Source organism: Perognathus longimembris, chromosome 20 (assembly GCF_023159225.1).
Source record: "Perognathus longimembris pacificus isolate PPM17 chromosome 20, ASM2315922v1, whole genome shotgun sequence".
In the NCBI taxonomy this organism is placed as follows: Eukaryota; Metazoa; Chordata; class Mammalia; order Rodentia; family Heteromyidae; genus Perognathus; species Perognathus longimembris.
Window position 1 is genome coordinate 23,855,932 of NC_063180.1, and position 120,289 is coordinate 23,976,220.

The window sequence follows — 120,289 nt, forward strand, 5'->3', positions numbered from 1 at the left end:
GCTACAAAGTGGACAGAGTCAGGAGGAGGACCTTGGGTTCAAGACCAGCCTGGGGTGCATTAAAAAAAAAAAAAAGCCAGGTGCTAGTGCCTCATACCTATCATCCGAGCTACTGAGGCAGCTGCAATCTTGAGGCTCGTGGTTGGAAGCCGTATCACCATCTTGAGAAGAGATGGAATGTAGCATCATCAATCAAAAGACGTCCCTGTGTGAGTTTCACATGTACCATTTGCTGGCCACCAATATTGAAATCAAGTCTCCCAAAGCCACGGGAACCACGGTGACTGGAGGCTGAGGGACTGTGGGGGAGATTTCACAAATTCACAGCTGGGCTGGGCTTCACCACCAAAACAGCACTGGCAAAGGTTTAACAACCAGTTCTTTTGAGACAAAGTGACTGCTGGGACCTGGGGTGTAGCTCAGTGGTGGAGTGCTCCCTCACAGGGGTCAGGTCCTGGGCTCTATTCTAGCTTTCTTAGGAAGTGAAGGCTATTTCTCTGATGTGTGTGTGTGTGTGTGTGTGTGTGTGTGTGTGTGTGTGTGCCAGTCCCGGGGGCTTGAACTGAGGGCCTGGGTCCTGTTTCTGAGCTTTTTTTTTTTTTTTTTTTTTTGCTCAAGGCTGAGGCTCTACGACTTGAGCCCCAGTTCTACTTTCCCAAAGGAGATTCTTGATCTTATTCAAACTTTGATTTTAGGAAATAGAGGAGGAAGAGACACTTTCAAAATTATTTCTCAGCTCAGCAAATTCCAGTATCAAAACCTGACATTACGAGAAAGAAAATGACACGCCAATATTCTTCACAACGCCATGGACAAAGTCCTTAGTAAAATATTGCAGATTCAAAAGAGGAATACAGGAAAAGGTTAATGCAGTGTAACAAGGGGATATAGAATGGAGAAAACTATTTGTTTAACATTCAGAAAGCAATGACTGGAATTCAGCACAATGAAGGGACTGTCATGTGATTATCTCAACAGGAGGAAAAAAAAACTGGCTGGGTGCTGGTGCTCAGTCCTGCAATCCCAACTACTATGGGGACTGAGATCCAAGGATATTGGTTCAAAGCCAGCCCAGGCAGAAAAGTCTGAGACTCTTATTTCCAATTAACCACAAAACAAACAAACAAACAAACAAACAAACCAAGTGAAGCTGTGGTTCAAGTGGTAGAATGACAACCTTGAGCAAAAAAGCTCAAGGGCAGCCTCCGGGCTCCGAATTCAAGTCCCAGGACCCACACACAAAAAAGCAAACCAACAACCAAACCATAGAAGGTGAAGTTATCTTTATTCAGACATCATGTATGTAGAAAATGCAAAGAAATGTGCCAAAACAGCTTCCAGAACAAATATATGAAATTGAGTTAGGTTGCAAGATAGTTACTAAAATTATATATATATGCATTATATGAATGTCAGTCTGGGGGCTTGAACTTAGGGCCTGAGCACTGTCCCTGGCTTCTTTTTGCTCAAAGTTAGCTAGCACTCTACCTCTTTATCCACAGTACCACTTCCAGTTGTTTTTGCTTATGTGGTGCTGAGGAATTGAACCCAGGGCTTCGTGCATGATAGGCAAGCCCTCTACCACTAAGCCACATTCCCAGCCCCAAAAGATTAGTATTTTTATACATGATCAATATGAAAAAATTTAAATTTCACCTAAAATAGCATCGCATGCATAAAAATAATAGAGGATGTTGCCAGGGACCAGTGGCTCACACCTGTAATCCCAGGTTCTGTGAGACTCTGATCTCCAGTTAGCCAGCATAAACGAATTAGGGCTGGAAACTCAAGCAAGCAAGCTCAGAGAACACAAGGTGCTGAGTTCTGCTCTTGAACTAGCAAAATATAAATAAATACCAGAGGCTGCACAAGCCTTCGCTGAACGTTACACAGTGTTACTGCAAGAATAAATAGGAAAAAAAACAAACCCATCACACTCAGGAGTGTGAGCCATAGCTACAGTTTTGGTAGTTAATTGGTGATAAGAGTTGCACGGACTTTGCTGCCCTGGCTGGCTTTGAACTACAATCCTCAGATCTCAGCCTCCTGAGTAGCTAGGATTACAGATGGGAGATACCAGCTCTGGGCTGGCAGCCAGTTTTCAAAACAACCTAAATACAAAACCACAGTGGAGGATGTGTGATTTTGGGGCTGTGCTTTAACCTGCAATCACTCCAACCCTGCTTATTAATTAATCATCTGTCTAATATTTGGAATAAGTTTGGTGCTGGTTGCCAGCTGTATAGTAAAAGTCTATTGGGTTGAATGTGGTGGCACATGCCTATCTACAATCACAACTACTTGGAATGTGGAGATGGGAGGATCACACTTTGAGACCAATCCAGACCAAAAAAAAATAAAAAACAAAAAAGGTGAGATCCCCTACCTCAAGAAAACAAGTTAGGAGTGATTGTTCACACCTGTAATCCCAGCTACAAGGGAAGCAGGAGGATTATAATCTGAGGTCAGTCTTGGGCAAAAGCCTGAGACCCTATCTGAAAAAAAAAAATCACCTGAAAAAGGAAAGGGAGGGAGGGGCCACTGGAGGAGTGGCTGAAGTGGTAGTTCTTGCACAAATTCCCAGAGAAGAAAGAGGGGGGAGGGAGGGAGGAGAGAGGGGGGAGAGAAAAGAGAGGATGAGAGAGAGAGAGAGAGAGAGAGAGAGAGAGAGAGAGAGAGAGAGAGAGAGGGGAGGGGGGGGAGAGAAACTATATTCCAGGGCCTGTCAAGTGCACCTCTCCTATTGATCCTAAGGAGACATAGATGACCCAGCAACATTGCAAGAGTGTAGAAAGCAAGAAAAGTCTTGATGTTCAGGAACAAACAGGAGACTGGGAAAGGAAGCCAGAGGTTTCCAGAATAGCACTCAGCCACTCAGCTCTTACAAGGCACGGGATCCAGATCTTTAAATAAGTCTGGATGGATTTCCAAGACATACTGTTGAATTTAAAAAGCAGGCCGCAGAACAATATGTACAGTATGTGAAACCACACTACTCGAGTGGGCGAATACAGTAGCCAGTGCTTCCGTGTGCTCATGTGCAGAAGCTGCCACACAAAACTTGTGCTTCCAGACAAAGATCTGCCAAGACCAGCCGGGCCTGGGCTTGGGTTAGAGGAGGTCTAGGTTAGCAACAGGTGGCAACTGGGACCATAGCTCTATCTGGAACACTTTCTTTTTTGTGGTACTGGGGTTTGAACTTGGGGCTTTGCAGTTGCTAGGCAGACTATCCCTTTGGGATTGTGTGTCTTTGTGATTGTGTATGTGTTTGTGTATGTGTGTGTGTGTGCCCCTTGTGGGGCTTGAACTCAGAGCCTGGCCTGGGCATAGCTGGTGCTCTACCACTTGAACCACAGCTCCACTTCTGGCTTCTCGGTGGTTAATTGGAGATAACAGTCCCATGGACTTCCCCACCTGAGCTGGCTTTGAACCTCTATCCTCAGAACTCAGCCTCCTGAGTATACTGGATGACAGGCATGTGCCACTGGCAATTGGCTTTCATATTATTATTATTATTTTGCCAGTCCTGGGGCATAGACTCAGGGCCTGAGCACTGTCCCTGGCTTCTTTTTGCTCAAGGCTAGCACTCTGCCACTTGAGCCACAGTGCAACTTCTGGTCGTTTTCTATATATGTGGTGCTGGGGAATAGAACCCAGGGCTTCATGTACACGAGGCAAACACTCTTGTCACTAGGTCATATTCCCAGCCCTTCATATTATTTTTTAAGGCTCGTCTTCCAGGCTGTTCCTGGGCACTTTGAGGTCCCTTTGTCAATCAGGACGTCCATCTGTCCTTAACCATCTTATTTCTCGCCTCTCATGCTTTCCCGCCTTTTATTGCTTCTCTCCACAGAAAACATGTGCGCATGAGCATCTCCTCTGAGGTGGGGGTGGGGACCGTGAGCTCACGGAAACTCTCGCGGGAAGTCCTGCTCTCCTATGTCTGCGTGGCAACAAGAGACGTCACACATGCCTGGCCCCTCCTTATTGGCTGCCTTCAACCTGCGGGCGTGCTGTGCAGCTGGCTGGAGTAGGTGGCCAAGCGTTGCCAGGCACCACGAGGCACTCAGCACTAAGGCTCACAGACCTTGGGAACCCTCTAGAAACTCGTGTCGTCATGGCAACTCGGCCATTTCCAATTGGGTACCAGTGATATTTCTGCTAATCTGATTGGATCACTCTCAGGTTAATGCCTATTTCTGATTCGATGTCAGGGAATTTGGACCACCCCTTTCTCAGCATTTGTTTCCTCTTCTAGCAGTTCTCCAGCAATGAGGGGATAGAACGTGACCAGAGTTGCCAGGGGGCGTGAAGGGTGTTGGACTTGGCCAGAACCTGAGCTTGGCTCTTCTCGGGGCAGTGTCCCTTTCCTCCCACCAGAGGGCGCCAGAGAGCGCTGGGCCAGAGGGGGAGGTGGGCCTTGGTGACCAGTGACGTCAGCGGTGGCCCATTCCTGATTGGCTCTCTCTACCCGTGTATTAGCATATTCACAATAAGATATGCAAAAATAAAATATTTCTGGGTCCAGGAATTAACGTTCTGTTCTCAAAGCCTGCAATATGCAAAGGACATTTATTTGCCTCTATTATTTCTTCTAATCTCCATAATCATGCCCACATGAGCAACTTAATGAGAGGGCACTCATTAATGATGGACACCTGTTGTTCGGGTGTGACAGCTGTTACCATGATTTTTCTTTTTGTCACGAATTGACTTTAAGCACACACACACACAGCCACCCAGTACTGGTAGCTCACACCTGGAATCCTGAGATCTGAGACTAAGGCTCAAAGCCAGCTCAAGCAGAAAAGTCCATGGGACTTTATCTCCAACAAACTACTCAAAAACCAGAAGTGAAGCTGTGGCTCAAAGTGGTAGAGCGCTAGCCTTGAACAAAGGAGCTCAGGGACAGTGCCCAGGCCCTGAGTTCAAGCCCCAAAACTAAATTTTAAAAATTGTTTTTTAATTTAAAAAATCTAGTGAAAAAGTTTGATATACTCCCCAAAATTTCCAGATCTTGCAGTACTATTGACGTTGGTCTCTCAAGAGGCTGGGATTGCAAGCATGAACCTTCCCCCATTGATGGAGTGAACCTGCTTTTCTGGACTGGGGCTACTATGAATTACTGTCAACATGTATGGGATCAATATTTAGGAGTAGGATAAGGGAATGTGGCTTAGCAGCAGAGTGCTTGCTTAGCATACATGAAGCCCTGGGTTCCATTCCTCAGTACCATATAAACAGAAAAAGCTGGAAGTGGTGCTGTGGCTCAAGTGGTAGGGTGCTAGCCTTGAGCAAAAGAAACTCAGGGGCCCCAGGACTGGCCAAAAAAAAGGGGAGGTACAATCACTGTATCATAGCTTAAGTTTATGTCTTAAAAGAAATTGACAGGGCTGGGAATATGGCCTAGTGGCAAGAATTCTTGCCTTGTATACATGAAACCCTAGGTTTGATTCCTCAGCATCACATATATAGAAAAAGCCAGAAGTGGCGCTGTGGCTCAAGTGGTAGAGAGCTAGCCTTGAGCAAAAAGAAGCCAGGGACAGTGCTCAGGCCCTGAGTCCAAAGCCCAGGACTGGCAAAGAAACAACAACAGAAAAAAACCAACGAATTGACAGGAGCTGAGTGTGGTGGTTCATGCTTATAGTCACAGCTATTTGGGAGGTGGCAGCAGGCAGATCTTGAGGTTCAGCCCATCCAGGCAAATTCATAAGACTCTATCTGTAAAACAAAACAAAAAAAAGGGCTGGTGGTGTGGCACAGGTGGTAATGGGCTTTCTAGCATTTGGGTGGTCCTGGGTTCATCCCCTAATGCCACAAAATAACAAAATAAGCAAACTGTTTCTTAGGTGAGTGTCATGTCTGATAGACCCATGTCCCATGTCTCTAACCTTGAGAACTATAAATAGAACCTATTGGAGAAAAGTGTTTTGCAGATGTAATTAAGAATCTCCAAATGAGGTGATCCTGGTCCCCAGATCCAGTGTCAAGTGTCCTTAGAAGAAAAAGACACAGGGACATTTTGAGCCATGCCAGGGAGTAGGGGGCAAGAAGACAGAGACAGAAATTAGAGTGATGCATCCACTAGCCAAGGAATGCAGGGGTTGCCAGCTGCTGCCAGAGGCATGCTGGGCATAGAGTTTTCCTAACAGCCTTGGAAGGAAGCGACCTGCTGTCACCCTTACTTCTAACTTCTCTCCCACGAGGGAATCAATTTGGGCAGATATTTGTTCAGGCTGTCCAGAGCAAAAATAAAATAAAATAAAATAAATACACTGGCATGCAGGGGTCCCTGCACCCTGGGTGCTCTCCCAACCAGCGGGAGAGGCGAGGAAGCGCACCCCGCCGAGGGTGAACCCAGAATAGGTAATGAGCCGCGAGTTGCCCGCACCCAGCCCAATCCAACCTTTCGCCAGCAGTTAGACAATCAGAGGACTCGGGAGAGGTTCAAGACTGCTCTCAGTTTTAGTGGGGTGGACCCGATCTTAAGTATGGGCAATGGCAGCAGGAAGAGGAGGGTGTAACATACCTAGCCAGGGGCGATGATTGGCGGTCCAAGCTGTCAGTCAAGGGCGGAAGGCCATGGGACCTCCCTAAGGGGCGGCCTAAGTACTAGCAGGACCGCCCCCCAGGTTACTGCCGGCAGCCATCTTGCTGCACATGGTCTTAAGGCTGGGAGGCGTGGCCAGCTAGAGCCATCTTTCCAGTTCCGGACCCAGAAGGCAGGCGGGGCTAACCGGGATCCCTCTTCCGGGAGGCGGTGCAAGCAAGCACGCGCCCAGGGACTGAGGAAGGCGGAGCTCTTCAGGGCCTCACTCCCGAGGCGCAACAGCCACACACCTCCGGGGCCCGGACAGGTGGGGCCAGTCGGTGTGCCCCACACTGGTAGTGCCATTTTCCTGGAGATATTTTGGGGCAACTGTATTCGGGAAGGTAGACATGAACACCAAGAAATGTAGTGGACATCCATTTTGAAGGACTACTGCCCTGAAATTTCTTCAGGACTGTCAATCAACGACTATGTTCCGGATTAAAGAAAGTGACATCTTCAAAGAGATAAATTCACCATTCAGGCCTAAAGTAATGACAGCCTGAGGGCAGCTAGACCAATAGCAAGTGAGATAAGTGAGGGGAGGTGGAGTCAGACGGCAGGGGCGGGGCTCAAGGGCAAACGGCATGCAATGATTGGCCTTAGGCAGCCACCCACGGCCTGAGCAGGGCCAATCAGAATCCTTTCCCCAATGTACCCCAGACCTGGGGAGACAAGAGGAAACCTGGTTCTGACTAAAGAAAAACCAGAGTTCTGAAGGGAAAAAACGAGATCATATATAAGGGGAGGTGGTCACATTGCCTGTTGTTTTTCATTGTTGTCATTGATTTGTTATCTTGGGTTTTCTTCCCCCCCCCCCCCTATTTTTGTGCCAGTTCTGGGGCTTGAACTTATGGCCTTGGTGCTGTCCCTGAGTTTTTTTCCCACTCAAGGTTAGCGCCCCACCACTTGAGCCACAGCTCCACTTTGGCTTTTGTTGGTGCTTAACTAGAGTTTCGAGTGTCGGTCCCTTTCCTGAGCTGGTTGGCTTTGAGGCATGATCCTTGGGTTTCAGACTCAGTAGGATGGCAGGCATGACCACTGCGCCTGGCTACATCGGCTGCTTTTTTTTAATGCCATGGTGTGAGAACGCATTGTCTGTACCCAGGCCGGGGGAGGTGCAGCCGTCTCAGGGACACGGCTCAGTACCGCCTGCTGCCACATGGCTGAGCTAGCCCTGGGACTGTCTGTCTTCGGAAGATCTGTTACCGGAACACAACAAATCTTTCTCTCTGAATCTTTCCCTTGGAAATCCTGTTTTAGGGTTTTATTTCTGTTTTTAACCAAAGGCTTCCCAATAATGAAGCATTATAAGCCTAGAGCTCAGAGGCCAGTTCATTACCACTGCCAGACTCACCTGAGAAGGAAGTCTACGAAAGGTAGACTAGGAAGGTAGGTGTGAAAGAGTCACTTAAATACCTTGATCCAACCATGCCTGAAGTCTCACTGTGCAGGCAGTCTTCATTCACAGAGGTCTTTTAATTCTGCTTGTAGCTTTGTGGCACATTTGGGCTATTATATACTACAATGGTCTTGGCAAATAAGTTTTTTTTTTTTTTTTTGCCAGTCCTGGGGCTTGAACTCAGGGCCTGGGCGCTGTCCCTGAACTTCTTTAGCTCAAGGCTAGCACTCTACCACTTGAGCCACAGCACCACTTCTGGCTTTTTCTGTGTATGTGGTACTGAGGAATGGAACCCATAAATGGAACTTCATAAATGGTAGGCAAGCACTCTACCACCAAGCCACATTTCTAGCTCCGGAAAAAGCTGCCTACCTCTTGTCCTGCCCAACAGGTGTCATCTCAGGAGATCTGAGAATCATGGATCAAAACTCTTATCTCCAAGTAAGCAGCAAAAAGCCAGAAGTAGAGATGTGGTTCAAGTGGTAGAACACCAGCCTTGAGCGAAAAGGCTAAAGGACAATGCTCAGACCCTGAGTTCAAGTCCCAAGACAGCACACACACAATGCACAAATAATAATAACAATAAAAAAATAAATGTTAGCATTTCTCTAGCCTCAGATCCTCAGCTCCTCCCACTAGACCCCAGATCCACCCATACCTATGAGCCACTCCTATTCACTACCTACCTACTTCTTCTTTACCCCCAGAGAGAAGCTGCTACCTGGATAAGGAGCAGACGACATGTAGTTCCCTCTCCCATGGGAACTATGGCCCCACTAATAAACCTCCTTATGAACCTTCTTCTCCTGCCTGTGATTATCTCTGCATGGTCCCCTGGGATGGCCAGGGACATATCCTTTCAATAATAATAATAATAATAATGCAAACTCAGTCACAGAGAAGCAGGACCAGGCGGCTTGAGGCCCACAGAGTGTTTATTCTGGCATCAGTAGCAGCAGCAGCAGTGGGGTGGGGGATCGGTTGGACTACAGAGTGGTGCACAGGGGTGGATACGGGTGTGTGTGTGTGTGTGTGTGTGTGTGTGTGTATCTGGGGTCACATGGAGGATTGGCCCAGTGACATTCAAGGTGAGAACCAGGGTCAAGACACCAAGTCTTGGACAACAGTAAAGAGACAGAGACAGACAGAGGGTCTAGGAAGAGGGGTCCCCTAGACATGCATGGCCCCTTGCCTTGAGGGGGAACCCCAGGGAACAGGAGACAAACAATAGAGGCTGGATGCCCCCACCCTGAAACAGGGGACTAGGCCCAGTGGCCTCCCACCGGCACGCCTCCAGGTGGAGAAGGGCAGGCTCAGGGCTGCCTGCACCAGCGGCTCGGACGCTATGGCTTCGAGGAGATGAGTTTACGGTCCGGGCAGGAAGGGATGGGGTCATCAGGGGCCCTGGCTTGATCCCCAGCCTAGGCCAGACCTGAACAATGGGCAGGAGAGGAGAGGTCAGAGGAAGAACGTGATGGCCCCACAGGGAGAGAGACACACTGGGCTGGGCCCTGGGCTCCTCCTTCAGACCCAGAGATCCAGGCCCTAGCATCTTCCTTATCCAGGAGTCTAGACCGCAGCCTCCTCCTTCACACCCAGGGGTCCAGACCTTAGCCTCTTCCCTCAGATCAGGAGTCCCCAGCCTCCCCACTCAGACTCAGTGGTCAGACTCCAAAAAATGTCTTACATCACATCAGGAGTCCAGATCTTAGTCCTCCTCCCTCAGATCAAGGATTCCAGACCCTAGCTTCCTCCCTCAGACCCAGGGTTCCAGACTCCAGCCTCTTCCCTCAGACCCGGGTATCCAGGCCCCAGCCTCTCTGGTCTGTGCTTCTTACCCCTCACTCTGAATTCTCTTTCTCTGATAGTCCTTTGCTGCCTTTTGTGAAGCTGGTCAGGGTCTTCTCCTGAAGGAGGAAATCCAGAACAGGAAAGTGGTCGGCCTCCTTAACTCGCGGGCGGGCAGAGGCTGGGTGACAGCCTGGGTGGGCACGTGGTCAGCACCCCGAGGCCACCGCACTCACCTCCACCAGCTGGTGCCAGTGCTCCACCGGCTTGCGTGGGTTAGCCAGCATCTCGGCCCAGTGCTCTCGGCCGTGGGGGTCGGCCGCCTCGGGGCCCACGCGACACACGCCAATCACCTCATTGTGCCCAATGCTGTGGGGGCAGGGGGGAGGTTACCAAGAGCCATTTGGGCCCCCTGCCCACCCTCCAGGCCAAGGCCCACCAGTCGTAGTCCACCACGGCGATGCTGAGCCCCACATTCTCCACGCTCTCAGGGGCCACGTCGAACACCAGCGCCTCATTGTACGTGGGGTTCAGGGTGTTCTTCTTGATGGAGGTTTTCCGCTTCTTCAGACGGCGACCCTCGCTGATCAGAGAGGCCTTCACGTAGGGATCTGGGATGAGAAAGGGACAAGACAGTGACCTCTTCCCTCACACCCAGGGGTCCAGGCCCTGCCTCCTTCCTCAGACCCCAGCCTCCTCCTTCAGACTGGTTTGCTCCTGTCACTCACCCGAGAAGCCAGTGAGGTCCATCGCTTTGAGGTTGGAGGCTTTGATGATGGTCACTGTGAGGCGCCCAGCCGTGGGGAGGTAGCAGAGGGAGAAGTTGAGCTCCCCAAGGTCCGCCTTTTCCTGCCATTGGAGAATGGGGTCAGCGGTGCCAATCCCCCACCCCGCTTCCTCTTCCTCTCCAGCCCCCAGCCTCCTCCCTGACACCCAGTGCTCTGGTCCCTGGCCACAGCCCCGCAGCTCCCAGGCCACAGCCGCCTGAGTCTATCAGAGCCATTTGTTCTCTGCAAGGAAAATGGGAGAGATGTGAGTGCAGGAGGAGAAAGAGACAGACAGGTAGTCAGAGGCAGAGACAGAAAGGGGATGGAGAGAGACCAGGAGAAGGGGGCAGAGCTAGCTACCCTGGGACAGCATGAGATACTGGAGTCAGCTGCAGAGAAGGCAGGAAATGCACCAAAGCAGGATGGGGCCTGGATGGAGAGGCTCCTCCCTGCTGGATGCCCAGGTGAAGCAGAGGCCACAGCCAACAGGAACCTGTGCCGGCCCCCCTCCACCATGCAGCCTCAGCTGGACCCCTGGCCTCTCACTCGTGCTGCATCCCCTGAAGTTGCCCCTTCTGGGTGGCCCACAGCACTGGTCCTTGACAAGGACTGACTCCCTGGAACCAAGCTCCTGAGAACTGTCTGATTGGAAGAATGAATGAGTGACAGTGAATGGATGAATGACAGAGGGGGGGAGCACAAGAGCAATGGAACGGAGAGGGGAGTGATGGAGCCCTTGCCTTTCCCAGCTTATACCTGGATCTCAGATTCTCCAGTGCTTTTTACTGATTGGTTTGTTCATTTAGTTAGCTATTTGCTGGTACTGGAGATTGAACAAACCAATCAGTAAAAAGCACTGGAGAATCTGAGATCCAGGTACAAGCTGGGAAAGGCAAGGGCTCCATCACTCCCCTCTCTGTTCCATTCCTTTTTGTTTTTCTTCTTGTGCTTGCTAAGCAGGTGTCTACCCCTTCAGCCACACGCACACCCTTTCTGCTTTAATTATTTGGGGAATAAGCCAACAGTTTTTCCTTGGGCCAGCCTGGACCTCGATGTTCCTGCCTAAACTTACTATGTAGCTGAGACGGCAGACACACATACTATCATGTCCACGCATTATTGGCTGAGATGTGGCAGGGTGGGGGGTGGAGGGCATACTAACTTTGCCCCAGGGTGATCTCTGCCTCCCAAAGAGCTGGGATGACAGACATGAGCCACAGCACTCCTACTCCTCTCCTGCTTATATGTGGGCAGGGGGCCATATTCTCTGAACACAGGGTTTTAAAAGTCTAGAGACAAAGTGTTAAGATTCTTTACAAGGTCCCAGGGTTCAAAGCCAGTGGGGGAGGGGGGGCGGGCTTAGGCCCTGGGAAGGGGAGGGTCCAAAGAGGGTGCAGGGCCACTGACCGAGCCACCCTCAATGATGTCCCTCCACAGCGGGCGGTCAGGGGGCTGCTCAGCCAGCTCCAGGAGGTTGTCCAGCACCACCTGGCCGATGAGGTCGTGTCGTGAGAAGCGGTCGAAGTCGTAGACACTGAAGTGCAGCTTGCGCTGGGCCAGCTCGGCTAAGGGTACCGAGAACTGGAAAGTCTCATTGAACACGGGGTTCAGGGTCTTCCTGTGCACCTGGGGGGAGGCGAGAGGGGGACAGACATCATGAACCCCCCATCTCCCCAGTTAGCACCCCAGGGATCTACATCCAGGCTCCAGCTCCCCCACCTCAGACCTAGGGATCCAGACCCCAGCCTTCTCCCTCAGACCTTGGTCTGGAACTTTTTCTTGCGGTCAGGTAACAGGTAGATTTTGACATAAGGGTCAGAGAAGCCATTGGAATCCTTGGCTGGGAGGTCCAGGGCCTGCAGGACCCGCACAACGAGCTGGTCGGAGCCATAGAGGTACCGCAGGGCGAAGCTGATGCGGCCGCAGGGGTTGCCCCCCTCTCCAGAGCCCCCACCCCTGCGGCCACCGGGGCCGGTACCCTGGTACAACTCTGGCTTGATCTGCCCGATCAGTTTGGCTTTTTCCTCGCCTCCAGGCAGGGGTAAAGGCAGGGCTGGCGGCCGCTCCTCGCTGCTGGGCTCTGGCTGCGTGGTCAGCGTGTGCTGGGTGAGGGGCCGGGGTAGGGCTGGGTACCTGTGGGGGGGGGCAAGCTGAGGTCAGTGCTCCTCATCTCTGTCTGCATCCGGGCACCTGTTAACTTTTCTGCCTCTTCTTCAATGTCTAGCCAGGTGACCACAAATCCCCTTGGCCTGAACCACTCATGCCTCAGTTTCCCCATTGGCACCCACCCTTTCTAGGCCCCCCCAGACCTGTACTGGTACCACTCCCTGAAGCTACTCTGGATCACTAGTAATGCAGAGCACCTGCTCTTTGGTCCCCTGGAAGATTGGGGATCCATGAATCCCCACAACCTGTCCCCTGTTGCCAGGGTAATCCTCTTGGCTCCTGCCTGGAGTTGCTCCCTCTCCATCGCCTATGTTACTCAATGGGGGGGGGGCACGGGGGAGACCAACAACACACACAGCTGATCCCGTTCCTCCCCCTCTCTGAGCTCTTCGTAGCTCTCCAGTGCCTCAGACAAAATCTCACTCTGGTGTGGCCTGGCATCTGCAAGCCCATCTCCCAAGTTTTCTCTTTCCAAAGGCATTCTCAAAGTCCCATAACTCCTGGTGGCTCCCATAATGCACCACAGTCTCCTCCCACAATGCACCATGGTCTCCTCCCACAACGCACCGTGGTCTCCCCTACAATGAACTGCAGCGGTCTCCTCCTTTGGCCCCTATGCCTGGATGCCAGGCCTCACTCCTGCCTCTGTCCACCTAAGCCTCCTCCTCCAGGAAGCCCTGGGCCTCCCCCCAGCCTAGAACCAGGAGCTCCTGGGGACCCTGCTGTTCCCCCTCGCCACCTTCCTATCTCTCCAGGCCACTCCTGAACCGAGTGGCTCTGAAGGTTAAGTCCAAGCGGTCTGGATGCCCAGCTCAATCCTGGTTCGTACTCAGTCCATGCAGACCAGCAAAGATGAATGAATGACTGAGTGGAGCCCAGGCCTCCACAGCTGAGCCCTGCTTAAAACAAAAGGCCAAAGACATTTGGGAATCTCATTCTTAGTTTCCTCTACTTTTCTGGCCCTGGATTCTTGTCCCCAGCTCCTTCCTGTCTCTGAACTCAAGAGTCAAGGCCTCCAGTCCCCCTGCCACTTCGCTTTTAGGTCTCAGGAGTCTAGACCCCCATCTTCATCACCTCGTAGGTCCAAAAGTCTGGGGTGCCAGTCTCCTCATTCTCTTGGAACCAAAGTCAAAACTCCAAAACCTTCCTGATAAAGCTTAGATGAAAAGCAGCCACAGAAGAAAAGCAGAAGTTGGGTGGCCCCCAGCCCAGTGGCCCCCTCACCTGGTGACAGGCGCCAGGCTTGTGACTTGCTGATGCGACTGGGCACTGGGCAGGCCCCCTCCACTGGGGGGCAGCAGGAGCAGCCCAGACCCCGCCCCTGTCTCAGAGGGCAGCTCTGGAGATGTCTGGCTCGGCTTGACCCCAGCAGCCACCATAGCTGCAGCGGCGGCAGCCTCTGGGTACGAGTCCATATCCAGATAAGAAGGTTCGGGGGGCTCAGAGCCACCCAGACTGCCCGGCTCCAGCAGCTCAGCAAAGGGCGGATGGTGAACCACATGGGCATGGTGTGGGGGGACACCCAGCAGGGGGTGGTCACCCAGGCCGGCTCCCAGGTGGTGCCCACCACCACCTACTAGGCCAGCCAGCCCAACCCCGGGGCCTAAGTCCTTGCGCAGGGGGCCACCGCCCACTGCTGACCCGCCCTTGTCCCGCCAGGGCACCCAGCACAGCTTCCAGGACACAAAGAGAGAGACGCCCAGAAGGACAATGCCACAGAAGGTCACGATGACAGACAGCAGGCTCACAGAAATGTCTAGAAAGAAGGAGAGAGGCCTGGGGTCAGGAAAGGTCAGAGTGCATCTACCTGAATGCAGGACTCAATCTGAACTCTCTACCCCTTGGAAAGAGATGTTTCTATATAGCCATTCTGGTTTTGGACAGTCCTGGGGTTTGAACTCAGGGCCTTGCTAGGCAGTCACTCTGCCACTGACCACACCTCCAGTCTGGAAAGCAGTATGCTGCTTTCCAGCCCTCAGATCTTGCACAAGTCTCTTCACCCTTCTGAGCCTCAGTTTCCCCTGTTGAAAATGAGGATGACAAGCCAGGTGCTGGTGGCTGACACCTGTAATCCTAGTTACTCAGGAAGCTGAAATCTGAAGATTGTGGTTTGAAGCCAGATTGGGTAGGAATGTTAGTGAGACCCTATCTCAATTAACAAGTCAGGCATGGTGACATGCACCTGTCATTTTGGATATACAGGAGACAGCAGCAGGATTTTAGTCTAGGTCTCAAGTGTAGAGTGCCTGGCTAGTAAACACAAGGCCCAGAGGTCAAACCCTAGCTATGCAAGAGTCACAGAGGTTTCTGAAGACAATATCTGGAGGTCATAGTTGGGGGGTGACCCACAAGGAACAACTCCAAAGGTCAGGGGTCAGGTTGGACACAAGGCTCTTTCCACTTATTAGTTTTGGAGACAGGGTAGCAGCAAGCAGGATGGAGGCAAAACTCTTAAGTGGATCTGGTCCCAAATGGAATGGAAAGCTGAGCTCAAGTCTTATCTATCATGGCACTGGGCGGGGGGGCTGTTGGGACATGGGGGTGGTACAGACCTGCATCTGGGCCCCGGGGATAGCCTCGGATTCGCAGTTCATTAAACTCCTGGCACCTGTCGCTGGTGTCGGCATCTCGGACCCGAGCACAGAGGTCTGAGGCCAGCATGAGGGCCCGTCGGCAGAGGTCATCCTCGTAGTCTCCCGACATGGTGGCCCTGGGGTCCTGTGCTTGGGAGAGGTGGGGAAAGGTGAGGATGGGGACTGGAATGGGGGGGGGGACAGGAAGGGGTGCAGAAGAAGGGTAGGCAGAGGACAGGCAGGGAGGCTGAGCGAGGGAAGGTCAGCAAAGGGGCAGAATCAGGACGGACCAACAAAGGAGCAAATAGGTGGGGGGACAACAATTAGAGGTGTACTAGTGGAGGGGGAGAGCAAAATTTAGGGTTGGACACTAATTCATTCAATTCACTCACTCATTCACCCAACCAACACTCACTGAGGGCCAACTGCACTCCAGTTGGGCTGGCTGCCACAGACACGGGGAGTGGAGCCCACCAGGCTTCTTGGTGTCACAGTCCAGTAAAGGAGACAGAGCAAAGAAAAACAACCAGCAAACAAGACCCAGAGTGGGGCATTCAGGACTGGCTCCACAGAGGAGGCGGTGGAGCTGGCCATGGGCAGCAGGGCTGGGGTACAGGGCTTCACGGAAGGTGCCAGGCTGGGGAGGACAGGGGTAGGAGGAGGAGGAAGGAAAGAGAAGTGGGTAGGTATGAAGGAGTGGGATGAGGTGAGTTGGCGAGACACCTGTGCCACGGAGGGACAGGAAGACAGAAGGAAGGCAGATACTGAGATTTGGATGGAGAGCTATGTAGTGAACGGGATGCACCGACAGCCGGGTGTGCAAGTGGTAGGAAGTAGGGACCGGATGGACAAGAGCAGAAATCCAGGACTGACAGGAGGACAGCCCGCCAGCCCCCGGCGGGATCACGGGCAGCCCCAGGAGGGGGCTGGGCGGCGCAGGGGGAAGGGAGATAGGCGAGGGGAGAGGAAGGGCCCGGATTTGGAGCCAGACCCGAGGACGCAGAGGGCAGGTGGGGGTGGGCAGGTGGGGGTGGGCAGGTGTGCTGGGCACCGCGGGCACCGGCGGACTCACCGCGCTTATCCCCGCCTCGTCCTGGGCGCCAACCGAGGCGGCGGCGGGCGGCGGCCCATGGGGGCTGCAGGGCAGACCAGCGGGGTGGACCGGTCCCCACACGCGGGGAGGGGGGCGGGCTCTGATCTAGGGGATCGAAGCCAAGAGGAAAAGCTCAGCCCGAGCCACACATCGTGCCCTGCCCCCACCGGCTGTCCGACCCCAAACGACCCCCGGGAAGAGGCGGGTGGTCCGGCCACCCCATCCCACCTCCGGGGAAATGCTTAAGGACTACATTTCCCGGCAGGCGGTGCGCTCCCGTCCTGCGGCTTTAAAGACCCAGCACCGCAAGGGCTGCTGGGAGTTGAAGTCCTTAATGCCACTCCAGGCTGCAGAGAGGATGGGATTTTTTTTTTTTTTTTTGCAGAGGGGGGGTCAGTTAAGATGCAGGGTCCCAAGACGCTGCAGGAAAAGGGGGGGGGGGGGCGGCAGCGTCCAGGACCGCGAAAGGCCGCGGAGTCCCAAGTACTTCGGGATCGGGGAATGAGTGGAGGACCTCCGCGTTAGGGGGTAATGGATGGGAGGAGACGGGGTACAGCCAGGTGTGTCGGGGCCCTCGCCCGGGGCCATGCGCCTCTCCCCGGGGCGGCCGCGAGCACGGCGGACGCCCCCTCCCCAGCCCCAGGTCCAGGCACGGCGGCAAGGACCCGGCATCCCCGCGTGCTGCCCCCGCCCCCCCACCGTGGGGTCGAAGAGGAGGGGAGGAGGGGGAGAAGGGGAGGAGAGAGGAGGGAAGAGGGAGAGGGGAGGGAAAAGGACGGGAGGGGAGGAGGGGAGGGGAGAGGACGGGGAGGGGAGGGGCGGACTCACCCGGAGCCGCCGCCGCCGCCGGCCGCCGCAGCCCCGCGCGCCCCGCACCGGCCCCGCTCGGCTTCTCCCCGCCCCTGCCGCAGGTCCGCAGCTCCTCCCCCTGCACCCCCTCCCTCTACCCCTCCGAACCTGCGGCCCGAAAGTCAAAATCGCGAGGCTGCAACGGGGAAGGAGGGAGCGGGCCTGGGACTGAGGCGCCACAGCCCGGGACGCCACGCGGGACCCAGCCCCTCCCCGGGACTCGGGACTTCCAGGGCACCAGAGGGGTGGGAGCAGGTGCAGGCCTCAGGGTCAGGGCCAGAAGCAGGAGAAACCTGGGCTGTGATCCAGGCTGTGATACAGTCCTTAAGCATCCTGCCGAAGGGACTTGGAAGTGTGCAAAACCAGTCAACATACATACAGCACCTGCACCCAGGAGGCGCCTAATATATACTTCTTAAAAGCTACAAATAACAGTCCGGTGCACATAGCTCATGCTGTAATCCTTGCTACCGGGAGGATGAGATCTAAAAGTTGCAGTTCAAAGCCCGCCGGTACAGGAAAGTCCATGAGACTCTTATCTCCAATGAACCACCATAAAGCTGGAAGTAGAACTATGGCTCAAGTGGTAGAGCGCCAGCCTTGAGTGGAAAAACTCAGGGACAGTACCCAAGCCCTGAGTTTAAGTTCCAGGACTGGCACAGACACAGACACAGACACAGACACAGACACACAGACATACACAAAGTTTCTGGTATATTGATAGCAGCTAGTGATAACAGCCCTTGGGTCAGGAGCTGCCTCTTTCTAAGTGCATTAAAGAGATTTTCCCAGTGTGCCTTCACAGCAGTTATATCCTTCCCACCTCACAGAGCAAAATACTGAGGCCCACAGAAGCTAAATCCCCTAGGTAGAGTCCAGATCTACAGCATAGTGGCAGCTCAGGAAGCTGGCAAGGATGCCCCTCTATCTCTCCCTTGTCACTGCCAACAATGGCACCAAACGAATACATCCCTCACCAAAAGGCCACTTACTTCTCCCGTGGAAGCAACGGGACATCACTGTCGCCTGTGCAGCCACCTGCAGTGACTAGCACACAACAGATGCTCCAAGAAATGACACCTCAGTAGTGATGCCCAGCCTCCTCATGGTTCCCCATTTCCCCATGTGGCTCTGCTTCTGTGCCAAGGAAAACTGGCCTAGGGGCAGGCACAGAAGGGAGCACCTTTGTGGAGGTGGTGCAGGCAGGAGCAAGACTACAGGAAACTAAATTCTCGGAGACTATGTAAGGCTGGACTGTTATAATTGCCAGTGACAACAACTCAAACTGAACTGACTTAATAAAGAGGAAATGTATTGAGTAGATGGGGATTTCAGGTGTAGCTGGATCCAGCTGTCCCAGTCATCACCAGGAACCTGTCTTCTCTTTGCACTCTGCTTCCCTTCAGTTGTCTCTGCTCTCAAGCAAATCAACCTGGTCCCAGGCACCTCCATCCTCAGCTCTGACCAGCCTAGCAACTTCCTGGAAAGAGAAAGAAGTCTTAAGACTTGGTTCTAAAGATTGTTCACCCTGGGCTGGGAGTTTGGCCTAGTGATAGAGTGCTTGCCTAGCATGCACAAAGCCCTGGGTTCGATTCCTTGGTACCACATACACAGAAGAAAGAAAGAAAGAAAGAAAGAAAGAAAGAAAGAAAGAAAGAAAGAAAGAAAGAAAGAAAGAAAGGAAGGAAGAAAGGAAGGAAGGAAAGGAAGGAAGGAAGGAAAGAAAAGCCGCAAGTGGTACTGTGGCTCAAGTTGGTAGGGTGCTATCCTTAAGCAAAAAGAGTTCAAAGACATTGCTCGGCCCTGAGTTTAAGCCCCAGGACTGGCAAGGAAAAAAAAAAAAAGCAAGAAAAAAAAAAGATTGTTCACCTTTGAGATCAAAGTGCTATTGCCCAGAAAAATGGAGAACTGACGCTGGGCAGGTAAGCACAACAGGCAGGGAAGAGGAAGACCACATGGGAATGGGAAGCAATAGAGGTAGGGCATGGTAGTATGTGCTGTAATCTCAGAACTCAGGAGGCAAAAGCAGGAGTTCTGGGGCAGTCTGGGTTAGAGAGTGAGACCCTACCTTAGAAAGATGAGAGGAGAGAGAGGGACAGATAGAGACATCCAGGCAGAGTCCTGCAAACCCACCCTGAAACCCCGTTTCCTCTTCAGACCCGCGCCCCCCTGTCCCCAGAAGTACCATGGCAACCAGGACCCCCGCCCCCAGAGAGAGCCCCCTCTCTGTTTGAGTGTCACCTGCGTGTGGCCAGGTCATGCGTAAGACACAGGAATGGACGCCCGCGGGGCAGCGGGGGGCACGGGAGGGAGGGGAGGACCGGCGGAGAGGACAGCAAAGAGCTGGGGCGCGCGGCAGGGGACGGAGGGGCGCCAAGAGGGGGCCACGGACTTCCTGCAGGGCAAACAGGGATGAAAAGAGGAAGGGCGCGTTGGCCGGGGCCATGCTGGGGAAACTGATGCAGGACGACGAGGAAGAGGAGGAAGAGGAGGAGGAGAAGGAGGAGGCGGCGGCGGCGGCGGAGGCGGAGGAGGCGGCGGAGGAGGGGGAGATGAAGCTCGGGAAGAGAGAGGCGGGGAGGAAGATGGAGGAGAAGCCCAGAAGAGCAGAGACGTGGGGAGAGGGGCCGAGCGGGAGCCGAGCCGGGAGGTGGGGAGCGAAGGAGGAGCAGGGCCGGAGGGAGAGCGCCCGGAGGCCGGGAGAGACGGGGGCCGAGAGCGGGAGGTGGGAGAGGAAGAAGTGGGGCGCGCACGAAGTCCCCGAGGTCCGGGGGACCCGGCTCTCCATGTGGTCCCAGCCCTCCAGCTCGTCGTTCCTCCTCCGGTCGGGGTGGTCCAGCCCGCGCCCCCCGTCCCAGCCCCCCGAGCCGGCCCCCGCCCGTCCGTCCAGGGCCCCGCGCGAAGCGGAGCCCCCGCGCTCCCCCAGCCAGGGCAGCCCGCACAGGGAGTCAGGTACGCAGGGGGCGGGGTGCCCACGGCCCTCCATCTCGGGACTGCGCGGTGGCCCTGGATCAATCACTGGCATTTCAGAGCGAGAGGCTTCTCCTAAATTCCTGAACTAGGGTCCCTTGTTCTACATTTCACGTGAGGCTCCGTAGTTCTCCGGTCAAAACGCTGGACTCTGACTGCATTTCCCATGAGGCGATGCGGCGCCCGGCCAATAATTGGGACGAAAAACTACATTTCCCATGAGGCTCTGTGGCTTCCCGGCCAATACGCTGGAAGCAGAACTACACTTCCCATGAGCTTCCGTAGCTCTTCACCCAATACGCTGAAGCGTCAGACTACATTTCCCATGAGCCTCCGGGGTCTTAGCAACTCCTCGGAGGCCATTGTCCCCTCCTAGATACCCACCCTTCTTGTCTACCACAGTAAGCACAGAGTCTTGCCTTTCTTCTTATTCGGTTTCTCATTTTCAAGAGTCAGACCCCAGATGCTATTCCTCCCGTCCTGGCCCCCATTCCCTCTGTCAGCCCCCATCTTCCTGCCCTCCTACCTCTCTGTCTGGTCTGATCTCAATATAAATACAAACAAAATGACTGGGAGCTTGACTCAAGTGGTAGTGAGCTTGCTTAACAAGCAAGAAGCGTTGGGTTCAATCCCCAGTATCAGAGGGGAAAACAAGTCAAAAACTAAAAAGACCAAGCTAAAAATGGCTGGGTCCTAGTGTCTCACACCTGTCATCCTAGTGCTTGGGAGATTGGGAGAATCACGTTCCAGGCCAAGGGGCCTCAAGACTCAATCTCAACAGTAGAAGCTAGGCATGGTGGCATGTGCCACTCATCCCAGCTAGACAGGAAGACTATAACAGGTGCCTTTGGAGGTTTTAAGCATGTCATGCCAAGATGAAAAGCTTTCTATGGCTTCCCTGAGAAGGCAGATTGAGGAAGATGGAGCCATTGAGGGCTGCAGACTGTGGTTTAGGGGAGTAGGTTTTGCTCTGGTTTGGACCCTTGCAGTGGGCAGCGTAGAATCCACCACTGGGTCTGTTTGTCTTATCTCGAAGCTCGAGGAGCTAAAGCTGTGGTTAAAGAAGCAGTCATCAGGCAGGTGTGATAGTACATGCCTGTAATCCCAGAACTTGGGAGGCTGAGGCAGAAGCAGGTTTGAGACCTGTCTGGGATACATAGCAAGCCACTGTCTCCAATAAAACAGAACAAAGAGAAGCATACATCAGCTCTGAGCCTGTAAGGTTGTTTGATCTTGTGTGTGTATGGTTTGGCCAATGTTTGTGTTCATAGTTCTTTTGAGATGTGATTCATCAGGGGTCTCTGTCTTGGTGCATCACAGTCATGGGTGGCCTTGTCTAGTGTTGGTCATATTCTGCTCAGAGGTGAATGCACTGGGGCTTGGCTTAGACAGCATATGGTTCCAGGCTGTTAAAACATTTGAGAGACAGAAGCAGGTGGTTGAGGCTATGGACACTAGAGCTCATGAGTTGATCCAGAGATCCAGGCTACTTTCATATTTGGTTCGCCATGTCAGAGCATCGGGATAGCAGGGGTTTTGCTACAGGCCCAGCCCAGACTAAAGGGAGGGGGAAAAGTTCCAAGACTAACAATATTCTTTTTTTTCTGGCAATTCTGGGGATGGAATTCAGGGCCTTGCTTAGTAGATGATGACTACCACTCTACCACTTCACCCATGAACCCAGTCCTTTTGCTTTTAGTTTTTCAGATAGGGCCTCACTGACTTTCCCCAGGCTGGCCTCAAACCTCAATCTTCCTGTCTCTCCCTTCCCAGTAGCCAGGATTACATGTGTGTCCTCACCACACCTGGTGTAAGCAATTTTAAGCAAATGACCCCAAAGTTGGACCTCTTACTACTAACACTGTTGGTGAGGGTGTGGTCACATGACCACATATAGCTGCAAGGGAGGCTAGGCAGCTATGTGCTGGGCACTGCTGAGTACAACTTCTTGGGTTGAAGAGGAAGGGAACACAGAGATGGGCTGTAAGAACAGTCAGCTGGCCCGAAGGGGTCAGATGTGAGGCAATCATCTGTTAGGTTTCATGTAGTAGGTTTATGTTTTTAGAGTTCTGGGGGGGGGGGGAATGCAGCCTTGACTTAAATGCATTTTTTGTTTTGGCAAGACTGGCTTTGTTCCATTCTTGCTCTTAATAAGCAAGCAATAAGCTACATGAGCTACTCTAACAGTCCTTCTTTGTATTTTCAAGATAAGGTCACAGAGCTGGGCGCTGGTGACTCACACTTGTAATCCTAGCTACTCAGGAGGTTGAGATCTGAAGATCACCGTTCGAATCCAGCCTGGGAGGAGGTCCATGAGATTTTTCTCTCCACTTAATCATAGAAAAGGCCAGAAGTGGAGCTGTGGCTCAAGTGGCAGAATGCTAACCTGGAGCAAAAGGAGTTCAGCGACAGTTCCCAAATCCAGATTTCAAACCCTAGTACTGGGAGAAAAAAAAAGGTGGAGGGTCTCAGTTTATACCTAGGGATGTTGTGATCCTTCTATTTGTGCTTCCTTTAGTTGCTAGGATGACAGGTGTGGACGACTGTGCTCAGCCATTTGTCTAGATAGAATCGGTGAACTTTCCCAAACAGGCTGGCCTCAAACTGTGAACCTCTCTATTTCTGACTCCCAAGCAGATAGGATTATTGACTTGAACCACTGTGCTTGACTCTGGACTTGAATATCAACACTGAAGCAACATGATACAATGAAGAAGCCTGTTGGAGTTGACAGAAGGGGAAGCAAAGAGAAGCAAAGCCCTTTGCTTCCTCCAGCCTGTGGGCTCCCTCTGGTGCCTTCAAGCAGAGCTTAATGGGAACACAGCTGTCTGAGCAGAAAAGTCAGTAGGGCCCCAGATCCAGTCTCTGAAAGCCATATAAAAGGCAGCGTTTGGAGCTGAGAGATGAAAGCCCAGGAGCTGGCCTCTGTGGACAGTACTGGCCCCAAGGCTGAGGAGGGCTCAGAGCCGATGACACTGGGGTCTCTGTCCTCAGGAACTGTCCTTGTGGACCTGGAGACCCCGGAGGATATACAAGTTCGCAGCCTGGGCCGGCTCTTCAAATCCTCGTGAGTGGCCTCTTCCCCAATAGCCTCTGCTATCAGCTTCCCCAGAGGTGACAGCAGTGACACCTGACCTAGGAGACCTCTGGTGTTTATTCTCTCCTCAGGAAGCAGTATATGAGACACGTCATTGCAGAATATGAGGCGCTGGACAGAGACCTCCCCTGCATCCGCAAATTCTCGACGCCACCCGCCGCCCAGCCCCTCTGCTTGTGCATGGAGACCTCAGTGAGTGCCCCTGGCTTTCTAGTCTGGGTGGAATCAGGATTGAGGTGGCTGAGGTTCAAATCTTGGCCCTGTGGTTCACCAGATGTAGGCTTGGCACCAGCCCAGTTTGCAAGAATCAATTGTGGATTTGTGAAAAGATCACTTGTCAAACTTCAACATCCCAGAGGGGAGGCAGAGAGCCAGAGAGCCAGAGGCTGAGGCCAAAGGTGCCCTGTGAATGCATCTGCTGGGAAATTCTGTGATGTTTCAAATATAACAAAAACTCACAAGGAAAACCTCATGTTTTTGCCAGAGTTGGCCATTCTGTGGAGTACTTTGGCAATCACATCCCACAATTACAGGTGGTGGCTATGAGGAGGAGACCCTCCAGACTTCCACTCATCCTTCCTGGGAGGTGACCAACTTCATGGTTTCACACACAAGCTGAGCGTAGTGGTGCATGTCTGAATCCCAGTCAGGCAGGAGGGCGAATGTAGGAGGACTTTAGTCCAAGGCTGGTTCTGGACAAACCTTGAGACCCTATCTGAAAAGTTAACTAGAAAACAAGAAAGGATAGAGAGGTGACTAAAGTGGCAGAGCCAAGCTGGAAGCTCTGAGTTCAAACTCCAGTACCACCAAAAAAGAAAAGCAACGCACGCACACGCACTCACCCCTTCTTGCAAGCCTCAGCTTTTGATGGCTGAGCATCCCTTAGGACGCGCGTTAGTCGGCTCCGTGGCTTCGGGAGAAGTGAGCTCGTGGACTGGGCCCCGGAATGACGAAGGACGGGCCCCCGCCCCAGACACAGATGCCGGGCGTCTCCTGGGACGAGGGCAGCCCCTGTCCCTCCCGGACGCCACCTGGGACCCCGGCGGTTTCCATACTTGGGGAGCCAGGGTGGTGTCGTGGGGATCGGGCTGGAACCGGGACGTCTCACACTGAGCCTCTCTACCTGACTCCTCCAGGAGGATTTCACCCACCTGGAGGTGCTGCAGGCGCTGGAGGCCGAGTTACCGGGGGCCATGGAGGGCGGGCGCGTGAGCAGCATCCGCTTTGAGAACATGAACGTCATCTGCGGGACCGCGGGCCGCCGAGACCGGTGAGCGCGCGCCGGGGTCCGGGCCGAGGGGCCGTAATGTTGGTGGGCGGATCCAGAGGAAAGTGTGGGGGCGGGGCCGAGAGCGCGTTAGCGAATGGGCGGGACCAAAGGAGGGCCGTGGGGGCGGGGTTGACGGGGTGTAGTGCGACTGGGCGGGGCCAGAAGAATGTCATGGGGTGGGGCCGAGGGCCCGTCATGCGGATGGGCGGAGCCAGAGGAAGGCCGTGGAGGCGGGGCTGAGGGCGCTTATGCTGTCGGGCGAGGTCAAAAGCACGCGGTGGGGGCGGGGCCGAGGACGCCTAATGATGGTGGGCGGGGTTAGAAGAGACCGGCGTGACGGTGGCGATCACGAGGGGGCGTGGCCAAGATTGAGTAGTTAGGAGGGCGGAGTCGGGAGAGTGAGGGCGGGGCCGAGGATGATAGGGAAGAGCCGGATCCCTGCCTGGGGAGACCCCAGAAAAGAGAGATCCAGGATAGTGATGGGTACAAGTTAAGTCAAGATATGGGTTCTGCACCTGGACAGGCTGAGCGAGGGGGCAGCACCTAGAAAAACCCAGGTGTGAGTAGGGCAAATGACCGCCAGCCAACCAACGTTCCTCCCCTTCCCTCCCGGCTCCGCTCCGCCGCAGGTGGCTCATCTCCGTCGCTGACTTCCAGACGCGCTCCCGCCTGCTGCGCTCGGGGCTCAGCCCCCGCGGGCTCGCGCACCAGCTGGTGCGCCACGATGACCTGCTGCTGGACGACTACCGCCTGCACCTGCGCCGCTCCCAGGTCCGACGGCGCATGCTCGAGGCCCTGGGGGCGGATCCGACCGAGGAAGATTGACGTGCGAGGCGGGCTCTGGCTGCGCCTGCGCCCCTCCCCGCTGGCTCGGGAGACCCAATGCCCAACCCCGGTGGATAAGGGGGCGGCGCCTCCCCAGGAAGGAGGCGGGGCCGGCTCGAGGGGGTGGATACTGCGAGTTTAATTATAAAGAATGACCTGGTACAAAAGCCATTTCTCTCTGCAAAATCTTGGTGGAGAGTCAGGGAAAGGAGGTGATGGGGGTAGGGACGAACCCCCACATTGTAACCCCGCCTCCCTAACCTTACTCCAGTCCCGATTGGACGCCGGGGTTCCGATTCCTTAAAGGGCAAACTGAGGCCAGCGGGAGGGGACTCGGGCCGTGGCAACCCACGTCTCGCGAGAACCGAGGTCTCCATCCGCCCCGCTCCCTCATCTCCCCACTCCCCTTGGAAGACAATTCTCGGGCTTTTATTTCAGGTTTTTTTTTTTCTGAAAATTTTTTTGTTTTAGGGTTTTTTTTTTGTTTTGCTTTGTAATTTGTTATTGTTTCTTTTTGCCTTGTGTCTCCTCTCCACCCCGCGCTGCACCCCCCCATCCAGTCCCTCCTCCCCCCTCCCCACCCCCTACGCCCTCCCCAACCCCGCGGCACCCATCCAGAATGAACAAGCCCTTGATAGACAGGCACCGCGCAGGCCCCCTGCGGACTGGGGGCATCCGACCAGGGAGAGGGGGCGGGTAGGGGCCTAGCGCGACCTCAGCTCTTCTGCTCGTTACCCCTCCCCCCTCCCACGACCCTCCCACAAGGTTCCCCGCAGATCCCTGACGTGGTGAGGGGAGAGCGCTGCCCCTCCCCTCATAGACGGAGCGCCCCCCCCTCGGGGGTAGGGGGCAGCAAGGGGGGGGAATGGGTTGGAGGGGGAGCTCCCTTCTTTGGCAGCTGAACATGGGGGACCTGAGGGCAATGCCCTCCCCCCTTTTACCCACAGGAGGGGAGGGGCTCCCCAGAGGGAGGGGTGGCTTAAAATTCCCAAGCCCCATGAATAAGGGGAGAGGGGAAGCGTGCGGGGAGGGAAGAGCCATGCTGGAGGGGGGAGGTCGTGAAAAGGTTGGAGGGGACCTTCCTGCAAAATGGACAGATGGCCATAGGACAGGGCGGATGAGAGGGACGATGGGGGGCTGGAGGCAGGGAGGGGAGGTGGCAGGAGATGGAGCAAGTGTGCATGAACCCCTCCCTTTTCTCCCAGGAAGGAAGGGGAGTGAGCACCGGAATGAGGGTGTCAGGAAAAGAAACAGCACAGGATGCATGGAATGATGCATGTGCTGGGGGTCCCCAGGCAGTTAGCAGAGGTGGCCTAGGTGCTGGAAGAATCCGCAGATGGGCTGGGAGGCCACAGGCTTCTCAGGAGCCGCAGAAGTGCAGGGGGCTGCGCAAGAGGTTCACAAAGGAGTCAAGAATGGAGTTTGCAAAAGTGCCATGGGGGGGGGGGGAGCAGAAGGGAAGGAGCACATGGGGAGCCTTTGGGGAGGTGACTGAAAGGTGACTGGGCCAGACAGGTTGGGACTGGGGTGGGAGGGAAAGTGCTTAGATGATGAAAATGGAAGTGTCCTGTCAAAAGGACACCAGGGCAAGTGTGTACGGGCTGAGCAGAGGCCAGAGTCCTTGGGAGAGGGAGGTTTGAGGTTTGTCCCATGTGTGTCTGCATCATGGGTCTAGAGGGGTCAGAGAAAGTGGTGAGTGTGCAGGGAGGGCCCCAGGGGATGAGTGTGTAAACAAAGGACTAGGAGTGGGGGGGGGAGGGATACCACGTGTGCAAGAACAGAGCTGAGAGGACCTTGCAAGCTGGAAGCAAAGGCGGTGTGCAAGACAGGTTTGTGCAAAATTGCAGGCTGCGGGAGGGGGGTAGCAGGCGTGCAGAGCGTGCAAGAGGCAGGGGAGGGCAGCGGTGTGTGTTGAAGAGGGGAGGCAGGGAGTGCCGAGGGGCTGGAGATGACGGGCGGGAAGGCTGTTAGAAGGGCGGCAAGTGGTGGAATCTGAGGGCACCCCTTCTCCTGCGGTCTGGGGAATGGCCCCCATCCTGTCAGGCTTGGGGCTGACCCTCTATGGCTCTGTCTATCCCCTCCCCCATCAACTCTTCCCTCCTCATTTCCCCCCCCATGTCACTTCTTCCACTCCCCCCCCACCGTGTCACACACACGCAGTCTCGTGTCAGCTGCCCCCTCCTGTGAGGTGCAGTGTCCGGCCTCCAGGTCGTCCCCCCGTGGCCTCAGGGGGCCTCGGGGGACAGGGCAGGGTGCAGTTTCCACAGGATCCCCGCCCTGGAGGGGTCGTGGGGTCTCGAGGCCGGGCGGGCCCTCGGCTGTCCATCACCTCTCCAGGAAGAACTTGAGCGCACGGTCGATGTTCATGCGGTGGCCCACCCTGGTCACGCCCAGGTCCACGTAGTCCTCCTTAGTCAGGGCGGGCAGGTGAGAGCCATCGATCTCGTGGTCCAGGAACCGGGCCCGGTGCTCGGCCAGGCCCAGCCATTCCAGCCAGTCAGCCACGTCGAACTTGGTCCAGAACCCCAGAGGTTTGGCGCCGAATGGCTTGTCCGGGGGTAGTGAGAGCAGGCGGGTGGGCGAGAGGGAGCGCGAGGCTCCAGCCAAGGCCCCTCCGAGCCCCCCGGAGATCCCAGGGTGCGGTGGCACAAAGACGGGGGCGAAGGGGTCGCTGGAGCCTCCAGCGCCTCCGGTGGGTGAGCCGCGGATGTCAAAGAGGCCCGGGTAGAGGGGTCCAGACGGCAGGATGGGCAGGGACGAGGGCCGGGGCGCAGGGCTGACCTTGTGGTCCGAGGCGGGCAGCAGTGAGGGGCTCGGGGCCCGGCGCAGCAGGGGGGGCCGCATCTCGAAGTCCACGCCCTGGAGGTGGCGGGAGGACGAGGAGGCCGCGGAGGCCGTAGGGGAGGTGGCTCCGGCGGCCCCGGCGCCTGCAGGGGGAACCCCGGTGCCCGTGGGGAGCGGCGGCAGGGGTGTTTTGGGCCAGTTCTGAAACAGGCTGCTGACGGGCTTGGAGAGGAGCGAGGAGGACTGGGGGTCGTCGGAGAGTCTGAAAAGTGACAAGGGGTCGGGTAGGGGTGGGGAGGGGCAAGAGTCGGGAGGGGGGGTAGAGAGATGGAGAGAGATGGAGGGAGGGCGGGGTAAGATGAATGCCAGGACAGAGTGAAGGGAGAGAAAGAGGAGAGGACAGGGAGAGGGCGACAGCCAAGAGAGATGAAAGAAAAAGAGACATTAAATGATAATAATAGTTATTGCCACCACTTACTGCTGCTCACGTGTGCCAGGCTTGGTGCTAAGAACTTTAGGTATCACATCTCAATTTAAGCCCCAGGACAGCTCTGCCGCCCGGTACAACGGCGGCCCAGAGAGGTTTAAGTGACTTGCCTAAGGACACACAGCCAGGAAGTGGCAGAGCGCGGTTATAGGGCACCGAAGTCTGAGCTCTTAACCACTACTCTATACTGCCTTTTGGGTTATGGCCAGTCATAGCAGAGTGGAAGACAGGGAGACGAGAGAGAAAGAGAGAGGGAGGGAGGGAGAGAGGGGAAAAAGAGACGGTGAGCATTCATGGGAGAGATGGAAGGGAATGGGGGACAGAGAGAAAGAGATGAAGAGAGGGAGATGAAAGAGAGAAGAAACAAGGGGAGAAAAATGTTCCCCTCATCCCTTTAGCTCCCTCCAGCACAGCCCTACCTCTGGGCCTTTGAACTGGCTGCTCCCCACTGCAGGCTTCTGTTGACCCACTCCCTTCCCTCCTCTCATCTCGCCTGACACTTGAGAGCCCTTTTCCAAATATCCCAAACAACCTCTTCAACCCTGCCCCCCCCCAAGGATTCTTGAAACTTGTTCTTTTTCTCATTCCCAGCCTCCATCCTTACTAGACTGGAGCTGCATAGGCAGCTTTGCTCTTGCCCGGTGTGGTCCTCTATGTTGAAGGGCACCCTATGGATGAAAAGTCCAGCACCCAGGCCCTGGGAGACTAAGGAAGCACCCTCTCCTTCCTCTAGAACACTTAAGAATAATGAGTGAACTGCTTTAGTTCTCCAAGGCCTAAGAACCCCTGAGCCCAAAGGTGATCCACCGACAAACAGAATTCCAGTGGACTCTCTTCCTCTGGGGTCGAACCAGGAATGTGACTCCATTTCCCTCCAACACCCAGGGTCTAGCATTGGCTAAGGCCCTGGCAATCTTAGCTAAGTTGTTGCTTTGAGAAGAGCCCCAAGTCTTTCCCCAGTCTCCTCAGTTTTCAGTTTTTGTTTGTTTGGTGGTACTGGCAACTGGAACCCAGGGTCTCTCACACTGAGTCTCCCCTCCCTCCAGTCCTTTTTCTTCAAAGTTTGTTTTTCAGAAAGGGTCCGGCGTGGTGTTTTTTTTTTTTTTTTTTTTTTTTTTTTTTTTTTTTTGCCTAGCGAGCCTCAGATTTCCAGCTTTCTATCTCTACCTCCCCTGTAACTGGGATTATTGTAGGTGTGCACCCACCATGCCCGGCCCTTCCTAAGCCTTCAGGTAGAGACTGACAGATCTCTTTTCTACCGGAGAGGTAGAGTCCTGGGCTTAGACCTCAGTCACACTTGGAACCAGGGGTCCAGGAGCCCCCAGATTTCAGGGGCTGTCCCTCAAGGCTCAGACATGAGCCAGCACTGTTCACAACCAAGGCACTGCTCATGGCTGGATATGAGAGATCGTAACAGACCCCAGACGCTACTAGGAGGCGGCAAAGTCGTGGGCTCCTTCCTGCCAGTCAACAGAGGCGGACTCTGACCCAGCTCTCAAGCCCCTCTGGCTTCCTCTGCCAGCCTCGCGCCCCCACTTACCTCTGCCGCTGGAGAGAGGAGGTCCTCTCCGGGACATAGCCGGCTCCCCCGTGGTGGCCATTCCCGCTGCCGCCGCCGCCGCTGCCGCCTCCCCGAGCCCAAGGCAGAGCCCCCCCGGCGACCGAGGAGCCCCCGAACTGCTGGAGCTTGGAACTCAGTTCGCTGATGATGCTCGCTTTGACCGTGGCCAGGGCGGAGGCCGGAGGCGGGGCCAGGGGCCCGGGCAGGGGCGGCGGCGGGGGGCCGGGCCCCTCCTCCCAGGGCAGCAGTTTCCGAGGCAGGGAGGAGGCAGCCGGTAAGGGCACCGGTGGGGCTTCGGGCTCTACCGACCCTGGGCTCCCGGCCACGCCGGCGGCGGACGGACCCGCGCAGGCGCTCAGGGCCAGCAACCCGTCGGTCCCGGCCCCGGTCACCGAGACGGTGGGGCTGGTGGGGGTGGCGGGGTCGCGCAAGCCGCCGCCGGGGCCGGGCCGGAGGACCCCGCCGGCGCCCAGGGCCCGGCCCCGGAGCTTGGAGGGGGTCATGAGCTGCGGGGGGGAAGGGCGGCCCGGGGACCCCGCCGCCCCCGAAGGCCTGGCCGTCCAGGTAGGCCACGTAGGTGTCCAGGAGCTCCGGGCCGCCGGCCGCCGCCGCCCCGCCGCCCGCGCCCTCGGCCGACAGGCTGCTGAGCGTGGACGCGCTGCTGATGGTCTCCAGCGGGTGGTCGCTGCTGCTGCGGCTGTCCACCTCTTCGATGCCCGAGTCGGTGCCCGCGGGCGGGTCGGCGCCGGGCGCTGGGCCGGGCGGCGGCGCCGGGGCGGCCGCGGCGGGCGGGCCGGGCTGCGGCGCGTCCCCGGGAGCGGCGGGCGGACCCTGGGTAAGCGTGGCCACCTCGCTGTCGTAGGACGTTAGGCTGGACGCGGTGGAGTCCAGCGTGGGGCCGGCGGGGCCCGCGCTGGGGGGCGGCCCGGCGGGTGCTGGCCCGACGGGAGCCGGCGGGTCGGGCAGGGGGTGGGGCGGCCCGGGGGTAAGCGGCGACTCCGGCTTCTCGAAGCTGTTGGAGAACTCGAGGGGCGGTGGCAGCGGCTCCACGAAGAGAAAGTCGCCGTCGTCCACGTCCACCGACGGGGCGGGCGGCGGCAGGACCAGCAGCGGGAGCCCGTTCTCCTCGCTGGGGCCGGCGCGCGGGGAGCCGGGCGCGGCCCGGCGCGGGCTGGGCGGCGGCGGCACACCCGGGCCGTCGGCGGCCGCGGGCGCGCGGGGCTGGCAGTTCTCCAGGAAGCGCACGTGCAGCGGCAGCCTCTCCGCCTCGTCGGACGCCGACGAGCGCCAGGCTTTGCCGGCCGCGGGGTGCGCGTGCGCGTGCGCGGCGGGGGGCTCAGGCCCGAGCTGTAGCAGCAGAGGCCCGACCCCGGGCACCGCGGGGACCCCGGGGCCGGCGGGGGGCAGGCGGTGCAGCAGGGAGCGGCGGGCCGCGGGCGGGCTGGCCTTGTCGGGCCCGCCCAGCCCGGAACGGAAGCCCAGCTCGCGACGGGCGGTGTCGGGTGGGGCAGCGCCCCAGAGGCGCAGCATGGGCTCGGGGTGCGCGTGGTGGTGCGCGGCGGGCGGCGGCGCATCGTAGCGCGGCGACGGGGGCCGGGCCGGGGACTCCGAAGACTCCTTCAGCGCGCGCTCCCGGGCGGCCAGCGCCAGCCCCAGCGGGGACGCGGGGTCGAGGGCCTTGCCGGTGAGCGGGTGCAGCAGCGGGCGCGGCGCGGGGACGCTGGAGAAGGCGCTGCCGCCAGCGTAGGCCCGGCTGCCCGCCGCGTAGCCCGCGGGCTCCAGGCGCAGGTAGGGCTCGGCGGAGAACATGCCCTCGTCGATGGACTTGGAGTGGCGCAGCCGCGGGCCCGGGGGCTCCACGCCGCCGCCGCCGCCGCCGCCGCCGCCGCCGCCGTCCTCGTCGCCCGCGTCGGTGGACAGGAAGAGCGTGGAGCGGCGGCGGGCCTCGCTCTGCCAGCCCCCGTCGCGGCGGGCCGCGCCCACCAGCGCCGCCCCGAACTGGCTGGTGAAATCCAGGGTGGCGGGGCCGCTGGGCGAGGCGGGGCTGGGCGCGGGTGAGGGCGCTGGGGCGGTGGCGGTGGCGGCGGGCGGCGCGGGGCCGGGGGCCGCGGGCCCCGGCTCGGCCGCGGCGGGGGGCTCGGCCTCGGTACTGCTGCCCTGGCTGCTGCGGCCGCTGCTGCTGGTGGACGGGGCCTTGATGATGATGGTGGGGATGGCGATGGAGTTCTTCTCGGCGGCGGGCGCGGCGGGCGGCTGAGGCGAGGCGGGCGAGGCGGGCGCGGGCCCGCCCTTCTGCGGCTCGCCCTCCACCTTGGTCTGCTTCACCAGCGGGCCCTTGCGGCCGCGCCCCGCGCGCGCGGGCACGTACATGGCCGCGCTCGCCGCCCGCGGGGGCAGCTGGAAGTAGCGCAGCGCTGGGGCCTGGGCGCCCGTGCCGTGGTGCGACGGCGACGCGGCGCCCGGGCTCGGGGTGGGGCTAGGCCCGCCGCCCCGCCAGCCCCGCAGGCTGGGCTGGGGCCCCAGGGCCAGGCGCGGCGGGGGATCGTCGGGGGACCCGCCCGTCTCCATCTCCGGGGGGTGCGGGGGGGTGCGCGTGGTGGTGGTGCGGCAGCGGCGGCGGCGCGTGGTGGTGGTGGTGGTGCGGCGGGTGGTGGTGGGCGGGGGGCAGGGGCCCACCGTGGAACAGGCTCTTCTCGCGGCCCCCCACGCGGCCGTCGGGGAGCGAGGGCCCGTCGAAGGACGAAGGGGAGGAGGCAGGGAGAGGACCCCCGGAGCCCGGGTTGAAGGGGGCTCCCCGCGGGGAGGGAGTGAGGCGGCCGGAGGAGGAGGGGGCGGGCGGGGTGCTGTAGGGGGGTTCGGGTGGGGACGTGGTGGGCGGCGGGGGGATGTCCTCCGAGCCGGGCACCGACAGGCTGCGGCTGAACTTCATGGCTGGCGGTGCCAAATAGGGTCGTTCATCCTCCGCGGCACCTGGGGAGACACACGGGGCCCTGGGGGTCCTGAGCCGCTCCCCTAGCCCTCAGGCGCGGCCACTACTAACGATAAGGCTGGGGTGGGCGCCAGCAGCAGCAGCAGCCCTTCGGACGGTCGGGACGTGCACTGCGCAGGTGCAACCAGGAGAGAAACCCTGTTGCGTTTCCCCCTCCGGCCACGAGGGGGCGCGCTCTAAGCTTTGCACCAAGGCTGCGTGTGGGAGGGAAGATCCAGGGTGATCCACAGCAGGGGTTTGAACGCGCCCCCCCCCCCCCCCGCGTTTACTAAACACAGACTCCACTACTTGAGCCACACCTCCAGGCCTCTTGTTCTGGGCTTGAATTCAGGGCCTGGGTGCTGGCCCTGAGGTTTTTGTGCTCAAAGCTAGTGCTCTACCACTTGAGCCACAGCTCCATTTCTTGCTCTAATCTTGCGTTTTTGCCTGGACTGACCTGGGATCAGTATCCTCTTAACTCTACCTGGAATTACAGACATGGGCCACCATGCCATTAGCCCCGACTGTCTTCATTCACTACCCCTCTATTGTCACTTCCCACCTTTATGTCTGAGGCCCTATCCTCTCCCATCCTGCTGATGCCAGGTTTGCAATATGTCCTCATTTCCTAGATGCAGAACTCAAAGAACAGAGAAGTAGAGACACCTGCCCCAGGTCACACAGCAAGGAAGGAAATGAAACAGGATTCATATACATATTTCTCAGCCAAAGCCTGACCTAAGTTAGCTGTGGGCTCAAAGTGAGCAGAATACATGCCCATATGTACCTGTTTCCCCCCATAAATGGTCACTTGAGATCCTTCATCCCTTTAGCTGCCCCCTTTGAGGAACATACCAATAGATTTCTGCCGAAGCATCAGCCCGGGTCCAGGAGGCAGGAAAGAAGGACGTTCGTAACTTGGCTGGGAGCGGTGATGGGGATCGAAGCTTGACTAGAGGAGCAGGTAGAGAGAAAAGATGACAAAAAGAAAGCAGTGAGGGTTTGACATCTTGGGGCTTCTCCACAGCTCACCATTCTTTCTCTGAGTCTCTGCAGGGAGTAAGGAGTGGCATGAAGAAGGCAGAAGAAGATTGTGGGAAGGGTCAAGCATTCTAAGTGTGGGCAATGGGGAGAAGAAAAAGGAAGCCTCTTGGCTCGGCCTGCTGTACCACTAAGCTAGCCACTTCCTGCTGTTGCTGCCTGTGCTCACTCATGTCCCACCACTCAACGTTTGCCTGGATGGCTGCAGTAGCCTCTTGCTACTCTGTTTTCTACACAAGTTAGAGCATCTTTCAAAGAAAAAGGTAGGGTGTGCTACTGCCCTCTTGAGAACCTAAAGTCAGCTGGGTGTGATGGTACACATCTGTAATTCCAGTGCTCAGGAGGCAGAGACAAGAGGATTATGAGTTTTGAAGCCAGCCTGGGCTACATAGCAGAGGAGTTGGCTTCACAGATGCAGAACTCCAGGATACAGCTCACATTCCAGCTGCAGGCTGATTCCAGCAGGCTAATTCTAGTAGGCATCCTTCTGCTGACCCCTGTCCACAGCCCCATCCTCCCTGAATCCCTCCTTAAGTTTACCCCCTTAGCACTTGTGACTCACGCCTGTAATCCTTGCTACTCAGGAGGCTGAGAGCTGAGCATCATGGTTCAAAGACAGCCTGGAAAGTCCAGGAAAGACTCTTATTTCCAGTTAACTTATCAGAAAGCCAGAAGGAGAGCTATGGCTCAAGTGGTAGTGTGCCACTGTTGAGCAGAAAAGCTCAGAGACAGAACCCAGGCCCTGAGTTCAAGCCTTAGGACACACACACACACGTACACACTTGGAGGTGGAAGACAGCAGGCCAATAAAATGGGAGAGGTTGACACAAGGATGAAAGTGACAGAGGAACCAGAACCCTTTCCAAGAAGGCCCTGTGCTGAGCTCCACCTACAAACCCAGAACACCCGCCCCCTGCTCAGAGGGGAAGCCAATCCGAGTGCTCCAGGAGAGTGACGTCACTGGTTACCGAGCAGGATCTCGGCTCTTTGGGGGTCCCGGACTGGAACCTCCTGGGGACACAGCCTGACTCGAGGAGGGGGGTGGGGGGGTCGTTGGGAAATTCCTCCTGGGTAACAGCGGGATACAGTAGGGACGGAGTCACAGAGACAAAGATTGGCAAAGAAATTCGAGTCCAGAGTAGGAGAAAGATGTGGGAGAGGGAGGAGACATAAAAAAGAAGACCATGGGGCTGGAAATATGGCCTAGTGATAAAGTGCTCCTCTGGTCTGGTATACATGAAGCCCTGGGTTCGATTCCTCAGCACCACATACATAGAAAAAGCCAGAAGTGGCGCCGTGGCTCAAATTGTAGTGCTAGCCTTGAGCAAAAAGAAGCCAGGGACACTGCTCAGCCCTCAAGCTCAAGCCCCAGGGCTGGCAAACAACAACAACAACAACAAAAGGAGACCAGGATGGAAAAAATGATGGGACAGGAAATAAATGCCCCAGGGAGGGAGCCGGGCACTGGTGGTTCATACCTGTAATTCTAGCTGAGAGCTGAGGATCATGGTTTAAAGCCAGCACAGGCAGTAAAGTCTGTGAGACTTATCTCCAACCAAACAGCAAGAAACTGTAAGTAGAGCTGTGGCTCAAAGTGTAAAAGTGTAAAAGCTAAGGGAGATGACAAGGCCTTGGGTTCAAGTCCTGATCCTGACACAAAACACAAAAACCCTCCTCTAAACTGAAAAATTCCAAGATTCCTGATCCAAAATTTTTGCCCTCTTCTTTATCTTTTTCTGGGGAAGGGGCAATTCACTAAGGGACTGAACCCAGGGCTTCACACATGCTTAGGTAAATGCTCTAGCACTAAAAGCACACATCCAGCCTTTCCAGTTTGTGTTTTGAGACAGGGTCCTTCTTGCTAGTGTTGCCTGGGTTAGCTTTGAGCTTGAGATTCTCCTACCTCTGCCTCCCAAGTAGCTGGGATTACAGGCGTGTGCTGCGACACCTAGCATGTTACCTGCTCTTGATTCTTGTAGGAGTATAAGACCTTCTACAAATAGTAGGGGAAGTGGCTTATGGGATAGCCTTCATGGGGCCTCTGTACTTGGACAGGAATATGTAGTTTCTCTTTATTGTCCCATTCTGCAGTGAAAACTCTGCTTTTCTTCAAATAAGGCAGCAGGCAACAAATGCTGCCAGTCTCAGCAAGACTGGTGTCTGCTTTCCCAGAAGAAGTCACAGACACTTCCACACCCTACCCCAGCCGTGCAGATTCCGCCAAACAGTGTTTATGCTGCTCGTGATTGTGAAATTAGAGTACTTAAGATCCACCGCCGATCTCACAATGGAATGTGTTGACGAAGATATCCGTATTACCATATCACAAATTGGGCTTTAAAAAATATTTTGATAACTCTATTTTGGTGTAACTGGCTTCTTTTGTTAACTTACACATAACATTTGAGCATTTATAAGCATCTCTGTCTCTCTCTCCCTCCCTCGTGATGCTAGGGATTGAACCCAGGACCTTGGACATGCTGGGCAAGCACTCTATCAATTGAGCCATGCCCCCAGCCCTTTTGGATACATGTTCTTTTTGAGCCAGGGATGTCTGAGTCTCATACAGTCTGAGGCACCTGGGTTCCATCAGAAGAGCCAGGGTTCCCTTGGGGGGAGGGGGGATGAGGTCCATGAAGAAGAGGAAGGGCAAAAGGAGAGGAGGGGGGGGCGAATATGATAGAACTATTTAATATGGGTGTGTGAAAATGGAATAATAAAGCCATTAAAACAGTATTAAACGGAAGGGAGGAGTAGCTGTGCACCAGTATCTCACACCTATATAATCCTAGCTGCTCAGGAGACTGAGATCTGGGGATTGAGGTTCAAAGCCAGCCTGGGCAGAGAAGTCTGTGAAACTCTTATCTCCAATTAACTACCAAAAAGCCAAAAATGGAGCTGTGTCTCAAGGGGTAGAGTGCCAGACTTGAGCAAAAATGCTAAGGGACAGTGCCCTGGCTCTTAAATTCAAGCTCCAGTACTGGTACAAAAAAAAAAAAGGTCAAGAGGGGGTGAATTTAATCAGAGTAATATGAAAACATGTAAATATCACAATAACAATTTAATTCCTTTGTACAATTAATACACAGTATTAAAAAGCTAGGGCTGGGCTGGGAATGTGGCTTAGTAGTGGTGCTTGCCTAGCATTCATGAAGCCCTGGGTTCAATTCCTCAATAATACCTAAGCAGAAAAAGCCAGAAGTGGTGCTGTGGCTCAAGTGGTAGAGTGCAAATAGCAAAATAAGCTCGGGAACAGTGCCCGGGCCCAGAGGTTAAGCCCCAGGACTGGCAGAAGGAAAACAAAAAAGCTAGGGCTAGGCTTGGACTCTCAGTTGAGGAGTGTGACTTGCTGGATTGAAATGAAATTTTACATCCTTTGCTGAGTCTCAGTTTCTTCATCTGCAAATGGGCTAATAACTGGTTACTGCATGCATGATTTTCAGAAATGGTTAGGTAACCCATTAAAAAAAATCACAGCTTTAGCTGGCTGCTGGCTGGTAGCTCACACCTGTAATCCTAGCTACTCAGGGGGCTGAGACCTGAGGATCACTGTTCAAAGTCAGGCAGGGAAGTCTGTGATACTCTTATTTCCAATTAACCACCAGAAAACCAGAAGTAGAGCTACGGCTCAAATTGGTAGAGTGCTAGCCTTGAGCAAAAAAGCTCAAGGATAGCGCTCAGGCAGAGTTCAAGCCCCATGACTGACAAAAAAAAAAAAAAAAAGTCACACCTTCTAGAAATGATTTGCACTCCACAGAGGTTAGTTTCTAGGTTTCTTGTGTGGAAAAGTTGGCAAAGAAAGCACAGAGAAATTTTTTTGTTTTAAGACAAAGTTTTCCTGTTTTCCAGGCTGGTCTGAAGCAACCTTATTGCTTTGGCCCTCCTGCATAACTGAGACTACAGATGTATGTACTATACCCAGTTTAATATGAGTGTGTTAAAACTACTGTGTGCTGGGGCTGGGGATATGACCTAGTGGCAAGAGCACTTGCCTCGTATACATGAGGCCCTGGGTTCAATTCCCCAGCACCATATATACAGAAAACGGCCAGAGGTGGCGCTGTGGCTCAAGTGGCAGAGTGCTAGCCTTGAGCAAAAAGAAGCCAGGGACAGTGCTCAGTCCCTGAGTCCAAGCCCCAGGACTGGCCAAAAAAAAAACCAAACAACTACTGTGTGTTGAGCACTTGCCACCATGGTGATCACTAAGCTGGGGAGGGCCATCTGGGACAGGCTTTGCTTCCCTAACTCTCCTACACTGGGTCAGAAAGAGGTGGGACAAGAGAAACAAGAAGAGGAGTGTATGGAAATAAAAGATGGGGTGCAGAGGTAGGAAGAAAATGGATGGGCCATGTGAAGGGAGGAAGCAGTGTGGTGGAAGCAGATGAACCATGAGGTGGGGCCCCCAGGAGGAGCCTAAAGAAGGGGGAGGACAGGTGTGCACCCTGGGTCTCCTCCCTAAGCCAGGCTGCCTACCTCGGTGGCGAAGAAGCCTTTGGGGCGGTGCTTGCCCAAGGACGCCAGGCCTCCGGGCCCAGGGCTCTCGCTTGCACTGATTGTCTGCTGAGCTGCTGCCAGGATTTCATCCAGTTTGTCTGCGGCAGACCGGGAAAGGAAGCTTGCTTTACACTCATCCCACCGCCAGGAGGGAGGCAGGGAGCTCATTTGGACCAGAGAAGTAAGGAGTCTACCCCTGGAGATACCACCCGGCCAAGAGTCTGAGGACCCAGCAGTGCGGACAGAGGAAAGAACCCCTCAAGGAGGGAGGTAGAGGCAGGCAGGTGGGTGGGGCTGATGCTCCGGCTGGGCACCCAGGTCCTGGGCACTGATGGTGGCAGGGGATGAGGAGTAAACAGAGGGTGGGGGTGGGGCGTGGGCCAGGGCGGCCTGGGAACAGGGCTGGGCATCTTACTGAGAGCCATCTGATACACCGTCCGCTTTTTCTCCATGCTGGGCACCGGCGGGGGCTGCTGCTCATATTCTGTGGGCAAAGGGTGGGGATGAAGCCCGCGAGCGCCCCCTGCCGGGCGAGCGGGACCGAGTGGGCGTGGCCGCCCGTGCAGGTCGGTGGGCGCGGCCCCGCGGGCTAGCGCAGGCGCAGTGGGGCAGTGAGGGGCCAGGGGTCAGGGCAGGGCGAGTCCGCAGGGGCCCTCCCGCCAGTCCTGTGGCCACTCACCACTCTTCTTCTTCCAGGGGGAGACTAGCCCGGGGGGGAGGCAGTAGAGGAGCCAAGAGTTAGGAGGTCAGGGGGAGGCTGGAGGCCCCCTTCTCTTGGATGCCCTCCTCCCATAGGGCACCCCTGGGGCCCAGGGCGGTCAGACTAGCCCCCTGCCTGGATCAATGGGACCCCCAGGTCCACTGGGCCCTAACTGTTATGGGAGCCAGTGAAAGAGCTAGAGAATGGGGGTGGGGTACTGGAGGGGGTCAGAAGGAAAGAAAGCGCAATCGGTAGAGAGGGACAGAGAGATCCCGAGGGTGACACACAGACCCCAAGAGACCCCGAAAGAGACAAACAGAGACCCCAAGACAGATAGATACACAGAGACCTTGAGAGACCCCGAGAGGGGTAGAGGCCCCCAAAGGCCCCAAGAGGGACAGAGGCCCTGAGAAATCCCGGGAGGGGCAGAGGCCCCAAGTGACCCCAAGATGGACAGAGACCATGAGAGATCCCGACAGAGAAACATACTGGAGGACAGAGGGAAGTCCGGTACCTGTGTGTCCCAGCGACACACAGGTAGGCAAGTCCCAGGCAGGCCCAAGGACCAGGGGAGCAGACAGGGACAGGGTAAGGATGAGGATCCCCTGGTCACTAACAACACTGACAAAATCAAGGGGTGTCCAGCCCACACCTCCTTGCCCTTCCTGCCCCATGGCCTGGCAGCCCTGGTTCTTCTCTTACCCATTTCCTCCAGTTCTGAGGTCATGGACTTGGACCGAAGGGAGATGGCTGGGGGTGGGAGCCGCTTGGCCTGCTGGGGTGCTGGAAGGATGAGGTGGGGGCGAGCGGCATTAGCACCCCCATGGCTTCCCCATGGCCCACCAGTACCACAGCCTCCCTCTGGAGGAAGCACCTTTCTTGTGGACAGTCTCATCCATATCTGGGTGCCTGGTCACCATGACCACCTTCACCATAAGCGTGTTGCCTCCTTGGCGAATCATATTCACCACCTGCCGGTGGCCCACCTTCACCACATTCTGCCCATTCACCTGCAAATGGGAGGGAGAGTAAGGGAGGGGTGCTTCCAGCTTCAGCCCCCCCCCCCAAAGCTGCCTCCTACCCTGCCCTGACCACAACACTTTCCTCCACTACGTCCACATCTCTCATCCCCCTGCTAGGCCCCAGGGATGGGAAGGGGGCCCATTCCCCTCTGCCTCCATCCTGGCTCCCTCTAGTCTGGAATGTCTTGGGGAAGCTCTGGGCCATTAGAAAGAATGGCCTTTAGGGGCTGGGAATGTGGCTTAGCAGTAGAGTGCTTGCCTAGCATGCTTGAAGCCCTGGGTTTGATTCCTCAGTACCGCATACACAGAAAAAGCCAGATGTGGCACTGGGGCTCAAGTGGTAGAGTGCTAGCCTTGAGCACAGAGAGGCTCAGGGGGCAGTGCTCAGGCCCTGAGTTGGAGCTCCAGGACTGGCACAAAAAAAAAAAAAAAAAAGAAAGAAAGAGAGAGAGAGAGAGAGAAAAGAAAGAAAGGTCTTTAGATGAAATTTTCTAGTGAAAGCAGAGGGGAGCTGGTGCCCAAGAAAGATCTAGAATTGGCAGATCTTGCTGTGAATGGTGAGGGGCTCTGGGGAGGGGGGCTTGTCTCTAGGACTCACCTCGATGAGAAAGTCTCCCATCCGCAGTCCAGCCCGCCATGCCACACCACCCTCGTCCACTGACTCCAGGTACTGCAGCGCCGGGAAGGCCGGGGTGGGGGTGAACTCCTCGATGGGGGTCTGCGCTGCCGGCGGGCGGGGTCGGAGGGGAGAGAGTGAAGAGACCCAGCAGGGGATGGGGCTCAGACCCAAGTCACATAGGCATCACTGTAGCTGGGGGACCAGCACCCCAGGGTGGGGTGGGGCAGTGGGTAGTGGGCTGGGGTCTCCCTCCCACCTCCCATTCCCACACTCCCCACCCTAGCCCTGCTTCCTGGGTCCCCATGCCCTTGTCCCCTCCCCACCCCTCCCTGGCCAGCACTCACCCTTGGCCCCCCGGAGCACGAATCCAAACCCTTCACTGTCTTTTTTCTGTAGCAAAACTGTCTTCTCCTTGATGATGTAATCGCTGGCAGGGAGGCAGGAGACATGGGGGGAGGATAATGAGACACACAGCCAGTGCCCCACCCAGCGCCCAGCACCCCAGCCCCCGATCCACGGCCATTCATGGTACCTCCTGGGTGCCTCTTCCGCACCCTGTGTGCCTGTGCTCCCCACAGCCCTCACAGTCCTCCCCCTCAGAGCCCAGAGTGCTCTGGCTCCCACTCACTGATTTTTCATTCATCCATCCATGCTCCCCTCCGCCCGCCATTCAGCAGGTACTACCCAGCCTGCCGTGCACCAGGCACTCACAGGAGCACAGGGAGAAGGCCTGACATTACCACGGCCTGCCTGGGGTCCCAGCTAGCTACTTCCTGTCTGTGACCTTGGGCCTATGATTTTCACCTTGGGTGCCTCAGTTCCCTCATCTGTGATGGGGGCAATGACAGTCTGTTGAGACCATGGGGGAGACTTGGGAGGGGGAAACACACATGTGGTGTTCAGCACAGACACAATACAGTTGTGTCCCTTGAGCTTCCTTCACTATTCTTAGATCACAGTATTATGTGTGCGTGCTGGTCCTGGGGCTTGAACTCAAGGCCTGGTTGCTGTCCTTGAAGTGTTTTTATTGTTTATTTTTGCTTAAGGCTAGTGCTCTACCACTTTGAACCACACCTCCACTTCCAGCTTTTTGGTAGTTAACTGGAGATAAAGGTCTCGAAGACTTTCCTGCCTGTGTTGGCTTCAAAACATGATCTTCAGATCTCAGCCTCCTGAGTAGGTAGGATTACAGCAACCAGTGCCTGGCTAAAGCAAGTATGAAGCTTATTTTGCCCTACTGGGGATGCCTACTTGGCATATGGTAGGAAATGGCTCTACCACTTGAGCCACCAACTCCCCCCACCTTTTCTTGTGACAAGGCCTTGTTAGCTTTGCCCAGGGGCTGGCCTTGAAGTTCTGACCTTTCTTCTTTCCAAGTATCTGGGTTTATATATGTGCACTACCATGCCCAGCTTGGCACATGTCCTCTGACTATACTCCTCCAAACCCCTTCACTGGGTAGGTATAACAGTGCCACCTCCAAGGCCCCCAGGCCATGGGTAATACAGCTGGCTGTGCTCGGCTCAATATGGCAGCCACTTACTGCCTGTGACTTGCTAGCAATGTATATCAGAATGCAACTCAAACATGCAGCTCTTCCTTGCAGGGGCACCTGCCTGCATGCCTGGTCACCTCCTGTGGCTAGGGGCTACCATGCAGGACAGTGGTGATTCACAGGAAGTTCCAGAGGGCAGTGCTAACTTCTGTGTCCCCCTCCCCCAGCATATCTCAAGTCTAGCTCTGCATGAGTTAGTACCAGCTAGAAAAATACAAACTCCTCACCATCACCCACGTTATACCACCAGACCCTCCAACAGTATAAACTCTCCAAGATGGCCTCGGCAGCCTAGCTGTGCAGAGCCCACATGCCCAGTAAGTACAGTGAGCCCCCAACTCACTGCCTTCCTATCTCAACGTTTGCTCAGGCTCTCCAAAAACAACAGTGCCAGACCCCAGGATCACCACTGCACTCCCACTGCAAGAGGATGCAATACCCCAGCCTCCAGCAGGAACACCCAGACACCCGAGCCTCCAGCCCACTCCCCTCCAGAACACCCTAGAGCCCTCCTGGGAGCCCTCAGAACACATGCCCGGCCCTGCCTCCGGACTCCTCTGAGGCCCAGGACAAGTGAGCACTTTCAGCTAGAGCGATGCCTCGTGTGTTCTAACAAAGCCCAGACCCCCTCAATAAACCCCCTCATGGGGCCCTAACACGCTCCAATAATAGCCAAGCGGGCTTCCCAATTACCTGCACCACAGGTAATGCAAAGCCATCCTCCACGCATACTCCCGTATCTTGCACAAACCCCCACATGCTCCTTCAAACCTCCCCCTCCTTCAATCCCGGTCTATTCCCCAAACACACCCCCTGCACACATCTAGCACAGGAAAATAACAGCCCCCATGTGAGCACCCCTGAGTATGGCTCTGAACTCCTGCAATGCCCCAGCAGTGTGGTCCGTACATCTGCACCAAGCTGCCTCCGCCTGGTGCACCCCGTGGCATGTGCACTCACAGACACATTCTAACCACTTAGCCCTGGCTGGGATCGCTCACATTGCATCCTGAGAACCTGCTATGGTGGATCACACCCATAATCCCAGCTACTCAGGAGACGGAGATCTGAGATCATGGTTCAAAGCCAGCCCTGACAGGTCCATGAGACTCCTACCTTCAGTTAACCATCAAAAAGCTGGAAGTAGAGCTGTGGCTCAAGTGGTAGAACACTAGAGCAAAAGAGCTCAGGGACAGCACCCAGGTCCTGAGTTCAAGCCCCAATACTGGCACAAGGAAAAAAAAAATCCTGGTCCACTAAACACATCCATACTCCTCCCCCACCCATGTCCTCCCCACCTGACCTTAGCTGTGCCCCAAGGGTCAGGCCACCTTTGGAGAGGGATGGGGCAGGCAGGTGTGGGGAGAGGACAGAATGCACAGGAAAGGAGGGAGGGAGGCTCTGAGGAGGAGTAAAGGGGAGGCACGTGGACACAGCTAATGGAGTTGGTTCAGGGGTCACAGCTGTTTGGTCCTGACCAGGCTTTCTGTGACACACTCGCCCCTATCCCTGACCCCAACAAAGGCCTCCTCCAAGTCCTCCATCCTCTGTGTCCTTGCTACACCCATACCACCTCCCCCAGGTCTCTGAGGCCACCCTCCAACAGCTGCTGGTGCCCTTCAGCTCTCCTTCACACATCGCTTCATCCTTCCTTTCAGGCCCCAGACCCCAGCTCCCCCCATCTTTCCCTCTGTCCCCCATAACCCGTCTTTCAGCCCCATACCATCCTCATACCCTGTCCCAGAACAGAACCCGCCCCCACCCGAGTTCTTGCTATGACAAAGGAGCCCTCCCTGGCAAGACGCTCAGTTCCCTCCTGACAACTGGCTTCCGAGACAGAAGGAAAACGGAGGCACAGTGATGGTGACTTCAACTGTACCCCAGAAAACCATACCCTCCATTCCACAGCACCTGAATGCCTTCAACCCCTACCCAAATACTCCAGATTCAACCCCGAGCTGCCCCTCCGGCACCTGGAGTTGGTCCAAGTTGAAGCCAACCACACACAAGCACCTCACAGTAAAGGCCGGGCTCTTCCGCTTTAATTTGTGTGTTCATTTGCATATTCATTTGGTGCCTGTCATATTTACATATTTCCCCCAGCCCCTAGAGAGGCCACACAAGCGCTTGCTGCCAGCTTTCTACATGTAGAAACTGAGGCACCCGGAAAGAACTCGCTCCAGACAACACCAGCCAGATAACATGTCAGTTTCCACCTGAGTTCCCTACTAGAGACATCCTCAATAATCAACGCATCCCGAGTGTCCCAGCACACCCGGGCCACTATTTTCCGTCCCTCTCAACTCTCCTTCATCCTGCAGACTTCTCTCAGCCCCACTCTCATGACCTTGCCAAGTCCCAGCTGTTCCATGAACCCTCCCCACCCCCCAAGCTGCCCAGTGGCTCTCTTGCCCTCCCCCCAATTGCTCAGACTTTTGTGACCTCCTCACCTCCCCCTCCTCCCCCTCCGCTCCATCCTTGGCCTCCCGCTGTCTCCCACAGCCTCTCCAGCCTCCTTTAAGGAACACCGCACCACAGGGTTTCATACCTACCGAGGAGGTGACCCCATGATGCCCCAGGTTCCTTCTGCACTGTGGCCCCCACCCATGGCTGCTCTTCGGCTCGTGAATCCTGCGTCTCTCCTCCACCGGCTAGCAGCTACACTCATTTACATTCTGCGTCCTCCAGCTCCACTGCATCCCTCCTCACCCCCATTTCTGTTCTCCACGCATTCTGCAACCACAGCACCCCACTCTGACATCCCTCCACTCTCCCTCTTCCTCCCCAGACCCTCCCATCCCCCATGCCCTCTGCCCACGCAGCAGCAGCACCCCATTCATGCTTGGGGCGCACTTTACCTGCCCGGCAGGAGCTGGCACCGCACTCCCCCCACGCCATCCCTCAGTGTCCCTACGAGGCTAGAGCCCCATGGCCAGCTCCCCATCACCCACCTAGGCCCCACCAGGCTTCTCTAAAACACCCTGAACCCCCTTCCTGTAGACCCCTTTCTCCATTCACAGGCCACCAGAGGCCCCTATGGGGAGGCCAGCCCTGTCCCCACGCAGAGAAGCGGCACAGGGCAGCGGCTTTCCATGCAGAAGCTCGGCCTTGGATCGGCACACGTGCCCATGTGGGCAGGGGGCACAGCCTCTGGCTGGAGGCCCTCCCCTGTGCACAGAGCCCCCTATGGACAGGAACACTGGAGGGTCGGGACAGGGGGATAGCGAGGGAGGGGTAAGAGCAGGCAGGGGAGGTTGGGTGCTGGGCAAAGCAGTCGCAGTGCCCTGGAGAAACCCACTCCATCTCACAGGCACACACAGAATCAATCTCTCTCTCTCTCTCTCTCTCTCTCTCTCTCTCTCTCTCTCTCTCTCTCTCTCTCACACACACACACGCACACACACAGAGTCCTGCTCCAGGTCACACAGAGACAGACACTGTGACACAGGGACACACAGATGGACACAGCTGGGGGTGGGCCAGAGGCCACCATCTCTCTTACACACAGCCACACACACGCCTGTCACATACAGTCACACACACGGTCACAGTCACACACACTGTAGTCACATACACTGTCACAGTCACACACTTGCACACACAGCCACTGTCACACGCGCTCCCGGCTGTAGGCCGCCACACGCGCACCCACACAGCCGCACACTGACACGCAGCGCAGCAGCGGAAAAGCGGAGGGAGGGCGGCCGGGGGCGGGTGCTGTGTGACGGGGGACGGCTGTGAATGGGAGCGAGGGGCATGAATGGGGGCCTTGCCCACTCCAGGAAGAGGGGCGGGGACTGGGGGCACTGAGGGCGGCAGGAAGGGCAGTGGGCTCCCGGCACCCCAGGGAGAGGGGTCCGATGGGGAGCCGACGGGGGGGGGGTCTTGGACGGAGAGCTGGGAGAGGGCCTGGAGGGGGCGGGGAAGACTCCCTGGATGAGGACGTGTTCGGGGGTCGGGGTGACAGAGAGGGGTGATCAGGTAGTTTGGGGCCGGGGTCGGCGGAGGGGGCCCCGGGGCGGGCGGCGCCGGTTACCTGTAGATGTACCAGACGCTGCGCCGCCGGGGGCCCAGGGCCGGCCAGCTGGAGGAGAGCGCGGGGGGCTGCTGCGGCACGGAGCCCCCCGCGGGGCCGAGCCCCCCGCCCGCGCCGCCGACGCTGCCGACCGCAGACAAAGCCATCGCCGCCGCCGCCAGGGCCCCGGCCCGGGTCCCCGTCCCGGTCCCGGCCGCCCCCGCCGCCGCCGCCGCCGCCGCGTCCCCGCTCGGCCGAACCCCCGTGTCCGGGCCCCCAGGCCCCGCCTCATGCTGACCCGCGCCGGGAGGGGGGCGGGCGCGGGGAGGGGGCGCGCACCCCCGCGGGAGGGAGGGCCGGCCGGGGGCTCACATGCCGGAGCGCGGGGGGCGCGGCGGGCGGCGGCGGCCCGGCACCGCGGACGGCTCCGGAGGCGCCGCGCGCTTTAACCCCTTGGCGTCCTGCGCCGGTGGCGGGAGGGGGCGGCGGGGGGAGCGGGGCCTCGGCGGGAGGGGGGGAGGGAGGGAGGGCGGCACTTCCGGTCGGCCCCCCTTACCCGGCCCTCCCGCGCAGGTGCAGAGGAGCGCACCGCATCACGCCCGGCGCCCGGCCACCGCGTGCGGGGACGCGCGGGCCGAGCCCCCTGCCACCGGCGTGGGGAACCCAGCCCGCACCACATACCGGCCCCAGCACCCCCCCACCCCAGGCGGCCTGGAAGGAGCAGGACTCCGGCCTCGGCCCGCGCCGGGGGAGGGGAGGGGCGAGGAGAGGAAGGTCCTGTCCTCCCCTTCCAAAGAAGCGGCGGAGGGGCGCAGCCCTCACTGGCCACGAACGAGGGGGGCAAAGGCGGCGAGGGGAGGAGCGCGCGGGGAGGGGGACACACACGCAGGGGCCCTGCCGGGGCCGCAGGTGCACCGCACAGGCCCGACCGGGCACTGCGGAGGGGGCCGGGGAGGGGGAGGGGCTCCGACGCAGCGCGAGCGCGCGCACACACACGCACGCACGAAGCGCGCTGCACACACACATATGTACGCACGCGCGTGCACACACGCACACTTGCACCACGCGCATACATACACACGTATATATTCACACGCATACGCGTGAGCACACGTACGCACGCATACACATACACACACGTGTCTACACATGGACACCTATACACAAGTATACACACGTGCGCGGACATACATAATACATACACACGCGTACATGCACACACGTGGAGCCCCAGAGACAGCCAGTTAGGACGGGAAAGAAGCTGAGGTCAAGAGGGCTCCCCCTACACACACACACACACACACACACACACACACTCAGCTGGTAGAAAAAGTGATACCTCTCCCCCACCAAGGCCAAGGAGACCCAGGGAGAGACAGACAAAAAGCAGAAGATTTGGGGTGTGCATTGGGGGGACCTCCATACTCACCCGGGGCCCAGAGCAGGAACATGCCCAGTGGTCAAGCACCTCTGACCCTCTGGGCTCAGGGTGGCACCCTAGCCCCCCTCTTTGCCCCTTCTCTCCCCTCCCCGAGCCCGGCCCCATTCCCCACTGGCCAGAACACAGACACATAGGTTTGGACACATTTAATGGAAGGGTGCTGTGAACAAGGGGACCCTTCCCGGAATAGGGGTGCGGAGGCAGGTGTCATCTTGCTAGACACCATATGGACCTTGCCTTCCCCTTCCTCCAGGGTCCTTCTCCCTGGAAGCCCCCGCGGGGGGCCCATCCCCCGACATTCCAGATCCAGGGGAAAACACAAAAGCATGCACACCGGGTGCTGGCGCGCGCGCGCACGCGGACATCACCGGCGGCGCGAGCTCACAGATGGCTCCCCAAGCCCCGACGTGCACAGCCAGCCTTCCGACACACGCACCCGCAGCACCGACACAAACGCACCCGTCTGCACGGGGCGGGACCCAGCCTTTGGTCCGGGGCATATTGACAGCATAATCCATGTAAAGGCTTTCCAGCCACACATGCGGACAGAGAGGCAGCCATGCAGGTCCGCGGAGACGCGCACCCGGCTCGTGCACGCGCACACGCGCCCCTCCCCCAGGCACCCGGCCTGACCCCAGCCCCGCCCGCCCCGCCCCTCTCACCTCCCGGGGCCAAGCCCATCCATCAAGCTTCAGAGGCAAATCAGCCAGCAGCCAGGGAGGGGAGAGGTGTCAGTGCGCCTTGCCCCTTGGCCCGGTCTGGCCCTCCCCGCCCTGGGGCCAGGCTTTCGAGGACCCATGCCCGCACCGGGACCCCGGCAGGTGGGCAGGAAGGAGACCGTGATGCTAGCAAGCCACGCCCCGAGCACCCCAGGCCCCCCACCCCACCCCTAAGCTCCATCCAAAGCCGGGCGGTCTCAGTGGCTGACAGGGATGGTTTGGATTCTTGGCTGTGCTGTTTGAAGCTAACTCAGCTTCCCTCTCTCGACAGACGCCTTCCAACCAGAGGAGGGTCACTGCTTAAAGTGGTCTTACGGTGGGCGTGGGGGGCAGGGAGGTGTGGGGACATTTACCTTGGGGCATCAAAGCTGTCGTAGGAGCCCACTGTATAGTGCCGGAAGAGTCTCTTGGCCTTGTCACTTCGGCTTTCTGCAAGGGGGGAGCAAGGGACAATCTTGGATCCTCACTTTGCAAATCATCAGCCCACCCTCATCTCCCCTCCCGTAAGCCTGGTCCCCCATTCCTGTCAGCAGGAGTAAAGGCAGGGCTGTGGGTAGCTGGGCAGCAGTGGGGTTCCCTCACCTTGCTTGCCCTCTTGGGAGCGGTTCGCCACCTCTTCCAGGCAGTCAGAGGGAAACCATCCAACACGACCTTTGACCTGGCCTTCCCAGAAGCCTCCTTCCCCGATGCTGAGCACTGAAGAAGGAGCATCGACAAAAATAACAGCTCCAGATCTCTGCTCCCCAGCCCCCAATACATTGTCCTCCTACAGTCCCCAGTGCCTGGTGCAAGGGCATCCTTTAGAATTGTCCATTCAGGTGGGGAGAGATGGTGGGAGGGCCGGATCCTGTCATATACCCAAGGGGAGTTCAAGAGGCCTGGCACAGAGGTCCACATCTGTAATCCCAGCTATTTGGGAGGTGGAGATTAGAAGGGTCAGGGTTCGAGGCCAGCCTGGGGAAAAAGTTAAGTAACTCTCCCACTGCCTAATCTCAATCAAGAAGCAGAGAATGGTGGCGCAGGACTGCAACCCCAGCCATACAGGAAGCAGAGGTAGGAAGATTAAGGTCTGGCCTCTAACAAAAAAGTGAAATCCAGCCAGGTGGAGTATGCCTGTAATCCTAGCTACTCAGAAGGCTGAGATCTGAGGATTGAGGTTCAAAGCCACCCCAGGCAGGAAAGTCTGTGAGACTCTTATCTCCAATTAACTACTGGAAAGCTGGAAGTGGCACTGTGGGCTCAAAGTGGTAGAGCATTAGCCTTGAGCACGAAGAGTTCAAGGGACAGCCCACAGGCCCTGAGTTCAAGTCCTACTACCATTTTTTAAAAAGTGAAATCCTATCTGAAAAAATACCTAAGGCCTAAAAGACTAGATTGGTGATTCAAGTGGTAGAGCACCTGCCTAGCAAGTGCAAGACCCTGAATTCAAACCCCAGTACTGTCTTCTAAAAAAACACAAAGATCTAGGGGAGAGTACTCTGCTCCATGACTGGGTCCCTCCAAGATAAGGGGACAGGTCTACACTTGGCCTAGTGGCCCTGAGGGCCCCACATTTAGCACATGTCTGCCCTCTGGCATTTCAAGCCAGGAGCAGGTGTACATGACAGATGAGGGGGCTGGGGAACTGCTGACCCCCTAAGCCATTCTCCTTGCGGTTTGAACTCAGGGCTTTGAGCCTGCTAGGCAGGAGCTCTACCACCTGAGCCATCCATGTCCTTTGCCCTTTTGTTTTTACAACCAGAGTGGGTCCTGCTAACACAGAGCATCCAGGCCAGCAGGGCTTAGAGCTGCGAGTAACTGAGGAGTTAGGAATGGAGGCAGTGCTCATGAGATGGGAATGGACTAGATGGCAAAGGGAGAGGGAGGGAGGAAGAGGGGAGGGAGGGAGGGCATTTTGGAAGAGTTGGAGTAGAAAATAACATGGATCATTTGAAGAACAGCCAGCAGAACCGAACCCCAGAACCCTGCAGGGGGACCAGCGAGGCCACTGGGCTTCAATTCTGAGAAGGAGCTCCCTCAATGACTTCTGAATTTGGGGTGCAGTTCAGTGATTGTGGGTGTGGGCCAGCCTTGCTTTGAATGCAAGAGGGTGTATAAAACCAGAGGACTGTCAGGCACAGGTGGCTCATGCTTGTAATCTTAGCTACTCAGGAGGCTGAGATCTGAGGATCCTGGTTCAAAAATAGCGTGGGCAGAAAAAAAAATGAGATTCCAACTCGTTAACCAGCAAAAATCTGGGCTGGCATGGCCAGCACCCAGAGCCAAGCAAGATTGTAAGACCCCGAGTTCTAGCTCCAATACCGACTCACAAAAAAAAAAGAGAGAGAGAGAAATGACCTTAAGTAACAGCAGTCCCTAAAAGCTCCCCACTCCTGCCACCCCATTAGATCCCTTGGAGGGCACCCACCCCTGAAATAAAATTGTCAGTTGAGGGGCTGTGGCCAGGCCAGGGGCAGCACCAAGATTGTCCTACATCTGGCTTGAACAAGTGAGCAGAAAAGACCAGGTTTGGACTGGAGTCTGTCCCCCTGGACAATGGGTTCAGGGAGACAGACACTTATGTCACATGACCCAAATGCCTGGCTCCCAGCCACCCCCCCCCCCGCCAGTTACCTTTGATCTTCTCGCCCTTGCTCAAGGAGATCTCCCCTTCCCCTTGGGCCTGGTAGGATTTCACAGCCATGAAGGACCGGCCAGGTACAGCTGAGTAGAGCTTTCTCCGTCTTCCGCGGCTGCCCAGGGAGCCCCCAGGGCCCCCGGAACCCCCGGTGCCCCCGGCTGGCCCTTCCCGGGGGGCTCCGCTGGAGCTGTATACACAGAGGGTGTGAGAGGCAGGGGGAGTGGAGGGAGGGGGCGCCTCTGGGAGGACAGGGGGGCCTTGGGTGGGGGGGAGATGAAGCATCAGCTCTGGTGTGTGGGGTGACAGGGAAGAGGGCATTGGGGGGCCCCATATGCCTGCCCACTGCCAACCTGCAGCCCCCTCTCCTGCCTCTACACCTCTGCTCTGTGCTGCTTCCCTGCCCCTCTGCCCCCACCTCACCCACTGTCAGTGACCCCGTGGTGTTCTCTTAGGTCACCTCCAATTCCCCTAGCCAGGTGCCTCCTTGTCCTGCAATGGCACCTGCCCTTCCTGCCCTCTGGCCTCTGACTTCCCTCAGTGGCCTCACTTTCGTGTTTCCACTCTCCAGATCATCTGCACACCCGGGCACGGTTCCCACCCTGGCCACCTTCTTTGCACCCTGTCCTGTGCTCTGTTGTTTTAAGTCACGTTTCTTTGGGGGACAGGGTCAGGAGAGGGGCTCACCCAGAGATAGCCAGGTGCTTGGAGGTCTGCCCTACCACTCTTGGGATGCGGGCTGGAATTGGGGCATTTGACTGGGGGGGGGGAGGGTCAGAGTCCTGCCCTACCTGGGCCGCCCACGAGGCTGCCTCTTAGCTTCTTCAGGGTGCCTCCCTCGGGACGGGGAGCGGGCCCGGGCCCCACGGGGGCTGCTGGCACTGCGTAGGGTCCCGCTGCTGAGCTTGGTGCTGGGGGCTGGGGGCTGTGACTGGTTCTGAGGTCCTGAGGTAGCACTGGGGGCCCCGGAAGATGAGGCTCCCGGGGCAGAGAACACCATCCAATCTGGCAGTGCCATGCTGGTGTCACTGTTGGCTCGAAGCAGCGCTGGGGGAACCGTCAGCCCTGCACCAGGGGTGCCCCGCCGCCGGGCTGCATACTTGGGGGACTCCTGGAAGGGCACTAGGATGCAACGGTGGTTGGGGCACACGGGGTGGGGGAGATGAGACAGACAGAGATCACATGAGGAAGAAAAAGAGAATGAGAGACAAGAATGAGGGGGGCTGCATGCACCCCCACTCTTCAGGCATGGGAGGTTTTAGGTCTCTTCCTCGTCCATCCAATCAAGTTCTGGCTCTCTCTCTCTCTCTCTCTCTCTCTCTCTCTCTCTCTCTCTCTCTGTGTCTGTGTGTGTCTCTCTGTGTGTGTGTGTGTGTGTGTGTGTCCTGGGGCTTGAACTCAGGGCCTGGGCACTATCCCTGAGCTTTTTTCCTCAAGGCTGGTGCTCTACTACTTGAGCCACACCTCCAACCTCTGGCTTTTTGGTAATTGGAAATAAAAGTCCCATAGGCTTTCCTGCCCAGACTGACTCAGGTCTCAGCCTCCTGAGTAGCTAGGATTATAGGCGTCAGCACCAGTGCTTGGCTCAAGCCCCAACTCTCTCAGGAACCCCAACAGCCCCCATCAGCTCCCTAGGCTCCACTCACCCACATCTTGTTCCCGATGGTTGCGAATCAGCTCACCCAGCTCAAAATTCCCAGCAATCACAGCCACCTGGATGGAAGGGTGCAGCCAGGGGCCCAGGGGGAGAGACAGGGCAGAGACTTACTGAGGTCTCCCTGACTCAAGCCTTCCTTCCAGCCCTCCAGATGCTCTGCCTGCTTCTCCCAGCACTACTCTATCGCCTGCCTCATCCCCAGCTTTTCTTTTTTTCTGTCAGTCATAGGGCTTGAACTCAGGGCCTGGGCACTGTCCCTGAGCTTTTTTGTTCAAGGCTAGAGCTCCACCACTTTGAGCCACAGCTCCACTTGTGGTTTTAAGGTGGTTAGAGATAAGAATCTCAGGCCTTTCCTGCTTGGGCTGATTTCTTTGTGGTACTAGGACCTGAACTCTACCGCTGAGCTACACCCCAAATCCAGCCCAGAGTTGCGTTCAGACCGTAATTCTCTTGTTATTTTTGCTTCCCACAAAGCTAGAATGACCGGTGCCCATGACTGTGCTCAGTTATTGGCTGAAAAGGGATTTTGTGAACTTTTATGCTCAGGCTGGCTTCAAACCACCATCCTCTCCTCTCTGACTCAGCTTCCCCAGCCATGGCCGGCTCCCTTGGTCCTCTTTATCTCCCCATCCAAGCCTTGCACCCACACGCCACAGTCACCACCCGCCCCAGACCTGGAAAGGCGTCTGTCCGTTGTTATTTTTCACGTCCTTGTTCGCCCCTCGATAGAGAAGGATTCTGGCACATGTCTCCTGAGGGTGGGACAGAAAACCAAAATCAAGGCCACTGTGAGTACCTGACAAGCAGGGAACCACTTATAAACACGAGGAATAAACACGACCGTAACCTGCTCTGCCTGGGATGGCAGCCACACAAGTATTCTGGTTTTGTCTTGTTTCCTCATTGTTTTGAGACAAGGTCTTTCCATGTAGCCCAGGCTGTCCTTGAACTCATGATCCTCCTGTCTCAGCCTCCTATGTGGCTAGGATTACAGGTGTGCATTAATTACCACACTTGGCTCACAAACACTTGGTGGTTGGTCCAAAGGGTAATACACATGGGGTCTCAAAGATTTAATATGGGGGAAAAAGTAAATGGTCTAATGTTCCATATTTAAGGGAACAATGAAGTGATGTGATCTTCCTTTCCTCCCGCTCCCCTGGCCCTGGGCTTGAACTCAGGGCCTGGATGCTGTCCCTGAGCTTCTTTTGCTCAAGGCTAACACTCTACCACTTGAGCCACAGTGCCACTTCAGGCTTTTTTGAGTAGTTTATTGGAGATAAGAGTCTCACAGATTTTCCTACTCAGGCTGGCTTCAAACTGCGATCCTCAGATCTCTTGCCTCCTGAATAGCTAAGATTACAGGCGTGAGCCACCAGTGCCCAGCTGTAATATTCCTTATTTAGGTGATAATATTTTAGAGACATCCGGTTAAGTAAGATATGCTACTGCAATGAAAGTCACCAATTCTTTTCCCTTGGCCACTAGAAGGACATTTTGGAGATGAAGTTTGAGTTACATCCCATTAGACAGAACTGGACAGAACTAGGGTTTCTTGACCCTAATGTCATTTGGGGCTGGAACCGCAGCCCTGGTTCCACCACTAGGTGGCAGTAGCACCGCACTGTGCCCAGAGTGTTAGAGGAAATCTCGGCGCATTTGCCCAAAGCTAGCAGAGATGGAGATGACTGCCCCTGGTCTCCTAGAAACTCCAAGGTCATGTGGCTGGTGCTAAATAGTGCTCAGACTCAAGCCTGTAACTGTCTCACTCTCTTAGACCCCAAAGGAAGAACCCCACACATCATGAATTGTGGTAGGGGTCAGATGCCATCCACACCGATTCCATGCCAATCATGTCACCAAACTCTTGCCATGATCTGGGAAGTCCTCACCTGAGCTACCTCACCTGAGGCTCCTCCTGCCCGGGAACTCCCAATGTTCACCTCCTCCTCCTGCTTCCCATGCCCCAGAGGCAGTGGCCTCCTCTTTCTGACCAGCCTTCTCCAGCCTCAGGGCATTTGCACTGCAGTTCCCTCAACTCACACATTCTCTACTCCTAGAGGTCTGCCCAGATTGCCTCTCTACCTCATGCAGGCTTCTGTTCAGATGTCGCCTCTCCTGAGAGGCAGTCTCTGTCTACAAAAGAGCCTCTTATCCTGGTTCTTCCTTTGTTTTAAGATGACCCTTTTGCCATGTCTCAGGTAGTCTTCTAAAGCAAATATGAACGTATTCTCTTCCCAACACTATTTGCTCCAAATTCCATTCCCTATGTCACTTGCCTTTGCATCATCTCTCCCCACTCACCCCAAGGTCAGTTTTTACAAAGGGGTACACTTTTGGGGGGAGGGGAGCACTGGCTTTGAACTCAGAGCCTGCTTCCTGGCATAGCTGGGGTGACAGATACACATGCCATCATACCCACCTTCTTACTTTGAGATGAAGTCTCATGAACGTTTCTCCTCCAGGGCTGGCCTGGAACCTCAATCCTCCCCATCTCATCTTCCCTCACCGCTAGCATGACAGTCATGCATCATCACATTCGGGTATTTGTTGAGATGATGTCTCCTTGACAGCTTTTGGCCCAAGCTGGCCTCAAACTTGAGTAGCTAGGATGACGTGCATGAGGCACCACACCTGGCTAGTAGGTATGATTTTAAAACAGACACACACAACAGCTTCCTTTCCTTTGTTTCAACCTGTCAAAACCCAGACTGGCCCCTAGTTCATCACCACTTGTGCCCCTCCTCATTCACCCCTTCACAGAGGACAGCAAGTCCTCTGTGAGTGCAGGGGTAGGCTCCTTGGACAGGGCGAGCAGGGAGAGGGCAACCCCAGGCTCGAGGCCACAGAGCAGTTAGTGGAATAGTCAGAATTCCAACGGGCCTTCTGACCCTGATGTTCACTTGTGTCCATGTGATGGCCAAGGTGAACGGACAGCAAGAGAGACTGCAGCTATTGTGGTGGGTGTTCTGTGGGCGTGTGCATGCGTTAACTATGGCCATGTGCATTTTCATGCTTGTGCCTGCCTGGCTCCCACTGGGAGCTGCAGCCCCATCCACGGCTCCCATCCAGGGTGTCCTCATCCTACTCTGACCACATTTAGGTGTCCCAGACTCCGTGGCTTCCCCTACCGGGTGCATACAGAGGTTGGTATTTACTCGGAAGCTAGTGAGCATCTCACAGGATGGCAAGGATTTGTTCACAGGAGCGTGAGCCTCCCCTCCTCCCCCGGCCGAGCACCATCTCTAATCCATCTCCTATCCCCAGCACCTGGTGCCAGGCACGCAGGAGGTGCTCAGAAAATGTGCATGGACAAAGGCTGAGGCTGGGGGATGTGGAGCTGTCCATCAAACTTCATCTGCTCGAGTCATTCATTTATTCATTTGTTGAGTCATTCGATCTGTGGAAACAAGCCACCACCACCTGTTTCGAGTTCTGAGCCAGTACGTGGTCCTGGTGGAAATCCAAGATGGCTGACCCATCATTTGTTCATTCATTCATTTGTTCGTTCACTCACTCCTCAGAGATGCAGCTAGGCCTCCTACATGTTAGGGGGCCTTAGGGCAGAGCCATCTATAAGAGTCAGCCCTCAAGAGCTCATAGCCTCAACATGGACCTGACCTCCACCACTGAGTCTAGACAGGAATGCCAAAATTAAGAGGGTGCAGAGAAACAGCCAGACCTAGTCCTGACCCTTGGGAAGCTTAAAGTCTGGGACAAAGACAAGGAGATAAATGACCTCATCTGGATATAGCGATACATGCCTGAAATCCCAGCTACTCAGAGGCAGAGATTGAGAGGATCTCAGTTCTAGGCCAGCCTAGGCAAAAATTTAGCAAGAATTCATCTCAATAAACAAGCCAGGTATAATGGTGTGTGTCTGTAAACAGAGGTAGGAAGATCACGGTCCAGGATATCCTAGGTAAAATGACTATACCCTATCTGAAAAATAACTAAAACAAGACAAAATAAAACATGATAAGACGAAAAACTCTAAAGGACTGGAGGTATGGCTCAAGTGGTAGAGCATCTGCCTAGAAAGAATGACGCCCTGAGTCGAATCCCAGTACCACCCAAAGAGTGGAAAATAACTTCACATTTGTGAGACATCTGCTTGGTTATTAGCATGCGGGAGCAAGCAGAATCCTACCCCACCAAATCCTCTTCCATGGTGGGTGCTAATTACTGACCCAGTTCAAAGATGAGCAAGGGGAAAGTTCCAGAAAGGGGAAGGCAGTGCTTGCCTGGACCTCTCTGTCATCTTTGTCCTAAATTGTCCCTGCTCAAATGAATAAGTCTCCTGAACAGATCCTGAGTGACACTGGTAACGACATTAATACTAACAATTATTATGATCAGCATTGTCATGAATACTGGATGAATACTGGATCCCCAGATCAACCCGCAGAGGGGGCGTGACTTGTGCAGCCCTGGTCTGGGGGAAGGGGGGTGTCCTTCCTTCTCCACTGCATACTCCTCCCTCTCCGGATCTGGACTCCAGGACCATTTTATGCCTCAAGAGACAGAAGCAGCGAGGGGCTGTGCCGGCACCGTGTGGATTTGGTTTGACAAACACTGAGTCCTCCCTGGCCGCTGCCACCAGGCGGCACACGGCCATCTGCCAAATCCCCAGCACAGTGAGTTCTCGCTCACAAGGCAGAAGGGGGTTTTGGAAGACTTCCTGGAGGAAGTGGCTGGCAGACTAGCAGCCTCACAGCAGGTACCATCTCCCTACATCCCCATGTTCAAGGGCAGCAAACTGGAAAAAAGGCATGAGCAGGGATGCTGATAACCCATACCTACAATCCTAGCTATTCGAGAGGCCGAGATCAGGAGAATCACAGTTCAAGACTAGTTCAGCCAAAAAACACACAAAAAAGTGAGACCTTCTAGCCATCCATCCACCCCTCCATCCATCTACCCATTCATTATATGAGACTTCATCTCAACAGAGAATGCTGGCTATGGTGGTGTGCACCTGTTATCCAGCTTCGGTGGGAAGTATAAATAGTAAGATTACAGTCCAAGCCAACATGGGCAAAAATACGAGACTCTCCTATCTCAACAATAACCACAGTGAAAAGGGCAGGGGGAATGAAGTGGTAGAGTGACCTCCTAGCAAGTGCCAAGTTCTTAGTGCAAATCCCCCAAAAATTATTTTTAAAAAAGCAAAAAAGGCAGGAGGCTGCAGCTCCTAGGAGTGCTGCTGGGGAGGAGAGGTGCTGGGGCTCGAGCTGTCACTATCAGCACTCCAGCTGCCTCTCTCAGGAAGTCCTATCTGGGGACCATCCACCAGCCTTGAGAGTGCACCCACCACACTCTCATCCCTGACAAGAGATGCTTCTGGACCTTTCCTCTGTCCCACCCCCGCCCCACCCCGTCACCATCATGGCTGGCTGAGTGGAAGATACTCAGCAAGTGAAGAGCTACAGATCCCTTCTCACATCCTGTAATGGCCACCTCTGCGCTCCCCCCCGCCCTCTTTTGCGAAGGCCAAGCCCTCTGCCTCCTCCAGCATCCTCCCTCCCCTCTTCTGTCTGGCTGACTCTTGATGTCATAATAATCTGGCTGGCGCCACTCCCATAAGCCACCTCCACCCAGGCCCAAGTCCAGACAGCACTCCCTTGGGACCTCACTCTGAGCACTCCTAGTTGTAACAGCAGGGGGTGTCCCCTGCTCAGCCACCAGCTTAACACTTGGTTCCTGGCAGCCAACTCCAGGCCTGACACAGGAACTTAGGAAGGAACTTGGAGAACATTTGTTGAATAGATGGGTGGATGGTAGATAAGTAGATATATGGACAGATGGAAAGCTATAAAGATGGATAGAGAATCAGATGAGTAGACAGCTGGATGGATGGATGGGTGAATGAACAGGTAGATGGATCAATGGGTGGGCATATGGATGGGTGGACGGATGGGTGGGTGGGTGGATGGATGGATGGATGGATGGATGGATAAATTGGTGGATGGATGAATGGATAGGCAGATGGATGGGTGAATGGATGGGTAGATGGGTAGATGAATGGATGGGTGGGTGGATGAGTAGATGAATGAATGAATGGGTGAATGTATGAGTGGATGGATGGGATGAGCGGATGAGTAGATGAATGGATGGGTGGATGAATGGGTGAATGGATGGGTGGGTGGAAACACTGGAGGAGCAGAGATGCACAGCTGGGAGGCTGGAATGGAGAGGGCTGAGGTAGGCATCAGTGCAGGGAAGGTGGCTGAGATGGGAGGGGCCGCTGGGGCAGACCTTGTTGTAGAGAGCACAGATGTGCAGAGCTGTGTTCCCCGAGGCATTCTGGGCTCCTGGCTCAGCCCCGTAGAAAAGCAGGTGCTCCAGGTGCTGAGAGTGACCTCGCTGGCAGGCCTGGGGAGAACAGGAAGCACACAAGAGCTGGATCAGACTTATTCTGAATCCCTCCAGGTCCCCCCCCCCCCCGCCACCCCCTGTTCCTTGGGGCCATGAACCCTTCCATTCACCTCTTCCTTCTGCTCTCATTCCTGCTTAGGGACCTAGGATGCTAGCATTATAAGTACAAATGCTCGTTTGAAGGGCTGAGGGTCCAGTTGGACCCTTATGAGGGACAGGAGACCAGCTCTGCCCATCGTGGGACCCAAGCTGTCCAACCTTCTGGCCCTTGTCCCCGTGTACTCTTGATGTGCATCCATGCTCTCACCTTTCTCTTTGTGAGGGCCACTCAATCCTCACTCATCCCACACAAGGATCCCAGTCCCTGCATCACTTCCCAGCCTCCTGGAAGCACCGAGGCTCAGTTTCCCTCCCGCCCCAGCCTCAAGCACCTGGTGGATTTCCTGCCAGCCGTTCTCATCAGCTACACCCAGCTGGGCCCTGTTGTACAAAAGCAGCTCGCAGCAACGGGGGTCACCCCCCACCATGGCCGTGTGGAACAGAGGGGTCAGTCCTCGACGGTCCTTGTAGTTGGGGGAGCCCCCAAGGTCCAGGAGTGCCTAAGAAGGGAGGCAGGCACGGGAAGGAAGGACAGTCTCATGAAGTTCTAGCAGGACCAGCAGGGAGGGTAGTTCATGAAGGACAAGCAGAGAGGTGGTCCTGAGTCACCCACACTGCCACAAGGCCCTTGCCATGCCTCGAGCCCAGCCTGTGCGCGTGAGATGCATGCGGCAGACGTACCCGCTCTGATCTCCCTGCACGTGAACTTAGATGTGCCACTGGAAGACATCTGTGGCCAAAGTGGCAGTGCTTCCCCCACGCCCGCTGTAGGACACTTGTTGGGGACCAGTGTGAGAATGCAGAGCATTAGGGAACTACGACGGCCCCCGGGCCAAATGGAAAGGTGTTATAAGACACAGGATCTTAAAAGCCAGGTTGGAATGAGGCAAGCACTGAGCTGGCCTTACTGGGGTTGGGGCCACGAGCAGCAAGTGGTCCCGCCTAAGCCTAAGTGGTCCCACCTGTGGGAGAGTGAGCGCCCTCAAGTGTTACTAGGAGAAAGTGCCCAGAGCCAGACTGTCCCACTAGGGCTCAGTAGCAGCCATGGTCTCCAATGGTGCCATTCAATATGGCATCCACATGGGGGACACGAGCACTTGAATGGTGCTTGCGAGTTGGAGGAACCAACCACATAATTTTGCTTTATTTTCATTAATTTAAATGTAAACAACCTTGTGTGGCCAGTGGCTAATGGAATGAAGAGTGAAGTGAAGGTCTGGAGTGTGTGTATATGTCTGTCTGTCTGAAGAAGGACCAGGTGCCTCTGGGGGCTGGAGGAGAGGAAAAGCCTTTTAAAAACTTTTTTTTTTTTGGTGCTGGTTCTAGGGCTTGATTCAGGGCCTGGATGCTGTCCTTGAGCTTTATTGCTCAAGGTTAGCACTGTACCACTTGAGCCACAGCTCCACTTCTGGCTTTTAGCTGGTTAATTGGAGATAAGAGTCTTATAGACTTTCCTGCCCAGGCTGGCTTCAAATTGGGACCCTCAGATCTCAGCCTCCTGAGTAGCTAGGATTACAGGTGTGAGCCACTAGTGCCTGGATGAGGAAGAGCCTTTCAAACTAAGTCTACACAACATGACCTTGTGTCATCTAGTCAGTGGGTATAGGGTTTTGGATCTACCTGGGCTAACCCACTCATGGTCATCCATGACCCCACAAGGGGCCTGAGAAAGGCCTCTAATTCAGTCAGAGGAGTGGCAACTGCAAGAGGTACCCAGGACACAAAGACGGACTGTTGTTAACATACATTTTTCAAAAAAACAAACAAATCTGGATGTTGAGAGAAAAGGAAGAGAAAAGGTGACAGGGTCCCAGGTGGGGCTGGGGTGCCCCAGTGGCTCACCGTGAGAGCTAGGCAGTGCCGGGCACAGGCAGCCTTGTGTAGAGCTGTCATGCCATCCCGAGCCCGGAAGTCAATGTGGGCCCCGCCCAAGCACAGGGTTCGAATCACCTCTACGGAGCCTTCAGTCTGAGCCGCCAAAGTCAAAGGGGTCTCTGAGGGGTGAGAAAGGCCATCCGTCATAAGCAGTTCCCACTCCCCACCCTTCCCACTTCCCAGCTCTTAAGGTTTTTCTGTTTCATTTTGAAGACAAGAGTTCCACTAACTTTTCCCAGGCTGTTTCTGAACTTGAGATCCTCCTGCCTCTGCCTCCCACATAGCTGCGATGACAGGTGTGCACCACCATGTCTGGCAAGGGGGCACTCTGGTCTTGTCCCAGCTGCCCAGTGATGATGCCTGCTCTCCTCCAGCGTGTGGAGGACCTCTTCCCTACCTCCTGAATCCGAGTCATGGTAGTTGGGGTCCAGCCCCTTGTCCAGCAGCCGCGCCACCTTGTCAGATGTCCCAAGCTGCACATACTCCAGGAACTTCTTCAATCCCGTCTGGGGGGGCGGTGGGGGGAAAGGGAGGGAAGCGGTTCAGGGTTCTGAAACAGCTGTTCAGGGTTCTGAAACAGCGCCACCCGGTGGAAGACAGAGCCAGCCACAAAGAACATCAAAAAGGCTTTAGTAGCCACCTCGCAGGGAAAAAGGAAGCCCTCAGGAGGCTGGTGAAAAGAGAATTTCAAATCTGAGACTAGCATAAGCCACATAGCAAAACTCTGTCTCAGAAAAAGAAAATAAAGCCAGGCACAAGTGGTTCACATCTGTATTCTCAGCTACTCAGGAGGCCAAGATCTGAGAGGATCATGGTGCAAAGCCAGCCAGGGCAAGGAAGTCTGTGAGATTCTTATCTCCAATTTAACCACCAGAAAACTGGAAGTGGAGCAGTGGCTCAAGTAATAGAGCACTAACTAGCCTTGAGTGGAAGAAGCTCAGGGAGAGCAGCCAGGCCCCCGAGGTCAAACCCCAGGACCAACCAACACACACACACACACACACACACACACACACACACATCACATACAAAAGAAACAATCTATTATATAGAAGTGAACAGCTGAAACTGTTCTTGGATTAATAAATCCACGTTATTACTATTTCAACATATGAAAGCTGTGAAGTTGTTTTACTTGAACTCCTGTGTAATTGCACAGTGTGCCTCAGTTCACATTTGCCAAGTCACAAAATGGCCAGTCCCCCCCAGCCCCCCACACCCCCACACCACCAGGACCTTGCAGGATGGCAGGGGAGGAAGAGTTGAGGGAACCAAGGAAGGAGTGAGATGTATGGTATGGGACAGTGGGGTGTCAAGAACTCCCCTCTCTAGCCACAGCAACCCCTTCACTTCCTGCCCATGACCAGGGGAGACCTGGGCAGATCTGGCACAAGGACTGGAGAAAATAATATAAATGATCCTTGGATTTGGTGTGTCTGGGAGAGCTCAGAGCAGAGCATGGTGAGTGTGGAGGAAATAGCCTTGAGACAGGACACTGGGGACTGGCTCACACTGAGGGCCATTGGGGAGAGCAAGGGAGGTGTGAGGGTGGGCATCTGGGGGAGGGGGAGGTCCATACCAGAGGGTTTCTCTCACCTTTGTGTGCAACTTGGCCAGCTGCTTCTCGTCCAAATTGGTCTGTTTGTAAACTCTTGTCTTGTATCGGAACTGAGGCATGGAGGAGACACAGAGATTGGGAATTGGGGTCTTGATTGGAGGTGCCGGGGAGGGGGTGGCCTCTGACTTCTGACCTCCTCCTAATCCCCAGGATAGGGCAGGACTGGTGTGCCAACAGCCCTGGTACCTTGGCTGGGCAGCTGGGCAGAGACTGGACTTTTCTGAGAGCCAGGCCTACTTGAAGGCTAGGTGTCTGGCTCCTGCAGGAAGTCAGGGACTCCTTCCCCAATTGACCGTCAAGAAGTTGGGGGGATAGGACTTTCCCAAAGCCACCCAGTGGGTCAGAGGCAGGAGAATGATTTGAAATCAGGCCTTGTTCTGGGCCTCTCCTGCTGGGGAGTCTTAGGAAATCCTATGAGAGTGTGGGATGTGCTTATTTGGGGGCATGCCTTTTGTGTTGTTGGTAAAGAGGTTGGGAAGACAGAGGTCTCACCTCCAGGTAGGGCACCCCCTTCTCGAAAGACTGGGGGTACTCCCTCAGTAGCCTCTCCTCCTCCAGGAAGTTGGCGTCACGGCCTGAGGTGGCGGGCTGGAAGAGGCCATAGTTCAGCACATCCTGAAGACTCTCACTCAGTGCACACAGCACCTGCTGCTTGGCGGCCCAGATGGTGGCATCCGGATTGAAACGCAGGCATTTCTGGAGGAGGAGGGGACAGGCAAGACTCAGGTGGGTCAAGGGTCCCAGATGTCTGGGAAGGGCAGTTCTGGAAATGGGGACCTTCCCCGGAAGTGGCTTCCCACCAGCTGGGGGCTTTGTCCCCACCTCTGCCAGATGGTGGGTGGGCAGTCACTCACGGTCTGGTGCAGGTCTGGGATGCCAATCCGAAAAACCATCATGCTGAAGTGGGTGTCGTCGGGGACAGACATGGATCGGCCCTGGAGGCCTCGGGCCGAGGCCAGGCTACCAGGTGCTCCGCTGCCCCGGCCCCGGGTCCCCCGGGGGCCTCGACCTGGCCCGTCCGGGGAGCTGTCGGACTCTGAGCCCCCCTCGGGATACTCGTTGACACTGTGGGGTTCCTCGTCCTCGCTTGTCGCGGGGCTGTGGGTCATCGTGGGGCCACGGGGCGACGGGGGGCGGCAGCATCACAGGTGGCTGCAGGGGACCAGGCGTGAGCGTCAGGCTGGGACCCCTCAGGGGCCACCAGCACCCCTCAGTCAGTCTAGCATAGGCAGGAAGGAAGCTGGGCATGCATTCCAGACCTGCCCACCTCCCACCTCCACCATACAGGCCCACACCTGGCCCCCATCCCTGCCTTGCCTCCTTCCGGCACCTGTCTCCTCCCTGCCCTTGGCCCTGCTTGCAGCCCCCCACCCCCCCTGCGCCCCACTTTGCCGCTGACCCAGCGTGGCCGTGTCCCAGAAACCGCAGAATCACCGCGGGAGCTAGTGGCCCACTTTGTGAGGTCGCAGAAAATGGAGCTAAAATTAGCTTCGGGACAGACAGGTGAACCCACTGGTACCCTGCCCTCCCGGCCCTATCCTGGCCCCCAGCGCTCATGTCCAGGCTGAGTGAGCCATAGTAGGGTGAGATGGTGGTGCCCTGATCCATGACTTCACCTAAGCAGGGCCTTCCCCAGGGAGCGAGGGTGCCACCTGAGGGCGCCACAGGGCAGGACATCTCGCAGGCAGTCCCTAAGGGTACCACAAGAGGTTACTGGGGCATCTTAACTGAGCTGGTGGAGTGTGCAGAGGCAGCTCCCAGGAGCAATGGCCAGGCTATAGTACAGTGGCCTAGGTGGGTGTGGGTGTCTGAGGATGACCTGTGGGCGTGTTCCGGGATGGGCATGGCAGGATAGGATGGGTGGGCTGGCAACAGAGGAGCGGGGATGGGCGGGGGAGTGTTTGGCTGGTAAGGAAGGTAGGAACTGGGGTTGGGATTCATTTCCCCGGCCCCCCACTGTACCTTCTGAGGGCAGGTCCCTTCCAAATTGGGGGGGGGGGTAGGTCTGCCTCTCCCATGCACTCCCCTAACTCCCACCCCAGCACCGGAAACCAGAATGTCTGGTCTGGTCCCTCCACCCCCCACGCCAGGCCCGGCTCCTGCACGGTTGCCATGGAGATGAGAAGCAGTGGAGGGTACTGCTGACTTTGGGGATGGGGGGGTTGAAGAAAGGAAGAGAAAATGTGTGTGAAACCAGACTTCCAAGAACTGTGGGCGAGCGAGCATCTAGACCCCGGCCAGGGACTCTTCCCCCAGGCCTTGAAGCCCCCTGCCCCTCCCAGGAGGAGACCCCAACCCCTTTCCAGCCCGCCCACCCCCCTTGGACAGCCTCCCGGGTCTGGGGCCGCGGCCACTCCCCCTCGGCTAACCCCGGCTGACCCCCGGCCCTGCAGGGATGGGGTAGGAGTGGAAGGACGGTGGAGCAGGCCCGGGGTCCCCCCCGGCGCTCCAGCCCCAGGGCCGGCTCGGCCCCTCCCCCTCCGGCCCGAGGGAGGGAGCGGGCACACTCCGCCGGGGCGGCATGAATCAAACGCTCGGCGGCTAAGAATAGCTGGCACGCAGCTGGTACCGAGACGGGCTGAGGAGCCGGGGGGCGGGGAGATGGGGGTGCCCTGGAGGACAGCGGGGGGCGCCGGGGGCGCCCTGGGGGCGTCTGGGGGACGGGGGGCAGCCGGCGTGGCCCGCAGCGGGCACCGGAGGATGAGTGGAGGCGGAGAGGGGCGGAGGCCACGGCCCGGGCTGAGGCAGGGAGTGGGGCGGGGGAACCCCGGGTCGGGAGGGAGTGGGGAGACCCTGGCCCGGGAGAGGGTGGAAGGACCCCAGGCCGGGAAGGCATGGGGCCGGAGCCGCGGCTAGGACGGGAGCGCGGGCAGGGGTAGCCGGGGCGGGGAGGTGTCTGGCGGAAGACGCGGGACCCCTGAGGTCCTGGGGGGCGCAGGAACCCTGGCTGGGTCGCGGCCGGGACCCGGGGTGACCTGGGGGAGGGGCCAGGTGCGCCGGTGGGCGACGCGGGGGAGTGGCCGGGGCCGGGGTCCCGGTACCCGCCTCCCGCCCGGCCCGGCCCCAGAGAGCCCCGAGTTGCGCCCCGAGCCGGGGGCCCCGCCGCCGGGGTGGGGGCGCGCCCTCTGCAGGGGCCGCCACCGACCCGGCCGGAACCCAATTCGGTGTCCCCCGCACCCCGCGCCCAGGCCCGAGCCCGGCGCCGGGCCAAGGACATCCGGGGCGCCCCCGCCCCCTCCCGCAGCCCTGGCCCCGCAGCCCCCAGGCCCGCACCCAGCCGGGGCTTACCTGCCTGGCGGGGCTGCTGATCCCGGGCGGCGCCCGCGCCCTCCCCCCTCCCCCCACCCCCCTCCCCCGGAGCCGGGGGACCCTCAGGCCATGCCCCACCGCCCCGGGGGCGAGCGGGCCGGGCGGGGGGCGGCGGGGGCCGGGGCTCACCCGCCCCGCGGGCCGGGCCTGGCCATGCGCCGGGCGCCCCCCCGAGCCGCCGCGCCCCTCCTCGCGCGCCCCGGCTCGGTCCCGCCGGCTCCGGGCGCAGCGTCCCCGCGCTCGGCCTCCGCCTCCTCGTCCTCGGGCCGCGGCCGCCGCCCGCTCCGCGCCGCCTTCTGCCACCGGCTGGCTCGCGCGCTCGCGCCGTCTCTCCCTCACCCGGTCTCTCCCTCCCTCCCCCTCTCCCTCCCGCCCTCCCCTCCCTCCGCCCTCTCCCCTCCCTCCCTCCCCGAGCCGGCAGAGGAGACATCGCCCCTCCCCGCGCCCCCAAACCTCGCCCATCCCCCCCACCGGCTCCGCCCCCTCCCCCGCCCTCCCTACTCCCCTCCCCATCCTCTGGCCATCGGTGGTCCTCACATTCCTCGGGACTGCCCCTTCCCAGGGGCTTTTCCATAGTGGGGGCTGGGGGCCCTCTCCTCCCCCTCCTCTCCTCTCCCTCCTCTCCTCTCCTTGAAGACCACTTAAGCCCAGGGCTAGGCCCTCGTGGACTCACCTGAAATGGGCTCAGGGTCCCCCGAGGCAGGGGTAGAGCCAGGGCATGCCTGCCCTGCCTGCCAGTACCCCTCAGGGGCACACAACTACAACGGGGCCCAGCTACACATGCACTAAGCCCTCCTGCACCAGCAAGCACATGCAGCGTGGAGCCAGGCTTGGCCACCACCCACCTGGCTGTGCATGCCTATGTGGCTGGCCCTCACAGAGCAGAAGGCTAGGCACGTGGCGGTGAGACGGTGCTGCTACCCGGCACACCTCACCATCGCTCTATACACCTGTCCAGCAGCCCAGCTCTCATCCTAGCTCCCCTCCCAGATAGTCATGGCTGTCACTTCTATGCAGTAGAATGTTGTCCATCTCTATGTTCCAGAGCGAGAAACTGAGGCACAGAGAGACTGAGTGACTTGCCCAAAGTCACCCAGCTGTAGAGAAATCTGACAATAATCAGAGACAGACAGGCTGGCCCTGTTCTTCCCTGTGTGCCCCTTGCTCTCACAGGCAGCTGTGCTCAACCATCTCTAAAGAGCTCGCACAGTCGGGCACCAGTGGCTTAGACCTGTAATCCCAGCTACTCAGGAAGCTGAGATTTGAGGATAGCAGTTCAAAACCAACCCAGGCAGCAAAGTCCATGAGACTCTTGTATCTAATAAGCCACCAAAAAGCCAGAAGTGGAGCTCAAGAGATACAGCACCAGCCTTTCGGTCTCATAGGCACCTTGCCTGTGGGGTCCCCCCCCACCCAGCTGCAGGCTGTCCAGGGCACCCTATAATGCATGATCTGGAGCAGGTGCCTGCCCTCCTGGGCTTGGGGGAGGCCCTTGTAGATGCTCCCCACCCATCCAGGTGGGGAGCAGCTGGGCCCTGGAAAAGCAGCTGTTGGTGCTGGCGCCAGCCATGAGAGGCCGCACGCCAATCTACAGTTTGCAAGGACTTTGTGGCCTTGTGCATGATCTAGGGAAGGCTGTGGCTTGGAGCGAATGAAGGTCCTCTGGGCCCCAGGCAGGTACCTGAGAGGTCCAGGCTCTGAAGCAGAGCTCAGCCCACCCAAGGTCACTCGGTCCTCCGCCCTGCACTGTGCTCTCTTGGAAGACAAGGTCGAATGCATTGATTTCCAAGGCCACTCTGGGGCTCCCAGCCATCGCCGGGCAGAGACCCCACTGATGCTGGGAGCCAGAGCCTGGGCTGGCTGCCTGCACACTGGTGGCCTCCAAAGGGCTACGCACCCCTCAGCTTGAGGCTCACTTTCCTTTGTTAAAGAGCTGGCCCTTTGAACCCTGGCTAATATGCTTGGTACTGGTTGGCACACGTGGCCAGGCCAAGGCTGGAAATGCCCTGTGTGACTCGGGCCTGGCACGGAGTGGGCCCAGCATGGCCTCCTGTTTCCCTGGCCTCAAGCGTCTTGCCCGTCATCTCCACCCTCACTGTGGCCTCCAAACCGGGAATACAGGTGCAGACAGGCCTCCAGGCCTTTGACCAAGCAGTTGCCACACCTGGAAAGGCTACAGCCAGACTCACAGCTTGAGTGAGCACCTACTATGCACAGTGAAGGCCCTAATCTCCAACCTCAAGTCTCTGCTCAAGTCTCTGCCCTCATTGGTAGGAGACAGACATAAAGCAACAAGCAGACCTTGTCTGTCCTGATCATACCTAAAAGATAAAAGGGGGGTGCTTCAAGTAAAAGCAGTGTGGATACCAGAAGCTTCTTTAGCTAAAGGTGATTAGGGAAGGCCTCTTAGAGAGAGGAGTTGGGGGGAGAGCCTTCTAGAAGGAAAGGGAATGCAAAAGCTCTGGGGTGGGGAGGAGCAGGGAGGCTGCAACCTGAGGGGTGCCATGGAAGCAGGGGGACATAGGGCACAGTGGTGATGAGGTCACACAGGTATAACGGGTTCCTCTTTTCCCCAGCCCCAGCAGGCTGGGCTGAATGCTGAGCCGGGGTTTGGCTTTCCTCCTGCTTCTGATGGGAAGGTAGGGGAGTGGGAATGATGTGATTTGATTTATGGTTTGGAAGGATTGCTCTGGCTGCGGCAAGCAGGCAGCCGGGATTGGAGGGGCTCGGAAGAAGGAGGAGGAGGAGGGCAGGGAGGAGGGGACTGCAGTGGTCCAGGCTGGGATGAAGTAGCTCCTGGATTGTTTAGAGCTCTCTCTGCACCCAGCCCAGCATATGTCTTCTCCATCTCCTCCAGAAACCTTCTCTGACAGCTCACTGCACCCCCACCACACCCCCCCCCCTTGTGCAGCACCCTTATCCTGGGAGATTATCTGTTGCACTGTGGTGGAGCATGGCCCTACCCAGGGCCTGGTCTGCAGGAAGCTTCCAATAATTGCTGGGAGTGCTGCACACAACTGCGCATGCATGTGTGTGCGTGTGTGCATGTGTGTGTTGGTACAGGAGTTTGAACTCTGGACCTAGGCACTATCCCTTAGCTTTTTCACTCAAGGCTGGTGCTCTACCACTTGAGCTACATCTCTACTTGCAGCTTTTTGGTGGACCATTGGAGATAAGACTCTCATGGACTTACCTACCCCAGCTGGCTTAGAACCAGGATCCCTAGATCTCAACCTCCACAGTAGCTGGGATTATAGGCATGATCCACTGGCTCCCAGCTGCACATGCATTTTTTTATGTGTCCCTACAGACAAGCACATATACTTTATTTTCTCATTGGATAAGGGCTGGGCAGTGGGGATGGCTTATTTGGGTGGAACAGGAGGTGGGGAGGGGCACCCTGGAGCCTGTGAATAGTGTGTGAAAGATGGTGGCCATGGGTAATAATAACCTTAGCAGATTTTGAGGTCTGCCCCCTCCTTAGGAATGGCCAGGAGAGAGAGGAAGGAGGGTGTGTGACTGAAGGATCCATCACCCCACCTTTGCCACTTGGTCCTGAGGGGTTTCTAAGTGAGATCTAAGGCCTGCTGTCTCCAGGATCCTTTGGAGAGCAAGGTTCTATTACTGACTGGCTGAGCTCTTGGCCAGGCAGAAGGAAAGAACCCCACAGTAGCCAGCTCTGGAAATTGGAAGTGGGGGTGGCCAAGGCGGGATCTTGGCTTTGGAACGTTGGAGGTTTCCGGCCACAAAGGCAGGGCCTCAGGGGAGCCAAGAAGGGCGGGGAGAGACACACATACACCAAGAAGCCCAGCCTTCAGAGATCAGAAGAGACGAGAGGCACCAGAAAGCATCTGGGATAAGTGGGGGTTGGGGGCTAGCAATTGGGCACCCACAATACTGGTGGTCAGTCTCCAGGGAACCCAGCCTCAGTCTTGACACCTCAACATCTCTGGCCTTGGGTGCCCAGAGCCTGGCCTGATGCAGGCATACTGGTTCCTCTGGGCCTTGGTGGTCCTCCAGCTCTTGGGCTTTGGCCATGGGGCTCGAGGAGCTGTGAGGGAGTGGGAAGGAGGCTGGGGAGGAGCCCTGGAGGAGGAGCGGGAGCGGGAGGCCCTAATGCTGAAGGTGAGCCATGGAAGGGAACCACCTGGGCTTGGGGTGAGGGCATCCCAGAGTTTGGGAAATGGGGACTTGACAGCATGGGAAGGTGGCTTTAGAGAAAGAAAGCAAGCCTTCAGACCATCGAGCTGAAGAGGAGGTTGGGGGGAGTGGGCTGGGAGATGGGGCTGATCCCTGATTTTCTGCCCAGCATTTACAGGAAGCCCTGGGGCTGCCGGATGGGAGGAGGGAGGAGAATCCTGCCTCAACTGCAGAAGGCCAAGGGACTGGGGGGACAAAGGAGGATCAAGGGGAGGAAGAGGAGGAAGCAACACAGACTCCCACCACCACCAGCTCCAGCCCCTCTCCTACTCCTGAGGACACCATCACTTATATCTGTGAGTAACCAGAGGCCGAGTGGTCTTTCAACTGCTCCCAAGAGGCCACTTTCGGAAGTTCCCAAACCCCCTTCCTTCAGCCCCGCCCTCAGGATTCCTAGAGCCCCATAGCCCCCACTCCCGACGGTGCCCCCAGGCTCCCCTCCCGTGCCCCCAGGCTCCCCTCCCGTGAGCATCTAGTCCTTTCGTCCGTCTGCAGTGGGCCGACTGGCGGGCCTGGACGCGGGCCTGCACCAGCTGCACGTCCGTCTGCACGCTCTGGACACCCGCGTGGTGCAGCTGACCCAGGGGCTGCGGCAGCTTCGGGAGGCAACAGGCAACACCCGGGACGCCGTGGAAGCCCTTCAGGAGGCGCAGGGCCGCGCCGAGCGCGAGCACGGCCGCTTGGAGGGTGAGTTCACGCCCCGCGTGTGGTGGGGAAGGTCGGACGGTCCGGGATAGGTGGGGCAGCCATGGGGACATGAAGTCAGGGAGGCAAAAGGGTCCCCAGAAAATTAGGATGTGTTAGCAGATTGGAGTCAGAGACGCTTCTTCCAAGAAGCCTACCCAGGCCAACTCGGACCTCACCACCACGCCCCCACCGTGCTTCCCCGAAGCCCCGCCCCCACCAGACGGCCACGCCCACACTATAACCACGCCTCGAAATCCCTGGCTCCACTTCATTGGTCGGTGTAGTTCTGACCCAGCCTCCTCTCTGTCCTCTAGCCAAGCCCCTTCGCCCCACCCACCACCACGCTGAACACGCCCCCTTTCCAGGCCCCGCCTATGAACGCTCTGGACACGCCCTCTTCCCGCCCCACCCTGCCCGCAGGCTGCCTGAAGGGGCTGCGTCTGGGCCACAAATGCTTCCTTCTCTCGCGTGACTTCGAGACGCAGCCGGCGGCGCAGGCGCGGTGCGTGGCTCGGGGCGGGAGCTTGGCGCAGCCGGCAGACCGCCAGCAGATGGACGCGTTGGCGCGCTACCTGCGCGCGGCACTCGCGCCTTACAACTGGCCGGTGTGGCTGGGCGTGCACGACCGGCGCGCCGAAGGTCTCTACCTCTTCGAGAACGGCCAGCGCGTGTCCTTCTTCGCCTGGCACCGTGCACCCAGCCCCGAGCCGGGCGCCCGGCCCAGCGCCGCGCCGCACCCGCTCAGTCCCGACCAACCTAACGGCGGAGTGCTGGAGAACTGCGTGGCGCAGGCCTCGGACGACGGCTCCTGGTGGGACCACGACTGCGATCGGCGCCTCTACTACGTCTGCGAGTTCCCCTTCTAGCGGGCCGGTTCCCGCCCCTGCGCTCCACCCCGCTGCTCCCTTCCCTCCCTGGGCCCCTAAGTGCTCCTCACCTCTGCGGGCCAGGCGCCCCGGGCGGGGGGCGGGGGCGGGGAGGACTCCCCTGGAGTTCAGGAATGGGGATTTAACCCTGACTGGTCCTCCCTCCTTCACACAAACCACCCCAGCGGATATCGGATCTCCTGGGAAGGAAAGAAGGAAGGAGGCACCCTGTCTCCCCCCCCCCCCCCCCAGAGGAGCGCACTTACCCTTATTCTCTCTGGAGTCACAGAAAGTACAAAACGGAGCCAGGTGTGGTGGTTTACGTCTGTTTTCCTAGCTACTTGGGAAGCAGTCATCCGGAAGGTCGTGGTTCAAAGGCCAGCCTTGGCAAAAAGATCTCAAGCCCGCATCTCACTCAATAAAAACTGGAGATACGATGGTATATGTCTGTCCATCCCAGCTACTGGGGGAAAACAAGACCTTACTCAAAAACAGTTAAAAAAAAAAAAAGGCTTGGGGACATGGCTCAAGTGGTAGAATGCCTGCCTACAGCAAGCACTAGGCCTTGAGCTCAAACTAGTATATATAGAGAGAAATAAAAGTCTCTGGGCAGGACTTCTATCAGAAAGACTATGACATTTCCCTAGGGGGCCTCCTTTGGTCTTCAAAATCACTGTCACGTCTCCCAAACCGGTGCAGCTCAGCCAGCTGGGGAATACTCCTTGCCCTTGTGGTGGGCAGGACTGGGTAGCACCAACTTGTGTTTAGGGTAACCGGGCCTAAGGGAACTGATGGAATGAAGATAATGGTATGACATTGTTGTGGAGCTTGAGAAGGATCCGCTCTTCTTTTCCTCCCTGGCCTTTCTGGGGCCAGTCGCCGGCTTTGGACATCCCCACAGTGTCTGGGGCTTTTTTTTTTTGGCCAGGAGGCCTTGGACTCAGGGCCTGAGCACTGTCCCTGGCTTCTTCCCGCTCAAGGCTAGCACTCTGCCACGTGAGCCACAGCGCCGCTTCTGGCCGTTTTCTGTATATGTGGTGCTGGGGAATCGAACCTAGGGCCTCGTGTATCCGAGGCAGGCACTCTTGCCACTAGGCTATATCCCCAGCCCCCATGGGGCTTTTGAGATTAGGAGTTAATATATACTGTGGTCACCTACTGGGAAACCCACCCCCTCCCAGGTCTATGAGGAGTACCTGAGGTTTGTGAAGCCAGAGGCCATAGCAGCTGAGATCCATGTTTATGTCATCTCAAATTACTAGCCCAAAAAGGGTTTTTACGCTGAAGATGTTTTTCTGGACTACAAGTCCCAGGAGGCCAAGCGGCAGGCCATCATTTCCCAGCAGTCAGCGGGAGTCTCCCGTAGGTCTCCGCAAGTCCCACAAGCTCTCTTTCCACGTGGCGTTCGCCTAGATTTCCCAGCAAGCCTGAGGGCTCCCGCCGCTGGCAATGTCAGAGCTATGCGGTCTCCCGTCCGAGATCATAGTTCTCTTCCCACCCACTGGCCTCGCCCAAGAGCATTTTGGGAAGTGTAGTCCGGCTCCTAGTCCCACGCTAGGACGTCAGAGCCAGCAAGTTCTTCAGAACACCAGAGGATGTCTATGTGCAGATCGTAACTATTTTTAAGTGAAATAAATTCACATCAAGTCTCAAGCGTAGAAAACGGCAAGAAATGCTTCTCAGGGTTGGAGGCATGGCTCCATTGTTAGAGCACCAGCCGATGAGCGAAAGCGCCAAGTGCCGAGTTCGAGTCCTGGTCTCCCACTTATTCCTGTACTTGAAAAACGCGTGCTAGACACTGGTCTACCTAAACTTAAAAAAAAAAAAAAGCAAATCTTTTTATTTGGAACTAACTCCAAACATACAGAAAGCCTGCACAAATAGGAATAATATAGGCACACGAGAACTTTTTACACAGGTTTATTAATGGTTCAAGACATTGAGCCACTCTGTGCCTCAGTTCCCCTCCCGTTACCTCCCACAGAAGGATGTCTGATGCCTGTGAGGATCGCTGTGGATGTGGGCGAGGCTCCTCCGCCGGGTGCCTGCTCCGATGGCGGTGCCACCTGGCAGGCTGGCTTCCTGCCGGGCCACCGCGAGGTCCCAGGGCGGGCCGCGTGTCGCGGCGCATGGCTGCACACCTGCTCGCCCTCCTCCGGGCGGCTTCCCAGCGCTTCGCCAACGCAGCCTTGATGGAATGGGATCCCGGGAGGTGTTTCATCTGCATTGATTTCTTAATGAATGCGGGGACGCCTTCTGACATCCTGCGGTTTTCCCAGCAAAGCAGGCTCCTCCAGGGGGAGGCCACTGTCTTTGGTTGGGTTTTAAGACCAAAGCAATGCGTTCCTCCACTGACCCGGTCCGGACCCCCGAGACCAGCACTCGGCCCAGGAGGACGGCACTGCGACTGTGTCCCGCCCACTGATGAAGACACTTGAGGCCCAGAGAGGTGAAGTGATTTTCCTGAGATCACACAGCAAGCAAGTGGTAGAGTCAGACTTGGCTGGCCTGACTCCATTAACCTACTCAATTACATTTATAGGGCACCTTTCAAGATAAATGGCAGTCGCAGGTACTACAGGAAGCTGCAGAATCCGGACCTGGAAGGACTGACATACCAGTGGGAGGTACTCACATTCCAGGGGAGTGGGGTGTCTTAACATTCCAGAGGAGGGGCTAGTACCTACAGGAGGAGCCCACATCGTGGGGGAGGAACTGACATTTAGGGACATTAGGGACATTTAGGGCTCCCATCTTCGGGGAGGAGCTGACATTTCAGAGGAGGGGCTGACATTTGGGGGCGGGTTAATATCAATATCGTGGGGAGGAGCTGCCGTTTGGGGGCGGGGCTAACGCCACAGGGAGGAGCTGACGTTAAGGGGTGGGGCTAACATCTTTGGGGAGGAGCTTCAGGAGAGGGGCTAACACTGGGGGCAGGGTAAACTAGAAACTAAGGTTCCAGGGGAAGGAGCTAGATAGAGGGGCGGGGTCAAACCTTCGAGGGCGTGGCTAACACCCCTGGGGGCGGGGCCGACCATCCAGGCTCAGGCTGCTGGGAGTGTGGCAGAGCTCCTCATAGTAAGGGGTGAGCCCCTGGCGCTGAGCGCAGGGAGTAGGGAGCGAGACAACCAGGGGGAGACAGCCCTGAAGGAAGGATCTGCCTCCCAGGCGGGAGGGAGGGAGGTAATTATGCCATCTTAATCACTACCTCTGTTTCTCCCAGGCGAAGAGGGAGGGGAGGCGGCGCCCCCAATCTGGCCTGGTTTGAGATGTTCCCTGCCGCAGGAGACAGTCTGTCATCAAATGTCGGGAAATAGCTGTCAGGAGACTGTTCACCTCCTGACACCTCCCAGCCCCGCCCCGCACAGTTGTAGGTTCTGTTCCCCTTCACCAGCCCTGCTCCCAGGGGCAGGAACTTTGCTCACTGGAGCCAGAATGGGCTGCCACGAATAGATTCGAACTTAGGACTCACGAAGTCCTCAGCCACATCAACTCCCAGGTATGGGAGAGGAGGGGATGGGGTGAACTGGAAGCCAGGCCTCCTCTTCCTGTCCTTTGCTTTTCCACCTCCACTCCAAGTCTGGGCCACTTTGAGGCCCACGTTAACCCCAAGGCAAGGTCTAGCCGAGCCTGCTCCCACTTCCCCTCCCTGTACCCCTTCTTTTCCACCACAACCCCCACCCTCCCACCACAGCCTCCTCTTTGGCCAGCCTGGTTTGGGAACTCCTCTCCTGCAGGCTGTCCTTAACTCCCTGCCCCCTTCTCATCCCAGAGGCACAACCAACAGTCAACTGACTACAAGGCCCCTAGAGATTCCACATTGCCAGTCCATAAAAGGGGTGCACCCCTTTCCTGTTGTTCTAACAAATCACCAGGAATCTAGGGGCTTTTTTGGCCTTGGACTCAGGGCCTGAGCACAGACTGTCCCTGGCTTCTCTTTGCTCAAGGCTAGCACTCTGCCACTTGAGCCACAGCACCACTTCTGGCCATTTTCTATATATGTGGTGCTGGGGTATTGAACCCAGGGCTTCATGTATACAAGGCAAGCCCTCTTGCCACTAGGCCATATTACCAGTGAATCTAGGGGCTTTACACCACACAAATTCATTATCTTACGAGTTCCAGTTGAAGATAAGAGTCTCATGGACTTTCCTGCCTGGGATGGCTTCAAGCCACCATCCTCAGATCTCAATGCCCCGAGTAGCTGGGATTACAGGCGTGAGCCATTGGCACCCAGCAGGTGGATACAGCTATTATAGAGGGGCTATGTTAAACCATTTGGGGGTGATCAGGCAATGCAGAAGTTAAAGACAATGAATAATCACAAGAACCAGGAAAAGGAGAAGGACCATGGAGAGCCTTCTTGGAAGAGGTGGCCTTTGAGCAGAGCTCTGGATGGTCAGAGAACCCAGGATTCATGAGGCTTGGCATGAGTTGAACCCATGCTTCAGATCCTGCTTAGGAAGAAAGTAATTCTCATCCCCCTTTATGGGGTGAATGGTGAACAGATCAGGGATTCCAGAGGAGATGACCCCTGATTGGGTTTTGAAGGATGAATAGGAGTATGTTGTGTGTGTTGATGGGACAAAGCAAGGGGCACCAGGGTGAAGAGATGTGAGAACAAATACTGGGTGTGTGTGAACATACATGTGTACTTGTGAAGGTATGGTTTGTTTCAGGAATTGGAAGGAGGAGGAGGAGGGAGAGAGGAAGAGGAGGAAGGGAAGTAGGTGGAACTACAACAAGGAAGGCTGCAAATGTCAGGCTGAGGGGCTTCTTACCCTGGGGGTGCCCTAGGGAGTAAGTCAGCGCCTCCATTGGTGGAGGAAGAAACTGAAGCCCAGGCCCAGACAGCACTTAACAGTCTTTGGTTTTCAGGCAGGCCCCAGCTTCTGCTTCCTCTTCTATTGGTGAGCTACTTCCAGTTCCTACTTCCTGAAGCCCAGGGAAGACCAGACCACCGGCTCCTGCTCAGATACCTGGAGGGCCTCTGACTCCCACCTCTGGTGAGCTGAGACATAGAGGGACCAGGCAGGGGAAACTGAGGCCCACGGACAGCAGGGCCTGGGTGCTGATCCAGGCCTCTGAGCTCCCAGATATGATGAACTTAGGGTCCTCTCTCTGCCTTGCTGTGGGATTTGATTTTTTTTTTTGTCTGGGCCTCGGTTTCTCCACATGAAGGGCAGGATATTCGAAGGTCAGCTCCCCGGCATCTCTCAGGACTCGAACTTGAGGGTGCTGGGCTTCCAGGATCAGAGGCTGATAGGGCTAAGGGGGAGGAGCTGGTTCCTGGAGTGTATGTGTGGCAGGGGTCTGGCAGGAGGCTGGGACTCTGTCCAAGGGCACTGGGGAGCTAGGAGGGTCAGAGGCGGGCTAGAGCCTGGAGGCAGAGAGGCTGGGGAGTGGGGAGAAGCCTGAGCTGCATTAGCTGGGTAGGCATGAGGTAGTCAAGCAAGATAGGAAGGCTGAGTGCTGGTGCTTATAATCCTAGCTACTCAGGAGGCTGAGATCTGAGGATTGCGGTTCAAAGCCAGCCCAGGTAGCAAAGTCCCTAAGATTCTTATCTACAAAATGTCAGAAGTGGAGCCATGGCTCAAGTGGTAGAGCACCAGCCTCAAGTGGAAAAGATCTATGAGACAGTGCTCAGGCTCTGAGTTCAAGGCCCAGGAGACCAGAAGACCAAGGTGTGAAGGGGGGAGAGGACATCTGTGGCTGGGCAGCAGTGAAGTTGACCTTGGGGTGCAGGATGCAGATTTTGGAGAACTGGGGTGACTAATGTGGAGGCTCTGGATCCCCACAGCCTCATCTGGTCCATGGAAGATCCTTCGGAGTCTTGGCAGCCGCCCACCCCTGGAGCACTGGGCCCCCCCTGGGCCACCCTGGTCCTCCTCTACTCCCTGGTGATGGCTGCCGCCTATCTGTTGGAGGTGGCCAGCCACAGCCTGCTGGTCCAGGCCACTGGGCCCCTCCTGCCGCCCCCTGTGTCCACTGCCTGGTTCAGCCACCAAGTCACCATTGATGTCACCTTCACTGTGCTCCTGCCCCTGAGCCTCACCTGGACACGCTCCTGCTGGCCCCTGGGTGGTGCCTTCTGTCATGTGGACCCCAGACTGTCTTTCCTCACCTGCTGGGCCAGTGGCCGCCTGCTGGCCCGAGTGGCTGCCGATAGCTACACCTCGCTGTGCCAGCCCGCCTGGGCCTTGGGCCACCACACAGCTCGGAAGATGGTTTTCTGGGCCGGTGGGTTCTGGATCATTCTTCTGGGTCTGGGAGGGCCAGCCCTGTACACCAGGAGGGACCAGGCCAGCCCGGCTGTCTCTTGTAACAGGACTCCAGCTGCAGAAGCCCCCAGCCATGACCAGGGCTCCAGGTCTTGGGGACCCGTGTTGGACCAGCTGGTGTTTGGGTTTGGGGTGCCCCTGGGGGTAATGGCCATCTCTCGTAGCATCCTGGGGGCCCAGCTGCAGCTGGCCAGGCTGACTGGGCGACCCCTGCTGCTGGGGCTGCCCTGGGCCACAGCAGCCATGCTCTTGCTCTGCTGGCTCCCTTTCCATCTGTTGCTTTTGCTAAAGTTATTGGGGGCACGTGAGGCTGGGATAGACTTGGGGGAGGTCTGGGTGCTGCTCAGACCCCTGGGGTTCAGCCTCGTGGGGGTCAGCAGCTGGCTCCACCCTCTGCTCTATGTGTGTGGGGACCGGGCTTTCAGGAGAAGGCTGTGCCAGGTTCTGGGGTCCTGCCAAGGGGCTGGGTCTGGGGAGGGGATGGAGGGCACCCAGGCCTGGCCTTCGAGGCTGAGCTGCCCTGTGGGAACCTGAGGACATGGGTAGGGGGGTGGGGTGGGGCCATCTCCTTAACCTCCAAAGCAGGTAGGTAGGGCTAGGTTGAACACAGCCAGACAGGCTGGGTGGGGTCCAGAGGAGACAGAAGGGCTGACTAGGACAGACCCAGAGAGGGAGAGGGGGACACAAAAAGAGGGAGACAGAGTCCTAGAGAGGGGAGGACAGAGATGTAGAGGGAGGAAGCTGGGAGAGGTAACTCAGAGAGAACCTGTCAGGCTTCCTGCCTGTCTTTCTGTAAAGCAGGAGTCACAGAGTCTTGGTTGCAGATGGAAGTTGAGGCAGGGAGCCTAGGGAGACAGGGAGATAGGCCAAGCCAGGGTGCAGAAATAGAACTGAGGTCCTAGGGGAAGAGTGGGGAGAGAGAGAGGTGGACAGACAGGACAAGATGACAGAAGGCGAGAGTCCTGGGCCTGGACAGGAAGTCAGGAGGGTTACCGTGGCCCACAACTGGGCTGATGGGACCAGGGTCCCTGTGATTCCTGCTTGTCTTGGGCCTGTGACTTCTGCAACTATGGAGTCCTGCCCCTTGTCACCCAGAACTGATCCTCCCCTCGCAGCTTCCGAGTAGCTGGGATTACAGGCATGCATCACCACAACTGGCTGTGTCTTGTCCAGATCAGAAATCCACACATCCCTTCCGTCTGTCCCTAGCCCAAGAAACTACATTTGCCTTTCTTCCTTTAAAACTGGCTAATTTTTATTTCATGTCCTGAATCTTTTGATGCAATATGGGAATATTCTTTTATTTTGTGTGTGTGTGTGTGTGTGTGTGTGTGTGTGTGTGTGTGTGTGTGATACTGGAGTTTCCAACTCAGGGCCTTACACTTGCTAGCCTGACACTCTTCTTAGTTTTTTTTTTTCTATATGATTTGGAGTTTTGGTCTGACAGGCCTGGACTGACTTATATTTTCCTGTCTGCCTTCCTCACAGCTGTGATTACGGGCAGGAGCCACCTCTGCTTGTTGATGGAGATGGGGGTCCTCTGTAATTTTTTTGCCCAGGCTGACCCTTGAATCTCAGTCCTCCTTATCTCTGCCTCCTGAATAGCTGGACTATAGGAGTGAGCCACTATGCTAAACCCTTCTTCAGAAAAGGCATCAGAGAGCTCTCTTAACCTTGGCTGTACACTAGGGTATCTAAGGGAGGTTTTCAAATTCAAAAGTACACAATAGTCATGTTCTCAGCATCCTCAAGCCCAGTTTATTATGCATTATAAAAAAATAGAGCAAACCCTGACAGGCAAGCCGACACTGGGAAGGTAAGAGGAAGCCTCCAGGATCCCTCCCAGGACTTAGAAGCTTCACTGTGGTTTTGTGAAAATCAAGTTCCTTGGGCTGAGGTCAACCACAGCTGGGACCGCATGGACTTGGCAAAATGGTCCGACATCACCCTCATGCGGTAACTTGTGGAATTACACCCAGGACTCTTAACATCGAGATGCTGCATCCTCCATGATCCAATCAAACCATACTGCTGAGCTGAAGTTGTATTAAGAATAACAGATCTGTTGGTAACTGGGGGTCTCTAGTCCCTTCTCTGTAAAACCAGCATGCAGTCCATTCAAGAGCCACACTATCAGATAACTGGACTAAAATAAAACTGCTCCTTTTCAGAGTAGAAAGTAGGTAAACCTCAAAAAAGGCTGGAGTAACTCCCTTAGTACATTCCCAGGTAGGGGAATTCAGGGAGTGGGGAAGGGAACTCATAAAAGGGACTGTTAACATGAAATAAAATAATTGAAACTTTAAACAGATTGTCTTTGGGGATTCTGGAAATTTCTATGTCCAGATGGATCTCAAGAGTTTGCTAAGATTCTTGGCAGGGCACAGGTGGCTCACGCCTGTAATCCTAGCTACTCAGGAGGCTGAGATCTGAGGAATGAGATTCAAAGCCAGCCGGGGCAAGAAAGTCTGTGAGACTCATCTCCAATTAACTACCAGAAAACTGGAAGTGGCACTGTGGCTCAAGTGGTAGAGCCCTAGCCTTGAGCTGAAGAGCTCAGGGACAGTGCCCAGGCCCAGAGTTCAAGCCCCACGACCGACAAAAAAAAAAAAAAAAGCGGGGAAGGTTGGGTGTGGCAGCATGTGCCATTCCAGAGGGAGGAGGAGGAGACAGGATGATGCAGGTCTTATGTGAGGGCCTCTTAGAAAAACTAAAGCAAACGGTTAGAGACAAGGTTCAAGTAGTAGAGCACTGCTAGTGACTGGACACCCTGTGTTCACACCCCAGTAGCTTCCCCTTGCCCCAAATAAAAGGTGTGATGGATATCACACATATCTGTGACTTTCTGGGGCTGCCAGACAATGACGTGCAGCTCTAACAGAAACAGGAAGGTTCAGATCCAGGTAGTGGGTAAAGACTAAAGCAGGCTGCTGGGGTCCGGTTGACCCGACTGCCTCCTTTCTTCCTGTTCTGCAGCTGAAGCTGGAATGTAGCATCCCCTCTTGAACATTCCTGAAAGATTCTACCTATCAACCCTGAAGAGCTTCCTAATTACCCTCCTCTCTCAGACCCAAGGCTCCAGTTCCCAGGCCTCCTCCCTCAGACTCAGGGGTCCAGGCCTCAGTCCTCCTCCCTTAGACTCAGGGCTCCAGGCCCCAGCCCTCCTTCCTCAGACCCCAGAGTGTAGGCCCCAGCCCTCCTCTCTTGGAGAGCCGGCATGAGGCGTGCTGTGGAGTTGTGTTTATTTGGTCTCAGAGGCTGGGATCATGGTCAGGTGGGTGGGGCTCCAGGGCTGGGGAGCCTGTGTGTCCTCACTGCTGGGCCTGAGGAAGAAGAGCCACAGAGACAGAGAAAGGTGAGGGGATGAAGGGCAGAGGGAGGCAGGCTGGGCCTGGCCACCCTCCCCTCACCTTGTTGAAGAAGTAGATGGAAGAGATGATGGTCAGCACTGCCATGGCCAGGGTCACATTCTGGGAAGGAGTTGAGAGGTCAGCACCCTTCCCCACCCTCTCCTGCCCTAGTCCCTCTCTCCTCCCTCATCTCCCCTCCACTCACTTCCTGGAAGTTCATGGCCATATGCTCCTTCAACCACACACTCCTTGACCTCTCTCTCCCTTCCCAGGCCTCTGAGCCAGAGAGGGGAGAAGGCACTGGAACCAAGAGGGGGTCGTCGGGGAAACCAGAATGGTGGCCATGGAGACCAGAGAAAAGCATTCTGGGTATGAGGCCGGATAGATGGGACTAGGTAACAGGGGAATCAGAAAACACCTGAAAAGCCAAATGCCTGCCATCCTAGCTACTCAGGAGGCTGAGATCTGAAGGGTCGTGGTTTAGAGCCAGTCTGGTCTCTCTCCCTAAAACAACCAGCAAAAAAGCAGGGCTAGAGATATGGCTCAAATAGTAAAGTGCCAGCCATGAGTGAAAAAGTTGAAGGAGAGACCCTCTTAGTGTTAGTGGCTCACACCTGTAATCCCAGCTACTCAGGAGCCTGAGATCTGAGGATCTTGGTTCAAAGTCAGATTGGGCAGGAAAGTCCCTGAGACTTATCTCTAATTAACAACCAATAAGAAGGGGCTAGGGATATGGCCTAGTGGCAAGAGCGCTTGCCTTGTGTACATGAAGCCCTCGGTTCGATTCCCCAGCACCACATATACAGAAAGTGGCCAGAAATGGCGCTGTGGCTCAAGTGGCAGAGTGCTAGCCTTGAGCAAAAAGAAGCCAGGGACAGTGCTCAGGCCCTGAGTCCAAGGCCCAGGACTGGCAAAAAATAAAACAAACAAAAAACCAACCAAAAAGAAGTGGAGCTATGGCTCAAGTGGTAGAGCACCAGCCTTGAGCACAAAAGCTCAGTGATGATGCCCAGGCCCGGAGTTCAAGCCCCCAAGACTGGCATCCACAAAAAAGAGGGAGAGAACTTGAGTTCAAATTCTGGTAACAGCACACATCGCGTGCACACACACAAGCAGCAAAAAAGCTGAGCTGGAGGTGTGGCTCAAGTGACAGCTGAAGAGGGTGGGGAGAGGGAGGACATGATCAGAGGATAGTGCCAGTGGCCCATCCTTGGAATTGGAGAATCGTGGTTTGAGGCCAGCCTTGGCAGAAAAGTTTGTGAGACTCCGTTCTCTACCTATAGCTGGGCCAAGCTGGGTGCATGCCTGTCATTCCAGCTACAATGGGGTGCCTAAAACCAGCAGATCGCAGTCCAGGTATTTGAAAGGCCTAGGGTGAGATCCCATCTCAAGAAATAACCAAACCAAGAAGGGATAGAGGTGAGGCTCATGTGGTAAAGCACCTACCTAGCAAGTACAAAGCAAGCCCTGAATTCAAACCCCAGTACTGACAAATATAAAATAAAATAAAATGAGAACAGGACAGATGCAGGCGATGGTGGCTGATGTCAACAGCTGCTGGGGCTTGGTGGAGAAGAAATGGGTTAATTAATCCCAGGCTGAGGGGAGGCCTCCAGTGCTGCGGGGGGCATGCTGGGGCCTGCGCTGGCTCGAGGGGGGGCCGAGGCAGAGGCTAATGAGTGGGTGAGGCAGTGGCAGACTGTGGCTGAGCTAGCGTCTGAACTGCGTGGAAATGGCCGGGCCAGGGTTTCGGGGTCACACCGGTGGACCACTCCTGCTGCTCCTGCTCCTGCTCCCATCCCAGGCCCTGCCTGAAGGACCGCTGGTGTTCGTGGCTCTGGTGAGCTGCCCCTGCCCTGCCTGGCCCCCCGTCTCCCTCCAGCCATCCCTGACCCTGTCTGTCTCCAGGTGTTCCGCCATGGCGACCGCGCCCCGCTGGCTTCCTACCCCACAGACCCGCACAAGGAGGCGGTGTCCAGCCTGTGGCCTCGAGGCCTGGGCCAGCTGACCCGGGTGAGGAGACAGCAGAGAAGCCAGGGTGGGGCAAGTGCAGGGGGAGGGGAGGAGGGTCTGCTGAGGCCTGCTGTGTCTCCAGGAGGGGATCCGCCAGCAGCTGGAGCTGGGCCGGTTCCTGAGGCGGCGCTACAAGGCCTTTCTGAGTCCTGAGTATCGGCGGGAGGAGGTACTGCCATGTCTGACCTCCCCACCTTTGACTCCTGTGCCCTCTCTGCACTTGCATCTCTGGTCTTTGACCTCCATCAGCTTGACCCACATCTGTAGACACTGACCTCCAACCTTATCTCAACCTGAGCCACATTCCAACCTCTGATCTGACCTCCAGCAGCCCTAACTAGACCCTCTGACCTCTACTCAACCAAATTTTTCTCTGTTGATCCATTTGCTCTCTTCAGTGCCAACTTTCTCTCCTCCACCCCTTTCTTTCTTTTCATGGTCCGGGGGTCAGACAGGCTTTGTGCATGCCAGGAAAGCACTCCACCACCCGGCACTGACCTCCATCCTTTGACCTCCCTCTTTTGGCACCCTCCAATTCATTTTGGGATCATTCTTTTTCTGACTTCAGGCCTGGATTCCTGAGGACCTTCTACCCAACCTGGGAGCCCAGTTTCCTCACCCTGACCTCTTACCTCCAGTCCCCATCTCCCTGATCTGCCTCCAATTCCTGCCCACCTAGCTGACCCCTGGTCTTACATGTCTCATCTTCTGACCACACACCCAAACACTGTTGACACTGACCTCGGATCCTTGGTCTCAACTTATGACACTAAACTGACCTTTGAATTGGCTCCCAATGCCTGATCTTTGACCCCCTTCCATGCCCATATGCCTACCCACATTGAATCTGAAGCTTGATTCGCAGCCACCGCTGACCGCTGCTCCGCTCTGCCCGCCCCAGGTCTACATCCGCAGCACTGACTTCGACCGCACGCTGGAGAGTGCGCAAGCCAACCTGGCCGGGTTGTTCCCTGAGGCCGCCCCGGGGAACCCTGAGGCTGACTGGAAGCCCATCCCAGTGCACACAGTGCCCGTCAGTGAGGACAAGGTCAGGGGCTGGACAGGGCGGGAGGGTAGGAGAGAGGGACAGAGACGAGCTGGGAGGGACATGGCAGATCCAGATCTGCCAGGTCACCGGGGAGCCCCAGGCAATCACTGTAACTGCTCAGAGACTTGGGGGAGAGCCAGGCCTGGAAGAGTCCCCCTCTCATGCTGCTATCTTCTGAGCCTCAGTTTCCCCCAGCTGCTGAGGTTCCCCATGCGTAGCTGTCCCCGATACCATGAATTGCTGCGGGAGTCCACGGAGGCTGCCGAGTACCAGGAGGCCCTGGAGGGCTGGACGGTGAGCAGGGCCTCTGGAGGGGGGTGCTGGGATGGACATGTCAGTCGGGACTCACCCAGAACTGTGCACCCAGGGCTTCCTGACTCGCCTGAGCAACTTCACGGGGTTGACACTGGTCGGGGAGCCCCTCCGCAAGGCATGGAAGGTTCTGGATACACTCATCTGCCAGGTGAGTCCCTGCCTCTCCCATGCCCAAGGGCCACGACTAGCTAGGTTTCCTCAGGCAGAGAGTGATTTAGCCCGTTGGGACTTAGTTTCCCAGCGGGGAAGGCCACAAGATCCCTACAAGTGGGTGTTCACTGCCCCACTTCTGGGTTTGAGGTCACAACATTCAGTTCTTCCTGTAAGCTGCTCACTGGATCCAAAAGGCAGAACCTGGGTAGCAGCTCACCTCAAAACCTAGAGAGGGGGGCTGGGAATATGGCCTAGTGGCAAGAGTGCTTGCCTCCTACACATGAAGCTCTCGGTTCGATTCCCCAGCACCACATATACGGAAAACGGCCAGAAGGGGCGCTGTGGCTCAGGCGGCAGAGTGCTAGCCTTGAGCAGGAAGAAGCCAGGGACGGTGCTCAGGCCCTGAGTCCAAGGCCCAGGACTGGCCAAAAAACCCCCCCACAAAACCTAGAGAGGATGCTTTCATAGTTCGCTTATCCTTTTCAATTTTTGGGGAGTTGGAGGTGCTGTCCCATAGCTTTTCCAATCAAGGCAGGTGCACACAGCTCCACTTCCAGCTTTTCGGTAGTTCACTGGAGATAAGTTTCATGGACTTCCCTGCCCAGGCTGGCTTTGAACCAAGACCCTCAGATCTCAGCCTACTGAGTAGCCAGAATTATTCCAGCACCTGGCTTTCCCTGCCCTGTTCCTAACTGCAGTTGCTCTGTCCATCTGGGTAATAGGGACCTTCCTAACACCCCCTCCCCCACCCCGCTCCTGGTCCTCTCTCCCTGCAGCGGGCACACGGACTCACCCTCCCATCCTGGGCCTCCCCGGATGTCCTGCGGACACTGGCACAGATATCAGCTTTGGATATCGGGGCACACGTGGGCCCACCCCGGGCAGCAGAGAAGGCCCAGCTGACAGGGGGTGAGGTGTGGATGGGGAGGCTGCTGCACCTCTCTGGGCACAGGGACCAGGCTCTGAGCTCTCTGCTCTGCCCTCAGGGATCCTGCTCGATGCCATCCTCAGCAACTTCTCGCGGGCCCAGCGCCTGGGCCTGCCCCTCAAGATGGTGATGTATTCAGCTGTGAGTGCCCTGGGCAGAGGACAGGGAAGCGACAGCATAGAGGCAGGACAACCTCCCCCACCCCCCACCAAAGGGCCTAAGGAGGTTAGGAACCCCTGGAAGCAGAAGCTGAGCTCAGCCCTCTGCCTGCCCACAGCATGACAGCACCATCCTGGCCCTCTTGGGAGCCCTGGGTCTCTATGATGGGAAGACCCCAACACCACCTTATGCCGCCTGCCTGGCCTTTGAGTTCCGGAAGTGCCTCAGGGACCCAGAGGAAGATGGACGGTGAGGATCATAGACCACCTCCACCCAGTCCCTGAGGGTGGCTCAGGCAGGCGCAAATGCCAGTCTCCTCTCCCCTCCAGGAACATCACTGTATCCCTCTTCTACCGCAATGACACTACCCGCCCACCGCTGCCCCTCAGCCTCCCTGGGTGCCAGGCCCCCTGCCCCCTGTGGCTCTTCCATCGGCTGACCGCTCCTGCCCGGCCTCCAGCACATGGGGCCCGTTGCCAAGGCTCCTCTGACCCTGCCACCTCCCCAGGTGACAGCCCTTTGCACTTAGGTGGGAGTGGGGGGGTCCCCAGTCCTGAGGCCAATCCCCATGTTCTTCCTGCAGCAGCCACAGTACCCCTGCTGGCGGGAGCTGTGGCTGTGCTGGGGGTGCTCAGTCTGGGCCTTGGCCTCCTAGCTTGGAGGCCTAGCTGCCTGCGGGCCTTGGGGGGTGCCGTATGATTGGGGCAGCCCCTCCTCCCCAGCTGCCACTGGATCCTAACATGTGTGCTCATCTGCTGCTCTGGCTTGTCACTTACTGCGCCTGGGGGGGGGGACACGGGAGGACAAGGTGGGGCCCCTGGCTGTGGGGCCTGTGGATGAGGACACACTTGGTTATGGGTTGGGAGAAGTGCTTATACTCCCCTCAGTTCTGAACTGGCTGTGCCCAGCACGTAACTATGACCTTAGCAGGGCCTCACCAAGGTCTGATCAGGGTGATTATGGGGCCTGTGGCCCTATCCCAACAGTACCACGCCTTACTGAAGGGGACCCCTCTGTGGCATCTAGCAGACCCAAAACCCAGGAGGGGGGCACTTCATTTCTACCAGCCACACTCTTGGGGAGCCCCACCCCACTGTCTTGTGCATGAGTCACTCCTAGGGAGCCAGACACCACCAGGGCCTCCAATGTAGAATGCTGTTGGTGTTTTCTGGCTTTAGGAGGAGGCTGGGCTTGTTTCTGGCTCCCAAAAATCTTTTGGTGGGCAAGCCCAGGGGCACCCTGTCTGCCCTGACCCAGCTCAACACCCCAAGACCACGACGGGACCAAGTCACAAGCTCAAAGGGTGACGCACCTGTTATTGAATGGAAACCTGTGAAGGGCTGGCTCCACAAGGTCCCTAAACCTACACCTGACTCGTCGGGGACCCCTCAGATGCTACCAGAGAAGCCAGCCCTACAGGGAGGGCCTGGTGGCCCTGGGGACCCCAGCTGAGCAAAGCTTCCAAAGGGAGAACACAAAGCAAAACAGAGGGACAATGGCCTCCAGAGGAACAAGGAGACAGGGCCTTTATTGAGCCAAAGTCACACAACACAGGCTTAAAATAAAATACTCCAAATGCTGTAAAAAAAAAAAGTTGCACTGAAGAGTTTTCAAGAGGGTTTTGTCCTGCAGGCTGGACCACAACAAGAGCTTGGCAGAGCCTGCACGGCTCAGGCCCAAAGCAATGTCACAAACAGCCAGGTTTACTCCGGAGGGTGCTGTCCTGAGTGGGCACTGTTGTGGGCAGCTGGACTTCCCCTCCACGTGGGCCCAGGGAAGGAAGGGCAGCTTGGTACAGTAAGGATTCCTTGCTGATGCCAAGCACGTAGCGTCTTTCAGTGTTCAATGAAGATGGTGTCCAGGCATGGACAGGATCCAAGCTCACTGGGGCTCTGCTGGCAGTGCCGCATGGTGGCCAGCAGTTCGGTGGCCCCCAGGGATGGGCACCCATGGCCTCAGTTGCCTTAGGGCAGGATCAAGAGGTCCAGAAAGGGCTGTGAAGGAAGGGCAGTAGTGGGAAAGCAGGAAAAGACCTACCCCACTCCTTGCCTCTCCTAGGTGGGACCCCTCAGACCCTTGGGTGTCAAAGTTCCCAGGGGGCACCATGTCCTCAGCGTGATCAGAGCCCAGTGCTGGACATCATGGGGGTCCCCCAATGCAGTCCTGAAACCCCTACCTGCCCCACAGCTCAGGGCACTGAGCCTACACTAGGCATCTTCAACACTATCATTTTGATTCTTTTTGGTTTGTTCTGAGACAAGATTGCATGAAACTAGCCTTGAACCCACCCCCTCCAGCCTGCTTCAGGGCTGTTTACAGGTAGGATGTCACCACACTTGGGTTTATATTAGCATAATTACTGACTCCCACCCTTTTAAATTTTCTTTTATATTTAGGTCTTCGTGACACAAGGAAGTGGATTTTTGTGTCCAAACACTGAGACAACCTGAGTCTTATTACTACTACCACCATCTCTATCTGTTCAAATGGAAAAATATTTTAATATTCAGCTTCCAGAACACAGAAACATTTTGGAGAAACTGATGCCAATGTGTTTGAGGTAATACAGGAAACACTGCTTTTTTGGATGCACCACATTAAAAGGAATTGTAAAATCATTTCACTGTGTAAGTTTATGGAAATAGATGTAAACTCTATTACTTGGTAAACTTGAAGTGTAAGAATACTATTTGTTACTAAAGCCAATGTAACTCCCATCTTTAAGAGACCCAGCAGCTCTTACCTGGCAGGTTGGGGGCCTATCCCTCTGGAGGCACATCTGTAGGCAGGAAGGAGAGGGGAAAAGAGGTTGATGGGATGCAGGGAAAGCACAGCATCCCGACTCTCCCCCGCCAAGCCAGGGTCCCTCAGAGCCCGAGTGTCAAAGGTCCCGGGGAGGCACGATGTCCTCAGTTTGCTATTGGAGCCCAGTGCTGGACATCACAGGGACCCTGGCGCTCTCCACAAATCCCTCGAGTCCCAGAGCCACTTGCAGTCCTGAAGGACACATCTAGGCAAGAAAATGGCAGCCACTTTCTTGATTTCTTGGGGGTAGCCAGTGAGTGACCAGCCCTCCAAGACAACCTCACTACCTAGGCTCTACAGGCTCAAGCCACTCCAAAGTGGCTTTTCTGGAAGGTAGAGGTGAGGGTGCGCATGTAGGAAGCCAAGTCTGGCCTCTGTGCTGCTTGGCTAACTGTTCCTGTCTCCCAAAGGCTAAACAAAGTGTTCCTGATGGGCTGGGAATGTGGCTTAGAGTGCTCGCCTAGCATGCACGAAGCCCTAGGTTTGATTCCTCAGTACCATATAAACAGAAAAAGCAGGAGGTGGTGCTGTGGCTCAAGTGGTAGAGTGCTAGCCTTGAGCAAAAAGAAGCCATGGACAGTGCTCAGGCCCCGAGTTCAAGCTTCAGGACTGGCAAAAAACAAAAACGGAAGAGGTAGAGGTAACAAATTGGATAAGAAAAATATGCACTGCCTTATATAGGAAACTGTAACCCCTCTGCACACCACTTTAACAATAAAGAAATGGGAAAAAAATCCCTGATGACTTTTGCCCACACCACAGGCCTGCCTCCCCAACACCCAGCCCTTTCAACTTTCCCTAGGTACAAGGCTGGCATTGCCAGCCCTTCCTAACTTGGACAAGCAGCTTATTGCCTTAAATGCAGGGCCTTCTGCCAGGACCCTGCTGGACAGATCCAGGGAGTTCATTTTCTGTCACCACTTAAATACAGTACTATTTAGCAACTAGGAACAGTTAAGACCTTGACCTTGTGTAGCAAAGTGCCATAATGTGTAATTTCATACTAGCCACAGTTCAGGTACTCAAGAGCATCTGGTGGGTGGGACACCTGGTTTGAGGTCTCCCTGTTCTGCTTGCCATTTCCTTTCATACTTTCTCTGCCCAAGTGGAAATTCTCCAAGAGCTTGAGAACATATATTCTCTTTTCACCAACAAGTACATTCCTGCTACACCATTTAGCGCTTTCCAACCACTTGCTAAACAATCTCCAGAGAAACCATGCATTTTAATAACACCTACTGGTTAAACCTACAAGCCTAGTCTTGCACAAAGATGCAGTGTGACAGGAGACAGTGTTCTTCTGGACACATCCTGATGAGCATCTTCAACCCTATCTATGCACAGCAGAGGTTAGGATCTGGACCCAACTGATCAGGGTCGCATAACCAAAAGTAATTTTATGTAAACTCTCCCCAAAACTGTCTGAATAGAAACTATGTCCCAGAAACACCTGTTGTGCAGTCACCCAAGGTGAGGACAGTGTTTGACCTAATGGGTCAGGGACTAGGGCTCTCACCATGAGGGCTGAGGATACTCTCTTGAAGCAGCTTCAAGACACATCTGTAACACAGGAAGGACTCGGTGAAGGCATGTACAGAAACAATCCACTGATCCACGAGAAGATCAATGACCAGGGCCCCTCAGACCCCCAGCTGTCAAAGGTCCTGGGGGGGCACTATGTCCTCAGGGATGCTCAGAGCCCAGTGCTGGACATCATGGGAGCCCAGGCCCATCTCTCTGCAGCCAGGTCAACACCAGTTGCCTTCAGGAAGTGTGTGTGTTGGGGGGGGGGCGGCGGCAAACTAACAAAACGCAGCAACCAATAAATGCAAACCCCCCAGCTGCCCCAACGTCCCCAGTGTCATGGGTCCACTGGAAGTTCTCCTAGTTTGGACTGCCAAACCCACTACACAAACAAAACCCTGGTGCTCCCCACATTGGCTGTACCTGCTAGTAACCCTGAACAGTGGAAGCTTCCAAGATGAAGTTCCTTCCAAAGAAACTCATAACGATGGGTGGGCAGAAGCCATTCTAGGAAAAGAGATGGAAATCAGTCCTATCAAATGCTACAAGGGCCCTCCCAGTAATTTCTTATAGTTCATTTTGAAATACAAAGCACAACCAAAGTAAAATGCTACAAGTGTTAGGCTTACATCTCCGTACTTTAGTAAAACGAGCTAGCTCCCCGCCGGCCGAAGCTGCCGGACAGAGGATTTTTGTCGCTCCATAGGGGAATAATCGGATATTCCAGAAGGGTGTAAACCCGTAACCAAAGGTGGAAAACTGTCTCCTTTTCCTTTTCCCAAGTCTTTTTCCTACCTGGTTCTCTGAAACCCAGGCACTCACGAAACTCATTTCTTCCTCGGTGCTCAGTATTCTCACTCTGCCGGAGCAGGAACCTCCGAACCCTCTCCTTGTCCATCGGTCTCAATCCTTGTTCTAGGTCGCACAGAAATACCTGCTTCTAGGACCCAATAAACAGAACGAAAAGGCGCGATCGTCCAGGGAGGCTGGCAGCTCGAACAGCTGTGGGAATCTGCCCCAGTTAGCATTCAACAGCGCGCCAGGCCCCACCTCCCCGCAAAGGCCAAGATGGCGGAGACGGGCGACAGGGGTGGCGACACGCGCTGCCCTCGGGGAAGCCGGGCTCGTCAGGAAGTCCCTCCCGCGCCGCTCGGCAGGAGGCGCCGTCCTCGGCTTAGTGCGGGGGACCCCCAGGCTCCACCCTGAGGGCGCTCGCGGAGGCCCTGAAGGACCCCGAGACCGTCCACCCGACAAGGCTTTTCCGGTGCAGCCGCGGTCGTGGGCACCTCTCGACAAAGATGTCTCGGACACCGAAGTTGCCCCTCAAAACTGAAGGTACAAACTCACCAGGTCTTCCTCCTCGAAGAAGTGTGGAGGGCCTCGAGACCCCCTTTATATAGTACCCGCCAACCACTGGGTTCCGCCCCTAGCTGTCCAACGTATTAGCCTGTATCGGAATCCCGCTTTGATGTTGGCGAAAGAAAGAATTCACGTTTCTCTGAAATATTCTTGAGAAATATAGAAAACAATGTTTTGAAATAAGGCTAGAAGTGAATAAGAACATTTTCTGGCAGGCTTGTCTCGTCATGTGCGTCAGGCAATTTCCAGGCCGTACTTAACGAGGACGGCGAAGGGAGCGTGAGGGCGGGGCCGGGGGGGGGGCTTAGACGCAGGAGGCGGGGCCAAGGTAGAACGACCCAAACAGATCCAGCCGCGGCGAGGGGGCGGGGCACGAGCGAGATTGACAGAGACTTCGGCGGGTCAGCGCCGCGTGGCTGAGTTGTAGATTGAGTTTGCGCTTTGCCTCTCGCCTCTGCATCTCAGGCGGGTGTGGTCGGGGAGAGCCGTCGGGTCTCGGAGCTCAGGGTCTGAGAGGGGAAGCTGGAGTCTGGACCTCTGGGGTCTGAGGGAGAAAGGCTGGGATCTGGATTCCTGGGTCTGAGGGAGGAAGCTGTCTGGCTTCTGGATTCTTGGTATGGTTGGAGATAGACCTGAGAACTCTCAACTGTTATGATTCCTACATTAATCTTTTCTACTCTAATTCACCAGTGGTCACCAATGCACGCAAGCTGTGTCACATTTCTGATTTCTCAGGACACATTAGGGAAACACATTTTTTTCCTCCTCACCAGTTTGTCTCACCCATTCATTGAACTAATAAAGCCTACTTTGTTTAGCTCATGCCTGGGTCATTTGGATCCTTTTCTTCCTGGTAGTGGGGATATTCCTTGCATGAACCCAGTGGTCTGAAGGGAAAGGAAAAAAGATGTACAATTTTCTCTTAAGTTACCTGGTTGTGTCATAATCTAGAGATAAGACCACTTGAAAAAAAATGTTTTGATGCTGAAAAAAAGAAAAGGCTAGAGTATGGCTCATGGTAGTGTGCTTGTCTAGCAGGCTCTGAGTTCAACACTAGTAAGGAAAAAGAAAAGCTTTGCACAGACTTGGGAGAAGAAAGACAAGGTGGGGATTGGTGTGTTGGTAAGGGTGGAAGGTAGAGGGAGGGGTGGAGAGGATTTTCCCAGGAATGGTGAGTTATTGGGGACTCACAAAGCTAAGAGGTTGAAGACAAGGCATGGGAGAGAATGAATGATTCATCAGGCATTGAGTACCATCTGTTTGCCAGGCACCAAGGCCCCTTCTTCTTTGCTGGCCATGTACCTTGGTTCTTCATGTCTGAGTTCCTACCCAAGGATGGCCGCAAGAGGAAGGTGGTTCCACAAAAGGCTTCAAGGCGCAGAGCTAAACTAAATAACATTCTGGGCAGCAAATAGATTATTTAAAAATACAAGTTATTAATGTAAGTTAGTAGGGGGTCCTGAAAAAAATAGAGGAGTCTTGTCAAGGGTGGGGGATATGGAACAGAGCTGCTTTCAGGTGTTTAATGAGGAGCCCTGAGAGCCATCCAGCAGTGGGGTCTTCCCATGGTCTAAGCCCAAATTGCCTGCATTGCCAGGATGGACCAGAAATTGATGTAATTCAGATAGGAGAAGAATCCTGGGAGAGCAAAAGGGGAGACAGATAGACAGACAACAGACAGTTCACTAGCCCTATCCCATGTGCCCTAAACTGTCTTAACTCCATGACTTATCCTCTAACTTGTCCCTGATCATGCCCCTAAACCCAAACCTGACTCCACCCCCTACCCTCTTTCTAACTCCTAGCCTATCCTTTTATCCAGCCTCATATATGTTCCCACCCCTGTCTCCCATGTCAGTCTCATCCTATCTAGCCCTGGGTTTCCCTACTTCCCCATACAATACCTATCTCTATTCCTGAACCATACCCAGCCCTCCCCCAATCCAGCACAGACCGGTGATGAGGAAGAGAAAGACGCCTGTCCAAGCCAGGTAGAAGCTGATCCCCAGACGGTAGGTCATTCCTTCCTGCAGATAGTTATTGGCCTGTAGTAGGTAGAACAGGACAGCCAGGACGATGCTGGTCCCTGTGTGAGCACAGAGATGAAAGCACAGAAGAGGCCAAGAATGGGGTGTATAAGAACCCTCACTCAGAGTTGTGTGCCTCCCCACCCCTTGCTCATTTCTCTAGTTTATTAACTCCCCCTGCTTTGTTTTTCTTGAGGTACATCTCACATGGTAGAAAACTTTGCCACCACTCCCCCCCATCCTACAGAAGAGAAAACTGGCTCAGAGAGATGAAGTAGCTTGACCCAAATCACCAGTGCAATGGTGATTACTGTAGAGGGACGGGATTGGGGGTGAGGTTGGCTATGGGGCCCAGGTTGGGAGCTGAAGCTATTCTGGGGATGGCCTGATGGAACATGCTGCTGTTTTATGGCTGGGAAAGAGCCCTGAGTTGGGAATAGGTTGTAATGAATTTGACAGCAAGGTCTATAAGGTGACAGGGATGGAGATGGACTCTCAGATTGGCCAGGTTGGAAACAAGTGGAGAAGAACAAGTTGGTTCCCAGGGCCAGGATCTTGGCACTGCACCTGACATGATGCTGCAGATGAAGAGGGAAAAATCTAGCATGGGCAGGTTGGAGCTGGTGAAGAAGCTGGTGCTGACGAGGCCCACAAACAGACAGAAGCAGGTGATGCTGGAGATGACCAGGAAGGCCCAGGCAAGGTCCAGCAGGTCTGAGGGAGGAAGAGATCAAGAATACCAAGGCTGTCTTTAGGGCTTTAGGCATGGGGGAGTGGGTCACACCTCCCACTCCCTCCCCCCACCATGAAAATGTTCTCCTTTAAGAAAATGGAAACTGACATATGCAACCTGCCAGGTAAGGATCGCCCTAGAGCTGGGATGGCCAACCCAGGGAAGAAGGGAGAAACCAGTCCATGCCAGGGCAGGCCTTACAAGCATTCTGGTCATATTCATGCAGGCAGGAGATGTCTGGACATCGCACAAAGAGGATGGTGTCTATGGGGATGGTTGGGGGTCTCGAGGGGCCCCCAGGGGGCATCAGTGGCACCTGGAAGTGGACCCAGGGCTGGCCCAGTGAGATGAGACCGAGGATCACCATGCCAGCCAGGGTCAGCGCCAGGCTCAGATGGCGGCTGATCTTCCTGGCCTCGTGAAGCAGCCGCCAGCCTATGGGCAGCAGCGACTGACGACTGTACTTTCCCCGGTACCTGCACAGATCACATGCCAGCCACTGGCGTCAGCCCTGACCCACCTGCCCTGCCCAGCTACCAGACAATCAGCTCTGACCCACCTGCCCTGCCCAGCCAGGTCTGGTCTGTCTTGGTCTGTCCTCTCCAGGACATCACCTTACACCATGCCCTACCTACAATAGCCTTGATGTCCGGTTTCTATGCCAGCATCTGACACACAAGATATGTCGTCCTAGTCTCTGACTTTGTGCACACATGGGTCCTGGGGCTTGAACTTAGGGTCTGGGGGCTGTCCCTGAGCTTTTTTTTTTTTTTTTTTTAAACTCAAGGTTAGTGCTCTACCACTTGAGCCAAAGCTTTCTTTTGGCTTTTTTTTTGGTGGTTGTTAGATAAGAGCCTCGTGGACTTCCCTGCTCAGGGCTGGCTTGGAACTGTGGACCTCAGCTTCCTGGGTAGCTACGATTAAAGGCATGAGCCACCGGCACGAGGCAAGTCCCTGACGTTTGACTGCTGTTCCTCCTGCAGTCCTAGAGCTCAGATCTTGACAGCCTGCCTGGGCACAGCCTCTTACCCACTGTACGTGGAGTATCTTGACAAGTACTGTGTGGTGCTGCCCAAGGCACCTTGGTCAAGTTGGTTACTGTAGACATCTTCTCTTGAGGTCCCCTCAGAGTCCAAGGCAAATGAATCAAGGCTTTTGACAATGGCCTGAGAGCTTGGGATTATTGCTGGGGGGATATCAACCTGGATTGGTTTGCTGATGACGCTGACCTTCTTAGGTTTTGGTGGTGCTTGGGTATTGGTTGGCTGGGAGGAAGACTCGGATTGGATACTGGTCTGGGGGTAAGTGCTTTGGAGACTTAGGTGATCCTGAAATACCGACGGTGCATCTCTGGCACTGACCCAGCGGTTGTAGGTGACTGGTGGTGTTTCTTGGATGCTGGCCCGGTGACTATAGGAAATTGGTGTCGCGACTTGGGTACTGGCCTGGTGTGGGAGGAGCCTTACTGAAGACTCCTCCTGGATGCTGACCCGGCGATGACTGGGGGCTGGTGGAGAATCCTGACTGAACTTGTGATAGCTGGAGACTGGTGAGGGCTCCTGGATGCTGACCCGGCGACGGTTGTGGGCTGGCGGAGAATCCTGGTGACTGACTCGTCGACTGAGGATACTTGGCAGGGGCTCCTGGATGCTGACCCGGCGATGGCTGTGGGATGATGAATGCTCTGGGTTGCTGGTTCGTTGGCTGAGGATGCTTGGCAGGGGCTCTTGGATGCTCACCCGGCGACTACGGGAGGAGGGTGAAGATTCTTGAGTGTGGTCCCCGGGGCCATAAATAGTTAGCAGAGAGACTGGGGTCTCAGCTTGTGTGGTGTTGGGAGGGGCTGGCTGAGGGCCCTGGGGGTCCGATGGGGTTTTCTGGGACATGGGGAAGGTCTGGGCAGGGGCAGGGCTCTGGTGGATTCAGCTAGCCAGCCGTCTCAGTTTTTCTTTCTGGGCATTGCCATGGCCACTGGGAAGCCTGCAGGTTTCTCTCCAGGGTTCAGGCTCCATCTGTTAGCATTCCCTTTCTCTGCCTTGGTGTGCGTTTCCTGGTTTCTCCTGCTGTCCACAGGCAGGGCTCAGGGATTCAATCTGGCCTGCAGCTGGGGGCAGGGTAGGTTCTATGGCAGTTAGAGGGGTTCCAAGGGGGGTGGGACGTTGGCCATGGCCTCACGCTCCACGCTGGCCTTTTGTGAGTGACCTGAGGGTTGGGGTTGGGCTGGTGGGGGGACACAGTGTAGGGTCTGGTCCATGGAGGGGGGTAGTATTGGGCGACCCAGGGGCCAGGCCAGGCTGTGGGCAGGCCTAGGCAGCACTGAATTGGAGCTGGGCCCACCAGCCCATCTGAAATGAATTCCACCTGTTTCTAGAGAGCCTGAGATCTGAAACTCCACCTCTTTCTTCCTACTGGCATCTCCCTCCACTTCCTCCTGCTTTTTCTGACTCCTTTTACTCCTTTTAGTCCTTCAGTTCATTGTCTCTCCTCCTCCCCCTTTTTTTCCCCTTCATCTGTTTTTGTCCTCTTTCACTGCCTTTGGGGTCTCAGAGAAGACAGCGCCCTCAGTTTTATGTTACAAAAGACTGGCAGAGACATTAACTATGAGTCTGTGATGGGCTGGAGTGTGTAGGGGAGCAGCTGGCATCTGCTACCGGCTGCCTGCCTGGGAGCTGGGTGGGGATCTGGGAGCCAGGCTGGGCTCCTAGAAAAGATGGGGAAGCAGTGATGTTGGGCTGGAACCCTTCTAGGCGGGTAGGAGGGAGCTGGGCCAAAGAAGGCGATTAGTGTCTGAGGCAGAGAGAGCAGCCACTTGAGGGGTGGGGGCGAGGCCTTGAGTAGGGGGAAAGCCCTTGGGAGTGAGGGAACCCTTGGGAAGTTGGGGGTTTGGAGATGAGAGAGCAAATAGGAGGCAGCATGAGAGATGGCGGTGGCAAGGTTGAAAGGGTCTTGGGTACTTGGGGGATGAGGGGTGCACTGTCTGTTCCTTCTTTGCACTCTGTGGATCCCATGGTTTTATGGCTACAGAAAAGGGGATGGTATTGAGAGCAGAGATGGGAAATACGTACTGGAGAACAGGGGTGGAGGTACAAAGCGAGTCCCTTTGAGCTTTGTGTGGGGCCCACTTTTGGAAGGAGGTAGGGAATGCAGTAGGAATGGTTGGGGGTGGGGAAATGGTAATGAGAGTAAAGGTATAGACAGTGATGGAGATGGAATAAAACAGGGAAGAACAATCTGCTCCCCCCCCCAAAAAAAAACAACAAAAACACACAACCCCACAACTCTGTGATTTCCCAGCGGAACAAGTGGAGTACCTCATTTCCTGGGAGGAGGACCGGAAGTTCATCCTTCGAGGCTGGTGCTTCATCTTCATCATCCTGGCCACCCTGTTGATGTTCAGTGTGGGGGATGGGCGGATGGCCTACCTGCAGGGACCCTACACTGGCTACCTGGGCTTCTGGACTAACTGCAGGAGGCACAAGTGTGCCAGCGTGGGTCAAGTCACAGGTCAGTGTCACCCCTGTCCCCGCATAGGCTGTGGGCCCCTCCTAGGATGGAGGTCTTCCAGTAGTGTCTCTGCTAGGAGAAGGTCTTTCTCGGAAGATGACGTGGGGTGACTTTTTTGAGTGAGAGTAAAGTTACTTTGGAGCTTCTAGGGGGTGACTGGCGATGTAAGCCCGGGTGATCTTGAGTGTGACTGTGGCTAGACATTGGGAGTGGGAGTGTCTGAGGGGCTGCTTATAGTGGCAGTGGGCATGATTTGGGGGCATGGCCTTGACTGTCTGCTGGGGCTGACCACAGTATGTGTTGCCACTCCCCTAGTTCTCATTCACATGAGCAAGGGCTTCATGCTGCTAGCTCTGGGCCTGTGCTTCTTGCTCCTCCCCGTCGTCATCTTCTCCTTCCGTCCAGTTTTTCGCCGTCTGATCAAGATCGACTTTGTTTTCAGCTCCCTGAGCATTAGCATTGGTAAGTTTGGCTTGGGAGGGGGGCACCTAAGGGAAGGTCCTGCCCCCTCCCAGAACCTCTTTCTGTGTTGAGGTGTGGCTGAACTTACTGCTCTGCAAAGGCCTCTTGTGTTCTCTCTCTCTGCCTCTGTGGGCATCTCCTGTTCTTCTTGCTTAGACTCTGTTGTGTGATGTCTCTCTCCTAGTGGTTGTTTCTCTTTTCCTTCTTTTCTCTCCCAATGTCTGTTGTGTGTGTGCGTGCTTGCATATGGCTGTGTATCTGCTTGTCACAGAGGGTGGGAGAGGATGTCTCTGTCCCCCTTCTCCTCCTAGGAGAATTAGGGTCACTGTCCAGCCTCCTGTCTGTCTCTGGCCCCACCCCAGTGCAGGGCTCCTGATTCTCCTCAGTCTGACGCTCTTTGTGGTCAACTGCCAGAGCCTGAACCCTAGGCCACGGGTATCCTACCTGGTGACCTTCTACCTGTGCTTGTGCGCCAGTGGCTTGATGCTGTGGGCCGGTGAGGGCCAGGCCTGGGAAGGAAGGGCGGGGCCTTGGTCGGGGCAGAGGGCAGAGCCCAGGGGACGGGCAGGGCCTAGGTTGGGGCTGGGAGTCAGCACCCATGCGAACCTCTTCCCCAGGAGGCCTGTCCTACCTTAACCAAGTGGGCATGTGGAGCCAGAGGATGCCGGCCATGGATCGGAGAATGAGCTATCGCCGCTGGGCCTTTCAGCAGGGTGCCCTGGGGCGCCTCTCCCAGCAGCAAGTTTCAGACCCTGAGCAGATAGAGGACAGTTCATTCTCCGAACAGGGCGACACTCAAGACTCTACGAAGAACTCCTCAGAGTCTCAGAACACTAACCTATAACTGCGGCCAGATGCCAGCCTGCCCCCTCCAGTGTGGCCACGCATGCCCCACCCTCTCCGGAGGCCCGGAGAACAGGCCGCACCCTCTAAAGACCCACGGCCAACTTCGCCACTAGCTTTCGCACATCCCCACCCTGGCTCTTGGCCATCTTGTCTCCGTCCACTGGGCCCTCACCGTGTTACCACTCCGGAGGTCTGACAGCCTGGCCAGTGTGGATGGTTGTGGTCAGGTCCCCATGCTAGCTATGGTAGGACACAGGCCCCTCCCCTGACCCCCACCCCCCAGGCCCCAGCTCATGCCCATGTCTGCCCTTGGTGTCAGTCCTGTGAGTCCACACCCACATGCATAGCCAGGCCACGCCCGCTACTAGCATTCAGACCACGCCTCACCTGTAGCAGACCCTTCCCACATTCAAAACTCAAACCACGCCCACACACCTAGCCCTGCCTACCCCCCCTCCCATCTATTCCCCTGTCCCTGGCATTCCGCCAGGCTGGGCCAGGGAGCAGGCCCTTCCCCGGGGGCGTGGCTTTCAGTCAGCCCTCAGCTTCAGCCTCCTGTGCTACCACTGGGCCTGTGCCCTGCAGCTCCTCCATGCCATCCACCGCTGCCTCTGTCCCTGCCCCACCATGCCCCTGCTCTCAGGGGAGGTTGGCCCAATGCCTCCAGACTTGCCAGGTGTCCCGGACTGGCCTTGTGGGTCCCAGCCTCTGTAGGCCCCTTGGTCGTCCGCATTGACCACAGCCTCGTGCCCTTCCCCACCTGCCTGCCCTTGGCCAGGGCACACTGGGATCCAGGCTGATGGTTCCTGGGGGGCTGGAAGCCAGATAAAGACAGGAGACACTGGTGTGATGCGTATTTGGCTTTACTGGGAGTGGGGAGAAGGAAGGGTTCAGGAGTTGTTGGCTATAGTGTCCGCTATCCATTGCTTATACTTGAAAATGTCAACGAAGACGCCAGGCTTATTAGGGGCTCCACATGGGATGTGGCCCCAGGAGGTGATGCCTTGCAGCTCCCCATCACAGATCAGCGGGCCTCCGGAGTCTCCCTGGGAACAGTAAACAGAAAGACAGTGAGAAAGGTCTGTGGACCAAGCTGGGTGCAGGTCTCTGGGCCGGGGTGGAGGGTGGCTGGTGGGGGTGAGGGGAAGCCCTAAGGGAAGGTGACAGGGACCAGAGAAGCTGGGCAGACCTTCCCTTCTGGCTCATCCCCCAGCCCCCCCTCAGGAAGCTTTCTGGGACTGGACCAGGCAGAACATAGTGCTACGAGGGACACTGGTGTGGAGGGGGATTGCAGTGCTTTCCTGTATGGGGGTTCAGGAAGAGAGGAAACTGAGGCTGTCTGGGCAGCCTTGGAACAGAAGGGGGGCAACCTCTGTTCAGAATCTGAGTCCCTTCAGCTAGGCCCTGGTGGCTTGGGCCTATAATCCTAGCTACTCCGGAGGCTGAGATCATAGGGTCACAATTTGAAGCCAGCCTGGGCAAGAAAGTCTCTGAGATGCTTATCTCTCTAACTATCCCCAGACTAGAAGTGGAGCTGTGGCACTAGCCTTGAGCAAAAAAGCTGAGGGGTAGTGCCCAGGCCCTGAGTTCAAACCCCATGACCAACCAAATCAACAACAACAACTCCAAATCTGAGTCTCTTCTCCCAGTCCCACTCCTGAGGCTGGAAGGTCAGATAAAGACAGACCATGATAAAGCACCCCCCCGCCATAAAAGCCAGATAAAGACCCCCCCCACATGGATGGAGGTGCTGCTTACCACACAGGTGTCTCTGCCACCCTCCAAGTGTCCTGCACACAGCATGAACTCGGTCACCTTCTGGGGATGTGCTTTCGCGCACACTTCATTCGGCAGGAGCTCCAGCTCCACACACTGGAGGTCATCTGGGAACACGACTGTGGGCCAGGGAGAAAAAGCAGCTGTTAGTCAACCCAGCCAGGGCATTCCTCTCCTCCCTCAGATCTGGAGGACCGGGCTTACACTTTTGTGGTTTGATGCTGCCCCATCCAGAAGCAACACAGGTTGTGCCTATCGTTGCTTCCTTGGTGGGCATCACCACAGGCTGCACAGCAGCTGTGATCTCCACGGGCTCTGTCAGGCGGAGGAGCATCAGGTCGTGGCTGTAGTCCTCCTCCGGGTGGCGGGTATGGTTCTTCAGGAGGCTCAGGTTGAAGGATGGGTGCGGGAAGCTCTTGCTGATCTGGGCATACTGAACTTCTTCTTCATCATCAAACAGGTTGTGGCGACCCAGCCAGACCTGGTAATTGCTGTGAGAGACATAGAGGGAGTGAGGAGGGAGGAGGAACAGGGCAGGGACTCCTCTCCAGTAGGTGTGGAAGGGTCCCAAAGAGAGACCAGGCTGGAAACAGAGCAGTGAGTGAGAAACAGAGGGAGAGGAAGGGGAAAGATACAGCTGGGGAAATCAAGTCAGCCAGGGGGAAACAGGATGGGAGTGTGTGAAAGGTACATGGAGATAAACAGAGGAGAGAGGTCCACGGCTGGAGGGTGAAAAGCAGAGGGGAGCAATGGGAACCTAGGGAGCAGGAAGGAGGGAGGTGAGGATGCAAAGCAGAGGCCATGAGAGAGACAGAGGAGGAGAGAGGGGAAGAGCAGGACTAGGCAGGGAGGGGAGCACGGTGGGAAGGAGGGCCAGGTTCTGAGCTGCCCAGCTGCAGCTGGGACTGGGCTGAGGGCTTCCCAGCATGCAGGGCTTGGCCTGGAGCCCAAGGTTGGTCCCCTCCTCCAGTGTCCTGCTCCTCCCTCAGTGGTTCCCACCCAGCTCCAGCCCCTCCAGGCTCCCGCAGGGCTCTGCAGGGTGGACAGAGGGGGAAACTTTCCCTTTTACACAGTTGGGGGCCATCCTTTCCTTTTCTAGGGGGTGCCCTGGGGTCCATTCTGGAAGTGTGGTCAGCAGAGATGGAAGTTAAGGAAGACAAGTGAGCAGAGACCCAGAGAGACAGACAAGGACAGAGACAGAGTCACCACATCTGGGAGAGACGGAGACAGAAAAAAAGATGACAGAGACCCAAAGACACCATGGAGAGACAGAGGCAGACACAGGGGGGCTGTAGACAGGGGGTCTGCCCCAGAGCATCCTCTCTTCTTCCAGCACCCTTGCAGGCCCTCCCTGGCCCCTCAGCCCCTAGTCTGGCCTGAGGGAGTCTGGAAAGCCACTGCCTGCTTTCTCCTGGAGCAGTGCTGCTCTCCTCCCCAGCCCCTGGCTCCTACTCACTTGCTGAGGCAATGGGCAGCCGTCAACACCCACTGGGGGTTCAACAGGACGCCCCCACACTGAATGCTGGTAAAATGGTACACCGCCACCTGCCAGGGCTGGGAGTTTCTTTCACACTCTGAGCCTCCGATGATCCGAGACACGATAGGGGGTGCAGCACCTGCAAAGGGTCAGTGGAGACCTGGGCTCAGGATTTGATGCCACTGGAAAAGTGCAGGGCCTGGGCTGGAGATGGGGGGTCCTGGGGGCTGGGGGCTCATCCTGAGTGGGAGCGGAGCCAGGTAGATGATGCTACCACAGCATCTAGAATGTGGGTCTCCGGATTGGGCTAGGCAGGGACAGTTAAAATGTGGGGTTCCCAGGTCCAAGAGAAAGGGCAAGAGGCAGGGCTCTGGCTGTGAGAGGGCTCCTGGTGGCTTTGAGGTCCTTCCTGTACAGCAAGAATGTCATCTTGGGGTAGTGGGTCCATGAGAACAGGGCCGTGGTCAGGATGGGATGGGCACTGGCAGGGTCACTGTGGCCTAGGGTGAGGGGTGCTGCTCAGGGAGAAGGGGTTTGTGGTCTGAGCACTGGAGAGATTTGAGGGCCTTCTCAGGACCATACAGAGAAGGGGTTGAATAGGAGACAGTAGAGAGAGGGAGTTAGAATCACATGTTGGGGTGCCTAGGAGGGCAGGCAGGAGGGCCTGGCTGGGACCCCAGAAAACCAGAGCTGTGCAGATGGGAGGGGGCAGTACACAGGTGGGGAGGAGCTGGAGCTCATGGAGGATAAGAGCTGTAGAAGGAGGGGATCTGGAGGTGTTGCAAGGAATATGGCGTCTGAGAGGACATTTGCCGACTTCTTTGTATGAGGTGAAGAGCATTCTGGAGACCCCTGCCGGTTAGTGCAGGGAGCAGGATTGTCTGGTGGATTGTGTGGCCTCTGATGAGGCGATGTGAGAGTGCGGAAGACACCCCATCTTACTGAGCAGCACCCCTCTCCCTAGCCCACAGTGACCCTGCCAGTGCCCATCCCATCCTGACCACGGCCCTGTTCTCATGGCCCCACTAACCCAAGATGACGTTCTTACCTTATAGGAAGAACCTCACACCCACCAGGAGCCCTCTCAGCCCTGTCCCTGCCTTCTGCCCTTGCCCTTTGACCTGGGAACCCCACATTCTAACTGTCCCTGTGTAGCTGACCACTTCTAGCCTAATCTGGAGACCCAGAGACCTACATTCTAGATGGTGTGGTAGCATTGTCTGCCCAGGCTTCTGGGTCATCTGATCTCCTACTCAGGACCAGCCCCCAACCCTCAGGTCCCCACATCTCCAGAAGATACTTTCCCACTGGGGGAGGTTTGGGGGAACTGCAGGCTCAGGGTTCACAGGAAAATTGTGGGTGTTTGCGAATGATCCCAGGGTTAGGGGGTTCCTTGGAAGCATTGGCAAACCTCCAAGAGAGACAGATGGCCCAGGCCCTTCCTTTTGCTACTGGCTAGGTAGGGGTGAAGGTTTTGGTGCATGGAGCCAGGGCAGGGAGGAGGGCTGAGGGCAGTGCCCAGTAGGCACTTGGTGTAGGGTGGGCTGTGGGCTGCAGAGACAAGGCTGGATCAGGTAGGAGGGGAAGGAGTTAGGGGTGTGGGCAGGGTGAATTCAGGGCTCCCTCCCGCTCCCCCAGCTTGCCCACCATCTCACCAGTTCCCCCCAGTGTCAGGGTGAGGCACAGAATCAGGAGCCACATGGTCCTAGAGGATTCCAGCGCAGACCGGTGGTAAGCTTGGAGCTGGACTACCGCCTTTGTGGAGCCTTTAAAAACCCTTATCTCTCCCCCCCAACCCTTAGGGCCCCACCCCTGCCTTGCTGGCACTCAGTTCTGGCCAGGCCCTGCCCCTGCCGGAGGGGGGGCCAATTACCCCCACCTGTCCCTGAGCTGGGGAAGAAGAGGGAGGACTCGCATCTGTTGTCCGTCAGCCCTGGTCACACTGGCTGCATGCCCAGTGCCCAGGCCAGGTGGGGTGGGGCCATGCAGCTCCTGGAGCCTTGCTCAGGGCCCCAGAGCCAGTGAGGCATGATGGGTGGGTAGACAATTATCCAGCCCCTAACACAGAGCTCCAAGAAGTAATCAGGGCTCTAATTGCCTGCACCACAAGGTAGCAGCTTGCCATTTCCACCTGAAATACCAATCCTAGCTTTCAGAATGTTCTAGACTCAAGATTTAGAGCCGCAATTGCACTGTTCATTTTGTAACACAAAGATGGGACCCACATCACCACAATCAGAACACCTTCAAATCCAAGAATAGGAAATAAATTTCAGGGACCTCTCAGGCTAAGGTTCACGAACACTTCAAATCCAATGTCTCTCCAAAGAATGTTGGGGTGGCTGTGGCTCTTCCTGTTACTCAGCTATGGGCACTCAAGGTCATGTCCTTCAAAGTTCATGAGATCTGGTCTATTTCCCCTCCTTGGTTAAGACTAGCACTACAAATTCCCATTACTACCGGAGCCCCACCAAGAAACATATTTCAGTCTCAAGAACAAAGTTCATATGCTTCAAGATCGAGCGACCTTAAAAGTCCTATTTTGGGGTCTCCGAAGACTATCAAGAAGGAGATTCTTTTTTTTTTTTTTTGGCCAGTCCTGGGGCTTGGACTCAGGGCCTGAGCACTGTCCCTGGCTTCTTCCCGCTCAAGGCTAGCACTCTGCCACTTGAGCCACAGCGCCGCTTCTGGCCATTTTCTGTATATGTGGTGCTGGGGAATCGAACCCAGGGCCTCGGGTATACCGAGGCAGGCACTCTTGCCACTAGGCTATATCCCCAGCCCTAGAAGGAGATTCTTGAAGCCTCAATAGTGAAGCTATAGGTTTCCAGTCTGTTTTTTTTGGGTCATTGGTAAAATCAAAGCAGCTCACAGGGTCCCAGCTCTGTGACTTGTTAGGATGATGGCTAAGTACAGGAGAGTATTTCCCTTTTTGCCAAGGCTATCAAGAAGCTTGAAACTAAATGTCGAAGAGAAAGAAGGCATTCATGCTTTGTGATCTAGTGTATATAGGAACCAGAGGTCCAGAATATTTGCACAGTGCCGCTTTCCACCAGTTCAAAAGAAGTGCCTTGTTGAGCAGGGTGCTGGCTGACTCACATTTTGTAATCCTTGGCTGAGACCTGAGGATCACAGTTTGAGGCTAGCCCTGACAGGAAAGTCCGTGAGAGCCTTATCTCCGAATAACCAGCAAAAAGCCAGGAGTGGAGGTGTGGCTCAAGTGATGAGAGCCCCAGCTTTAAGTGAAACAAAGCTAGGGGACAGTACATAGGCCCTGAGTCCAAGCCCCAGTACTGATGCATGCGCATGCACACACACACACACACACACATATGCATACACACAAATGCCTTTATTGACTATGACGACCCACTTTACAGATGGGAAAACACCAAATGGGTGTGGCTGGGCCCTTGCTCCAGATCATGTGCCTTGTCGCCTACCTGTACAGGGTGAACAGGACCCTGCGTGGGGCCATTTCCCTTTAGCCAGGGACTGGGAGCACAGATGGAAGTTCCCATTTCCCATTCTCTCAGAAACTCGCACAGAGAAGCCAGGATCAGCACGCTCTGTTATCTTGGCATTGAGCAGGTGACCTTGGAGGCCAGCTTTGACGTGAGGAGGGCAGGGCCTCATCCATGGCTACAATTGGGGGTGCAGTGGGGGGTTGAATGGCCAGATTTGTCCTGGGTCAGGATGGGGACTTCCATTCAGCCTGGGACTGGGCTGACGAGCCAGCAGTCAGTTTCTCCTCATGGTCTTTCTGATCCAGTCCAAGTAGCGACAGACTTTGGTATAGACCCCAGGCTTGGTAGTAGTGTCACAAGGAACGTCTCCCCAGGATACCACACCCTGCAGGACACCCCCACAGACGAGGGGCCCCCCTGAGTCACCCTGCGGGGAGAATGGGAGTCTTGAATTAAGTGGGAGCTTCCTGAGTCCAGTGTCCCCATCTTCATTCTGGTCGCTGCTGGGCCCCAATCTAACCAACGCCTGGCGCCCAACCCAATGCCGCAACATAAATTCACCCAAACTGGCCAGAAAAACCTCAGATTTCACCGTGTCCAAGGCCTGCCTGTGCGCTCCAACTCAGCCTGGCTAAATCCCACTCATCCAGGCCAGTTCCAGCTCCAACCTTACCACCATTCCAACTGCTTTGCCACATCAGCTCCACATTTAGCCCTCATACCCTCTCTGGTCCCAAGCAAACAACCCAAGCCAACTCCTGCACCCCAACATGTCCCCTCCACCACCTCCGCCCTCCAGCTGGGCGGCCCCTCCCTGACCTCACAGGAGTCTGTGCCTCCGCCTTCCACTCCTGCACACACCATGGTGTTCCTCACGCGGCCCGGATAGTCCTTGTTACAAGAGGTGTCGGAGATGATGCTTATGTTGGCACAATGCAGCGTGTCCGGCAAACTCACTGAGGAAGACAGTGGATGTGGAGGAGAGCCATACTTTTTCCCCCCTTTATAATGCTGGTCCTGGGGCTTGAACTGAGGGCATGGGCACTGTCCTTGAGCTTTTGTGCTCAGGGCTACTACTTGAGCCACAGCTCCACATCTGGCATTTTGGAATTAATTAGAGGTCTCTAGACTTTTTTTTGCCAGGCTGGCTTTGAGCTGCGATCCTCAGATCTGAGCCTCCTGAGTAACTGGGATTACAGGCGTGAGTATGGCCTTAGATTTCTACTTCTGTCCCTGTCCCCTCAGCTATGGGCCCTGCAAGATAGGGTTCCTTGAAGCCTGCTTTCCAGCCCATCCTTTCACTGACCTTGTGACGTGGGGCTTCCTGTAGTCCCAGATTCATTGTCCGATACCAGGCCCCAGCCAGACACCATGCAGGCCTCACCAGCGTGTGGGCAGCGCGTGGGCAGAGCCAGGGGTTGAACCTGTGGCGTCAGGTGCACGGGGCGGACCAGCCGCAGCAGCATGATGTCATGGAGGTGACTGCGAGGCTCGTAGTTGGGGTGCGGGATGATGCGGAACACGGCTCTCAGTTGCTCTGGGCCGTCCCGCTTCCGCAGATTGTGCTCCCCCAAGTGCACCGTCATGAAGCTGGCACCAAGGAGTAGACAGAGGGATCAAGAAATGGGAAAGTGGGGGCTCCCTTGGAATCCCATCACCCCCCCTTCACCACCAAGTGTCTCCAGCACTTGCCCCTTAGAACCCAGGAGTGCAAAGCGACCTTCAGGCTCTGACATTTCTCAGATCCCCAAGGCTTCCCCCAGCAGGGGTTCCGGGCCCTCTCTCACCTCCTTCTGGGATTTAAGGATTCAGAACCCACAAACCTCAGCCAGGGCCTTGACTCCAGCCTGTTCCTCCTTCAGAACCCAAAGGAAGGTCTCTTTGCTCTTCAAGCCCAGGAAGTGCAGGCACCAGGGCAGGCAGTGCAACACCCCTGCTCCCCCTTCAGTCATGCCCCTCCCCCCCCAGGACCCCTGGCCCAGCCTGGCCTTTATACCGGGTTTGGCAGTGGGCAGCCGACAGCACCCAGTGTGGTGAGATGAGGGAGGCACCGCAGTTGAAGCGCCCGCGCTCGTAGAGGGCCACTTGCCATGGCTGGGAGTGGGGCGGGCACTCTTCTCCTTCTAGAACCTTGTCACCATCCCGGGCTGTTAGGAGAGGAGAAGGAGTCTCCTCAGTGTCCCTGACCCCCTAGTCTCACTGGTACTTCACCTGTGCCTACTCCCTAGCGTAGGAAGTCCTTGCCATTCACTTGGGGCCCTGTCCTCGGGCCTTGACAGCTGTAGCAGTATTCCTCTGGTTACAGGGGTCAGTGGTCACCCACCGTCAGGGTGATCCTTTGGGATGTGCCATTTGAGGCCTTGGCATTGTCACAGAGGTGGCCAGGTGTGGCATACAGATTGGTCCACAGAGACCCATCAAACACGGTCATTCCCATGCATAGGTGTGTGGCTTAAACCCAGGACAGACAGAGCCCTGAAATCCACGTGCGAAGACATGGGCTGCAGTGTCAGGAGTCACAGCAGAAACACTCCTGTGTATATATGGACATGGGAAGTTATGGCACACGCACACCTGCACACGTGCATACAGCATCACCTGCAGGCCCAGGGAGAGCAGTGGCTGGGGCATCAGTGTTATGGATGTGCATATTTGCACACAGAGAAAGTGCAGCCTCACTTCTGGGTTCAAATGCATTGGCTGTGAGACTAAGCAGAAGACTTGACCTCTCTATTCCTCTCTTGTCTAGAAAACAAGACACGCTGTAAAGATGAAATGTGTATGTGTGTGTGTGTTGCACATGAGAGAGAGAGAATGTCTTTCCCACTGTGATTGCTTAATTAATAGTGCTTATTTTGTGGGTTTATTTATTTATGAGGGTGCTTTATGGGGATGGGCAGCTTGTAGGAATACAGATGGTCAAAGGAAAGCAGGTGTCTACATAGACCCAGACACAAAGTCAAGATAAAAAAATGTGAGTGTAGGGGCTGGGGGCCTAGTGGCAAGAGTGCTTGCCTCCTATACATGAAGCCCTGGGTTCAACTCTTCAGCACCACATATACAGAAAATGGCCAGAAGTGGCGCTGTGGCTGAAGTGGCAGAGTGCTAGCCTTGAGCAAAAAGAAGCCAGGGACAGTGCTCAGGCCCTAAGTCCAAGCCCCAGGACTGGCAAAAATAAATAAATAAATAAATAAACAAACAAACAAATAAATAAATAAAATAAAAACGTGAGTGTATAGATGTCAAGGATCCATAACTCACACCTGTCATTCTAGCTACTCAAGAGGCTGAGATCTGAGGATCACAGTTCAAAGCCAGCCCTGAGCAGGAAAGTCTGTGAGACTTTCATCTCTAATTGACCACAAAAAAGCCAGAAGTGGAGCTGTGGCTCAAATGGTAGAGCACCAGCCTTGAGTAGAAAAGCTCAGGGATAGTGCCTCGTCCTGAGTTCAAGCCCCAGGATACCTCCCCCCCTCACACACACACACACACACACACACACACACACACACACACACTCGTGCATGCATGCTCCAGTCATCAACTTAGAAGGTCCACACCTTCCCCTCCCCCTGACCAGTCTCCACGCAGCAGGCAGACACACAGCAAGAGTCACAGCCTTGGGACAGGACGTGGTCACCCATCTCCAGATCAGCTCCCTCCACATGGGAGGCCATTGTGCACAAGGACATAATCAGATTTTATTTTTTTCAGGTCTCAAGACCCACAGCCCCCCTGTACTGATTGTGAAATGTGGATGGGTCCCCCCAAGGTCAAAGCAGACCACGGGGCTGGACTGGCACCCATCGCTTCTAACTCTGCCCACCAAGGTCAGGAACTGGAGGTGGGGGAGAAATGCGGATGTAAGGCTGAGGGGCTTTAGAGAGGAAGGGCGAGGCCGTCCTCTGGAGGAGGGTGCGGGCCAACAGCTGGGCACCGGGCTGCACCTGGCCAGTCCAAGCTGGAGGAGGGCAGAGGCCTCAGCTGGGTGCAGCAGGCAAATGGGGGGCAGGGAGGAGAGGGCACGGGAAGAGCCCCAGGGGTGCTGGAGGCAGAGGGGAGGTCTGAGGGCCCCTGGGGACCAGGGTCATATGCAGGCAGGCGGTGGGTGGGAGGAGGGCTAGTGAATAACTCCCTCCTCCCCTCAGGCTCAGGCATCGGGTTACATGTAATTTCTCCCCTGGTGGTGGCAGAGGGTGGTGGATCTGGAGTTCTCCAGCCCCGGGGTGGGGGGGGGGGAGGTAGAGGGGGTGGAGGGGGGGGAAGTGTTGACCTTGACTTTGTGGTCATTCCTGTGTGAACCACAGCAATGAGGAAGTGATGTGAATCCATGACGTGTCTTCCAGCACATTCTGAGTGCTCCACGGTGCTTATGCACTAAACTCACATTAATTGGTAAGGGAATTGCCAGCATCTCTGACATTTAGTTGGGGGAAACGGAGGCATAGAGTTGTTAAAGGACTAGAAAGTGGCAGAGGCAGGATTTGAGCCCAGAGTTTACCGTGTGTGTGTGTGTGTGTGTGTGTGTGTGTGTGTGTGTGTGTGTGTGTGTGTGTGTGTGTGTATACTAGTTCTGGGGTTGGAATTCAGGGGCCTGAGCCCTGTCCTTAGCTTTTCTCCTCAAGGCTATTGCTCTACCATTTGAGCCACAGCTCCATTTATGGCTTTTGGTGATTAACTGGAAGTAAGAGTTCTCCTGCCCAGGCTGGCTTCGAACTACAGCCCTCAGATCTCAGCCTGCTGTGTAGCTGGGATGCTAGGTGTGTGCCATACACACCTGGAGGTTCGCCACCCTTGCTGAGTGCTTGTGGTGGCACTATTGGAATCTTGATGTTGCTGTCTCGGGTAGGGGCTGTTTTATATAGAAGGCCCAGGGAAGTGAAGCAGTCTCCTCAAGGTTACACAGCAAGAAAGGGACAAACACAAGACTCAAACTCAGGTTGGTGTTCACTGTCACAGGCAAGGATAGGCCTCAGGAAGCACTTCTAGAGCCCAGGATTCTGGTTGGGTGGGGACTGGGATGAGGGATGTTGGTAGGTGGCTCAAGTGTGGGGCGATGGAGGTGGGACCATTAAGTGGTCTCTGTGTAAGGTAAGGTCTCAGGGCCCAGGCATTCTGGGGAAGAAGGGTACTAGCCTCCCACAGACCCCATCACCTGCAGATGCCAGCAGGAAGAAGGTGAGAAGCCACATTGTGGAGGAGGGGGCCAGGCTCAGCTGAGATCTGGAGAGGAAGAGTGAAAGTGGGGGTGAGTCAGGGACCCTTGAATCCCATTATGGTCCTTCTATACCCAAACTCACTCCCTGGTCTTCCTACTTAAGAAACTTCTTAGCCAGGCTGCTGGGTGTTGAGGGGAGGCAGATTGATTCCATCTCAGATTAGTTAAAAAGAGTAGAAGCTGATTCCATCTTCACTAAGATCTCCCCTACCCCTGAGCTATAGGGCCACGTCCTGTCTGTTTGGAATCCAGGGAAGAGCTCCTTCGCTGTGATAAAGAACTGCTTGACCTGCTGCGTTGTTCAAGGTTAACAAGAGCACTCCTGCCCCCGTGAGTAAGTGTATCCCCCTGCATTGTGTGGGCCCTCCAAATTCGCACACCAGTTCTAACTAAAATGATAGGTTGGTTCAAACAGTTACTAGGAGGCAGACTGTAGCTCCATTGGCCACCTGCATGTGACCTGGCATGCTCTGTAAGTGTTGTAACCTCATTGGCCACCTGCCTGTGGCAGCCTTGACCATGTGGTATTTGTCTTTATAACCTCAACCTGAGTGTGCGTGGTCCCAGCCCCCAAGTCTGTGCTGCATCTCTAGCCAGTCAGTTCGCTTCTTACTTCCCCAATAAATCCATCTTTTTACTTGAGACTGTCTCTGAATGGTGGACTCTTGGAGAGACAGAAATCAACTCCCTCGAACCCCATAACACTAGGGGCTCAGATCTGTAATCCTAGCTACTCAGGAGGCTGAGATCTGAGCATCACCATTCAAAGACAACCCTGGGCAGGAAAGTCCTTGAGACTCTTATCTCTAACCACTAGAAAGTAGCTCTGTGGCTCAAGTGGAAGAGTGCTAGCCTTGAACAAAAAAAACCCCAGCAAAAGTAGTACCCAGGTCCTGAGTTCAAGCCCCAGGACTGATGTGTGTGCGTGAGTCCCCCCCCCCCAAATGTCTTCTCACCACTCCTTCCTCTCTCCTACAACCCCTACCTACTGTTTCTCCAGGATCACCATCTCAGGAAAGGTCCACTGTTCCCCTAGGCACTTGGCAGACCCCAGGCACCCCTACAGCCTGTTTCACCTCGGGCACATGCAAAAGCCCCAGAGCCCTGGCTCAAACCCTGTCTCAGCCTTGCTCCCCAGCCTGCCCTTCACCCCAGGCCTCTGAAGGCTCTTTCTACACCCAGAGCCCTCCCTTACACCCAGCCTGCCCTGGAACCCTAATGTCCGCAGGATAGAGTTTCAGCCTTTGGTACCCCCACTGCCCCCCCCCCCCCCCGCCCCGCTCCCTGCCAATACAGGGCCATAAGTCAATTGTCCGACTTTCAGTCTTCAGGACCTGGTCCGTCCGGACTAGGCCACTGCTGCTATCTCCTTCTTGTGACCTCACACCTGCAGCTGACTCCTACCAGATTAGGCCACATCCTCCTGAGGCCTTTTCTCACCCACAGTGCTTTCTGTTCTTTCTCCCTCTTTCCCCCCTTCCCCCATCAGGCCAGGAGCCCCCTCTGGGCAGGCTGGCTCTGACTGGATTCTCATTTCCTAGTTCTGCTGGCTCAGGATCTGGCAGGTGGGAGACCTAGGGAGTCACTTGAAGTGCCCCCTCCATTTCCCAAATCTGTGTTTGTCCTGTAAGGCCCTGCTCCACTCTTAAGGGTCTTCTGGATCTCCTCCAGATCCTACCCTGCCTCTGAGGGACCAGCTTGCCGTGTGCATGCTGAGGCTTAGCTTCTTCCTGCTCCCCCACCGAGGACCCTGGAGCTCAGGTCATGTCTTCTGTGTCCCCAGCACTGCCTGGCTTGAGGCCTGGCACGCAGGACCTCAGGCTGCTTCTGAACCGACTTGAACCAGGATCACTCATGACCACGTCCTTGGTTCTAGGACGCGAGTCTTCAGGGGCACCACCCCCAGTCCCTCCATCCCCCTCCTCTCCTTCCTTCCCTCCTAGGACATGTGTCTTCAGGGTCACCCTCCTGGTCTTTTCTCTCCCTCCTCCCCCTTCTCGGGCTCCTGGCAGCTTCCAAGACTGTTTCTGGTTCCCATTCAACTTGCAGCTACAGCCAAGGATACCTGGGCCTACCATGTGCCCTTGACACTTGTTCCCCCCTGCCAGTCTCCTCTCACCACCCCCTTCCAAGTGCTTTCTCAAAGGTCTCACCCCCTCCAGATCCTCCAGCAGCTTCTCGGGGCACCTTGGGTGGCAGGAGAGGGCATGGTCACCAGAAAGCGAATTTATAAGCTCTCAGCCCCACCTGGGTCTGGGGGTGGGGTGGGTGGGGTGGGAGGTGGCTCAGAGGTGGCTTTACAGGCGGGACGCCTGGGTGGCTGGTGGGGCGGGGGACTTGGTCTAATGAGCGTTTATTAGAATGAAGGGATTGTCTGAGTCTGTCAGGAGCTCCTCCCCAGGGCCCAGTGCACCCAAGGGAGGGGTGGGGGAGCTCAGCGCAGAAAATTGGAGGACAGTAAAATACAGTGGCTGGAATTTAGGGTGTAAGCCTAGGAACTGGAGTCTTCTTGTTATGGGTTCTGGATGTGAGTTTGGGATTAATGACCAGAAGTCTGTGGATTATGGTTTTGTGGGAGGTCTGGAGTCTGAATCCTGGGGTGGTGCCTTTGAATCAGACTGGATTCTGCATCCCAGGCCTTCATGTGTAAAAGCCAGACTTGGGCCAAGTGTGCTGGTGAACAACCCTAACCCCAGCGATTCCAGAGGCAGAGAGAGGAGGATTATGTTCCAAGACCAACACCGAGTAAAGTATGAAACTTTGTCTATAGAAAAAAACCCCCAAACAATAAAAACAGCTGGGCCTTTGTGGCTCATGCCTGTCATCCTAGCTACTAAGGAGACTGAGATCTGAAGATCGCAGTTCAAAGCCAGCCTGGGCAGGAAAGTCTGTGAGATGCTTATCCCTAGTTAACCACCAGAAAACCTGAAAATGGTGCTGGTGGCTCAAAGTGGTAGAGCACTAGCCTTGAGCAAAAAGAGTTCAGAGACAGCACCCAGGCCCTGGGTTCAAGCCTCATAGCCCAAAACAAAACAAAACAAAACAACAACAACCCTCCCTCCAAAAAGAAAACAAAGATTCTAAACCTTGCAAGCATGAGACTGAGTTCAAATCTGCAGTCCTTCCACAACAAAACAAAACAAAACACCAGTGGCTGGCGTTTGGAATTTGGCATTTGAGGTAAGAATTTTGGCATTTCCTTAGGTCTGCAGTACAAATGCTAGATTTTTGGATTGTGTTTGTGAGTGTGAGTGTGTGTGCTGGAGCTTAAACTTAGGCCTTGGGTGCTGTCCCTTAGCTTTGTCGTTCAAGATTTCTTGAGGCTCTACCATTTGAGCCACAGTTCCACTTCTGACTTCTTAATTTTGCTAGTTAATTGGAGATAAGAGTCCCAAGAACTTTCCTGCCTGGGCTGGCTTTGAGCCATGGTCATCTTCAGATCTCAGCTTTCTGAGAAACTAGGATTACAGGTGTGAGCCACTGGCACCCAGCTAGATTTTGGTTTTGAATTGTGGCATGTGGATTCTGGCATCTCGGTCTAGACTCAGGTTTGGAATATGAGACATGGAGTTTCAAGTGTGCATTGCACATTTAAAAGGCTGGACCAGAGAATGGGCCTGACTTCCAGGCTTCTGAGCTTGCTGGGATCTTGACTGTAGAGTATGGACTTATGCTTGGGTCTCTGTTGTGGATCCTATAGCCTTGATTCTGGGTTCTGGAGCTTGAAATCTGGAGTTTGAATTCTGGAGTCTGAAGATCATCACTAAGATGACCTAAGGCCTCAGGTATTTAAATCTGGCTGCTGGAGTTTCAGAACCCCAGAGGACCTTGAAGCAATTGTCTAGATGTCTAACTAATGAGATAGTCTAAGCATGGGAGGGACTGTTCTCAGGCAATCCAGCAAAGGATGGAACCTGTCATAAGCCTGCCCCCACCCTGGATCTGCAAAGTCATTATCTTCTTCATGGAAAACACCTTCCTGATTGGTGAGTACAATAGGATCTCTATATTTCTAGAATATGGGACTTTGGGATTTGAGAACTGTAGGCCCGAAGACATTTTGGCACATTAGATCAATACTCAGGTGTGTGTGTGTGTGTGTGTGTGTGTGTGTGTGTGTGTGTGTGCGTGCGCACGCATGTGTGCCCACATGAGAGCACCAGAACTGAGCTTAGATTATAGTGAGGCAAAAGTGAGTGAGCTCTGTGCTAGACTTCTCAGCATTGAGCTATGATTCCAGTCCTGGTTCCCCAGGCACAGAAACTGTGTGAGGAACATCACCTTTCTCAGACCGAAGGTGGAGTGTCAGAAGACCCCTCATTTCCAGATCACTCAGATGTGGTGCCTTTTCAGAATTTCCCAAAGTGCTTTATCAAGACTCCAGTTTTGCCAGGTAGTATCTCAAGTGGTAGAGCAGCTGCCTAGCAAGTGCTGGGCTTTGATTTCAAACCCAAGTACCAATAAAACAGAATTAACAAAACAAACCCGTTTACAAATTATAAATTGAGGTGCAGGTAGAGAACATAGATAGGTGGCAGTGTACTGAGTCTCACTTTTCTCCAGACTTTAATCATTAGCCTGTGCTGGGCAAAGGGGACAAGAAGCAGAAAATCTGCCTTTCTGATGTCTTGGAGGGATCCTACCACAAGATGGCACCAAAGTATGCTTGTTCGTCTATCTGAGGGCAGAAGGCTAGGCCTGGAATTCTGGGTCTGAGGGAGGAAGGCTGGGGTCTGCAGTCCATGGTCTCCGCAGCAGGGCTAGGCCTCGAATAGGGACAGCAGGTTCTGTGGGTCTTGGTGGGAGCATAACATACTGAACCAACCCAAAGCAAAAAAGAACAATTAGGACATCTCTACATGGCTGCACAGTGGGTTGTACCTAACTGATGACATCGGTAGCTACCACTTGAGCCACATTTCTACTTCTGGCTTTTTGGTGGTTAATTGGAGATAAGAGTCTTATGGGCTTTCCTGTCCAGGCTGGCTTCGAATGGTGATCCTCAGATCTTAGCATCCTGAGTAGATAGGATTATAGGTGTGAGCCACCAGTGTCCAGCAGTCTCAACTTTTGACCATTTGAGTTCTGAGCCTTTCAGGTGTCTGGAGTCTAGGAGGATGGGGTGATCCCACAACTTGATAGGGGCTCCATTTTTCTAGGGGGTGGCCCAGCAAGGTCCCTCAGGGATTGGCCATCATGACTTCCTTGATCCACTTGCGGTAGTACATCAGCTTGGTGTACAGGGCAGGCTGTTTGGGCAAGGCACAGGGGTTGCCACCCCATGATGTGATACCTTGAAGCATGCCATCACAGATGAGCGGGCCCCCTGAGTCACCCTGAGGGTCAAAGAGACAGAGACAGAGGAGGTGAGCCCCAGTATCTACCCAGGGAACCCCATCTGTCAGACCTGGCAGATCACCTGGGTATATGTTTCCAGAGCTCAGTTCCAGAAGGAGTGAGTTACAAAAGAGAGGCAGTGGCTGGAAGGAAGGAGGTGAGGTGAGGTGAGGGAGGGTGCAGGGGGACGGGGACCTGGGGGAGAGGGGGTGAGTTCCCCCGGATAGCACCTACTCCAAGATGGTGGGGTGGCCTCAGGTCCCAGTCAAGAATGAGGGTGCCCTCACTCTGTTCCCCTCAAGATTATGGGCTGGGTGTTGGGAGAGGGGCCTGGCTCACCACACAGGTGTCCTTGCCGCCTTTCAAGCGCCCAGCACACAGCATGAACTTCGTCACCTTCCCCGAATAGATCCCTTCACACATTCTGTTGGACATGAGGCTGAGGTCTACGCACTGCAGGGCCCTGGGGAACAAGGCTGAGGGCCAGAGAGAAGGATGGCTGCAGTGTGGACTCCTGGGACCCACAGACCTTCCCTGAACTTCAGGCCCCGCCCACTTCCAGGCCACACCCACCAGCCCCTCCCCATTGATCCCACCCTTCCTTCATCACTAGCCCCGCCCCTTATCATTTGTCCCACCCTCATCACTAGCCATACTCACTGCGACCTCCACCCTTTCCACCAGCCCAGGCCCTCTCATCTGCCTCCAACCCCTCACCGACGCCCCCACCCTGCTCCCTACAAGCCCTGCCCCCTCAATGGCCTCGCCCCTCATGGGGCAGGTCCCTCATCACCAGCCCTGCCCGCTCAGCGGCCCCGCCCTTTGCCACCAGCCCCGCCCTCCCTGGGTGCCCCCCATCCTCTTCCTCCCATCCCAGTGTTGCAGGATCTAGGTGGCCGGGTCTGGGGCAGGCATACATTGTTGGGAATGGATTCTGCCCCACCCTGAGGTGAAGCAGGTGCTCCCCAGCGTGGGCTCCTCGGTGGGCAGGCCCAGGACCTGAACAGTGTCGGTGAGGTTGGCAGGCTCTGACAGGTGGAGCAGCATCAGGTCGTGGCTTTGGTCGGAGTCCAAGCCCTGGTTTTCGTCCTCCAGGAGGGTCAAGTCGTACAGTGGGTGTGGAAACCTGTGTCTGACTGTGAGGTACTGAGCCGAGTCTTCATCCTCAAACAGGTTGTGACGACCCAACCAGACCTGGCTAGTGCTGGGAGGAGGAGAAGGGGTGAGGGAAGGGAGGGGAGATGGGGCAGAGGGTGCCAGGAGAGTCCAGGGAGAGACAGTGAGACGCAGGGAGGGGAAGGACACATCTGGGGAAATCAAGTCAGCCAGGGGGGTAACCAGAAAGGAAAGGTGTGAAAGGCACACACATACAGAGATAAACAGAGAACAGAGGTGAAGGGGGAGGGTGAGGCAGAGGGGGGCAGTGGGAAGCCAGGAAGCAGGAAGGAGGGAGGTAAGAAGGAGGCAAGGTAGAGGCCATGAGAGAGACAGAGAGGAAAGGAAGGGAAGAGCAGGACTAGGCAGGGAGGGGAGGGGTGTGGGAAGGAGGGCCAGGGCTTGGGCCGCCCAGCCACAGCTGGAACTGGGCTGAGGGCTTCCCAGCAGGTAGGACTTGGCCTGAAGCCCAAGGCCAGTCCTGTCCTCCAGCACCCCTTCTCCTCCTTCCTTCTGCACCTACTTCTCCTTCCTTCCTCTTTTTCCTCCACCCTCAGTTGCTCCCACCAAGTTCCAGCCTTTCCAGGCTCCCCTGGGCTCACCAGGGTGGACAGAAGGGTTTGGTGGTGGGGGAGAGGTAAAACTTCCCTCTCACACAGTTGGGGGACATCCTATCCTTTTCTTAGGGGTGCCCTGGGGGCTGGGAGTGTAGTCAGCAGATATGGAAGATGAATAGGAGGGGAGGGGGAAGGGGGAGAGAGAGAGACAGAGACGGAGAGAGACAGAGACACACAGTGATAGATGACCACAGAGATGCCAAGACCTGTTCAGAGATCGAGATGAGACACAGAGACATCCAGAGATGGTAGAGATGGAGAGATGGAGACCTAAAAGGGGGGCATAGACCAAAATACAGTGCTGAAGACACACCCAGAGACCCAGGGACCTGGAGATCCAGCTAGGCCTATTCCTGGACCACCTGGCCCATTGCCTCCCCACTCTTTCCCTCTCTCACCCCAGGTTTTTTTTTTTTTTTTTTTTTTTTTTGCCAGTCCTGGGGCTTGGACTCAGGGCCTGAGCACTGTCCCTGGCTTCCTTTTGCTCAAGGCTAGCACTCTGCCACTTGAGCCACAGCGCTACTTCTGGCTGTTTTCTGTATATGTGGTGCTGGGGAATTGAACCCAGGGCTTCATGTATACAAGGCAAGCACTCTTGCCACTAGGCCATATCCCCAGCCCCTCTCACCCCAGTTTTGCATGAGCTCATCCAGGGGAACTGCCAACTCTTATTCCTGTAGGTCCTTTGGTTCTAGTCCCTTTTGGGGGGACTCTTGGGGATGTGCTGTACTACTGAGCCATGTCCCCAGCCTTCTACTCACTCTTTGATGCAGTGGGCGGCTGTGAGCACCCATTGGGGGTGCAACAAGACCCCCCCACAAGTTGGCAAACCATGGTGAGACACAGCCACTTGCCAGGGCTGAGAATGCCTCTTACACTCCCAGCCTCCTATGACTCGGGACTGGATGAAGGGCCCGGCACCTGCAGAAGGGGGTCCAGAGTTGGCAGGGTTGGCAGTGGGATTGGGGGGACTGGGCCAGGAGAAGAGCTGTGTGTTTGGAGGGATACAGGAGAGGGGGACCAAGGTGGCAATTCCTGGGTTGTGGACAAAGGGTGCTGGAAAGGACCCAGAATTTGCATGGTTGCCTGGGTTTGTGGGTTTCTGGCTGCTCCCAGGAGAGAGGCTTTGTATTTTGAGAGCAGAGCTGGGAGCAGGGTGGGAGATACCGAGACAACATCTGGTGCTGGAATTGGGCCTCACGTCAGGTCATTTGGGTGACTTGGGGACTGGCATGGGAAGTTGTATGTCCTGGGAGGCAGAGAAATCTAGAAACTAAAGATATGCAATCCACAAAGAAAGATTTTTTTGCGGGGAGGATGTAAGCATCCAGGACACAGGCAGGGGAGGCTGTGTAGGAGTTTTGTTATGCTGTATGGTCCAGGTTGGCCTTGAACTCATGAGCCTCCTGCCTCAGTTTCTCGGGGGCTGGGATTACAGCCTGGCAGTTAGTGAAGTAGTAAAGGATCTGGAGCAGTCTTGTGGCCAGCTGAGGGGGGCTGTGATTTTGGTGGCTCTCATGGCTCTGGGAAGATGCAAGTGCTTGGCAGAATCTGGGTTCTCTAAGAGGTGGGACTGGAAGCCAGATGCTAAGTTCCAAGCCAATGTTAATTAAGAATCTCACAGGCATGGGGAA

The 120,289-nt window shown here is 56.0% G+C and overlaps 10 protein-coding genes, 1 long non-coding RNA gene and 3 other non-coding genes across 17 annotated transcripts in view; 4 read left to right on the forward strand and 10 right to left on the reverse strand.

Moving 5' to 3' along the window:
• Window positions 1-8,908: 8,908 nt before the first annotated feature.
• On the reverse strand, window positions 8,909-16,882 carry Syt3 (synaptotagmin 3). Of its 4 annotated transcripts, XM_048329354.1 has the most exons (11): window positions 16,607-16,882; window positions 16,358-16,483; window positions 15,265-15,430; window positions 13,937-14,468; window positions 12,307-12,679; window positions 11,954-12,172; window positions 10,508-10,628; window positions 10,219-10,390; window positions 10,016-10,148; window positions 9,830-9,898; window positions 8,909-9,423 (listed from the first exon to the last, which is right to left on the reverse strand). In XM_048329354.1, exons 3-10 carry the CDS (start codon window positions 15,413-15,415, stop codon window positions 9,833-9,835), a joined length of 1,767 nt encoding a protein of 588 aa, XP_048185311.1. In that variant the 5' UTR covers window positions 15,416-15,430; window positions 16,358-16,483; window positions 16,607-16,882; the 3' UTR covers window positions 8,909-9,423; window positions 9,830-9,832. The 4 variants fall into 4 exon arrangements, with proteins under 4 accessions (XP_048185311.1, XP_048185312.1, XP_048185309.1 ...); XM_048329355.1 differs by lacking the exon at window positions 16,358-16,483; XM_048329352.1 differs by lacking the exon at window positions 16,607-16,882 and having other exon boundaries at window positions 16,358-16,572.
• Window positions 16,883-19,982: 3,100 nt separating this feature from the next.
• C20H19orf81 (chromosome 20 C19orf81 homolog) lies at window positions 19,983-25,873 on the forward strand. The gene is made up of 5 exons (XM_048329399.1): window positions 19,983-20,179; window positions 23,192-23,264; window positions 23,366-23,486; window positions 24,431-24,564; window positions 25,194-25,873. The coding sequence occupies exons 1-5, from the start codon at window positions 20,014-20,016 to the stop codon at window positions 25,387-25,389; spliced, it is 690 nt and encodes a 229-aa protein (XP_048185356.1). The 5' UTR covers window positions 19,983-20,013; the 3' UTR covers window positions 25,390-25,873.
• A 1,688-nt stretch (window positions 25,874-27,561) lies between these two features.
• On the reverse strand, window positions 27,562-64,235 carry Shank1 (SH3 and multiple ankyrin repeat domains 1). The gene is given in 26 exon segments (XM_048329335.1): window positions 27,562-28,435; window positions 30,201-30,736; window positions 30,738-32,807; window positions 32,809-33,191; window positions 34,045-34,141; window positions 38,704-38,822; window positions 39,140-39,208; window positions 39,404-39,427; window positions 40,127-40,207; window positions 40,299-40,434; window positions 41,045-41,169; window positions 41,410-41,492; window positions 48,739-48,765; window positions 49,149-49,224; window positions 49,378-49,491; window positions 51,409-51,602; window positions 52,204-52,534; window positions 53,059-53,125; window positions 53,744-53,821; window positions 59,328-59,444; window positions 59,879-60,046; window positions 61,389-61,540; window positions 61,819-61,927; window positions 63,018-63,089; window positions 63,532-63,735; window positions 63,894-64,235. Coding segments are annotated over 26 exon segments (6,408 nt in total). The 5' UTR covers window positions 64,149-64,235; the 3' UTR covers window positions 27,562-27,714.
• Window positions 64,236-70,161: 5,926 nt separating this feature from the next.
• On the forward strand, window positions 70,162-72,543 carry Clec11a (C-type lectin domain containing 11A). Its single transcript, XM_048329376.1, has 4 exons — window positions 70,162-70,473; window positions 70,658-70,844; window positions 71,044-71,235; window positions 71,656-72,543. Exons 1-4 carry the CDS (start codon window positions 70,327-70,329, stop codon window positions 72,099-72,101), a joined length of 972 nt encoding a protein of 323 aa, XP_048185333.1. The 5' UTR covers window positions 70,162-70,326; the 3' UTR covers window positions 72,102-72,543.
• A 5,243-nt stretch (window positions 72,544-77,786) lies between these two features.
• LOC125338525 (C3a anaphylatoxin chemotactic receptor-like) lies at window positions 77,787-84,398 on the forward strand. Its single transcript, XM_048329375.1, has 2 exons — window positions 77,787-78,932; window positions 84,384-84,398. Exon 1 carries the CDS (start codon window positions 77,915-77,917, stop codon window positions 78,914-78,916), a length of 1,002 nt encoding a protein of 333 aa, XP_048185332.1. The 5' UTR covers window positions 77,787-77,914; the 3' UTR covers window positions 78,917-78,932; window positions 84,384-84,398.
• Acp4 (acid phosphatase 4) lies at window positions 82,904-87,189 on the forward strand. The gene is made up of 10 exons (XM_048329409.1): window positions 82,904-83,572; window positions 83,641-83,745; window positions 83,828-83,914; window positions 84,647-84,793; window positions 84,989-85,087; window positions 85,161-85,256; window positions 86,038-86,170; window positions 86,248-86,330; window positions 86,467-86,597; window positions 86,678-87,189. The coding sequence occupies exons 1-10, from the start codon at window positions 83,465-83,467 to the stop codon at window positions 87,045-87,047; spliced, it is 1,359 nt and encodes a 452-aa protein (XP_048185366.1). The 5' UTR covers window positions 82,904-83,464; the 3' UTR covers window positions 87,048-87,189.
• A 914-nt stretch (window positions 87,190-88,103) lies between these two features.
• On the reverse strand, window positions 88,104-92,024 carry LOC125338553. The gene is made up of 5 exons (XR_007208333.1): window positions 91,473-92,024; window positions 91,101-91,184; window positions 90,670-90,713; window positions 89,092-89,127; window positions 88,104-88,342 (listed from the first exon to the last, which is right to left on the reverse strand). It is a non-coding gene; the product is annotated as an uncharacterized LOC125338553 (long non-coding RNA).
• LOC125339158 lies at window positions 88,410-88,499 on the reverse strand. Its single transcript, XR_007208446.1, has one exon. It is a non-coding gene; the product is annotated as a small nucleolar RNA SNORD88 (small nucleolar RNA).
• On the reverse strand, window positions 89,209-89,300 carry LOC125339159. Its single transcript, XR_007208447.1, has one exon. It is a non-coding gene; the product is annotated as a small nucleolar RNA SNORD88 (small nucleolar RNA).
• LOC125339157 lies at window positions 90,787-90,878 on the reverse strand. The gene has a single exon (XR_007208445.1). It is a non-coding gene; the product is annotated as a small nucleolar RNA SNORD88 (small nucleolar RNA).
• Window positions 92,025-93,606: 1,582 nt separating the features above from the next.
• On the reverse strand, window positions 93,607-96,682 carry LOC125368106. The gene is made up of 5 exons (XM_048368962.1): window positions 95,826-96,682; window positions 94,998-95,272; window positions 94,631-94,777; window positions 93,991-94,122; window positions 93,607-93,674 (listed from the first exon to the last, which is right to left on the reverse strand). Exons 1-5 carry the CDS (start codon window positions 96,680-96,682, stop codon window positions 93,607-93,609), a joined length of 1,479 nt encoding a protein of 492 aa, XP_048224919.1.
• A 3,771-nt stretch (window positions 96,683-100,453) lies between these two features.
• Window positions 100,454-104,644, reverse strand: Klk1 (kallikrein 1). Its single transcript, XM_048329383.1, has 5 exons — window positions 104,517-104,644; window positions 102,841-103,000; window positions 101,589-101,875; window positions 101,367-101,503; window positions 100,454-100,654 (listed from the first exon to the last, which is right to left on the reverse strand). Exons 1-5 carry the CDS (start codon window positions 104,560-104,562, stop codon window positions 100,499-100,501), a joined length of 786 nt encoding a protein of 261 aa, XP_048185340.1. The 5' UTR covers window positions 104,563-104,644; the 3' UTR covers window positions 100,454-100,498.
• Window positions 104,645-106,420: 1,776 nt separating this feature from the next.
• On the reverse strand, window positions 106,421-113,731 carry Klk15 (kallikrein related peptidase 15). The gene is made up of 6 exons (XM_048329387.1): window positions 113,700-113,731; window positions 111,484-111,551; window positions 108,325-108,475; window positions 107,635-107,918; window positions 107,148-107,284; window positions 106,421-106,755 (listed from the first exon to the last, which is right to left on the reverse strand). The coding sequence occupies exons 2-6, from the start codon at window positions 111,518-111,520 to the stop codon at window positions 106,603-106,605; spliced, it is 762 nt and encodes a 253-aa protein (XP_048185344.1). The 5' UTR covers window positions 111,521-111,551; window positions 113,700-113,731; the 3' UTR covers window positions 106,421-106,602.
• Window positions 113,732-116,726: 2,995 nt separating this feature from the next.
• Window positions 116,727-120,289, reverse strand: part of LOC125338543 (kallikrein-2-like) — a 4,187-nt gene continuing 624 nt past the window's right edge. Inside the window, exons 2-5 of the mRNA XM_048329392.1 lie at window positions 119,417-119,576; window positions 117,801-118,087; window positions 117,223-117,359; window positions 116,727-116,882 (exon numbers count right to left, since the gene is read on the reverse strand). Coding sequence (XP_048185349.1) covers window positions 116,727-116,882; window positions 117,223-117,359; window positions 117,801-118,087; window positions 119,417-119,576 — 740 coding nt within the window. The remainder of the gene's footprint in view (window positions 116,883-117,222; window positions 117,360-117,800; window positions 118,088-119,416; window positions 119,577-120,289) is intronic.

What these genes read in the sequence shown, in the direction of transcription:
- Clec11a (XM_048329376.1), top strand. Translation starts at nt 70,327, where the DNA reads ATGCAGGCATACTGGTTCCTCTGGGCCTTGGTGGTCCTCCAGCTCTTG. An exon ending in GGACACCATCACTTATATCT is followed by an intron (nt 70,845 to 71,043) that starts GTGAGTAACCAG and finishes GTCCGTCTGCAG; the next exon opens with TGGGCCGACTGGCGGGCCTG. An exon ending in CGAGCACGGCCGCTTGGAGG is followed by an intron (nt 71,236 to 71,655) that starts GTGAGTTCACGC and finishes CCCTGCCCGCAG; the next exon opens with GCTGCCTGAAGGGGCTGCGT.
- C20H19orf81 (XM_048329399.1), top strand. Translation starts at nt 20,014, where the DNA reads ATGTGGTCCCAGCCCTCCAGCTCGTCGTTCCTCCTCCGGTCGGGGTGG. An exon ending in GCTTGTGCATGGAGACCTCA is followed by an intron (nt 23,487 to 24,430) that starts GTGAGTGCCCCT and finishes TGACTCCTCCAG; the next exon opens with GAGGATTTCACCCACCTGGA. An exon ending in ACCGCGGGCCGCCGAGACCG is followed by an intron (nt 24,565 to 25,193) that starts GTGAGCGCGCGC and finishes GCTCCGCCGCAG; the next exon opens with GTGGCTCATCTCCGTCGCTG.
- Syt3 (XM_048329355.1), bottom strand. Translation starts at nt 15,415, where the DNA reads ATGTCGGGAGACTACGAGGATGACCTCTGCCGACGGGCCCTCATGCTG. An exon ending in TCCCCGGGGCCCAGATGCAG is followed by an intron (nt 14,469 to 15,264) that starts GTCTGTACCACC and finishes CCTTCTTTCTAG; the next exon opens with ACATTTCTGTGAGCCTGCTG. An exon ending in GGACCTCACTGGCTTCTCGG is followed by an intron (nt 10,391 to 10,507) that starts GTGAGTGACAGG and finishes TTCTCATCCCAG; the next exon opens with ATCCCTACGTGAAGGCCTCT.
- LOC125368106 (XM_048368962.1), bottom strand. Translation starts at nt 96,682, where the DNA reads ATGTCCCAGAAAACCCCATCGGACCCCCAGGGCCCTCAGCCAGCCCCT. An exon ending in TGAATATGACCAGAATGCTT is followed by an intron (nt 94,778 to 94,997) that starts GTAAGGCCTGCC and finishes TTCCTCCCTCAG; the next exon opens with ACCTGCTGGACCTTGCCTGG. An exon ending in CATCTGCAGCATCATGTCAG is followed by an intron (nt 94,123 to 94,630) that starts GTGCAGTGCCAA and finishes GTGCTCACACAG; the next exon opens with GGACCAGCATCGTCCTGGCT.
- LOC125338525 (XM_048329375.1), top strand. Translation starts at nt 77,915, where the DNA reads ATGGAAGATCCTTCGGAGTCTTGGCAGCCGCCCACCCCTGGAGCACTG.
- Klk1 (XM_048329383.1), bottom strand. Translation starts at nt 104,562, where the DNA reads ATGTGGCTCCTGATTCTGTGCCTCACCCTGACACTGGGGGGAACTG. An exon ending in CCTGACACTGGGGGGAACTG is followed by an intron (nt 103,001 to 104,516) that starts GTGAGATGGTGG and finishes GACCCTTTGCAG; the next exon opens with GTGCTGCACCCCCTATCGTG. An exon ending in GTGGCAGAGACACCTGTGTG is followed by an intron (nt 100,655 to 101,366) that starts GTAAGCAGCACC and finishes TACTGTTCCCAG; the next exon opens with GGAGACTCCGGAGGCCCGCT.
- Klk15 (XM_048329387.1), bottom strand. Translation starts at nt 111,520, where the DNA reads ATGTGGCTTCTCACCTTCTTCCTGCTGGCATCTGCAG. An exon ending in CTTCCTGCTGGCATCTGCAG is followed by an intron (nt 108,476 to 111,483) that starts GTGATGGGGTCT and finishes CTCTCCTAACAG; the next exon opens with CCCGGGATGGTGACAAGGTT. An exon ending in AGGAAGCCCCACGTCACAAG is followed by an intron (nt 107,285 to 107,634) that starts GTCAGTGAAAGG and finishes TGTCTTCCTCAG; the next exon opens with TGAGTTTGCCGGACACGCTG.
- Acp4 (XM_048329409.1), top strand. Translation starts at nt 83,465, where the DNA reads ATGGCCGGGCCAGGGTTTCGGGGTCACACCGGTGGACCACTCCTGCTG. An exon ending in GCCTGGGCCAGCTGACCCGG is followed by an intron (nt 83,746 to 83,827) that starts GTGAGGAGACAG and finishes CTGTGTCTCCAG; the next exon opens with GAGGGGATCCGCCAGCAGCT. An exon ending in TGGATACACTCATCTGCCAG is followed by an intron (nt 85,257 to 86,037) that starts GTGAGTCCCTGC and finishes CTCTCCCTGCAG; the next exon opens with CGGGCACACGGACTCACCCT.